At 46.9% G+C, this 144,179-nt stretch overlaps 2 long non-coding RNA genes across 6 annotated transcripts; one reads left to right on the forward strand and one right to left on the reverse strand.

The window, feature by feature from the left end:
• Positions 1-16,691: 16,691 nt before the first annotated feature.
• Positions 16,692-77,887, reverse strand: LOC137162653 (uncharacterized). 5 transcript variants are annotated; one of them, XR_010922456.1, is made up of 3 exons: positions 77,656-77,887; positions 73,735-74,048; positions 16,692-16,853 (listed from the first exon to the last, which is right to left on the reverse strand). It is a non-coding gene; the product is annotated as an uncharacterized lncRNA (long non-coding RNA). The 5 variants fall into 5 exon arrangements; XR_010922457.1 differs by lacking the exon at positions 16,692-16,853 and adding an exon at positions 41,685-41,801; XR_010922458.1 differs by lacking the exon at positions 16,692-16,853 and adding an exon at positions 43,228-43,307.
• A 15,736-nt stretch (positions 77,888-93,623) lies between these two features.
• Positions 93,624-100,016, forward strand: LOC137162670 (uncharacterized). Its single transcript, XR_010922460.1, has 3 exons — positions 93,624-93,683; positions 94,116-94,283; positions 99,688-100,016. It is a non-coding gene; the product is annotated as an uncharacterized lncRNA (long non-coding RNA).
• The last annotated feature ends 44,163 nt before the right edge of the window (positions 100,017-144,179 follow it).

Raw genomic sequence — 144,179 nt, forward strand, 5'->3', positions numbered from 1 at the left:
TTAGCAGGGCCCCAGGTCTGCCACAGGTGCCGTGGGCATGCATGTGTGATTCTGCAAGCGACCATGGGTGGGCCTGCACGCAGTCCACGCATTTGTCACCCCTTAGCCATGCATGTTGCTGCGAGGAGTCATTCGTGGGGGTGAATGGAGGGGGGGGCAAGGAAGAAATGGCAAGCAGGACTAATGTGTCATGCCAATATGTCAGCAGGGGACAAGGAATGAATACAAAGCCAACTTTCATCTGAAAACTCTCCCTCCCTTCTCCAAAGGGTTAAAAAAAAGTAATTAAATGATTTCTTTAAAAGTGCTGGACTTCTGAGGCATTTTTTTCCTTCCCCTCTTTGGGGGGGGAGTAGATGGGGGGAGAAAGAGATTTAAGATAATGGCCCTATTCTCTTCAGAATAAATTAAGTTCAAAAATAGAGAATTCCATTACTAATGCCTTTCAGCAAAGCCTAGGCAGTCTTTTAAAGTCAAACTTTAAAGCATAATGTGCACTGATCTCACTGAAATCTTTCCTGTAATGATATTTAAGTGATGGGCAAGTGTATCAATGGGTTCAGGCGAAGTATTGATTGTGTATCTTCAGGGGTATGGTGCCACTGCAGAGTGCTTTGGCAGACGAACACACGCTGCTTATTCAAAAGATACTTTGGAGATGGGGAGGAGGGAGCAAAATCCCAACCACAGATGCAAGTAACTAATTATTCCGGGGAGTCGTGGGAGAAGAAAGAGAAAGAAAAGAGGAAGGAGAAGGGAAGGAAACAACGCAAAGGATGCGCCTCCAGGAGCGAAATATGGGACACACAGCACCCGTGTGTGAGGGGAAGGGAGTTTTGCCCTCACATATTCTGCACATGCTTCCCAAACGCAATTTAATATTCTTTTCAAATCCCCCCTTTTTTTCTCTTTTATTGCAAGAAGAAAGATGACAAAGGAACGATCTCTACATCTGCTTGGGAAAAAAAGGGACTTCTTGCCTGCATCGGCGGTGAAGGGGGGTTGCTTTTGAAAGCTGCCGCTGCTTGTTTGTCTGGTTCAAAAAAGCCTTTTTTCATTCGCTTGTTGACAAGAGGCATGGCTCATCTGTTAGATACTCCATGCCATGGGTGCTATGGGAACAGATGGGAGGATTCAGGCACTGTCACCTGGGGCTCAACAATGCCTAGGTGCAGCCTGCAGGTGGGAGAACCATTCTACGTAGGTACTTATAGGTGCCTTGTTACGGAGTATCTAGCAATCGCCCCTGTGAGGCAGGGCAGTGCTGTTATCCCTATTGTCCAGATGGGAAACTGAGGCACAGAAAATCTAACTGACTTGCTCATGGGCATACAGGCAGTCTGAAGTGGAGCAAGGAATTAAGTTGGGGTCTCCAAGCTAGTGCCCTAACCACTGGACAAGCCTACCTTTTAGAGGATAGGAATAGAGCAGGTATCCAGAATATTACCTCTACACATGAAAGGGTGCCACTGGATCTGCATGTCAGTAATGCTAGTGCCACCAAGGTAATCTTGCTGGGTAGAGCCGATGAAGGGTTTTGCAGGAAAAGCAGAACTACCTGCTGTCACAGTGAGGTTCCAAGTAACTCTGGTGGCAGCATAGTGACAAAAGGGAAATGTCCAGGTGGCCAGAGATTTGTTATAATACCATCCTATACTTGTTTCATATACAGTACCTGTCACCCTGAAGGATCACAAAAACATACACAAGTGACATGTTCCACCCCAGATGCATCTGCATCTCAGTGGTGAAGCAATTGCTGTACAAAATATGCACAGAAATGGGGGTAACAGAACTGGCTTGTCTGTGGCCTGCGTTGTGCAGGTCAGACTAGATGATCATATTGATCCCTTCTGACCTCAGAGTCTATGAGTCCATGTACAGGACTATAGCCTCCTTTCTGCTCCTGGGTCCCTCTGCTAGGAAATTTATGAAGAGCTTTGATTCCATTGCACAGCAGAGGGTATACAACATGCCAATGACCACTAGTGGCCGGGCAGCCCTGCATACATGTCCCTTGCTCTGGGATATATACCCGCTTTGCTTCCCATGCACGGTCTATGCCTGATCACACAGCTCCCATTGGGTCTACGGCCTCTTAGCTTATCCAGCTCTCTCCAAGTCCTGAACTAAATCCAAGCTACTTAGAGCCTCAAGCTAACTCAGGGACAGTCTCTCTGACAATTCAGGACTTGCTGAAAACACCCGGGGATACAGTGGGACAAATGGTGATGGAGCAATGCCAGATGCACTCTACATTAGCACGGCTGAGGATCTAAATGCCACGCACAGGGCTCAGTGAACCTTCGGAGCAGAGCTGTGCATCGTGTTAGCATCTACGAGCACGGGGGAATTTATGGAAATGGGTTATTGGGGTAGTCTATCAATCTGCTATATCAACAGTGGAGCAGCCACAACGAGTCCTCAGGGAACAGGGAGGGAAGGAAGATCCCCTCTGTCTTCCAGAGTGGGATCCTGCCTCTGAGTGTAGATACAGTCTCTTACAAGTCTACCCGCTAATCCTGAAACTGCAACCCCACAACTAAACAGAAGGTGAGGTTGGGGGAGGAGAAGAGAAGAAAGCCTTGCTCTGGGGAATTCAGCACCACTGTTTCTTTTCCAGGCTGGAGCATGACAATGAAAATTAATGGAGGGAAGGGGAAATGGATGGCTAAATATTTCAGCACCACCAAAAGGCAGAGCTCTAGAGGAAGTGACTGGAATTCTGTTTGGGACAGGGCCACTTTTTAAAAATGTTTTCCCATCTTTACTGCAAACTAGATACAAGCCTGAGACATCAATTTTAGACCAGGCGTCGGGTCCAGCTTCCAAATCTCTTGCCCTCTCAAGATTTCACAGGGGCTGGGATTTGGAATCCCAGATCATTATAGACATAGCCTTTGGATAAAGAGTAAAGCTGGGCAGGACTTCTTGTGGAAATGTATCGGTTCCAAAAAAAATTCATTGGGAAACCTTCTTGGGATGGAACCAGAAAGAGAAAGAGAGACCCTAGAATAGCCAAAAGCCCAGTGGTTAGGGTACTGACCCGAAACACAAATCATAGCAGCAACGTCAACCTGGGTCTGCAACAACTCCCATTGGTACTCAAGCCACTGGAGTATAGAGTCAAGTTTTCTTCCGTGGTCTTGTCCAATGAATAATTATTTATATGAAATGGAACAGTTTAATAGGAAAGAACTGGGCCTTCCACATGCCAGGTGAGTGCATTAACAACTGTGTGGGCTGGCTGGAGCTCTCTCTCTCACTAAAATTTCAGAAGATCTCAGTCAGCCCCAGTGAAGAGTTCCCAATACAAAAGAAGTTAGATAAACCCTACCCCAGCTTTAATCCCACAGGTATGCCCAACAGTTAGCAGTCAGGCTGTCAAGTCTCATCTTGATTAGAGATTTATCGTAACAGACGTTAGCTGATTGCCAGTTAAGATGGTTTTAGCATTTACAACTGTTTTAGTTACAAGGACAAGGTTGACTGCAATTTGAACGAGACCAGAAACAAACTCAGTCAAAACTTTGTGCATCACTGGCTTTCCAGGGCACCACTACCAGTTGTTTCAGTTTGATTCCAAACGAGCACTTGTCTGGCTCAAAAAACTTTCATGCCCAGTAGCAAACCTTATGGAGGAAGCCAGGCGGTGCTGTGAATTAGGAGTGAAAGCCTTGTCTTGCACGTGGTTTCATGTTTGGTAATGAAAGTTCCACATAGCTCTATTCTCTAGCCAGGCTAATTATTCCCAAACAGACTAAAGCGTCTCATAGAGCTCCTTACTCCCCTTCTATAAATATGCTTTTGATTTAAGGAATTATTATTATTTAAAAAAATCTGGAAGCCTTACAGTCATCTACTGTGCATTTAAAGGGAAAACAAAGACCCTTTTCCAATTACCATTCCCTAAGAACTTAGACTCCACATTTTTTCGGTTAACAATGTGGGGATCATAGTTACACATTTATTAAGAAGAGACCACTTACATTCATCTCGGCACAGATACAGTGTCTGTGGCTGTGTTTAATTAGAGATTAAAGGCGAGGAATTGAATAACCGGGGCCGTTAATGAATTAGGAAGCTCAGCAAAGCAAAGAAAGCTGAGTATTTCTCAGCTTTGCTTAGCTATCTTCCCTCCCACTTTTCCTTTTCTGCATCCTGCCTCTTTGCGCAGCAATTGGTTGGTTGACTTGCTGGAACTGAGTAACACCAGCAGTTTATTACCCCCAGCAGTCTGAGTGGAAACAGAAAGCTTTATCTGACTCCATCTGTGGCACGCAGATTCCTCAGAGTCCTCCTGCATCTGAAGACTCCTTGTCAACGGGATTTACGGGGTGCTTAAGACTTCAGGGTCTTTTTGAAGTTATAAATGGCAAGCCTGAAGTTGGTTGAGCCACCAACAGCCTCTGCGTTTGCCTCAGCGGTGAAAATCCAGCTCATGGACATCACTTACCCACAGCGATGAGCAAATTAAGTGTGCGCGGTGAGACAGACCCCTTGAACTCAACATGCTTTGAGGATTCTAACACGTTCATTCAGCTTTCACACACCCCACTCTTATTCAGCCCTCAGAGCATCCATTCTTCTGGCTGGGATTGGAAGCCCAAGCGTCAGGATGCCACCACAAAGGTTGTCTTTGTAGCTTTTATGACTCCCCGTATGAGCTTTCATGAGTCAGTTAGGCCTGGTCAGCACTAGGAAACAAGATATGTTCTTCCCGCAGCTAAACTAATGAAGTAAAACCCGAATGAAAACAATGGCAGTTGTAGTTAGCAGGTCAAGGTGAACCCTAGGCTCCTATGTGGCCCTTTCCTCAAGCTACTTTCATGTGTAAGAACTATAAACTGCTGTGGTATAGCAAACCCCCTTGGTCTCGCCTATTGACCACAGTCTCCTTTGGCAGCGGGGCCTGTGGTAACTCTGCCCCAACCTGGACCAGTCCTTTGGCTCTTCCCCTCGGCACCTCTCTCGCAGAGCATTTGGTGCAGGCCTTATTTCAGGCCTGGGGGGAGTCCTTCAATATCACAGGGGAGGTGTGGGTAGTCCCAGTCCGTGCATATGCCCCAGGGCCCAGGGAGGTACCTTGCTGTGGTTCCTTCTCAGGGCTGTAGAGGTGGTGGTAAAGCCCTGGAGGGTCGGGGACACCGGTCCTTCCTGCAGGCTGGGGCCAGGGTTTTTCCTCTCTCTGCTTCTCCGGCTGAAGAGAAGCACGATCTCCTGGTCGGGGGGAGTCTCTCTTCTGGCCACCACACAGCTTCTGGCAGCTCCTTTCTCTTCTTCTCCTTTGTTCCCCTCTGCCCTTAGGAAAGGCAGGGTTTAAGTACATCTGGAATAGCCCTTAACTGGGTCCAGGTGTCTCTAATTGACCTGCAGTAACCTCTCCTCTGCCGGCACAGAAAAGGGCCTTTAGCATTCTAGGGCTCACAGACCAGCCCTGGTATACCCTTTAGGAGCCATCTGGCCTGGCTTTATCATACTGCCTTGTCTTCAGCAGGATTTTACCATGAGTTAGCTAACATGCGATAAGAACACACCTTTTTGGCTAGTGAAGAAGACATGTGCTTAGCCTCTCTGTGCCTCACTTTCTCCATCTGTATAATGGGTATAAGAACACTTCCCTGCCTCACAATGGTGTTGAGAAGGTAAACATATTAAAGATTGTGAGGTGCTTGGAAATCACAATAACACAAGCCACCTAACTACATAAGCAAGAAAGGAGGTAAGTAGTGCTGGAAATCTCGACAGGAAATTCTTTCCTTAAAGACAAGGCAGGCAATTATTCATCATAGCCTCTGTCTGCCCGGATTCTTGGCTATTCTCCACCTAAATCTGTCACTGCCACATCACTGAGAAGTGCTGTTTCTTTGTATTCATCGCAGTGGGCTCGCTTCCTACCCAAAATCAAGGCGGGCCTCCACAAGCTAACCCTGCAGCATATAAGACAAGTGGCCACCGACCCATGCATTTTGGGACAGCTGGTATGGTGCAACGCCCACCAAACGGTTAGTCAGTCCTTCCACAGTTTCAAGGCAGCTACCTCGCCTGCAGGCTCTGTTCCACCTAGGAGTCAGCATTCGGACCACAGGCCACTTCCATTTCATCTCTCACTGGTTGAAGATACTGTCATGGGACATTGTGGGGAGCTTGGAGTTCTTTTGGAAGTGGCAGAAGACTTATGTAGTTGAATTTAATCTCTTAATACAACTCGGTTATTGTTATATTTCTGGACTCTCGCTGTTCCCCTAAAGAGCCGCTCACAAGCTCTGCTTGAACTCACGGCTTGTGTGGCCAAAAGTCTCTTCTCAAATGTACGCACGATGAGCTGGTCTGGGAGCCACGACAAGCATCTGTTGGAACAATTTGGCCTTTGGGCTGCAGAAAAACAATTAGGGACTCATTCACCATGAAGACTTGCAGACCTGTACCCTGGAAAGCCAACTTTCCACGGGTTTACCCTATCATTCGTAGTAAAATTAAATAAATGATAAATGATAATAAGAATATAATTGGAAAGGTTTCCTCCATCTTGTAGTTCTGAGAATCAAATGTGGACTGTCTGCAATGGCTATCTGAAGGAAATCAATCTTCAACACATCCACTGGGTGTCTTCTGATAAGCACATGGAACTACAAACCAGGAAGCCTGGATTCTAGTTCCTATTCCGCCACTTACTTCCTGCATGACATTGGACAGATGACCCCTCCTCTTTGTGCTTGAGTTTCACCAGCTGTACAATTGTTTTAATACATACCCAGGGGTGCCACAGGACTTAATCAAAGAGAGTGTAATGAAGCACCTTCTGATTCTTGAATACAAAGTGCTTTCTGAAATGATTTCATAAGCAAGGGCAGGAACACGTGTAAAAAGGGCCGGCCTTCTTTCTTTTCACTGTGACTCCCATTGCTAGCACTGGGCCACAGCTACTGTGGTGGGGTTTAATGGGAGGAAATCTATCTAATGGTTAAAGTAGGGTCTTGCTGGACTCAAGGCTCTGGTGTTCTACTCACTTCTGGTGGATTGTTGCATTACCTTGGGCAGGTTGCACTGTCCCTGTTTACCTGCCTGTAAAATGGCTGTCCGCACAAGCTAACCTTACGGAACAAATAAGCTTCGGCCCTCGGTGCTCAGCCTAGCGCATGTTCGTGGAGTACTTGGAGATCTCGGAGTAGACAGTGCTACGTTAGGGCACTGCGCTATTATGCCGTTCCCCGATAGCAGAGGAGAGCTTTACCTTTTGCAGCATGCTGCCAGGAGGAAGATAAAATATTTAAGGCGATTTTTATCGGCTGGACACTGTTCATTGGCTGATACATTTCAAGGCTCATTTGGTACCAAATTGAAATGGTTTAAGTCAACATTCAAGGTAAATGTCTGCATTTTTATGGCCAAAGGCTCCATCTTGTTATTATTTGCTTCTGTGCTGCTGGTTAAATTGAGCGCTCATATATTTACTGCAACATCCTAATGTCTAATCAGACTGATTGCTGGCAGGGATATCATGGCTGGAAAAATAGGTCTTTTGCTGAGACAATAACAGGGTAACAGACTTTCGGTCACAAAGTCTTTCATAAATAAGAGGTCATATCTAATAATGTTTGCTTAAAACTTCTTAGGGGAGCTTCTGTTCTCAGATGCTGCTGGCTGTTTAGTTTCAGCTTTAAATAAAAAAATATATGTGCATGTGTGTGCATTTGCTGTGGGGAAGGAAAATAATCCCCCCTTTTAAGCCATCATCTGCTCTGCCACGGAATACATCACACCCCCTCCGCACAGGCAGCGAGATTGGTGGATACTGAAAGGATAATGAGTGCTGAACATCTGGGGGGGAGGGAGACGAAAATGGAATGTATTCCAGAAAGCGACAGGGAAAATCTCATCATGCAAAGCCTTGTACTGCTGGAATGCCCTACCAGACTGCAATCCCAGGAGAAGGAAAAACAGGTTGATTCTAGGGGGGTTGCTGGAGAACAACTATCAGTTTTAATGAGTCCGAGATGGGTTTAGAAACACAGGCCAGAGGCTGATGTTCCATTGGGTGGCCGGGAACTCACTGGTGTTAAAGATAAACTGTAAACAACAGGAGCTTAGGTTTTTGTCTATCTGGGAAACGCAGAGTAACACGAAATAAAACGAAAAACCACGTAGAACATAAGATGAAAAAAAAGTCATTATAAAACAAAGCTTTTTCCATCAACCCCAGGAGTTTCAGTAGCCAAGGGAGTAAACGGGACCACTTCTGCCATACAGAGTGCTCCAGTCACGGGCGGGTACCATGCAGGTCATGTGCATGCGTGGCGTATGCGCGGAGAGGGCAGGCTGAGGGCGTGGGGCTGGGCAGGGTCGGCAGGAGGATTTGGCAAAGCGTGCGGAAGAGACGCATGCACCACCAGCCTGTGCATGAAAGAAGGGGCCATGGCCATGAGGGAGCTTGAGGGAGCAGGCACTCAACCTTCTTGAGCTTGCGTGGCAAGGGGCCCCCCCCGCCCTGCAGTTCTCCCCCCTTCCATGGAAGGGAGGGTAGGGTGAGGCCTGGGCTGGGCCCCACAGGAGAGGAGTGAGGGCAGCACTGGGTGCTGGGTGGTGCGGCTGGTCCTTGGGCAGACGTTGTGGGGGGAGTGAGGTGGGGTGTGTGTCTAGGGCTCTGAGGGCCAAGGTTGGAGGGGGGAGAACAGAGCCTGAAGGGGGCAGGGTGGATAAAACCAAATAAAATTCCAGAAAACCCCAAAATAAAAAGAATTTCATAGGACTCTGTTTATTTTTTAATAGCATCTCCCCCCATCTACTTTAGGCTGAGTGTTCCTTCAGTGGCACTACGAGAGACTAGCGACAAAGGCGGCATAATTCTATCCCGATAGGAAGGCTTCTCCCACCCCATCTCTGTCTCCCCACATCCCAGCCTTTCGCCCTCCTTCTCCCACCATGAGAAGAGCTGCTGGGACTGGGGGATGGTATGGATGCATCACACCATCCTGATGGTGGGGGTCTGTCTAGCCCCGTGGTTCCTACAGACCGTAGCTGTCTTGGTGGTTGCAGATGGATAAGCAGCCCATGCCATGCCCATAGAAGTGAATAGGAGTCTACTGATCAGGACCCTAAAGACTTTGTAGACTAACACTAGGCCTTTGGGTTCAATGCAGGAACCCACTGGAGTTCATGGAGCACTGCTGTGATGTCTTCATTGCTAAGTAAACAGGCTCCGGCATGCTCCATGGGATATTTGCCATCAACCCCAGGCTGGGGGAATTGCAGATGCCTGGTTGGAAGCTGGCTAAAGCATCGATCCCCCCCTTCCCTGAGAGAAAGAGAATTGGGTTCCTGGCTAGCCAAAGCCCCGAAGCCATAACTGGTTGCAGGGTGCGCCAAGGCCCAGCAAGAAGTCTCAGGTGACATCAAGACCCAGAGTGGGAGTGCGAGACCATGCCCAAAATTCTATGAAGACGAATCTCAGCACCCAGCACTGGAATGCAGCCACCTCTGGAGGGGCGGGGGGAGACAGCAGCTGTTTAAACAGCACAGAGCAACAGTTTAGGTTGAGAAGTGAATAGGACTACTGCCTACAGTTTGTAACTGGACCGGGGGAAATTTTAAGGAAGGAAACTTGGAATCAGAGCAGAAGGCCAGTGTTAAATTCCCCTAGCACTTGTCATAAAATTAAAATATCCTTGGTTGGAAGACTGCCTCCTAGGAAACAATTTGTTTGGCTTCTTATTAAAAAAGCTTGATCTTTGTCTATCACGTATTGGCCGCTAGGGCTAGAGATGGATGCTACTGAGTGCTTTATACAGGCCTTGACCAAGCTCCCAGCCCACGGCTATTCAGGAGAGAAGGGAGCAGAGGTGGTAAAGTGTTATCACCAGTCTTAATACTACCTAGCTCATATATAGCATTTATTAACATGCATTATCCTCATTTCAGAGTTTGGGAAACTGAGGCACGGGGAGAAGCAACTTGTGTGAGGTCACCCAGCAGCAGACCTGGGAACAGAACCCAGGTCTCCTCACGCTCCACCCAGTAGGCCACACTGCCTTCCTTACAAACAGAGAGCCCTAGCTAGACAGCCAGCGCTCTGCATTTGAACATACACACAACCAAATCTCACCAGGCTGGATGCAACGGCTCACGGCGTTATGGGGGGTCTAGTGTGCTGAGTCAGAATCTCCCAATGCAAGCGTGTAAATGTCAGTAAGCAGCATGGAGATGAAACGAGCCTGACAGACGGAGCCATCCTGGTTTTTGTTTGTCTTCAAAGTTGTCAGTTCAGGTCTCCAGGTCAGAAATCATTTTATCTACTAAACCATATGCTTTGTAGAACAAAACGCCTGGCAGACTTTGAGACATATGTATTTTAAGGTGCACAAAAACATGCTGAACATCTCTAGACACTTGCTTCGTATTTATTATTACCATGCAGTGGAAAAGGTTTTACTTTTCTATGCCTGGCCTGTAGTTTGTGAATCACTTCAGAAAGAATCCCAGAGGTTTCCTCTCTAATTTTCCCATTTTTAAATATGTTTCTAAAAATTCAGTACATAAGAAGGAAGTAATCTTCCCTTCTACAATAAAAGGGTTTTGCACACATAACAGCCCTCGAGAAATAAGCATGCTGGACTTTCAGTTACAGCAAAATAACTCTGGCACATTGCGCTTCTGTAAGTACCATCCTGGCTGATGATGGTTATAAAGCTTTGCAATTGCGAGCTAGTTAACCCTCACTGCACACAAGGAAGGTAGGTGAGGGATAGAAAGAAAAACACTTTGCCAGAGAAATGTGGCTGACTCGGGGTGGAACATCAGAAGATTTCCACCCATGGGTGGAGTGAGGTTCTAGAACAGCTTTCCAATATAAGTTTCTTGCCCCTACTCTAAGTAGTTTTAAGAAAGAGTTTGACAAGTTTATGAATCAGGTTCCATGGTGGGGTTGCCTGCAATAACAGGGGACAAGAGGTGCCTTCCAGTGCTATGTTCTATGTCCATATGTTGATCCGAGCGGCCAGCTGTGAGAATGCTAAAGCTACAGCATCCTGAGGAGAACAGGGAAAATGGAAACAATGGCCCAATGGAGACCAAGAATCTTGCATCTGTTGTAGCATCGATGGAGCATAAACCCAGGCGAGACAATCAACACAAAACCCAGCTTGTCCAGTTGTCTAGACTAGCGTTTGCGGTCCTGTTGTAACATAAATTAATAAATGGTGTCCGTTAACTAAAGCTAATTGGCATTGTCTGTGCTACTCTGAATACTCCTCAACATTGGCCAGAGCCTTTGGTCAGTTACCAGATTATGCAGCACGATGCACCAAGGCCCTGGGCCTACATTAGGTGACGGAGACATTTTTTTTGACAGTTTTCCCATCAGAAAATGCAGAACTGTCAAAACTGAAACATTCTGCAGGAACAACATTTCCACCAGGAAAAGTCAAAATAATTCTTTTTGACTTTCATTTCATTTGGATAACATTTCTATTTGACTTCTACATTGTGATATTAAGTTCATTATGCGTAATATTAGAACAGTTTACATTAAAATGTTTGGATAGTATCGAAATGAAACATTTCAATGTTTCTGAATGGAATTATTTTTGGAAACGTCTGTGGTGAATTTTGACATTTTAACTTTTCGTTTCGAATCTGAACAAAAGCAAAAAGTACAAAATGTCTAGATTTTCCCCAACAGAAATTCTGCTTTCTGACTGGCTGTATTTGGAAGTTTGCACTGTTTTAGCCACACTCATGTCATTGCACCAGTGCCAATTTTCTCAGTCTAGACAAGGCCCCAGATACCATGGTGAGAGACTACCTCATTCAAACCTTGATAGCCAGGACGCTGCCATGCGACAGAAGTTTGTCTAGTACAGCGTTCCCCAAACAGTGGGTCCCAAGTCTCCAGTGGGTGGCTGGAAGCTTCTAGATGGATTACAGGGCCTTAGGCAAACATGCACTTCTTCTCCCCTGGTGCAAAGGGAAGACCGAGCCTATCCCATGCTCAGCTCACAGCAGCAACTCCCATCCCACAGGGCTGGCCTTGGCTCCCTGCTCTGGGCATTGCGACCTAGCACATGGGGTCAGCCACTGGGGTTTGTCCCACATGCATCGTTGTCATGATGGGGAAAGGCTGGGCCAAACCTGAGAGGCACTGCAACCTCACACACCAGGTTACAGCACCACTCACTCGCTCAAATGTGGCCTGGAAGCCCCTCAGTATGACAGAGGGGCGGCTGGGCCAAACCTGAGTGGCAGTGGGACCCCGTGAGCTAGGTTGTAATACCCAGAGCAGGGAGCCAGGCCCAGCCCCATGGGTCAGGAACTACCTCTGTGGGGTGTATGTGGCAGGCTCGCTCTCCAAACCACGCTGCCTTCCCCCACCCCCCGAAACAGTGTCTCCCATTCACACTGGGCTGGGATTAGGGTGCGGTGCCAGAGCAAAGGATGCATCTATGTAACAGTGGGTAGCAGAAAAAAGACAAAATGGTGGGTTGCCACCATTCGGGAACCACTGGTCTAGCCCATCCTTGAATGCCTCAGTCCCGTCCCACAAGTTGGCACCATGTGAAATGGTTCAATGGTTAGCATTGCACCTTAGTACTTGAGAGACCTGGGCTCATGGCCATGCTCTGTCACAGACCTCCTGTGCGAGCTTGGGTGAGCCCGGGGGCCGCTCCGAGTCTCAGCTCTCCACCTGTAGAGTGGGGCTGTGTCACAGGGCAGTGCTGAGGATAAAGGCATTAGAGATTGGGAGGTGCTCAGATATTACAGTCCTGGGGGACAGACGATTCCCATAGACAGACGGAGGAGAGGAAGAAATGGCCACTTTATTCATTTGTTTAGAACAGAAAGAGACGAGCTGATAAAATCTGTTACTGTTCCCTGCCAAACTGCTCAGATCCAGGGTTCCCTTCCCCCCCCCCTTCTGTTTTTCACCATCCCCAGTTAAATAGGACAAGTAAAGCATTCCCTCCCTCCCCCAGCATCCTAATCATCACCTGCTCCTTTCTTGCCACTTGTCACCGCAGCACGAGGAAGAGTCCATGGGGACTTGTGCGATAACAGATCCCAGTGATAAAAAACTGCCACAGGCTGTTCGCTATAATTGCACATACTGTTCTACCATAACTAACCGGGGCGGGTTGCTGGGCCTGGAGAGCCAGGGCATCGGTTCACAAGAGGTCAGGAGAGGAGAGTGTCACTCCCTTTCCACCTTCTGGGCACTTCAGGAAGAGATTCAGGTTTAGACCGGGCTCTGTGCTTCTTGGTCACTTGTTGAGGGACTCCATGCAATTTTAGCTGACATAAGCAATGGTGTAATAGCAGTGTATGGGTGTGTGTGGACCAGTGCAATCAGACCCGCTCAGGGGTTAGCAACTATGTCAACCACAAGCAAGCTAATAAATAAATAAAATAAAATAATAATAATAATAATAGCAGCGCTCATCTAATGCTTCTCATCAGTAGATCTCACAGAGGCTTATCAGACAGGTCAATGTCATTATCCCCCCTATACAGATGGGAAAATTGAGGCACTTGCCCAAGGTCACGCAACAGCAGAGATGGGAATAGAACTCCTGTCTTCCAGTCCAGGGCTCTAGCTACTAGACCATACTGTCCCTGGAAGCTGAAGGACTAGCAAATGCTAGGAGGTTGCTGATAACAGGTGGAGATTCTCCTTTGCCTTATTTGGTAGCAGTCAGTGTTTCTGAGCCAAGAAATGCTGAGTTGTAGTCCCAGGTGCCCCATCACTGCTGTTTAGCTACTGACTGTGTTGCCTCAATGCTGGTAGCAGCATCCCCTCCAGATCCCTACGTGAGCCTTGGAAACAGCGCAGAGAACTCTGTCCTAGGGTAGGAACCGGGCTCAGTGCAGGCTGGGACAGGAGTGTGGGATTGAGTCGGGGGTGAGTGCAGACCCACAGAGAGGCACCTGAACAGTGAAACTCAGAAGTTATGCAAGCAACTTCAGCGGCTCAGCTCTTTGGATTGAAGGAGCTCCCGGGAACAGATTTTTTACAACAGCCCCTTCCTCCCTCCCTCCCTCCCTTTGCTTTCATTTCTCCGATCTGGCAGAAGTGCCCCCTCATGCTACTGAAACCTGACAGCTCAGCCAGACAGAGGCTTCCCTTTATTGCACCTTGCGGAGATGCTGCCTGTGACGGCCTCAATAGAAGGCATATGCACCGCTGACCTAGGGTACCTCGAGGGGGTGTGTTGGAAGGGACTGAAAACTGGGGTTGCCCTCCAGTGGAACAGGCACAGCATCCAGGGCAGAGCAAAGCTCTACAGATATCCCGAGTTGCCAAGAACTAAGGACCTGCGGATTTGCACAGCAGCTGACCAGCCACTCTCCCAATGAATGCTGAAGATACTTAGTGCCTCTGAAAGCCAGGTTCAAGGCCCCCTCTTCTCCTGGCTGCATTGCCCTGTACATTCAGACAAGGCTGGATTGAGTTCCTGCCCAGGCTGCTGTAAGCCTTTTCCATCCCTCTCCTGCCTGAGGCTGTTACGACTCCAAGTCTCTCACTTTCATGTTGGAATGAAAATCTCACGATGTACAAAATTATCACTTTATAATTAATTGTGCAGAATAACTCAAGAGAACACAACTTGGGTATTATGACAGTTTTGAAATTTACCACTTTATAAGTTAATAAGTAACGAGCCCCCCCCCTTGCTGGGTGTTTGTTTAAAACAGGCTAATGTTACCAAAACAAAAAAAGGAGATGTAAAGATCTGCGTCAGAGCTACATGCAGCTCTGTTATTTGGGCTGATGGGAAAGATCACTGAAAGCACCATCCTTAGAGCCAGCATTACCAAACCCACCCAATTTAACCCAGCCAAGGTCTGCCTGAGCCACACAGCTCAGCCCGTGGCACTTAATGGTATGCCTACCCTGCAATTCTGACTCCAGCTCCTGGGGTTCAGGCTATTTATTTGCCTTACATTTGGGTTCAGGTTGCAGCCTGAGCTCTGTGACCCTCCCATCTCATAGGGTCCCAGAGCCTGGACTCCAGCCTGAACCCTGACGTCTACACCGTAATTAAACAGCCTCTTAAACCCAAGCCCTGCATCAGCTGGCGTGGGACAGCCGTGGGCGTCTAACTGCAGTGTAGACGCTCCCTAAGGTATTCTAGTGCAGGATTTTGGATCAGGTCCTGTGTCCGGCATATATATCCAGGCAACATAAACCCTGGCCAAATGTGTCTACGTACCCTTCTGCAGATGATCAACAGAGGAGAGCCACTTGTTTCTGCTCCACCCAGTGGGCTGAGAGCCCTGGAGCTCTAGTGCTAGAGGTTGTGGGTTCAACCTCCAGTGATGACCCATCAAGAGGATTTCCACCTTGAACAGGTGGTAAGGTTTATGAAGGTCAGAGCTAAGATACTTAGCTGGCGCCACTACTGTACTATCTGAACCCCTCGCAAACCGTAACGTACTTATCCTCACAACACCCCTGGGATGCAGGCATCATACCCATTTCACAGATGGGAAAATCAGAGAGGGAGACTAAGTCAGTCACCTGAGGTCACAGCAAACAGCCAGGGTCAGGGTGTGGAGATGAGCCCAGCTCCCACGTTAGCCCCTCTAGAGCATCCTTCCTCTCTCATGCTAAAATGGGCTATGGTGTCTGCAAGTCAAGTGACACACAGCAGCCTAGGGCAGCTTCCCTATTACCTTAAGTATTAATCACACAGTGGGTGGGAGGGTTTTGCAGTTTCTTTTGGCTCCCAGTGGACATGAGCCATGCAGATGTATTCTAGCCGCCACACTGAGTTGGCAGGAAAGGCAGAGAATGTGGTCAGACAGTCAAAGCTGGGGACCGGGAGTCAGGAATTACACACTGCACTCACAGCTCCCTGAATAACAATCTCCCAGGGCCTCAGTTTCCATACACCAGACAAAGGGGAGGGAAGTCTTGCTCCATCTCCCAGGGAAGTGCTTTGAGATCCTCAGAAGATCAGCTTTATAGAAGTGCCAAGCGTGGTTATTACTATGCCACTGGTCTAAAGATGGATACCACCCAATGCAGGCACCTCCCAGCTCAATCATTTAAGTCACTTCTGCTAAGCTGGCATGTCTGGTCCTGAATGCCAAAGCCGAGTTTACAGATCTGCAGTAGATCTACTTTGGCCGCCCAAGCTATGATGGGGGAACAGCAATTAGAGTAATTAGCAACAAGTTTCTTGCTGTCACTCTACCAGGGAAGGCAGTCAGTAATGCAGCAGAACACCTGTGCCACAGGCTGCCCTGAGTTAGTGACTGTCAGCTCCGGGCTGTGTTTTCCCCTGCCGTTGTCACTGCAATATGCCACCCACTGTAATAAGCCTGACAAGCATTCTGGTTGGTCTTGTTCTCCAAGAGAGGGTGGATCCCTGTCCGAGTGAATGATGCAGACAGCCAAGAGCGTTTACCTGCTCTCTCTGGTGGGTTAGCCTGAAGGATCAATTCAGAGGGCTCTGCGCGTTGCAACTTATGGGCCTGATACAAAGCACAACTAAGTCAATTGAAAGACTCCCACTGGCTTGGGAACAGACCCTACAAGGAGGCAAGCCAGAGTGCTTCAGTGAGCCCCTTGTCTAGTACAGGCCACAGCCCGCCTCAAACACCACCACAACACCCACATGGCAATCACAGCCACATCTCCCATGGTGAAGTAGCACTAAGAGAGTACCCCAAACACGGCTCGCTTCTTACAGTGCAACTTAGCAGCTGGAAACAAGGAAGGAGACAGTACCACGTGAGCAGCCAATGCACCATGGTCCAGCAGCCTGCGGGCCAGCGTCTGAGAACCACTCCTCTGATGAGAACAGGCGGCTGTTACACAGATGGGGCTTTTCAGCCATAGGTCTCAGCATCACTCACTGTTTTACAGATAAGAAAACAGAAGCATGGGGAGGTGAAGTGAGTTGACCCCAATTACCCAGAAAGCCAGCAGTGAATCTGGGAGAAGAGCCCTGGTCTCCAGAGCCCCAATCCAATATGCTAGCTACTAGGCCATGGTGCCTTCGGCCAGACTTTTCCTTCTCCTGCCCATGTGCCTAATTTGCAGTGCTAAATATCCTAGGGGGGAGCTGTGGATGCTCCTTTAGCAGGCCAGGCTCACCAACGTATTAGCTACCACCCTGCAACCCGATCAAACACCTCATAAATCAGACAAATAATTGGAAGTTCCTCCCCACTGGTCCTTTCTCGCAGGGTTTGATGTCTTTGTAATGAATGCATGCTTGTGTCTGTATCAGCTGGGAGAGGAAAGTCAACATCATTGGAGGGCAAAGCCACAGTCTCTCATTCCGGGTGTATCATGCCCAGCAGCTGGTGGTCTCTTTCCTGCCTAGAGTGAGACAGCCTGTTAGCTGGGGAGGGGGAAGCTTTGGTGGGCAGGCAGATTATACGGATATGAAGTTTTAGGGTGCCTGACTGCAGCAGATTGGTGGGATTTAGGGATTAGGAGGAGATGATTGTCAGATTCAAGCAGGGATCAGTGTGAAGATTGAAGTTGAGAGCAGATGTCGCTGATTTCCGAGCTCTCCCCCCCGAATGAACATTATCCACTCACAGCATCAGTGATCTCCCATGGTTCTTCTTTTTCATTTCCCGGCCGGACTGCATGGGCACCGGCCACATCCCACATCCACAGCCAGAAACTCAGTTAATGTGAAAGATTAAAAGCATCTATCTGGCTGCCTTTGCCGATTGCTTTCCCTCATGCTCTCTGTCACAGGTGCTGTCCATCACCCTTCGCTTTCAGCTGTGCCTCTGTTTCCCTTGGCAGTGTCATCTTCCCCTTCCCCCCGTGTCCTAAATGACATCCTGGAACCTGCCTGTGTCTATACTGCAACCCGAGGTGCAGCGGCAGCTCAGGGTGGCAGACACACGCTAGCTTTAATCTAGCTAGCACAGCTAAAGGCAGCTGTGAAGACGCAGTGGCACAGACCCCAGCATGAGTTCGTAGAGGGTTTGCTGCTCCATCGGCACAGCTATTTTTAGTTGTGCTAGCTGGATGAAAGTTAGTGCCGGTCTGCCTGCCCTACCTGCCATCGTGTGGCAGCCCGGCCTGACCCTCTGCTGGTCCCCCTGGGCTATCCTGTCAGCAGAGGGCAGCGCTGGAAGGGATCTAGACAAACATTTAGCTAGAGGAAGAGGCCAGGGATATCTTTACATTAATAGTTCTAAGCATGCGCTGTTCATGCTGCCCCTTAAGTCTAAGTGTTTTGACGCACTCTGAACGTGCATCAATTAAGCCTCTGCTCAGGGCAGGAGCAGTCAGTCAGCATTTTTCAGATGGGGAAACTGGGTACCTGTCAAGAGATTTACCCAGAGTTGCACAAAGCCAGGAACAGAGCAGGACTCCCAGCCCCCTCTGCACGAATCATGTGACTTACGGGCTCTCGGCTAGGAATTACATATTAAACTGAGAGACCATGCAGCCCAGTTGACAGGACACGCGGCTGGACCTCATAAGCACTGGGTTGGCGCCTCACTCGGTGGTGTGACCTCCAGGGCACGCCCCTCCCTCTCCATGCCTGCCCCCCCCGCCCCCCTTTCTTTGGGGCAGAAGCTGTTTCTCACGAGCTGTTTGCACAGTGTCTAGTGCCATGGGGCCCTGGTTCTGGCAGAGGCCTCCAGGGGCTACAGCAACACAAATACCAATGGACATATGACATTGTTTGAAGGGGCGTGTTTATTTTGAATTTACCAGCTGGCTCCGACATCAATGTCCTGCCAGAATCTTTTATCTGATGACGACGATGTTGGAGTATCAAAGGCCTCATGCGTAACGGACTTCACCAAATCCCCGTATCTGGAATAACGGCTTCCTAATGCAAGCCCCCCACGTGACTTTCAGCTAGCGCAGCCTGCAGCGTTGGGCCTAATCAGAGGTGAACTGAAAGGGTTTTGAAAGGAACAAGGGAACAGAACTGGAACGGTGGGGTGCTGTGGGTCAGTATTGAGGAGCACGGGCAGAATGGGGGGACAGGACTGGGATAGAGGGGTGCTGTGGGTCAGTATTGAGGAGCACTGGCAGAATGGGGGGACAGGACTGGGATAGCCGGGAATACTACCTGACCTTAAACCAGCACTATATGTGCAGATATTTCTCCCCCATTTTTTGGGATCAAAATTATGAAAATTCTCACCCATACCCGGCCCCCCCACACCAACTAGGTGCAGAATATTTCAACTAGCTGCTCGTGCTGCACTCTAAAGTGCTGAGCACCTCAGGTCAGATTGTCAAAGGAGCCTAAAGGAAGTTGGTACCTAATTCCCCTAGGTTCGTCTGAAACTCCCAACTCTTCAAGTCATCAGAGAGAGGCACACTCAGCGCCCCACCAGAACAGGCCCTAACATTTGATTGCATCACAAAATTGACATACAAGATGATGTCACACCAAGAGTTAAAAATCTCTGGCAGCCCAATGATTCCCTCCCACTACACTGCCTCAAAAAAAGACAATTCAAGGGGGAGAAGGAAAAAAAAAATCCATGCGTTCATTGCTTATACAGTGGACAAGATTTAATAGACAGAGAATACAGAGTCTTATCAGCACAACTCATGCTTGATAGTGCGAAGGAGGGCATCATACATTAGCTTGCTTTGACCTGCAGGGCCCTCAGCTGGAATTTTCTCTACCAGACTGACATTATGTTGTTTAGATGCTATGCACATCGTGACTGCATGGAAGCATGCTGACACTTTAGAGGCTTCTGAATACAGCCAGGGAGAGCCAGTGCAGAAAAAAGATGTCTGGGTCGAAATGTTTCTCTAACAGTTATAGATTTAATTCTGTGGGTTTGGGGGGAGGGGGATTTTCCCCTCCCCTTCTTAAAGGGAAAAAAATAAATCAAACAGCAGATTACCACGCCGGGCTGCTTTCCTTTTTCATTCTGTGCTGCTGTTTCCCTTGCCCTCCCACCCCGTCTCCACGTTAAGGACTAACAGAGGATCAGCGAAAACCACACAGACAATTTAGCTCAGATTATAGGTTCTAAGGTTCTTGTAAAACGGAATCAATTAAAATAGGAGCTTTCAACACATGGGGAGAATTATCTTCTCATCCTCCCCAGTGTCCAAAACAGTCTAAATGCTGCAGGGAGGGAGAGAAATATTTGTTATCTACAGACAGAAGAAGGGGGGTTTACATTTTATGTTTCACTGGGCTTATTTGGGGTCCCCTAAATTTCATAATTCCTCATTGTATTTGGGGTTAGAAAGACATTTCCTTCCTCCATCCCCCTGTGAGTATGTTGGTTCCCATTCCTGGGAAGTTGGAGTGTTCCTGCATCTTCCCCTGCTTCCGGCTTTTGTTGGAGATAGATAGGCCATCGCTCTGATCCAAAGATCTCAAAAGACTTTATAATACAGCAGAGAAATAATCAGGATTCGCAGCTCCTAAGAAACTTCTATATTTCAACATTGGTTTTCAGTCTGAATTGGGACAAAGAAAGTCTAAACAGGAACATCTGAACTTGTTTAATCAAAAAAATTCAGTTTGGAAATTTTGAAATGATTCCTTGGAACAGGTGCAGAGAATGGTTACTAGGATGATCTATGGAATGGAAAACCTGCCTTATGAGAGGAGACGCAAAGAGCTTGGTTTGTTTAGCCTAACCAGAAAAAGGCTGAGGGGAGATATGATTGCTCTCTATAAATACATCAGAGGGATAAATACCAAGGAGGGAGAGGAACTATTTAAGTTCAGTGCCATTGTGGACACAGGAACTAATGGATATAAACTGGCCATCAGGAAGTTGAGACTTGAAATTAGAGGCAGGTTTCTACCCGTCAGAGGAGTGAAGTTCTGGAACAGCCGCCCAAGGGGAACAGTGGGGGCAAAAAAATCTAGCTGGCTTCAAAACTGAGCTTGATAAATTTATGGAGGGGATGATCTGATGGGACAGCCTAGTTTGGCAATTGACTGATCTTTGACTACTGGTGGTAGATATGCCAATGGCCTGTGAAGGGATGTTAGATGATGTAGGTTCTGAGTTATTACAGAGGATTCTTTCCTGGGTGGCTGGCTGGTGAGTCTTGCCCACAAGCTCAGGGTTGCCATATTTGGGGTTGGGAAGGAATTTTCCCCCAGGGCAGATTGGCGAAGGCTCTGGGGATTTTTCGCCTTCCTCTGTAGCATGGAGCATGGCTCACTTGCTGGTGGATTCTCTGTACCTTAAAGTCTTTAAACCATGATTTGAAGACTTTAATAACTCAAATCATAGGTTAGGGGGTCTATTACAGGAGTGGGTGGGTGAGGTTCTGTGGCCTGTGTTGTGCAGGAGGTCAGACTAGATGATCATATTGGTCCCTTCTGACCTTAGAATCTCTGAGTCTATTTCAAGTCAGTTAACTGGATCTGTGTAAGATGCTTCCCAGGAGTTGTAATTCCAGTGCCTCTTGCTGCCATTCTCCCTGATGGGTGGTCTCCTCAGCCAAACTACTTCTCCCATCATGTCCCGTGTGGCTGTATCAGCAGGGAGACGTGGTCCAGGCAAGGAGCCTGGCTCACAGGAGAGAACAGGGGTGTGAAGCACCTGAACTACAACTCCCATGAAGCACTGTGGTGCCATAAAGAGATGCACTTTCACGTCAAGCCAACCCAAAAGGAAAAAAAAAATTTTTTAAATCACTGACAAATGCCTGACCAGCTCTCCTTTCAAATGGTAACTAAGTCTTCTATAGACACAATGCCACCTGAGACACACAGGTCTATGATCACTGCAACCTGGAAGTGTTAAGATTTGTAAGGTCCTCACTGCTACAGCAATAAGATTAGAAACTAAAACAAAGAACTGATGGGACCAGCCCAAGTGACAGGAGCAGTCGTAGAACCCCGGACTCCAGACACTCAGGCCATGTCTACGCTAGAACTTACGTTGGCAAAACTTTTGTCACTCAGGGGTGTAGAAAAACCCCCCCCACACACCACCGACATAGCTATCTAGGCTCATGGAGCTGGATTTATGATGTCAATGAGAGTGCTCTCTTCTGTCAGCATAACACAGCTGCACAAGCGATCTTACGGCAGCCCAGCTCTATGGGGACAGCTGTGCCGCTGTAACCTTGCAAGACATGGCCTCAGTGTTTCTGTGATCATCAGGCAACATTTCTTCTCCTTTCCCACCCTTTCAGCATTGCCAATGCCAAGCATTCACTAACCACGAGTCAGGCCCCAAAGAATCATGAAATTGGCCAAAAAACCCATGATTTTAAAAAATAATAAAGTTACAGTTCTTTTTGCTTTAGAGGTCATGTTTTCAAACTTTTCTCTGCAAATACGAGTGCTAGACGCTAGTTTTAAAGGCAAGGTGAGGTTCACGTATAGTGATGACTCCAGGAGTTGGGGCTTTATTGAAAACACCAAATATCACAGGAGTTGGCCATGCTCCATCTCTCATCCATCTCCACCTCTCCTCTGGACTTATGAAGGTAGGGAGGACCCTTCTGTCCATATTCTGCCCTGCCACATGCTCACATGAACTGAATCCAGACTTTAGGATCCCGGATTTTATAATGCAGCACATTAGAGTTATTTGCCTTTAGGCAAACAAGTATGGTGCAGGAGAGCGATTTGGCCTTTTAGAGGTTCAACTAGAGGAAGACAAGTTTGAGAGGGGAGAGTTAGGCTGAGAGGGGGCTCCACATTTAATTATTTTAATGGGAAATTTTGACATTTTAACACACTTCAACAATGATTTTTCAGCCATTGAGAGTTTGCAGAAAGAAGAAGTCAGAAAGCAGATGCTAATAGTGATCTCTTCAAAACTTTCTTCATTATAAGTCTCGCCTTTTGTAATCATTAAGAAAGGAAATGTGATTTATTACTTTTCTATTAATTTCATATTGATTGATTGCCAGGCAGAATCGACAGCTTGTGCATGCACCAGTCTCCCACAATTGCAACTTAAATTATGCTTCCACATCTGCAGTTTTGATTAATGATGGAAATCAAATTAGCTTCCACTGCCTCACAATCGTCAGTTTGTAAGTGAAGGGAGAAGTCGTCAGTGACTAATGTTTGCAGAGGACAAGCTTGTTCCTCTTAGGTTCTGAGCAGAGCTGGGTAGGAAACAGTCTTCCTGTCCCATGAGACTTGTCAAGATTTTGAAAACTTTTTCCATCCTGAAATTGGGACAAAGTCAAAATCTTGAAAAAGTTCAAACTGACAAACTGAAACAAAAAATAAAACAATAAATCAGTTTGGATTAATTGAAACACTTCATTTGGTAATTGCAAGATGCTTTGTTTTGATTTCAACCTTTTCTGCTAACTGTTTTAGTCTAAACTTACTAAATTTCAAACAAAAAGCTGTTTAAACTAAAAAAAAAAACCCTAAAATTTTCGAGTTTGAGCAGATGAAAATGGGACATTGTAATAATTTTGAAACATTTATTTCCAAAAATTTGTCCAGGTGAGGGATTTGTCAAAGCCTACCATTTTGTAACGTTTCAGTTTCAATAAATCAGCACTTTTGGTGATTCTCGACCAGTTCTACTGCTGAGAGCCCTTGAGTCTCCCCAATTTCAGTGAGTATTAAGGATGCTCAGTCACTTGAAGGATTCTGTGTCTAGGGTCTAATCCTGCCAAAACGTTATGAGCCCCTGAATTGCTGGCGCGTGGGCAGTACCACCATACTTCACCAGCAGAGAACAGCAGCATGGTCTAGTAGATGGGGCAATGGAATGGGAGTCCGGTCACCTGGGCTCCATTCCCAGCTCTGCTGTAGGAGCTTGGGCAAGTCATTTGCCCTCTATTTCCTCTTCCACCTCCTGTCTAAGTATATTCCTTGGGGCAGGGACGGTATGTTATAGAAGTCTGTATATGGCACTCAGCACTGTGGGCCCCCCATTTTGTTTGGGGTCTCTTGTTCCTATTGTGGCAGGGTGGAAGCAAAGCTGCCTTTAAATATGCTGTGCATTCCTTCTCCATATGCAAAAAAATCTATTCCGTTTCTTTTTTCTCCACCCACTAACGATGCCTTACGTTTATCTAAAAGCAGTTCCATGCTGTAAAGCTGCTGCTTCTGAAACTCAGGCTGTTTCTCCTCCCTTTTCTCTTCATGCCTCTCACTCTTTTAAAAACATGATATTTATTTATTTTTACACAACCACTGGAAACACATATTTCTCCATTAAGGATTTTGTTTGGAATTTTAGCATCACTAAGTAACACCATCTGACATTTTTACCACCGCAAAACAGGGGTTTGCAACTGCATCGTAAGGCGTGTAGATCACCGGCTGCCCCTCCTCCATCATCCTCTCTGCCTTATCATACCCCTAGGGGCAGCCACGGGGAAGGAATTAATTTGTCAATTTCTTCCACTTGCTTTCAGGATCAATTACTGTATTCTCACCGCTTCCCTGTTTATTTAAGGCATCCCGCTCCTGTCCCCCCATCCCAGCACCTGCAGACCAACTAATGATTCAAAACTTCCACCCAATTTGCTCTCTCGATTGATTTTGAGTTTGGTTTTTATTCCAGATCTTACAAAACTCTGGATGTGTTACTGTGGCAACTGGGAAAAGCTTAGCAAGCTCATGAATGAGACCCATTGTGACTCTTCCAGAGATGTTACCCCACCCACCACTGCAAAATCTTACTGCTCAGCTGCTTGCCAGACACTGGATTGCTGTGGTTATCCTCCCCATCCCATGCCTTTGCTATACTATCCCTAACTCCAGCTGTTAGAGGCCATTCGAGAAAGCCCATTTAGCAATCTAATCTATTTTCTGTACTGAAGTAATGCCTACAAGTTCCAGTCATGCACTACAACCCCATTGCGCTACACACTGGACAAACTTAGAAAAAATGATAATGTTAAATTCTTATAGAGCACTTATCAGTCAATCTCAAAGCTACTTACAAAGAAAAGACAACATCATGGCCCCCATTTTACACATGGGTAAACTGAGGGACAGAAGAGGGACAGGGACTTGCCCAAGGTCACCAAATAGCTAAGCTAGTACCCATGTCTCCTGAGTAGCAGTCCATTGCTCTGTCAGGCCACATTCTAGGACACTGCCCCAAAGAGCTTACAGTAAGTGTAAGACAAGGGCTAACAGGTGGCCACAGACAAAGGAAACAATGAGACATTCTTGGTCAGCATGGCCATCTGAGCACACCAGCGGTCTCACCATTGTCAGGCTATGTAATGTTATGTTTCTCTCTTATACAGACAAAAAGGTCAACCCTGCCTTTCATTCTAAAAGAATGTATTTCAGATTTAGGAAAACAGAGAGAAGCAAAGTTCCCCCGGGTGAGCACCTGGTGCATGACCCCTTTAAGAGTTTGCACCAACTGAGAACAAAATGGCTGCCAAATGCACCTTGCCAGGAGGAGTTCTTAGAAAGTTGGTGTGGTGTGTGCGCGCGCACGCACGCAGGCGCGCACGCACACACACCCCACCAGCAAAGAGGTGCCTTCTATTTAAAGGTGCAATATACCAAAACTCTGAAGAACCACATCATGTTCCTTCCCAGTATATTTTACCAACACCCCCCAGCACATTGGCCAGTCCTAGTCAGAACTGCAGAGATATGGAAATGAAGAGTGGGAGTTAACTGAGAGAGATGATTTTCCAAAGGTTTGGTTTGAGGCAGATGCTCTTCTGTTATCCAAACTCCTTCCCCCACCCCTAAACTCAACAAGGGACATATTAGCCAATATTAGACAAGCTGCACAGTAACCTGTCCCCTCTTAACAAGCATGAGAAGGGTTGAGTTTTATAGTAAACCTGCAACCAAAGGAAAGCTATTGAGGAGAACTGGTTGGAAAACTTAGATGAAAAATAAATCTGGATGTGAAACAAAGTAAAATTTTCATGCATTTTTCCCTAGTTTCAACTATTTGAAATTTATTTTCAATTGAAATAACCAAAACCAAAAAATGCCTATCTATCTGAGGCTCTAGGCATCCTAACAGACCTTAACAATACAAATTAAATCTAAACAGCATTACAAAAGAAATTCAATAGGATGAATGATCAACTCAACTCAGCCAGCCATCCTCAAAAAGTCCTTTCGGTCTCTTCATAATCTAGGAAGCATAAAACTTCCCCAAAAGCCCTGGAGCAAACAGATGCCTATTGAAGATTCTGTTTGAGCTAGGACTAGATTAATTGACCAGATGGCTAGGATTAATGCTTTCATAGCTAGTAAATCGATATTCTGAGAAGATCTTTTGTGGTTACTGGAAGTCGTTGCAGATCTAGGACACATGGCGTTGATAGCCAGGAGACAAGTAGACCTCCATTTTTCATATGTCACTAGAGCTGTGCAAAGGACAGAAGTTCTGTTTTGTGAAGGGTTTTGAGATTTTGACATCTGACTTCATCTCAAATCAGAACAAAAACTGAATATTTTGAAATTCTTCACAAAGGAAAATTCCCAAAAGAATTAGTTTTAAGTGAATCAAGACATTTTGATTCCAGATTTTAAAAAAAATAATTAGATAATGTACAATTTTAAAAATTTCTCGAAAAAAGTCATTTCAAATGAAAAATTCAAAATGGTTAATTCTGAAAAAGTTGCAATTGGATGTTTTGAAATTGGCAGAACCTTCGCCTCCTGGTTTTCTTCCAAAATAATCCTGCAAAATCAACAGGATTTTGCAAAGCATTTAGATTTTGCCAGAACTACATATCCTGACAGATTAGGTTTCTACTGAAATTTCTCTGACCAGCTCTGTGAGCAACCCATATTAACCCAAGCTGGAGCTCTGTCTCCCTTTAGTGGCTGACCGTGTAAGTGATGCACGAGTCTATTTCTGCCTCCCAGCTTTTTTAGTTCAGGCAGTGGACTCCCTCTTTTAGATCCAGAAATCTGAAAGTTCAATTCCCACAAGTGACCCATGATGGGGTGTCAATACACAGAGGTATGGAGGCAATGCACATGAGAATTATTAGTACTGTTTACTGCAAGGAAATCAGCCTGTATAGGTGTACAGCAAAAACAACGAGAGTTCTGTGGCACTTTAAAGACTAACAGATCTCAAAGCACACCAGTTACTGCGCAAGCTGAGTAACCCTTTCTTCTTCTTCGAGTGAGGTCCCTGGGGGTGCTCCACTTTAGGTGATTATATAGCAGTGCCCTGTATTGGAGGAGGAACTTTGGTGTTAATTATTTTGTACAGATGACAGTACCATTAAACCTAATGAGGCATCCTCGGCAGATGCCTGGTTTATAGCACAAGGTCTTATAAAAGTATGTGCTGATGCCCATGTTGCGGTTTTGCATATGTCCGTTATAGGAACATCATTCAGAAAGGCTACGGAAGTGGCTATTGCTCTCGTAGAATGCCTTCTGGTCCCCAAGGGACTCTGTAAACCCTTTTGCTCATAACATAATTGAATACACATTGAAATCCATTTGGATACCCTTTGGCTGGAGATGGCTTTGCCTTTCCAGTGCTCCGTTAGAGATGTGAAAAGTTTGTTGGATTTCCTAAATGTTTTTTTTTCTCTCCAGATAAAAGGCTATGGCCCTTCTGACGTCCAATAGTCTGCCCAAACTCTGTGTTTGGTTTGTATACTGAAGCAAGCCATCCTTGGAGACATCGCATGTGAAGTCATTCATGTTGCATCACGAACATTGTAGCTGCCATGTGACCCAGAAGCTGTAGGACAACGCGTGACAATGTGTGTGTTCCTTACTCATATTATCAGGTCCATAACAGCTCTGAATCTTGTCATTGGTAGTGATGCCCTGGCTATTGTTGAATTCAAATCTGCTCCTATGAATTCCAGATGTTGAGTGGGATTCAAAGTGAACCTTTTCAATGTTTATTCTTAGCCCCAGCTTCTGAAATATTTTTGTGGTTTGATTGGAAGCGTGTTTGGCTAGGCTTTAGATAGATGCCTTTATGGAGGCAATCGTCCATATATGGGAAGATGGAAACTCCCTTTCTCCTTATATGTGCCATCACAACAGGAAGCACTTTGGAAGACACTCTTGGTTCCATGGAAAGGCCAAATGGTAGAACTCTGTATTGGTAGTGGTTGCCAGAAACCATAAATCTTAGAAAACACCTGTGCGCCGGGTGGATAGTAATATGAAAATACGCATCTTGGAGGTCGAGGGCTAACAACCAGTCCCCTGTTTGCAGTGCCGGTATTATTGTTAGAGTGACCATTTTGAATTTTTGCTGCTTCACGAATTTGTTCAATGCCCTGAGGTCTAATATGGGTAGTACATGGTCTATTACCCCTATATGTAGGAAATGATCTATTTCTTGTTGCAATACTGGCACACGAGATGGGTCCCTGAAAAGGGACAGAGAAGGGTAGTGGGTGGGGGTGGATGGAGAGGAATGGGATGGTATATTCAGACTTTATTATTTCCAAAACCCATTTGTCTGTTATTGATGACCAATTGAATTGGAATGGTCTTAGGCATATGTCCTAGCCGCAGTATCAGCCACATCTAAAGCCGCCTGCAGGGATGTTCGAGCTGCGAGTTGTCCCTCATTAATCAACTTTCTGCATTTGTCTCTCTTGGCCTCTGGGATGTCATTGATGAATTGCGATAACTTTTCATAAATGTTATGATTATAGTTTGATAGTAGTGCTGCGTAATTAGGAGACCCTCATTAATAAAGTGGAGGACGAATATACTTTTCTGCCTAATAAATCAAGTCGTTTCCAGTTCTTGTCGTGTGGCATGGATTTATAATTCATCTGTTTTCCTCTTTGGTTGGCCGCATCTATGACTTCTGAATTCGGAGGTGGATGGGTAAATAGGAATTCCATCCCCTTGGCTGGAATATAATATTTTCTATCATTCCTCTTGTTGGTGCGAGGAATGGTTGCTGGTGTCATCCATATGTTATTGGCTGGTTCCATTAAAGCCTCATCCATCGGGAGGGCAATTTTTAAGGAGGTTGCTGTATGCAATATCTTCAGCAGTTTATGGTGTGACTGTGTCACTTCTTCAAGAAGGATCTCTAAGAACTGAGCTACCTTCTTGAAAAGATCATTAGATTGCTTCGGATCATCTACAACAGTAGGTGCAGGGGGAAATCACAGGTTTCATCAGGTGAAGACAATGACTCATTTGTGGGAGGAGAGGTATCATGATCCCCAGTGGAGATCTCTGCCTGAGTTTCTTTCCCTGCTTCAGCCACTGTACCTGAAGTTGATGGTCTCACCGACTTCGTTGTACTCACATGGGAGCTGATAAGTCTTTCGTATGGACTACCGTGAGAGAAGCAAGCATCCCAGTTACACCACTGCATGTGGCATGGCATCGGAGGGGCAAACCATGGTGGACCATAATAAGGATATGGTTTGTGTCCTCTATGGTAGGCATAATCACCGGGTTCTAGTGACGGTTCGGTGGCAGAGGAGTGCTCAGATGAAAACTGAGCTTCCTCTGCCTTGCTATCATCAGCAATGAAGGAACGTACCGGTGAGAACGCCTCATCATGTGCAAAAAGTGTATTGGAGAGCCAGCAGTGTCCTCCGATCCCAGAGAGAAAGTGTGGACGGGCTGTATGTGGTGGTGTTTGCACCTTCTTTTGCCCGACAGGGCTGAGGTCAATTCCAGGGTCCCAACCAGCTCCGTTATGGTAGTCGGTGCCAAGACTGGTGCAGTATTAGAAGACGGTGCTGTGATCAGTGAATCGCTAGGCGTCAGTGCTGCTGTCGGTGCCTTCTTGGCCGCTGCCGGCACATTCTCCATCGCCGGTACCGTGGTCAGTCTCGGTGCCAGCGTGGGTACCATAATTTCTCTTGGCACCATACCTTTCTTCGGTGCCGCTGGACACAGTGGTGCTGTCATGACTGTTGGTCAGGCAGTTTCTGCACTGTATTTTTATTTAGTGCCATGCCAGAAGAGGGCAGCTTTTTTAAATCTCTCAAATCCTGGCCAGGATGTTTTAGGCCCTTGGGTGGCACTGACCACGCTGTACTCGGGATCCTTTTGCCTCTTTGGTTCTGTGTTTAGGGGACAGCCTCTTCGGCGAACACTTTCGCTTTGCCACAGGACTAGAAGTAGGAGATGAAGCCCTTTTCCTTGGCAAGCTTTCTGTGTCAGGCTTGTCCGGTCCTGGGTCAGACGAGGGTCTGAGGGATTTTTCCATTAGGATTAACTTCAACCTCAGGTCTCTGGCCCTCGCTTTAAGATTTTGGCAATGTGTACACTTTTGAGGTACATGGGTTTCACCCAGGCACCATACACAGAGACATCTCTTAAACCAGGGGAACCTGGCATATCCTATTCCTATAAGCTCCACTACTCGGAGAAATAAAATAAAATAAAATAAAAACTACGAACAAAGTTTGACTGCTGTTAATGCTCCGCCTCGGACCGTGGACAGTTGAGAAGGAACTGAGGGGCTGGGGTCACGCGTGTGCGCTACAAGACACAGCAATGGTAGCACGAGAAGACAGCTGTGCATGTGTGGCCCAAGCTAATACTGCTGAGAAGATCTCCGATCAAGGGTGCGGGATGTGACGACACCTAAAGTGGAGCACCCACAGGGACATCACTCGAAGAACAACCATCTTATCACCAGCACCAAATGCTTCCTTTTTAATTGGGCTAGTGACCTCTCTAACTCCCTCCCACCACCACCAACGGGTGGCCACTGATCTTGCATGAGGTGCTGCACATCTCTGGAAATCAGCTATACGAGGAAAGCCCAATTGCTTATCAGCACCCAATAAAGAGAGGCCTATGCGTGTGACGGAGTCTATGAAAAGTTATGAATCGTAACCATTTTGTGTCCCTCATACAGGTGGAACATGTCTTCCTGGGCACCGTGCTTTGGATGTGCACGTCAGGGAGGATTTATGAGGATGCCTGGGGACTGCGGCTCGGGCCACAGGATCCATTAGCCAGGTAGGTGCCAGACATGGTGCATCTGATCCTGCCCACAGTTTTGTGAAAAGAGGCAGCAGGAGGCAGATGCCTGGCATTCCCAGAGCTTGGAGTGAGCCATTAATTGCAAACTGAACAAAAGAATGAAGCCACGTGCTCAGAACCAAAAGGTAGCATCGTTTATCTCCGTCAGGCACAAATGGGCTGCTCAACCTTTAAGAGCTTTATTAGTTTCTCTGTTTTTGGAAAGAACAATTGGGTGATGCACTCACTTAGGAAAGGGGAAGCCAGAGCGTGATGGATGGGCTGCTTCTCTGGGCCTAGGATTCCAATCGTGCACAGCTGTAGGATTCCAGGTCTCCCGGCACAGTCCATTTCCAGCGTCTTTCAGTTTTCCCACTTCTGTAAGTGGAGCCAGCCTCTCACCTCAGAGTTCTGCTGATGGCATCATCAGCTAAAGGGCTGCCTTAAAGACTAATAGCCATTGCATTGCTATGGGTCAGAACCCACCCTCCCACACGCCGCAGGGTTTGTGCTGACATTAGCAGGAGCTCCATATGCAGAATGAGGGTGAAATGCTGCCCCCATTGAGTAGTGGTGTGAACAGAACAGCTACTGAGGGAAGGGTAAAAGTTGGGATAAGAACAGAGCTTGTGGTACAAAGGCACAAGTACACAAAGGCACATTACAGGGGGCACGCAGGAGTTATGTCAACATCTGCCATCCGCTCCCACAGTTACCACAGAGGAATCTTGTTCCACATAGCAGGAATAACCTAGGGTAACTTGGAAAGCGTTACCCATCTTGGGAATTCCTAAAATGTTTATCATCCTGGTATATGTGCCCAGACACTGACGTTTTAAATGGCAACCACTCTGCCTCTGATTGTCTCTCGTTTCTCACTCAGTTTTCAAACTAGACCCTCTAAGTCAAGGCCTCTGGCTCATAATTCAAGTGTAAAAAATGTCCATTTGCACATAGAAATCTTCATCGTAGGTTCATCAGTGGCAATACAAGTTGTCAGGTCCTGCAACCTAAATTCTGCACTTGAGCATAAAAGCTGGAACTCGAAAGACCTGGGTTCTATTCTCAGTTTTGTCACTGGCCTGGTAGGTGTCCTTGGGCAAGTCACTTCCCCTCTCTGTGCCTCAGTTTCTCCATTTGTAAAATGGGGATAACAGCACTGACCTCCTTTGTAAAGTACTCAGAGATCTATTGATGAAGAGAGCTAACTAAGAGCTAGGTGTTATTACAGAAGAGCTAGATATCACCATGTGCTCATTGAAAGACTAAGGAGAGAAACACACTTATGGGAATACTTGTACTTCGTACTTCCATGGTTCTTTACACTTAAGATCTCACAGCACTTTACAAACACTTATACAGAAAGGGAAGTACTGAGCGGTTACAAGGATTTGCTCAAGCTCACCCAGTAAGTCTGTGGCCGGAGCAGGAACAGAAGTTAGGAAACCTGCTCCCAGCCCCTTGCTGTAGCACACATTAAAAAAACAAAATTTTAAATGGAATCTGTCATCTGAGGTTCACTGCACTGCTTGGGTCAAAACCCTCAGCATGTCTAAATGGACACAGTCCTATTGAAGTCAATGGAGCTGCCCCAATTTGCACCAGCTAAGAAACTGCCCTTTTACTCTTACGCCCTTCATCGTCACCTCTTTGTTCCTCCCCGGCATGTTGACGAGGATGTATGTAGTGTGGTGCATGCGGTCACAATTTTTCCCTCTGTCCATCTCTGCCTCTAATTAGCTTTTCCTTATTAATGGCAAAGTTTTTGTAGATTCCAAAGCCTAAAGGAACCATTTTGCTCCTTACAGATCATCTAATCTGACCTCTTGTACAACACAGGCCAGAGAATTTCCCCAAAATAATGCCTAGAGCAGATCTTTTAGAAAAAACTTCCAATCTCGATTGAAAAATAGTCAGTGATGGAGCATCCACCATGGACTCTTGGAGACACCTAAAGGGCTGAGTGAAACGTTTGCAACAAAACCTCACCCTCACCCACACACCCCACCCTTCAGGTTTCATTACAAATGCAAACCTTGCACAAGCCTTTACTTAGGTTTGCAACCCTGTCCAGCAATCTTCGGCCGTAGTAGGTCAAAGCCATGCAAAATTTATGGTTTTGAGCAGACGCTGGGTGAGTTTCATTTGATCTTCTGCATTAGTTCAAAAGCACAAAAAACCTCAGGAATGGTGCAGAGATCAGAATGGAAAGATGTGCTCATGAAATCCTAGTAGCCAAGTTCCTATTTCTCAAGCCCTGAGGTCCTTAAATTGTTTTGTCTCCTGTCTAATTCCTCATAATTTGTTTAACACCAAGACCCCCTTTTCCTCTTATAAAAATAATATGGAGCTTTTTTTCTTTTATTCCAACAGGGCTCCAGATAATAAAACGATTTATAATTAAGACAGTAGATTTCCTTTTGCTATGCTGTCCTGGATTATGAGAGAGTATATTTATATGCAATTATGAAATGATCAGTATTTCTTACCCGAGTGAAGCTTTAAAAGTCATTATGAATCCATTAACTCAGCAGACCTTACAAAAGGCCTTCTCTGCTCTGGATTTATTTTAATTTAAAGCAGATAGGAAACTTTCTGTCTCCTTGTTTTTTAGCCCTCCTTTCCTGCAGTAGGAAGATCAAAAAGTATGCATGCGTGCAATCTGGGCTCTGTAGACCAAACTCTCTGCTAGTGTAAATGGGCAAATTGAAGTCAATGGAGCTTTGACCATTTACACCAGCAGAGAAGTTGGCCCATATCATCTGCATGCCTGCATAACAGGTACTAGATTTGCAACCACATACTCAGATCTGGGAAATTCAGGGTATTTGCAATCTTCCTTGAATTCCACTGAAGGGAGAGTCTTAACTTGCTCAAATCTTGCCTAGGAGCACGTTCTTGGTGCCTTATTAACATTCCACCCATGCTGCAAGAAGGGAGTGTTATCTGCACAGGAACTCAATGTTATTCAAAGGGATTCACAGAAGAAGGCTTCATGACTGCAGAGAGAGACAACCCAGCTTGAACAAGTTAAAATATTCATCCTGAGTCCATGTGTTTTTAAGAAGCTTCAAATGCCCCATTAGCTTGGCTGAAGCCAACTTTATAAATGGAAAACTGCAAGGGGATAGAAACTAGAGGCACGTAAGAGCCAAGAGCATTTCGTGGTTATGCCTCACTTTACTGAACTGCAGAACTTGAGGAAAATAACCTCTTGAGCACCCACTCCTATAGTACAAGTGGCTAGATCCAACCTTCCATTTTTTCATATACCAAATGATGTCACCCATCACAGAAATGGAGCCACCTCTGAGGTGGAACTTGGCAGCTGTTTAACAGCTCATAACACCACTGCATATCACTTTATTCTTATTGTCGTAATGCCTAGAGACCCCAGTCGTGGATTAGGCCCCCACTGTGCTAGACGCTGCGCATACATATAACAAATGGACAGTCCCAGCACTGGAAATGAATACCACCACTGAAACTGCATGGGAATTGAGGGAGCTAGAATGCAGTTCGGGATATTTGGCCAGGATGCCACATTACCACCTCTAATCGGGTGAGATTTTTAATTAGTGCACGAGATTGTGACTGGCTGACCTGTGAAAGATGACACCTCCAGAAACCCAGTGTCCACTAGCACCAGGCTGGGACACTGATTTAGCGCCCAAAGTCTCCCTGCTCCATTCATTGCTTGCAATGCATTCAGAGGTGAGCCTGGCAGAGATGGGGTCTCCTGTCAAAGTGCTGGCCCGGCCCAACCTTGCTTAGCTTGCAAGCTCTGACACAGTCACGCTGTGCGCCAATACAGATGCACACACCTTTCACGGGGCTTGGAGAGATTGTAGGGGTTAGAACAGACCCCACCAGCCACATTGTTAATCACACAAATGGTTTATCTTGGCAAGGAATGTGGAAAAGGGCGCCTCTCTCCCCACTCCCTTCTTTAGAGTTGTAAAATCAGAAGGAACTTACTGGGCTGACATCCCAGCCTTGCTCCATCTGTATTACAGCTCGACAAGACGGGCTTTAACAGCGACTCCCAAGGCAGACGGAAAGACAGTTGCCCAAGAAAATCTGCTGCGGGGCTGGCAATCCGTCACCATTTCTTCTCTCCAGGCTGCATGAGGATGGCTCATTTTACTCATCTTAGGAAGCAAATCCATCTTCAAATCACAAAAGGCGCGTCAGTGAGAAGGGCCTGGCTTTTGTGAGCCTGGCAGCAGCAAAGTGCAGCAGCATCCCGTTTGTCACATTAAAAGGGGTCGGGAGGAACAGTAACCGGGAGTTACTTCTCCCCTGTTGCTTGTTAGTTATAAAAATTCCACTGGCCAGGATCTCTCTGCTTCGCCCAGCTTGGCCCAACTCCAGACAATGACTTGAATCGGCCTCTCACAGGCTGCATCTGTCGTTCCTCTCCTTTCTGATCCCATTCCATCCAAGGGGAGCTGGATTGGGCCCCCAGAGAGACAGTCCTTTAAAGTTCACCCCTCCACTCAGTTCCCCGCAGTGTTCTTTGGTCTCCGGTTTGCTGGCAAGAAGAAGAAAACCCCCTTTGCTTGTTCTCCCTCCAACTGCCCTTGTTTCATGCAGAAGCAAATTAGCAGCTGTTCCGCCAGGGATAACGCAAAGTGGCCCTGCGAATAGCAGCCACTCTGTTGCCTGCTTCTGGACTGTCGCCTGCACTGAATGTTGCTGAAGCCTAGGTCATTCCAGAACGGACCAAAGCAGAGGTGCCCAAAGCCCCAAATGAGGCTGCTTTCATATTAGGCACCCAGACCTGCCATGAGGAGTCCTGTTATAATACGGTTTTGTGGCCAGTGTTGCAGACTCCAGAGGGTTGGACAAGACCTGATGGTTTGGAGAAGCCATGCTTCTGGGTGCTGAGCCATACCGAAGCCCAACTCCAAACCTATCTGAGAGTCACCCACCACCACCTCCGATGGTCAATCTCAATGGTCAAGTCAACTCCAGGTCTTCTCCTTACTCCAAACGCACCATTCGCCTGAGGGAGATCTCTGTGAGCCAATCACACTCGGCCAACGCAACAGCCTCCAGAAGATGCAGATTCATCCCACACAAGCTTCCTTCTTTGTATTACAGGAGCGGCCAGAAACCCCAACAGAGATCAGGGTCTGTCGCGCCACACAGCACATAGACTCATGGTAAGGGGATGTCAGTGGTGGAGCCAGAGGTGGGACTCCCAGCTCCGGTAGATGTCCACATGCTAGCTTTGATCCGGCGAGTGTGCTAAAAACAGCAGTGCAGCCACAGTGGCTCAGAGGACAGGAAGAGCTAGCCGGCCCAAGTATCATCTTGTCTGAAACCCTAGGTACGACCTCAGCTGGCTATCCCCTCTCCCCGGCCAGGCTACACTGCTGTTTTTAACACTCTAGCTCAGTGCCTCTCAACCTTGTTGATACCAGGGACTGGCTTGCTGCCTTCTGAAACTGCCAGGGAGAGCTCAGGGACCGGTGCCGGCCCACAGAGCGGTCATTGAGAAACACTGCTCTAGCTCCATCAAAACTGGCATGGCCACATCTACCCAAGCTGGAAAGGACAGCTGCCCTCTCCATACCCTAAGAGATGGCCCCAGCCCAAAAGAGCAACAATCTCAACTCACAAGAGCAAGAGTGGGGAAGAAGGGAGGATGTGCCCCACTTCTGCACATCCGGTTAAGTGACTTTCTTCAGCTCACAGGTAACACCTGTGGCAGAGGCAGGAACCGAGTTCAGATGTCCCAAGACGCAGACCACGCCCTTTAACCCAATAGCCAGCCATTCGTCCTCTCTTGAGGGACACAGGAGAAATCCACCCATCTTCCTTCTCCCAAACACCTTCCCCAAGCTGCCAGGACTCTGAACAGCTTCCTCACTCGACATACAGAGCTGTGCACGTATATCTAGCAACTCCTTCCATCACCGGATCTCAGAGTGCTTCGCCGACCTGCAGGAATTCGGCGTCTCACCCTGTGAGGTGGGCTATCGCTACCCACAGTTTGCAGGGAGGGGACGTGACGTACCCAAAGCCAGAGTGAGTCGCTGGCAGAGCTGTGAACAGAACCCAGGTCTCCGGATTCCCAGTCACATGCTTTAATTATTAGGAGACACTCCCTCTGCCAGGATGGGGGGGAGAGGGTGAGGCCTTGGCTATTCAGCATCATTACATGGCTAGCGTTTCCACTAGCCATGACAAATTAAGATGGTGGCCACTGAGTAGGGTGGCCAGCTTTTGGACACTCACCTCCCTAGTGTTAAAGGCACTTGCTGAAGGAACAGCTCATCCTCTCGCACCAGGCTGCATGAATCACTCCCTCCAACTGTGCTGGATTTCCCTTCAGCACGTGCCTCTGTGGCTGCTAATCCATTACTACAATTCAGTTAGCAGCACAGAGCTTGCATACGGGATAGGGATGTCAGAGAATAGCTCAGATGCTGTTTAAACTACCCCACCACTCCCCAGCCCTCTTACCGCTCCTCCCTAGGGATTCATATTCCCGCTCCCTCCCCCAGTATCCTAGCTGGGGGCATCACTCTGGCATTCTCAGGCACCCACCTCCCTGTTGCCTGCTGCAGGCAAAGGCCTGTGAGTGCTTTCAGTTCTCAGACAAATTAAATTCTCCCTGACAGACTCGATCTGCCTCGAGTTCTCCATTACGCTTTCGCTTTCAGTTGGGCCTGCAAGTGACAAACCTGCTTTGACACCTCCCCTGTTTCTCAGTCTCATTTTCTGTACGATCCTTCTCTGTCATGCCATGTGATTTTTGCACTGACAAACCCATTTTGATCCCCTCCCTTCTTCTCAGTCTCTCTGCAATTCGCTGGCCTTTTGGGGCTACATGACTGGTTTAGTAACTAAGAGGAAAAAGAACTGGGGCAAGAAAGACTTTTCAAAACTCACCTCTCTGGATTTCACGTGGGGGAGGCAGTCACAGTCTGATTCATTATACTTGCTCCTTTGCCTGGACACCTTCCTGCTCATTGTCTTCACCAGGAGAGACTTTAGGGTCAGGATCAGGTATTGAGCCCTGGGATTTTGCAACCATTTTAATCTCCACTTGCAATTTACAAAGGCTTTGGCTAAGAGTGAAAGGTTCCGCATTTCATTAAGGTGCTTTGGAGGGACCCCGGCTAACCTGCATCGCTAGGAACTGCCTTGACACAGTACAATGGTTGCATTTTTTAAAAATAACTCCATTCTTAAAATATTACCAGTTCTAACAATTTCCCCCCATACTAGCTACAGGGAGCAGCGTTCAGCTGTACAACCGCTATATCTGCAACACATTTTTTAAGTGCAGGCACAGGAATTCATTCAATGGTCCTCACCACAGATGGGCAAGTAAGTGATGTGAAACTTTCTATTAAGGCAAAATTGCAATGAAGTGTTAACATTCTACTTCATGTGTTACTGATTCAGGATCAGGTTAATATCCAAGAACCTGGCTACAGACTTTGGGGTTTGCTGGCAGTTACAAAAAATAGATTGGGGTTGAATGAGTCTTTTCATTTTTATCAAAAACAATCAAAATATTTAGTTTCCATTCCATCATTTTTAAATGTTTCTGATTTTGGAATGATACAATTAAAGACAATTGGTCAACAAAAATGTGTTTTGAATTGAAGTGTTTCTGTTCAAAAACGTGGAAACAGAGTTTAGATTTTTTCAAAACGTTTTGAAAGTTTTTTCCCCCTTGACCAAAACAATTTGGTGAAACCGCCATGAATTCACAAAACATTTCAAGGTCACCAATCTTCTGTCCCTGACACCCCACAGAAAAAAAAACCACAAGGTGCAGTGAAAGAAATTTAGCCCAGCTCTACCCCTGTGCACACCCTGTGACTAGCTCACCCCAGTTTTTTTAAGGTCCTATTTACATCCCTTAATCACTTCATTTTTAGAAGTAAGGTGGACGGGAACCCATTAGAGCTGCATGAGTACTGCATTTAGCTCTTCCCTAGCACTTTTCACCCATCAATCTCAAAGCATGTTACAAGGGAAAGCAAGCAATATTTCCCCCATTTCACAAAAGGGGAAAAGTGATGCACAGAGATGGGAAGCACAGCAGTACGGCTGGGAATAAAACCCAGAACCCCTGATTCCCAGCCCTGCTCACCAACCACTAGATCACACTGCCTCCCCACTAGCATTGATAACTGTTTGCACAAATACTCAGGGATTGGCTATTTTCACGCATGCCTGCACCAGCACATGAACAAAGATATTTGTGTACAAACTACGGTGTCTCTTATTCACGGCTTTCTCATTTCAGACAAGTTTCACTCATCCAATCAGGGTGCATAATAAATTCCATGTGACTTAGGACACCAATCACACACCACAAACAGTCAATAGTTAAAAAAAAAAAAAAAAAAAAAAAAAGTGAGCGGTTTATTAACAACCCACAGAGCTGTGATTAGGCCTGCTGCAGCTCACCTCACCTTGCCCTGTGCCAAAGGAACATTCTGGGTCCCTTCTTAACTGTATGCCACAACGGCTGGGACTTTGGGAAGGCAAATTCTTAGGAGCAGTCACTGAAGTCCAGGACAATTGGTCCCCGCATCCAGTTGGCTTAAAACCAATTTTAAGCATCATCACCCTCTCAAAAGCAGTGTAGCATCCTATGGGTTAAAACTAATTAAAAACCACTGTGCAATTGATTTTACATCTATTGCACTATACTTAAACCTCAGCACCATTCCAGATGTTTTACTAATCAATTTAAACAAAGCACAATAACCACTGCAAGTAGATGTGCGTGGCAACGAATCTATTAATGAAACATCAGTTGATTGTCAAAAGCATATGTAAGTTTGCACAGCGATACAAAACAATCAGCATGCTTTACTATTCATCACGGCTACAGCTGAGTATTTGCTTATTAAAAAGTAGGTTGGACTCAAAAATTGATCATTTAAATTTTTTTTTTTTAATCTGGTGGGTAATACAAATATGGGATTTTTAAGAGAGATGCTGCCAGGCTGGAAATCATGCTGTTAACAAGGTTAATCTAGCAAGAATTTTAAAAAGTTCATTTGCTTTGGGATGCTGACAGAGTCTCGTCTTTTCAGTGGGTTTGCATAAAAGAGAGGGGACTAAACTGGAGAGCAATGGACAACCCATTATGTTGTAGACAGTTTTCGCTTTATGACGGCCAGACACCAGCGCAGGGCTGACACGTTCGGAGTGGCAGACGTGGAAAGGGAGTGTTTTAAAATCAAAATAAGCAGCTTTTCAGTGGAGCTGCCATCATGGGTCGCAGCAGGAACTGAATCCAGCCACTCCAGCTCCAAAGCGCATGCCTTTGCTTCAGCCAAAACGGTAACACCTGCTAAGCTCCCTACTGGTACCAGTTAAAGAAGGTCAGTGGAAAGGCTGGGACTAATGCGCTAAGATGTGACGTGACTTGCCCAAAGCCAGCAGGTCAGTAGCAAGGCTGGGAACAGAACCCAGATCCCTGAATTCCCAGCAATGTGCCTTATCCACTAGGCAACACTTCCGCCCAATTGGTAGTAATTGTTTGTATGACTACTCAGGGATGGCTCCAGTGGACCAGCCACTAGAAGGCAATTTAACACTCTGGCCCACTATGCTACAATTTATAAAAAAAGGTACAGAAACATTTCTCTTGACCTAAAACCTTGTTTTAAATTTGGAGCTTAAAATCAGTTCGGATTCCTTGTGCACCCACAACTGGAGCATATGGGCACCAAGTGCAAGACTGAAAAATCTCCATGTTGTCCAAGCAAAGATGATCTCTGCTGCACCTTTGATAGAGTCACGTTCTATGAATTCTCTCAAGCAGGTGATATCTAGGAAGACAGCAGAGAGCACCCCTTTAAGTCCCCCCTGCTCTCTGAGAAAGGCAAGACATTGAGATGGTGCATTCATTGGTCCTGAATCCTTTAAAAAGCAACCAGGTAAGCTCCCATCAGTGCATTGACTTGGTGCAAAAGGCCAAATTCATTCCTGATGCAACTCTGCTGAACTCAGTGGAATTACAGCCTGGAGGAATATGCCCATGTTTAGCAATGGCCGGAAACAGCCTTGACAAATGGAACTTCTCTTATTGAGCAGAAATGCTATTCTAGAGACACAAGACAAGTAATATTTTCATTTCACCCAAGAATCTCCAAGCACTAAGATTTAATTGCACATCACGACAGCGAGAAAAACATTATCCACATTTTATATATAGATACTGAAAGGCACAAAGATTAAGTGGCATGCCCAACGTCATAGAAAATCAGTGGCCAAACCAGCAACATAGTCTAGGTCCTTGGATCTAGCCTCCAGATAACATACCTAGCCCCAAAGCCATTATTTACATAGAACACACCGTATCTTAACTTCTGCCAAGCTGGCCAGACATGGAACCACTAATTCATGTTTGCAAAGCAGTTTTTTTTTTTTTAAATGGCAGGAAAATAAATGTTGTTTCCAGGCTTCTAAGAGGATTTTACGAAGAAGGGAGAATATAGCTAAAAGGAACCAAAGTATTTTAAAAAGCATCTCATTTATCTACTGCTCGACAGTCTTCCTAACTCTAAATGCAACGGGATGCTAATGTGTATTTTAGACATAATTTAAAGTGTTACCAAAATGTCTTTACACATAGACGATCAGCCTCCGAGATCAAAGGCTGATGTATCTAGCGACTGTCTTTGACAAAAGAGGGAGATTTTGAACAGTGAATTGCAGTGTTAGACAAATTGAGCTCATCTTCTCCAAGAACACTCTCCTTAGCACTTTGAGTGGGAAGTTTGCTCCATACAGGCCACTTTCCATACAAAGAGCTATCTGTGGAGTGAGTCACGGTAAGAAATACCACCTTCAGGGGGTGCGGTGCTTTGAAGAACCAAAGGAGGAGGATGGTTGTACATGCTCGGAGAAGAAGCAGCATAACTCCGCCCTCTGTCACAGTCGGCAGTCCATTCCACGGCTGAAGAGTCCAGGCATCATTTAGCCCTGTGTGGAGACTCTAGGTAGCACAGGTTGCACTTCTCAGGGCTTGTCAACGCTTGAAATGCTACAGTGGCACATGTGCATGTGGAGAGATGCACACACTGAATTCAGTGGCAGTATTTCAGCAGCTGCCTCTGACAGTCAAAAAAAAGCTGCCTTTGCCTCCCACCGTACCCCACTTCCTGAAGATCTTACAGCTGTCTGGTGGTTTCTAATTAATACCTTCCACCCCATTGTTGTGGGGTGGAGGCTGGATAAGATTCATAGATTTATTTCACCCTGGGAGAGGTGGGGAGCAAGATGCTAAGGAGGGAAAGAGCTCAGACATCCTAAGAAACTCTTTGTTGATACAGATGCCAGGGTGCCTGGGAAATGCCAATTACTGGTTTCAGAGTAAAATCATTCCAAGTTTCAAGAGACGCCAGAGCCACAAAGATGCCCCCACCCAGCCCAGAGCATCAAGGCATCATCTGCGCCACGCCCTCTTACTCTGCTGGCTTTCACTTCATTTGCCTTTAAAAATGACTTCGTGTCCTCCCCTCTTCACTTACACCCCTCACCCATGATGCCTGCCTCCATTCCTCTGTCAGTTCACGTCTACCTACCCATTCGTCCCCTTTCCATAGCTGTATCTTTCTCTTTGAGTTAGCGTTCCTAACATCAGCATCATTCCATCTGACAAAGTCTCTGCTCGTCCGCATCTTCCTGTCTACTCACATCTCCGTGAAGCCCTTTTCCACATGTCTAAGCATTTTAATGACATATGGTTCGGGGGGGGAGGAGGGACTTCACTCCAACTAGGAGGAAGATTAAAAAAAAAAAATCACTAGCAACAGGGCTAAATTCAGTGCACAAGGGAGGGCTCCATTAAAAAGGCTGGCCATGAAAGAGCATCCCATCATTACACTAATGACGACTTTTAGTGGCAGCGGAGATAGCATATACCCTTTGAGGTGGCCAATGAACTCCTACAGCCCCACCCTTAGCTGCTTCGTTAATTTGTTTAATTCCATTTCCGGCTCTTTCCCATTGTGCTGGCTAAATCGGTCGCCAATTTGCCCAGCAGGGCAAGTTACACCTTCAGCACATATTCGACTGCTTCAAACCTCCTCTAAATGGAGGCCCCTTCTCTTTTAGATGAATTGGTTCGAAGGCCAGAGGGACCATCATGATCATCTAGTCTGGCCTCCTGTATAACACTGCCAGAGAACTTCCCCCAAATAAATGTAGCTAGCACTTGTAAACCTCTTATTCATAGTAGCTGCACACACAATTTTGCATGTTGACTTGGGTTTCCAGTTTAAAAAGAAATTGGTCTTAAGTGTCTTCGATTTTATGGGCTGAACTCAATCCTTTGGAGTAACATTTTCAAGCCATACAGCTACAAGTGATGTTAATTGACACCTCAAATCTAGTATCCTGCATTCTCCTTCCTTTCCCCATTTCCTCTCTCTTTGCGGCTGCCACTCTGTCAAAAATCAATCGGTCGCCAGGTTTCAGAGCCCTGTCCTAGGAAACATGGTAATTGATTAGTACATTTCATTTGCAGGATGTTATTTTATTGGCATGGACTGGAGCAAGTGGTAACACACACGGCACGTGTCTATCTCAGGCCGGAGATTAATTGACAATTAATATCCAATTCTTTTATGGTCCAAGGCCATAGGAAGTGGGTTTCCTGCATGTATTGAGCACACTGGGCAGTCTGCTTTCTGTAGCCAAGCCCTGACTGCTGAGTAGTTATTGGCGTGGAACCGTTTTCTCTGCAATCTGCGATGTTGGGCAATGTCGGGCTATAAAAGCCCATTTGTCCCAGTGCTCAGACCGCGGCTGTCTAGGGGTATGGCTACACTGACGATGGCAAAGTCGCCGCCGGCAAAGTCGCCGCCGTCAGATCGACCTATCTGGATCAATTGAGCAGTCAGTGAAGAGCCATTCAATCGATTCAGAAGTCAATGCTGGTAAACCACCCCCTCAAGTGGCATAGCGCTGCATTGATGGGAACACAGTTCCCGTCGGCGCCGTGCAGTGAAGATGCCGTGCAGAAGAGAAACACAGCAGTCGACGAGAGTTATGCAAGCTACTCTGTGCAGCTTGCGTAACTCCCGTCGACTGCCGCCGAATCACGAGGAAAGTGTAGATCAGGGCTAAGTCTCAGGGGGTAGCATCCCAGTCCCTCACAAGCACAAATGGAATGTCTCGTCGCCACACTGGCAGGGGGCAGAAGAGCATCATCACGCCCATTTTACAGATGTAAAGAGAGACCTGGAGGCCTGATGTTCTGAGCTGCTGAATCTCTACAGATCCTATAGATCTCAGTGGGAGTTATGGCTGCTCATCCATTTGGAAAAAATCAGGATCTAAGTGACTTGCCCAAGGTCACGCAGGGAGTCTATGGCAGAGCGGGCAACTGAGCCCTGAACTCCTGAGTCCCAGTGCAGCGCCTTAACCACAGGACCAGTTTTTCTTTCCTGGAAAAGCATTCTGGGTATTGATCTGCAAAACACCACCCCTCGGGCACTCCACTTGCCAAACACCATTGACCCACAGGGTGCTGTGGAAACGGAATTCAAGCGGACAACTAGAGATATGGCTGGTTTTATATAGATACCCCCTCCCACCCAAATACAGATGTTCGGTACAAAGCGTTGACAGGAAAGGAATGCATTCTTCTACCACTAGACTGCAGTCATACAAGAAACCCTTCGTCAAAGCTGGCCCTGGGTAAGCAAAGAAGCCAAAGATTGAATGGAGATGGAATCATCTTCCCACTGCTAGAAGGAAGACAGGATGAAGTAGGAGCATGGGTGGGGGAGGGAGATCTTTGCAGGGCTGCTGCCCAAGCTGTAACTGATCAGTACATAGACAGGAAGATGTCAGTCCATCTCAGCCCTCTCATGAACATCGAAGTCGCTGAATAAGAGGCAATGTTAGGAAAAAAGAACAAAAGTTACAAACATAAAAATCAACCACAAACAAGATGCCCTTGCAGTCTGGGTTCTCCACCCCCTGCAAGAGAGTAATTGTAAAAGCAAATAAATCAATAAGAAGTGCCTTAAAATAAAAGCAGCCTCATTTGTCAGACAACAAGAGAGGAGCCATCGAGAGAGTGTTATGTGAATTTATCAGAGAAATCTGTTTAGCTGTGCAACTTTTTTTTTTTTAGCAGGATGCTTCAGATGGAACAGTTTCCTACCCGAACCTGTACATTGATCAAGGAAGTACAAAGCAAAAATAACCCCTCCCTTTAACCCCAAAACATACTGCTTACGAGCTGATTTATTGCACAGAGCTAAGGCCAGGAGACTGGAAGATGGCCAGCACGCTCTGCCCTCAGCTCCACCAGTGCAACACAGTGCGCACTCTTTCTAGTCCACGGAGTAGTAAAGCAATACAGCAATTGCTGAACTCTCTGCTCAGGCAAAGCTCCCCACTTTTTCCCTTTTCAGAAGTGCTCAGTGTTGGTCTAACCAACTGCACGAATGTCAAATTGACATTGGAGGGAGCACAGTTAAGCCAGTGCTGAGCGATTCTGCAAATCCCACCCTTGCTTGCAGCTATCTTTCAAACTTTAATGGCGAGTGAAACCCCAAACAGCTTCTGAGTGCCACTAGGAAGGAGAACGCAACAGTTTGTTGCCTGATCTAAATTCGAAACTGCTTTGAGTTTGTCAAGTCGAACCGGAGGTCTTGCAAGGACTCACATGGTCTAAGTATTTCAGCACTGACTTAACTAGCAGCGACTCCGATATAAGCCCCCATGCTTCTGGCAGGCATAGTCCAGTGGAAGCTTTTCCTATTGGCGAGTTATGTCCTAAATTGTCCACTTTGGGGTTTCGTGCATCTTCCTCTAAAGCGTCTGGTATCAGTTGCTGTCAAAGACAGGGCCCTGGCATGTCCAGTGAGGACTTAGTCCAATATCCTTTAAATAGCAATGAGGACCAAGGAGGATTCGGACCTCTGGGCCGAAGCAGGGGAGCATTTTGTATGATCCACACTCAGAGAAGTCACATAACCATAGGACTCACACAAGTGAAAAAGCAGGTGATGGCCATGCGTGACTGACAATGCAATGCAGTATACAAACACGTCTCCCAAGGAGGTGTATTTACTCACTAGGACTGAATGGTTGATTCTTCAAAGCTGCCGGTCAAGGTCTGCTATGAAAGTGAGAATAATAAAGACTGCATTTCTAGAGCCTCCCTCACCTGAGCAACTCAAAATGCACTGCAGATACAAAGCCACAGTGACTAAGCCTCACAATAGGAAAGGAACACAACGTTCACTCCTCCCAGTGCAGAAAGGCGGGTAGAATGCAGCAGGTGTTTCACAGCACAGGGTTAACAATGACAGGCTAAGGAGGAAAACACTAGGTGCAGGTGAAATTTAATTAACCGCTTTGCTCCACCAGACAGTGCCATTCAGTTTCAATTTCAGCTAGCGCAGAGCTCCCTAACCAGAGAGAGGTTCAGTATTGATTCAGAGGGAAGAATGCCAGCTACGGAGTCACCTCTCCCATAGGAGTTCCCACCCAGTACAGGAAGAGTGAAATGTGGCTCGCCTAAGAGAGCTACCAGTTTTCACAGCATAGCATGCACGGGCTGCCCATGCAAGACTCCTTTTAGAGAACAAAATCTACTGCAGGAGTGAATTCGTTAGCCTAGCGGTAAATGCTATGCGCTACTAAGCAGGAGGTCAGGACTCAACTTTCTGAAGGGACATGCTGCTTCCCAGGCCACCGAGGCCATGAGCAAAGTGTGGAATGGTGACTGGAGCCTGAGGTCGCACATCACCAGCACTGCACGGCAGATGGAACATGAAGTCGTCTTAATACAGCGCTATGCACGGGAGGAGGAGACAGCCACTGTGACCCGAAGGCTGCAGGCAGGGAAAGGGGAGGTCACAGAAGGGGGAATGTAGGAAGATGCCTCAGAGATGTCGTACTCCCACCTTGGGAGTCCATAAGTCATGTGTTTAGGTGCAGATTTCACATGGATGGCATGGTGAAGAGCACAGAACAAACAATGCTCCCGCTGCAAAGAGCTTGCTGTCCGCCAGCTGCATGGCTTGTACTGCCGGGGGACAACTCTGGGGCTGTGATGGACCTCAGGTAGCAGCGGCTAGACGGGGACACTACAGCTGCTGTACCATAGTGAGTGTTTCTATATGGCCACAGTGGGAGATTGTAGGAGAGGGAGTGGCACGGGTGGTTGTATGCGAGGAACGGTTCTCACGCAGCTTCGGCGGGAGGCAGCATAAATGAGTCTAATGCCAGCTACGTGGGGATGTTCACTTAGCAAACAGACTCCAATTCCCTCTTTGGATGGAGTGATTGCGTCTGAGATACAGGCACGAAATCCCCCAGGCTTTCATTGGAAGGGGCCCGCTAACAGTCACAGACAAACTGTGGGAAACAGGCATTCCTAACTAAAATAGTGATGGAGCCCTAACCAAGACGTCACAGTCAGACTCTTCGTTTCTAAAGAGCTACTGACTGGCACTGAGGTGATCAGCATGATTTACTGGCCAGAGAGGGAAATATTGACTGACATGAAGCCCTGGTCAATACAGAACCCACAGGATAATAAATCTAAACAATGACCAGAAATGGTCTCTCTCGATCAGGAATTTATTCAGTGTGCCAAGCACATAAGATACAATTTGGGAATGCTTCCACAATCCAGTCGTCAGGGAGGGACTGAACAGCAATCGTAAAATCATGGAAATAGAGGCTGGAAGGGACCTCGAGAGGTCATCAAATCCAGCACCCTGGGCTGAAGCAAGCCCAAGTAAACAGAGACCACCCCTGACAGGGATGTCCAATCTGTTCTTAAAAATCGCCAATGACGAAGATTTCACAACTTCCCTTGGAAGCCTTTTCCAGAGTTTAACTAGCCTACAGCGAGAAAGTCTTTCCTAATACCTAACCTAAATCTCCCTTGCTGCAGATTAAGCCCATTGCTTCCCATCCTACCTTCAGTGGGCTTGAAGAGCAACTGATCACATCCTTTTGAAATATATTCAGGGCTGTTTTTAAAGGCTATTATCAAGTCCCCCTTCAGACTTTTCGTTTCAAGTCTAAACCTGCCCAGTTTATTTAACCTTTCCTCACAAGGTCAGGTTTTCTAAAAATTTTATCATTTTTCTCTCTCTCCTCTGGATACTCTCCAATTTATCCACATCTTTCCAGAAGTGCGGTGGCCAGAACTGACACAGTACTCCAGCTGAGACCTCACCAATCCCAAGCAGAGGAGGACAGTTACCTCCTGTATCTTACATACGACACTCCTGTTAATATACCCCACAATGATATTAGTGTTTTTCACAACTGCATCACCTTGTGGGACTCACATTCAATTTGTGATCCAATCTAATCCCCAGATCCTTTCCAGCAGTACCACCACCTAACTAGTTATTCCCCATTTTGTAGTTACGCATTTGATTTTTCTTTCCTAAGTTTAATACTTTACACTTCTTTATTGAATTGCATCTCGTTCATTTCAGACCAATTCTCTAGTTTGTCAAGGTCATTTTGAATTCTTCAATCCTGTCCTCCAAAGTACTTGCAACCCCTCACAACTTGGGGTCATCCACTAATTTTAGAAGCACACTCTCCACTCCATCATCCAAGTCATTAATGAAAACATTCAATAGTACCAGACGCAGGACTGAGCCCTGAGGGACCCCACTTTAAACACCTTCCCAGTTTGACAGCGAACCAGTGATTACTACTCCTCAAGCAAACAGCTTCACCAGTCATGCATCCATGTTATAGCAATTTCACCCAGACCATTATGCGAATGTCATCTGAGACTGTCAAAAACCTTACCAGAAGTCAGGACACACCATGTCTACTGTTTTCCCCCAAAATTTCTAGGCAGCACATCTTGGTTATTCAGCAATTCATAGTGACAGAATTCAGATCTTGCTGTTCCACAATCACAGGTCCCTCCTGTGAGAGAATCACCATCAGCAATTAACAGCATAGAGCATATGACGCACAGATGATCACTATCAATTTCATCTAATACATGCTAGCAAGTTGATTACAGCAAAAAAAATTCAGTTGAGCCAATGATCACATAGTAATAATCATTCCACCCAATCACCTTTGGAAGAGGGCTTGGGGAACATAACGGCATAGGAGCATGCCCTGAAGGTTAAGCTGAGGCTATGTTGGATCAAGGTGTGCAAAGGGGAGGTAAATTTCAGTAGAGTGCCCCCTCTCCTTCGGCTTGAGAACACTCTGCACACAGCCCCCTAGAAAAACACACCTAAGGATTAAGTTCCTCTGTCCCCAGTGGAATCTCAAACACCAAATTAAGCCAATGAAAGATTCAGGATAACATTTTCTAAAGCTAAGTCCCAAGACACTTCTGAAAATAGGACTGACGTGCGTCTGAAAATTCTACCCTCCATCTCCAGACACATTCCACGTGACACGCTGTAGGTGTTTTGCACTGAAACAGGAGCACACACTCAAGTCTGATAGGGCCACGTAATTGCCTGGACCAGCTCATTCTTTCCTGCTTACTTTATCAATCGCCAGCTGCACGATGCAGCATGTTCCATGTGACTTGCAAGCTGGCGTGTGACTGCTCTCACCCCATCAGCACGGGAGGTCACAGGTCAACTAGTCCAGCCCACCACTGTGGGATCAAAGCCAGAAAACCGTACAGCGGAGGCTATACCTGGTCATGCATCTGCTTTTGGCCAACAGGGAACAGTTTATGCAGACAGCACTGCAACAATGGGGCTGACTTTACAGTTGGCAGGCACATGTGGTGCGAATCCAGTTCCCACTGTGCCCCCTTATTACCTATGAGATACAACTAAGGAAAGGCGCCATCTCTTACCTGCCTACAGCCCCTTCACCAGTTCATGAAGATCCAGAGATTCCGGTGCCCACATGATCACTGAGTAGGATGCAGGGGATGAAAACTGAAGTATTTATTACCTGCTGTATCCCCCTTCTGTGCTGCTGGCAGAGCCAGATGGGACCATGGGCAGGATGGGAAGGGAGGCGCACAGCATGTAGCTCAGATGGGGCTGGTTTGAGGGTATAGGCCAAAGGCTGCTGTGGTGTGGGAAGCAAGTGCAACAATTTGACAGGATTGCAGGAGAGTAATTTGAGGGACAATATGGAACAGACAAATAAAAGTGTTCAAGCTTTAATATTTAATTGTGCAAAATGAAAAGAGAGAGACTGAGGATCTAGGATACAGATGAAAAGATCAGTCTCGCATCAGATACTCTGCAGCTTATCTCAGGCTGCTGGCCCTCAGGGACCTTGACGAGCCAGGCACTCCTCTGCAGCAAGCCAGCATCTCAGGTGCATTGACTGTGTTGTGCACCCAGGCTCCCTTTGCCCTTGCACCCCGCTTCCCCCCTGTAAAAACCTGCTATAGTCACTTGACACTCATCTCAGTCTTTGCAGAAGACAGGGTAGAGCACAGAGCTCCCTTACACGAAGCATGGGGCAGAGGGGGAGGGGATCATCTGCCCACGTGCCCTTGTCAGAGCCACTCTAAATCATGCATGTTGCTTTGGGGGGGGAAGTGTGGTCTAGGGGTTAGAGCCAGGACAAGAAGTCAAGGCTCCCAGTTCTGCACTGAGTCTGTGTATTTGTGGGCAAGCACATGAATCTGTGTGTCTGCTTCCTCTACTCCATCTGTAAGGCAGGCCTAACAACCATCACAGGGCAAAAATGCACATCACTGTTACATGCCTCTGAGGACTGGTCCGCATAGAAGACAGCCTGCTAGTGCTGGCAGCTAGTGGGACTGCTTCTCTAGGTGTTTTGGGTCTGACGGTACTCGGTTCAAACCCATCTGAGCTCTGGTGAGAGGGATTACATATAGAGAAGGGAGCCACCTCCTCCAATCCCTTCCCTCTGTCCACCTTGGGTACAATGGTTTGCATTTTGGCCCCTGCTTATTCTGCCCAAGCTAGTTTGTCCAGTGCTGACAGGAACAAGCTGGGAGAACACAGTTCCCACTACCAGTTATACTCTACCCTTTTTGTCCACTTCTGAAAGATTACGCTATTACAGACTACGGCTATAAACGAGCCCCTGTTCCAGCGAGGGAATAGCCTGAGCTATTGTACATAAAAAGCTGCAATTTGTATTACATCCTTGCATATGGTCTGCTGTTGTATGGAAAATGAAAGGGACGCCGGCTCCATCAATATCACACAGTGAGCACTGCAGATGTCTCTGCTGGATTATCACAGCTCACAAGAATGGTTCAACAGGCAGCTAAAACAAAGGCAAGGTGTTCGTATAATAGCTGTAACAGACAGCACGGCTGTACACGAAAAGGGTTCTGTTTTACAAAGAATTGGGAAACATCCAGAGAAATAAAGATTCACCAAGAACCAAATATAGGTTCCCCCCATGATGCAAGTGTAATGACTAGATTCCATTAGACTAAATTAAGCTCTAGACTAGCACATCTGTTTAGGAAAAGCTGCAAATCAGCAATACCCTTTAAATACCAATGAACACTAAGGAGGATTTTCTCCCATTCCCTTAATTAAATCATTAGTCTCTCCCCCTTACCCACACACACACACAAAAAGAGATCAGTGAGATTGCAAGGATGAGACGAGACCCATCTGTACATGAGCAGATGTGGTGGTGTGTTACTGCTGTGGTTTCCCTAGAGAAGGAGAACACACAAAAGTCACCAATTTCCACACTAGGATCAGAAGAACCAGGACACGTCCGCCCGGCAGCATGCTTGGGAACCCAGAGCAGGACTCATGTCCAACTTTACAAGCCTGGTTTGAGAGAACGCTGCAGTAGGCAAGAAAAAAAAAAGACATACTAGCTCAGCTTACTCCCTTCCCAGCAGTAGTTGTCCCAGTGCTTTGAGCTCTCCAGTTTTAACGGACTGCAGCAATGGGAATTATCTTGGGAGCTGAGGCCCCATGTTTTTAACGGTAGCAGCCCAGTGTCTGGGGGTTTTAGACAAGCTAGTGGGGATGCACTGGAGAACTTCACTGTTCAGGTTTATGTAGTCCCCTTCAGTAAGTACATGGTCCCCTCCCCTGGTGGGGGGAGGACAAACCTACTACAACTGGGAGCTGATGGAGTGACTTTTAGCTTAAGTGGTAGAAACAGATGCTTTTAGCTCTGGGAGGTCTCTGGTTCAGTTTTCCGTGATGACAGAGGAGGTCGGTTATTTGACTTACTCCAGCATTCAAGTGATGTGTCTTTACTCACATGCACTCCTGGTTTCCTTTATTTCACACGATGGGCTTAGTTAACTTTATGAGTTTTCCATCTTGTTGCAAGTCCTCAAACTCTTTGGCAATCGGTAAAGTGTGACTCACCTATAATCTTTCCCAGTGCTCCCATCAAGGTGACCCAACTCACATTGTCTCCTTTTCATCACCCCCAGGAAGATTACAAATAAATAGATTCTTTGGCCATCTAGGTCCCTATTATTCTTGAATCCATGTCTGCCCATTCCTCATCTAGACTGCTAACCATTAATGAGATGACTCCTTAAATCTTCCTCCCCGTTTCGATGCAATCAAATGGGAAACCTTCTCCATCTACAGCCTTGGGGATAATCTCAGCTAGGGAGAGACATGCCCATATTAAAAAAGGAAGACAAGCACATAACGTGATCTCTCTCCCCGGGGGTCATCAACAGCAAGTATGAAACATGGGACCTCTGAATCTTACAGCATGACCTGCTACTGCCTAAGCCAGCAATTCATCAGCCTATGTATGGCCCAGCCACCTCTAGAGAGCGACGGAGCACCACAGTGCTGGGTGTGGGTTATACACACCCACAATGTATTGTCTGGTAGTTGGGCAAAACACAACAGCTTGTGCTTTAGCTCAGTACTGATTTAGCATGTTACAAATATTAGCTCGCTAGCCGAAGGCAAAAATTGATACATAAAGGGGAGGCAAGTTACCCAAGATACTGTGCTTTGAGCATCCCTCTTTAAGTAATTTTTAAGTTGGTAAAGATTTACACTGAAATTATGAAGAAGAAACAAGGACAATGTGAGCGTTTATATAGAAAATTATGGCTGTTTCTACAACAGGTTGCCATGTCTCAGTATAAAAAGGCATCGGTATCCTTTTTGATGCTTCACTTCTCCCATAAGGTAACACATCCCAGCATTTAACAAGATGTTTGTCAAACAGGATTAGTGGGTGAAGATTTCTATTCTAGGAAGAGGTACCACTCCAGCTAAAAGTAATCACTCCAGGTTTTTTTTATTTTGTTTTGAAGAATAAAATTGCCGTTACCTTTGTTGTATTCTAGACTGCATCGGGCTGTGGCAGAGGAGTACTGCAGACATGTCAGAAGGGGACTTTTATATAGTCTTTTTCCATCTAGAGTACCAACTGCTAAGAGAAGCATTCACAGAACTCAGCAGAGCACGGTGCTTACGGAAGTTCTGTGCACTGGAGACATGGCACATTGTAGCCTGAAAGGTCCAATGGCTAGGGTGCTAACCAGAGACCTGGGCTGCAGTCTCTGCTGTGACAGACTCCTTGTATGAGCATGGGCAAGTCAGTATCTCCATGCCTCAGTTTCCCTATTTGTGAAAGGGAATAACAACACTGCCCTACCCTGCAGAGGAGTTGAGGATAAATACATTACAGATCAAGGTGCTCAGATACTATGATAATAGGGGTCATTTAAAACCTGAAGATAAATAGTGAGTTGCACCCAACTAGACCCAGTGGGTTGCAGATGTACGAGAATTACCCAATGCAGCAAAGTTGGGAGTAGCTGTCACACCACAGTCTCAACTTCTGCAAACAGTTAGGCTATGTCTACACTGATGGGGGCAAATGCGCTGCCGTCAGATCGATTTTTCCAGTTCGATTGAGCAGCAGTAAAGACACGCTCAATTGATCCCAAAGTCGATTTAATAAAACTACCTCCCCAAAAAGTGTAGCGTTGCCTTGACAGATACACATTTCCTGTCGGTGCAGCACAGTGGGATTGGCACACTAAACAGAAGTTACGAAGGCAACAGGAGTTACACAAACTACTCTGCATAACTTGCGTAACTTCCGTTAACTGCCGCCGAATTTCGCCAGCAGTGTAGACATGGCCTTAGTGTCACTGCAGTGTATGGCTTGTGCGTCAGTTAGATGCAAACTAGCCCTTTCTGCTTTCACATATGACAATTGCCATGTGATTTCTGTCTCATTAAGCTCTAAAATGTAAAACAAATGGGGCTTATGCAACTGCTGCTCGATGTTCACTTGCACAGTGTCAAGACTTGTGACTTTTTAATGGCCCTGCACTCTCATCAGTGTCTAAAGAGGCCTGTCTTCATTTGGTTTTTGAGGGTGAGCGCTTGAATATTTGCATTTCCATCATCAAACACTGCACAGGAAAGAGACTCAGTTGTCTAGAGCAGAGGTTTTCAACCTTCTGCATTTGAGGATCCCTAAAAAAAAAGTCAAATGGAGATGCAAACCCCTTTGAAAATCTTAGGCATAGTCTGTGGACCCCCAGAGGTCTGTGGACCATAAGTTTTAAACTACTGGTCTAGAGCAGAAAGAAGGAGATGGATCCAGGAGCACTGCATTTCTCTTCTCCAGGTTCTGTCACTGACTGCCGTGGAATCTTGCATAAGGCACTTCCGTGCCTCAGTTTACCCAGCTGTGAAGCATGGCTAATGCTTGTAATTCTGTGCAAACACACACACGCACGCACTTTCCCCTCTTTGAACTAGCATATTTGCACATGCACAATACAGTGTATATGCATGGCCAGGTGTGAAAAGCTACCTGCAGAGAAACTTGGGAAGAGAGAAACTGTGGGCAGACGTTTTGGGGGCATTTTTAAGGGTAAGGACATCAGCACTGAAGTTTTGAAATTTTTATCCAATACACACAGGGATAGGGGAAAAATGGTTATAATACATGCGATTTACCAATGCTATAATGTAGTACAGACAGTATGTCAAATACAGCTACTGTGAAGTTAATGCACAACTTTCAGTAAAGGAAGCTAGTAAGTAGCACACGTATTTTGACTGGCCAACAGGAGAACATTTCTCTTTGATACGATAAGTTCCTCCCCGTGTGCTGCCTAGGAGAACACCTCCCTTTACTACAGTCCAAAGGCAAGTTACCCTCACCGCAAGCAAGCACCCTCGTAGAGGGCAGCAAAGATGAACAGTGTGAGCCCCAAAGGAATGCGAGCATGGAAGCATTTACACAAATCCGCTGCTGCGCAAACAAGCACCGCTATCCCCATCCAGCCCTTCCAGTGGTGGCTAGCACCTTCACCTGGACATAATCACAGTAATCAAGCCTCACTCCACAGCTGCAAGAGTCAGGAGGTTTTGCTGAGCTGAAGGCACTCATTGGTGCAAGCTCCAGACATTTGCTCAAGCACCCGGCGCGCGATGCTCAACAGCTTTGCCATGCTGGTCAGGTGCAGACAACAAGCTGGGTGCGTGGTGTGCAGAAATCTCATTGCAGCTGCGTAGAGCCCAGTGACAACACAGCCTTGACTGCTAGGGGATGCACCGTGCCCTCTCTCCCTCCCACCACACCCCAGGGATGGTCGTTCTTTATCTAGAGCCCCCAGTTGTAATTGGGAACTGATTCTGCTGGGTGCTGTACGAACACTGAGCAATGGCCTGTGCTCCCGATTAACAAATCGACAGACAAGGGTGAGGGGAAAAGTAAACCAGATAAAGCAGCAAGGTCTAGAGGTTACGGTGTCCAGTCTGCCAAGAGTGACTAGTGATTTCGGGTGCCCAACTGGAGCTACCTTGAAAGGTCTGATTAGCCAAGAGTAGTAAGCAACCGCCATCTAAAAATATGGCTTATTTAAGATGCCTTGAATGGGGCACCCAAAATCTGAGTCACCCCAAATTAGTCACTTTCGAAAACTTAAGCCTAGCTGACTTGACCAAAGTTGTGCAAGAAGTCCATGGCAGAGCTGGGGCTAGACCGGAGATCTTCCAGTGCCTTATCCAGAAGATCACCCTTCCTGAAAAAGAAGGTAAGAACATGTAGGTTGATGTGTGGTGCAAAATGTGCAGCGAGCATGTGCAGCTTAATAATTTGGGACTGCAAGCAGCTCATACAAGAGCGTGTGAGGTAGCATGTGTCTGCAGTGTGTTATGAAAAAGCTTCTGAAACTAACAGCGGAGAGAAAAGCAAAGTAGAAAATGTGATTTCTCTGGGTAGGATAAAGCAAGACATTATTCAACAAAGCCCAGCTCCGTGAGCAGAGGCAGAGAATCTCACACAAAGTAACAAACTCCCACTGATTCCATTGTTAAGCCTGTAGAGCAGAAATTTTTGGGGGAATAAAAGCAGTGTCTGCAACAGTTATTTATCACCATGCAAACATTTTTCTTCTCCTTTCATTGTTAGTGTCATACAGACCACATGTGTCTCTGACAAGGAGAGGGGGAAAAAAAAAAAAAAAGACAGGATCAAGGTCAGGATTAATTTGGTTTCACATAGATAAAAACCAAGTAATCAGTTTTTAAATTAAATGTTAAAGTTATCACTTTTGACTATACTTAAAATATAAATTGGTGCATATAATAAGCCAGAGCAACATTACCAGTAGCTGTTAAGGCAGAACAACTCCCTTATCAATGTACAACATTCCTAAGAACAACTGCAATCGGGATTGATTTTATGGCAACTCATTCTCCTGGGGCCATGAGGTCTGACCCACTTCCGGCTGCTACTTTGGAAGCCCCGACTTCAGGGCTGTTCGTCACTTGTGCTAGTGACAAACCGAGAAACTACAAAAAGGCGAGGACAGGAGAAACTGGCATGGAAAGATTGGAAGCTCGCCATGTCTTGAGTGCTTGCAATGCATTGGCGCACATGTACACGCAGACTCCTGCATCATACAGCTGGGATTTGAGGCACCTTTCTCTCAATAATGGAAGAGATGACTTCCAGGAACCAGCACTCAACAGGACCTGGTCTCTGCTCTTCTCAACCTCAGGTTCAGATACATACAATTTTCAGATCAGCAACTATGGAAATTTCACTTCTTTTCATGCCAACAGCGGAGGGAAAAGTAAGACACCTATCTAGAGACGTTAACAGGAGTTGTACCGTATTGGCATAAATATCACACCTTACCCAGCCATAGCAGCACACACAAAACTCTCCCTGAAGCAAATGGACGTCAAGGTGCATGCGATATCATGGCCTAGGTTCAAGACCTCATAGTGGGACACTGGAAGATAGCAACTGAAAATAATGGCCACGTGACCCAAGCTGGGACATGGTGTATAATAAATCTGTAGAAAGAACAACAGGGTGATAGAGGCTGGGCAGATAACATATGGACACAGTGCTGGTCTGCACATCAGCTTGCACCAAGGTAGCAACCAGCTTCAATTCAATTATTTTGTTATTTCATGAACGGACAACCTTAGTTCGGACTAAAGCGGCTCAAGCCAGTACAAATGGACTTCAGCTAAATCCACATTAGCACTTTGCATAGTCAGTTAAGCATGTCCGAACATTATCTTGCACCAAGTCACAGATTACATCGGATTTTCATTTGAAAGCTGAGTGCATGTAGACCAGCCCAGTACAGAACATATCTATACCTCACTGCATTCTGTAAGGTTACGACAGGGTAATTCATGCTGCAGTGGATACCTCAAAGTGGTTAAACATAGTGGAACCTGTCAGGAGATATTTAGGGCCTCTCCCCATGCTTTCACTTCTGTTTTCAATGCCATCCAAACTGGTGGCCCGACACATACAGTGCCCATTGACTTTTAATGGGAGCTGGAGCTGCTCAATCTCTTTGAAAAAGTGTCCATGAGTCTTTTTGAAAGTTCTGAAGTATCTGCAAAAAATTTGTTTGGTTGGTTTTGTTGTTGCTGCTCCAGGATTAGAGTTTGGAAAAAAGCACATAGGTCCAGAGTGCATTTCATCTGCTTAAACAGCATCATAGCCATGGCAGGCTGTGAAGGAACACCTCCCAAATCACCTCATTCTGATTACCATCCGAATAGAAAAAGGATACAGGGTTTGGTCCCAAAGTCATTAGGGGTGAAAGTTGGATATAGCAATAACTGAACATTGGTATTTTTCTCTCTCCAGTTGGCTTAGCTTGTTTCTCTTCTTTGAAACCCTGGGCACCTCTGCATTTTATGTTGCTGCTCAGACTGCAGGGCTGCCAAAACAGCAGGAGCGGGGCAAATCTTGGAGAATTTGAGAGTGGAAGAACGGGCCTATGTTTAAGGCACAGGTCTAGGGGCTCTGTTCTATCAACTCCCTGCCCTTGGGCAAGTCATATAGGGACATGTCCAGACACGGAGCTCTGCTCCCATTTTAATTCAAGGTAACTGACTGCTATCTCAAGCCTCAGGTTCCCATCAATAAAGTTAGGATAACGATCCTTTCTCCCATCCTTTGCCTTGTCTGTTCAGATTGGAAGCACTCTGGGACAGGGACAGTCTCTTACTGTGTGTTTCACCAGTGCCCAGCACAATGGATGGCACTATACAAGCGTGATCGGGTGGACATTAAGAATTATTGGAATTATCACAATCCCATGCTATTTCTAAGGTTAAAACACCAAGCAGGAAACTAAGCAACAACTTTTCATGTTCTCTACTCACTGTAAAAGCAACAAAAAATGTCCAGTCCAATTCCTTTAGGACTCCTTTAGCCATTACCTTGAACCCAGCCTGTTAATAACTGTAGATGGGCCAGATGCCCAGATCCAAACGCACCCTTGTACTTTGAAGGGCCAGGCAACGTGTAGGTCAGAATCCAAAGATGGATCCAGGTAAGAATTTCACTGCCAATCTGAGGAGCATCACAGGCTAGATTGGATCCAGGTTTGGGCCTACGGATTCAGGTTTTCCATTTCCTTCTGCAGCCCAGACCCAACTCAATATCCCTTGTGAAACAATTTTTCACACATCAAGGGAGTGGGGATGAAGGGCACCTCCCAAATCTGTCCACAGCCCAATCTGACCCCTGCATGCCCCTCCCACCTGAACCAGTAACCTCCAGAGCTAAAAGCATGAGCTGATACAGTCCGACCTAGAGAGACCAGGCTCCCAAACTGCGGCTCTAACAGCGTCTTACCTTCCGAGGCTCAGAATTCTGTATGACCAACGACACACACTAACCAGTGGGATACATGGGCTCCTTTCCAGGGCATCAGCACCAGTCGGGGAAGGCGCCAAATAAATAAGTAAATAAAAGGCATACCTTGTAAATATTCAAATCTACTCAAGCCCCCAATTTCAATTTGAATTCTATGCATATGATCAGACAGTAAAATGCAAATGTACACAAATGCACCCATAGGAAGAAACCAACGGGAGCGCTGCATAATGGGATTAGGATCGGATTGCTTCCAGTCGAGGATGACGGTACCAGGGGCTTTTGTTTGAGTGCATCGACTGCGTAACCTTTACTGGATGCCGGTCGCACAGCAGTGAGCTCTGGCTACTAACCTCCTAGCAGGTGGTGTTATCTCCTGCGGGATGCTGCTGAGGGTGGGGCGAGGGGGTCTAACAGCCTGGCACTGCCAGCTCCCGTGGAAGGACAGCTGGACACGCTCAGATGTGTACAGGAACACTCTGCATAGGAGACAGAAGCTGCTTTTTGGGGCAGGGGAGGGTGGAGGAGTGGTGAGAGATGGGGTGGAGTTCACAGCAGTGGTGTGATGGGGTTGAGATCCTCTGGGACACACGAGCCAGAGAGTTTCATTAGCCAGCCTCTGCAGGTTTGTCTCTGGACTTGCACTTCAAGAGATGTTCTCCCCCCATAACTCCCGTCTCCCCCCCAATCTTCCTCCCCCTCACGTTCATAAAGTCTTCACAATGTCCCTCTTCCACAGCTCTCCGCTCCCCTCACTCCCCAGCAGTGCCACCCCTAATCTCTGCAGGCAGGCAAGGCTCCCCAAGGCCTGGAGAAGAGATGACGGATGCAGCACAAGGGAACAGTGTCAGCTCCGGCTGGAGGAGCCTTACAGCTCTCATCAAGGCTCCTGGGTCCTAGTCTTAACTTTGCGACCAACTCCCCAGCCGATCTCGAGGCCCCTGTGCCTCAGTTTCCCCATCTCTACAATGGAGATCAGACCTACCTCCCTCTCGGATCAGGAGATTTGTGGCCAAATCTCAGAAAGCTCAGCAGCTGCAATTGGGCGCTTCCCAGTGAGGTCCAAAAGCAAGCAGCCAGCTCCTCCTGCCGAACGCTGGGCTGTTTTGACAATCTGACTCCAACCATTGGTGCAGAGCACTCGAACAGCTGGGCCCACACACCTGCAAAGCGCTCGGCGTGCCTACGAGCCACACTGTGTCCACTGCTGGGGGTATGAAATACTCAACCCATCACTTATTGTATTTGTTTTCATTTTAAGTCATTATCTGTTTTCAATGAGAACTTCCCAGGAGGGGCCTGCCTCGCTCAGAGCTTGTTTCTCTTCCTTTCGTTATCAGACTAGGTGTCGCTGACATTTCACAGCCTTTAACAGGGACTGGTACAGAACTGTGCTGCAGCAGCTACTCAACTCAGCCCCTGACAAGTTCTTAAATCTGAGCATCTCTTGGCCACTGTGGCGCACCACTATCTTCTCCTAGGTAGCGCACTCTGATGCTATCCCACCACTGACCTGTTGCAACCAAGGGAATGTTTGGAGACCCCTTATGCCTCCTGCAGATGTAGTCTCCTGACACGTCTGCACTGAGCACCATCTCGTACGTACTGCTAGGGCCCCGCTTCACTGCAGAATCCCAGCCCCTCATAATCTAATGCATGCCCCCTCACACATGCATGAGGTATGGACCGGGCTATCAGCCCCACTGTACAGATGGGGAATGGAAACACAAAGAGGCTAACTGACTTGCCCAAGATCACATAGGAAATCTGTGGCAAAGCAGGGAATTCAACCCAGGTCTCCAGAGCACGGACAACTGCCCTAAGTACAGGACTACCTTTCCCAGGCCATTCAGTGGTAGAATGCGCATGCAGGGTTGCCTAGCCAGGGAATCTTCATCCCCCACAAGCTGTTTCCTAGAAGAAACCCCCCTTGAGTAGCAACGTCGTTCCTCCCAGGGAGCTCTTTAACCCGGCATCCTCACTTGCTGCCTCCTCAGCCCTCCTCCAACGCAGTGAAGTCATAACTCTAATGATACTATTATACTTTGCTCATTATGCCTCGTTTTTATTGCATGGCCTCATTAAGTTAAGAAGCCTCTGTATTTAACTGCATCTCTTGGCCTCCAACACGGGGACTCCGGCCTGCATTCATCAATCACTTTATTAAAAAACAAGACAAAAATTACTATTAAGCACATTACTGCCCATCAATCTAGTCAATTGCCTCTCAGGACCTTTCTCTACCTGCTCATTGCACTGGGGCCGGATGAATGTCACTGGCACTTTTTTAATCTTTTGAATTTTCTAATGCTTACGAGTGGATTAAGGGTTCTTTTAGAGAAGAGCAAATGAGAGAGACAGATGCCTGATTCTTTCTTGCGTGTATCGTAAGAGAAAGAAAAGTCTCACACACAAACAGAAGGAAATAAACCGTGTCAAAGAATAAAACCTTATTGCACTGGATCAATGGCAAGATGATTTACAGAACTCTAGAGCAGTTACAGAATCAGATTGATATTGCTGCAGAATTATTATATTGTAACATCTGTGGCCTGCTATAAGTTTTATGATTGTCACTACACTGCACACCATGGCTACTTAAAAGTTCATGGTAGCAGCAGCGATAGAGCTCAACATCTCACCTCAAACTAAGGAGAATAGACTTCTGTTATTGAGTAGAGTAGAGTAGAGTCTATGACACACAGTTTATCAGCTCCAATTCCATCTACTAGAGGGCAGCAATGCACATATTAGTCAATTCATTGCAGTATAATTTTGTATTGCACACACGGCAAGCCCTACAACAGAGAAACATTAAGGTTGCAAAGTCAGAATGAAACAGGTCTAGCAGGGTTTCCACAAAATTTTTTTTCCTGAATTTCTGTTCCATTTTAAAAATGTCGATCTTTCCCCTGGAAGGAAATTCATTTTCCCCACCACATCTGGTCACAAGTGACTTGTCCGAAAGTACAGTACAATGGGTTTTGGCCTTCCTTCCATTCTGGGAAGTTTCCAGGGAGCTTGGAAAAACCTCAAGCCTCTAGGAGGAATAAACTGCCTGCGGAAATCCATTTGCCAGCTGAAAGGCTACTGTGATCTCCATTGCAAAGACAAGAACAAAGGTCTGCAGCTCTTTGGTAGATTCATACAGCCTCTCATTTTTCCTAGGCATAGGGTAAGTTTCTCTTGCTTTCTCCTCTTTTCCAAATCAATTTTATTTGGATGAGATTTTCCCCTCTGGTTTGATTCCATTTGTGGGGGAGCAGAGGAGGAACACCCAAAGCGTGAGCATATGGGAAGTCAAAAAGAATACAACAGAGACACGGCAAAGAGACAGACCAAATGTAGCAAGCGCCTCCCACCTTGTTATGGTCCAAGCCACATGCTGAAAGAGCAGAGGATGATGAATTAGAAAGGGAGGTGTTTAGGAGGAACTTTGTGTCTCAAAAACACCGAGACCTGAATGCCTAGCCTAGCTATTTTCCTGTCTAGCTGACTCATTTGATCGAACAGGGCTTTGAAGATTTCAAAGGATGCCGTGTTTCCTAGTTTATCATAAGTGTATATCTTAAACCAATGTTATCATTTTAAGCATGACCAGAAAGAGAGGAATCTGCAGACATGATTTCTGGCATGGAGATAGATGCTCACACAAGAGGCAAAAGAACACAGGTTAACACAACCGCCTCCACCTTGCATTCAGCCTAGAGTTAATCACAGAATTGTGGCATCTCATGACATTTTTACTATCAGAGGCTTGACAGAAAGGATGTTTCTGATCTCCTGGAAAGCTTCCTCCCAGGAAGGCAGAATATCTACATTCTTGACACAGATCTGCCAATAATGGCTCAACCTCTCTCTAAGTGGAGAGAAACTCACATCCTTCAAGGGGTCATTTCTGCAAAAAGGCTAAGGCCCCGATCCGTCAAAGACTTACACTCGTGTTGAACTGTCTGCACAGTCACCGTGCCCACTGAAATCACTGGGGCTGCAACATGCAGTGTGAACGCCTGCAGAATCAGGGCCTGAGGACAGAGTGAGCTGTGTAAAGACTGCTTCCCCACAGAGGCACATTGGCAGGGGAAGCCAATTCCATGGCTGTGGACTGAGGAATTCCATCTTTAAAGCAGTCTGGTGCCTTCCACTATTAAAAATATTAAATATAAAGGAAACGTGATCCCGCCACACTCCCCCTCCCCCCACCAAGAAAATCATCAAAAATATCTGATCTGCCAATAGGAAGCTGGCATCTCAGCTCAAAATGTAATGAGTAATTTCAGACACACCCACAGCTTTATTATTCCCCAAACTCCCTCTGCACACAGACCGAAGTAAGCCCAGGCAGCGACAGACTTTGTGATCAGGAGGACAAAGTGCTGCGAACAACAGAGCCTAATTTTAGCATCTGTTTGTTCTGCTTCTTCGACACGTAAAGCCGGGGAGGGGGGAGAGGGGGAGAAAGGACTGGACTGGCAGCTCCCAGCTTATTAAAGACACAGCCAGGAGCGCGGCAGAAAAGCGTTAAATCACACTCTGGGATTAGCTCATGAAGGAGGAAGGAAAATAACAACCCAGCAGGCACCACTGGCCGGCGATACCAGCTTGTTTTGTGAGCTGGTGAAGGTTGCTGTGCTACTCTCCAACACGCTCTGCCCCCGCTCCCCCTCCCGCCCCTTCCCCAGGAGACCCGGGCACATTCATCATCAGTCACCAAGAACTGGTAGTCTAGGAACAGCATGGCTGGACTGCGTTCCCCCACCTCCTCATTCAGCAACACCGTCGACTCGAACGCTGCCCAGCCAGGTCTCGCTGCCCTTTCGCTCCGTTAGCAGGGGTCGCACTGGGATCAGCTCCCCGTAGCAGCACTGGACCTTGGCTTAGGGAGGGGAGCCTAGCCATCAGCATCCTGCATACAACTCACTGACATGAACTGCCAGCATGCAGCAGCTCCCTCAAAAGGTGCCGGGGCTGAGATTCCTCCCCCCTCCCCAAATATTCTGTCTAAGATCACCTCTCTACACAGCACATGGGGTTAAGCCCATGGCTTCTCCCCTCAAGACTCAAGCTCTGCCCTCAGCCTTCCAGGAGAGTCGGAAGGCTGGCAAGCCGGCTGGGAACCCAGACAGACCCCGCAAATCTGCTACTGCCTCCCCGAGGGAGCCCTGTGCTGGCAGGACCGCTCTCCTCCATGCAAGTGCTGCTGCTGCCACCACCAGGCTGAAGTTAAAAGCAAGGAGGAGCTGCAGCTCTCAGCCTCTGCCAGATAACCTGGTTTAATATTTGAAATACATGGTTCCCACCCCCCCATACACACGCCCCTGTCTGTGGTTTGAATTGTTAAACCCACCTGCAAGTCTACCGGCTGTTTGCTTAGCATCACAAATGCACAAACTCGGCAAGGTGAGATTATGATTGAGACACAATCTTTCGCAGTTTGAATCGGCCGCAAATGCCCTGACAGCAACTGATGGGACCCCAATCAGGATACGCTGCTTGAGTCAGCGAGGACCAGGGAGGACAGAGTCACTAGATTAGGCACTGCAGGGGAACAACCCCAGAGGTAAGAGGGTTAGGCAGACTGCCAGGACTCGCTCATCTGACTCCATGGATTTCATCTGTAGCTATTTCTGTGCAGCTGGGAAGAAGCGGGCAAAGCCAAGACGGCAGTCAGCTTCCTCCCCACCCAGAAAGAGAAGTGGTTCTGCAACTTTGGGAACGCAAAGATGTCAAGACTAATCCCACACCTTGGTCTGTGATTCTGCCTCAGCTCAGAGCGGACTCGTGGCCTGCCGCATACGGACCAAGACACAGCGTCTGGTGACTGACAGAGATGCAAAGTGAGGGATGGGTTCTTCCCGCACAGAATTGGGGTGGGGGGCTGGGCTCGGGGTGTCTGTCAAATGTCATCTCGATTTATTGGCCTGGTTTTAGAACCTCCTCCTCAAAGGAGACACGTGGGATCCCCTAGTCCCATGCCTGCTTGGTACAAAGAATCTTTTATTCAAGCAACTGAAGCCAGCTCAGGGATACAAATAGATGCTGGAGGGAGGTTGTGTGGACACTTTATCATGGCGGGCCAGTCTCGCTCGTGTCACACAACAGCAGAGATGAGTCAGGGCAAAAGCCCTATATTGCAGCTGCTTTTGGGAAGCCTGTATCCAGAACCAACCCTTGGATCCACAGGCTAGACTCAGCCCTCCGACACAGGTTCAACACAAAGCTGATGGCCTGATTCGAATCACCGCCAATCAGTTTCATGTTACAAGTGGAGCCACTTCTGATTTATGCCAGTGAAAGATTGGGATCCCCCTATAAGTTCTAGCGTTCTGGGCAAAGCCGCCGGAGGATTTACATTCATTAACGAAAGGTAGTCGCTACTCAAGCTAATTCGGAGTTATCAGGGCTTTGTACTGTGGGGTTTAAAACTGGAGGGAGGGCAAAGAGGGCAGGCACATGTTTCCCACTTTCCCCTGAAGGATCAGGATGCTAGACTTCATGGACACCTGGACTGCTCGGCTGCCCCCTCCTCCCAACCAGCCCTTCTGCTCCTCCGCTGATCCAGCCTGGCACTAGCAGCAGCAGAATCACCACACTAGAGGACAGCAACCAATGGGCTTTCAACGCAAAAAAGGAAGCCTCCGAGATGCATGGCACCCAGCCACTCATAAGAGTAGAGGCGGCCAGCTCCTGCCCAAAAGCAACCACCAATGGCTTGGAACCTTCTCAGCCAGCCCTGCCATGCACACTGTCACGCTCACCCCTGGGGACCTGTAAAGGAACAGGAATTATTCACTTGAGTTCACCAGCAGTGGGTCAGTGGTAGAAAGTCTTGCCTGCCATGCAGGAAGCCAAGGTGCAATTCCTGGCCAAGACATACATAAGAACGGCCATACGCTTCTGGCAACGGTGAATGCCAAGTGCTTCCAGGGGAATGAACAGAACAGACAATTATCAAGCGGCAGTCAGAGGGGTTAGGGACACCCATAGCATGGGGTTCAGTCCTTGACCACATTGGATAATAGCCATTGATGGACCTTGCCTCCATGAACTTACCAGCAGGTCTTGGTGCAAGCTCGAGTCTGGTACATCACAGTGTGCAGTGTTCACAAAGCAATGGGGTCCTCACTTGGCTTCCTAGACAAACAATAGCTTTGTCTGGTGCCATCTGTTGTGTTAGTGACATGCTATAGGCCCCAGCCCATCTTCCTTGGAAGATATTTATAATCACCCGCCAGCCAGCCTGCAATGAAGTCACTAGCTGCAGCCCAGCTAGCGAGAAGCCTGGAGTGGATCAGCTTGCAGTGGCACCCACTGGCCACATTTTAGGCCGGCACAGGTCACACCAACTCTTACCCCCTCTCAACTAAGTTGGGGGCAGGAACATTCCACGTGGCAGCACGTTATGACCAGAGTCAAAGCTTGTCCTCTCTGGTGGGAAACGGAATGTGTGTGTCAAGATTGCTCATGCCAGGGAAAGAGCAAATCCTTGAGTTCCACCCATTTGGCAATTTTCAAGGGGGGAAAGAGGGAGGAAAAATGGCATTTTCACAGCAAAATCCAGCTGCTTTTCTTTGGCCTCCTCCTGAAGCGACATACGGCACGTACCACGTGTGCCAGACCGGTGAGCGATCAGCCTCCCACCCCAATTTTGAGTCTCCATCACTTTTTGCTGCACCCTTCTGCAAGGCAGGGTGGGGCCCCCCACACCTCCCAAAATGGCTACTTCCAGCTGCAGGAAACTACAAGTGGCAAAGTTCTCCCACCAGTGCGATAGCCAGGCTGGCCATTATGCGAGTTCAGCTGTCTTAACTTGTTACTGAGTATACAAGCGGTGCTGACATTTATTTAATCCTCATAGTACTGTTGACTGTGTACTTACTGAAACATCACATGCTTATGGGAGACATTTGTTTCCAAGCAGCTTATGCTAAATTGCAGTGATATAAAGGAAACACTTATCTAATATTGACATTTACTGACTCCTGGCAGTATACAGCCTGAATACTCATTTATACCACTGGAGAGGGGAGGAAAAATGGAAAGAATCCAGGCCCTTCACTTCTGATCTCCTTTTCAGGAGTTAAGCAACACTAAGTTAATGACAGAAATGGAAGGGTAAGGCACTGGGCCAAATCAATCCCTAGTGTAGTTCCTCTGACTTACATGCAGTGACCCAAAAGATGAATCTTCCCTTCACTGTATAGAAAACTAAACTCCAAAGTTTTCCTTGCATGCAGAGGTTAATTATCCATTGGGTGAGCATATTCTGATCCAAAAAGTGTATTCCACTGAACACTGTTCCCAGTTACTCCATACACTGAAGGCATCTATTATTCTCAGCTGAAGACTGGATTGGGTCACATTAGCATTAATGGATGTCAGTTATGTGAATGCCCTTTTAAAAGCAAGTACTACAATGTTCTACAGCTGGAGTCCAGAAATGCTACAGCATCTAAAGGAGATGCAGCAGGCTTTGGGGTTACTGCTGTAGTTTTCTTCTAATGTATTCATTCAGTGCCCCCACATTAACATGAGCTCTTATCCCAGAGCTGGCGTCTGAACCTAACTATATGAAACTTTTACCTCCCACTTATAACATGTGACATTTAAAGAGCGCCAACAAGTGCACAATCAACTGCTAAACGGGGTATGGAAAGCACGTTTTAAATTTTGACTAATGCTTTACAGGAAGAGGCAGATCCACCCCTCATGTAACGACAGCCCTCCCTGCTCTGCTTTCCGGGTTGGTAATGTCACTTTGCTGATCATCTTTAAATGGACACTGCTGGATCAAACTGGAAACAGTATAGGTTTGGTAAAGCCTACGTCCAACAGAGATGATCTCCTAACCATTCCCCTGCAGTCTTTGCAACCCAAACACTGCCGCATCAGGCAAGAGCATGAGAAGCCAAATGTAAGAGATAATGAAACAAAAAATGAAAATGACTAACCTGTTTTCTATTTGTGCATGTAGAGACAAAACAGGAAGCCTGTGCCATTAATGATGAAGTGTATTGGATAGTAAAAAAAAAAATCTGATCTATAATAATATACGACACGGGTTCTCCACCTGGTGGTTGTGGACAGGTTTCAGGGTCCCAAACAAACTCCTCCCCTTTTAGGAGGGGAGAGAAAAACCCAGAACATATTTTATGCTACAGTATGGGAAAAGATTGGGAGCTGCTTATCCAAGGATCTAAGCATTTTCTATCTATATATTTTACCTGACCGATATCCCTTTAAAGTTACAGTGAGGCATCCAGGAAAACAAGACAAAAGTAATGACACCTGCCTGAGATGTACTGCACCGTGCAAGACATATTGTGCACTGTACACTGCCCTGAGACCTCTGCATAAACTTAGCACAGGGAGACCAGTTACAAATGCAGCATTTGCCTCAAGGCACGAGCCACTACTTGGAACTCCCTTGTTCTGTAAAAGCAATGAAGATCTGGGTGAAAGGCCAGTGACCCTTTTTATGACTGAATGCAGCTGGTGGTAGAGATCTTGTTTGAAAAAGCCTCTAGCAAATCTCACTGCAGGACATACAGATGGATTTCCACACACCCCATTAGCTGATGCAAACCCTATCATCAGAATCATATGGGAATGGACTGGACAAAGCATGGGAGAGCAATAATGCTGCATTAGCACTTTGGACAGACCAGACAGCCCTTTTCCATCTCTAATATGATGTTGATTCTAGTTCCCTCCCATATAATTTTCCCTTGAACTCCTAGGGCACTGAAACCTGCAAATACCTGATCAGCAGGATTTCCCATCCTCTGTACTAAACACTTCCTTACCAGTTGGCTCTAAAGCTTTGTTCATTCTTTAATCATTGTAGGCAATTACGTCTTGTTCCACTGTTAGTGACTGAAAAATGATCCCTCCTCAGCTGGCATTGGTGAATGCTGAAAGGTGCTGACTGCCCACGAGGTCACACCTTTTCTCAAGGCCTGAAGCATTTATGGAGAAGTAAAGAGAAACGAATCTCTCTGGAGCATGGAAATTCCTTTGCCTGGCATGGGGAATACCACCAAGTATACCGGCACGCTCTCCTACGAAGGCTCTCCCAACTCCCTGCAGGGCAAAGAGCCTATGCCAAGAGTCCAGAACCATAGCTTGTGTTTCCTGAACTTTTCATTAAAGGATCCTTCTCTAGATCTCTCCAGTTTGTGTGCGTACGACATTAAGTTTAACGCTGCATGCATCCCCCCAGATGTGCCCCACTACAGACAATGTACAAAAAGGAATAGTTAAGTCACCAGCCTTATGTGTAAATCTATACAACCCAGAAGGTGATTCACCTTCCTTTTGTATCAGTGCCACTCTGCAAGCTCCCGGTCCGTTCACCAATCACCCACCGACCCCTAATCTCTCCCATCATACCCAATCCTCTGCCTGTAATGCTCAGTGCCTTACCTGGGTTTTCCCAGTCCTTACTGTACCTGGATTTGGCTTGATTTCCCTCATAAGCTTAACCTCACAACTTCACTGCATTTGTCACCTGTGGTCTGACAAGTCATTTTAATGTTCACACACAGCTAATAATAAAATGCCCTGTGACAAAGGGTCCTGGTTTGATTTTAATGAGTTCTTTGCAAGGACTGCAATCTCTTCAAAGCTGGGCAGAGGGGAAAAAGTTCAGTACAGCTCCCACAGAGCCTAGAGTTTACCTTTCCACAAGAATATCGACAACAGACAGCCAGAGATCCATACACAAATAAGGCACTTCAGAGCCTTGAGGGCCAGGGCTACTTTCCGATCTGAAAACGCCCAGATAGATACCTCATTGGCATTGGTCTAGTTACACTAGATTTACACCAGGGTGACAGAGATCAGAATCTGGCCCAAGGACGTGCCCCAGAGAGTTAGAGTAACACAGAGGCAAGACATTGACATAACAGTTCCAACCAAGGGGCAGAAAAAGGCTTCCTGACGGGCTGGGTTAAGGAGGCACTCAAGAGATAGAAGAGAAGTGCACATCTGTTCCAGGTGGAGAGGGCTGACATGAAAGGAGGGAACAGTTGGAAGGGTGGCTAAGGAGGAATGTAAGGCGCATTCCCATGCCAGGGCCTAGAGTAGTCTCCAACACGGGGGGGGAGGGGAGGAGGAGAATGGTTTTGCCATTGCCCTGCCCAGAATTGGTTAGATCATAATGGGATTGTAGAGCTCACACTGCTTCCCATGCATTTATAAACGGTCCTCCGCGATGACTGAGCTGCCTGCATGTTGCCCCACTCCGGGAGCCTATGCAACCCAACTCAAGCCCGGTTTTAAAGTGGAGTTGCAGACCTCCACCTGTTTGTTAATGTTTTGTTGCACTGGGTCACGATTCCTGGGAACCACCCTAGATGGATTTAACACAGCATATTCACGGGCTCACGCCGTGAAATTCTGCTCGAGACTGAGATATGGCTGTGACAGCACCTTCACTGGACCTTCCCAGGCCTCTGGATCTGGCAGATGGCAAGGGCTGTCCATGTGGCTATTTGTTGTTGCTAACCTCAGCTCTTTTGGGTGAAGGGGAAAAATAACTGGGCATAATAAAAAAATTTTTTTAAAAAAAGAAGAGTTTCATGTTTGTGGATGACAGCATCAATTCTCTATTCTCCCCAAAGGGCATAACACCTCTCCCTCCAACAGGAGGTAAGTTTCACTGTGACTTTATCCTGGCTTCCATCAGGCACTATGATCCTGACAGCTTAGGGAAAAGCAGCAGTAAACAAACAACAAAAAGCCATCACAAAGGCACCCTACACACAAAACACTGGCAGCTGTCAACTTCCAGAGCCAGAAAACAGGGCTTTGGGACCATTTGCAGGGGAATCAGAGACTAAAAACACATGAAGGAGATTTGTTTCCCCCATACCGCCTTAAGAGAAGTTCACTCTGACCCTTTAAAAGCACAGGAATCAGCTACAGGAGAGATCATCCTCCTGCGTTATTCTGTAATATCGCTTCACGCAGAAAGGGGATGGGGTGAGGACCCAGAGTATTAGACATTTACACTTGGAGCTCTGCTTGAAATCGGGCTTTGAAGAGCACATCTCAAAATTATTCCATTAAGAGGCTATAAAAGGGTCTACAGGGAAGCAGAAGTGTAAATGGGCTCACCTCCTAAAGGGGAGATTCTGTGCTAGGATTTCACAGTGCAAAGTAAGGGAGGTCAAATTGATCTCTCACCAACCAAGCCACTACGGGAATCCACATCAGCCCAACGTGATTCGTTTGATCTAAGGCTGCCAATTTTGGTTGGACATATTCCAGGCGGTTTCATCACATGACAAGCTTTAAAGATTCATCAGAGTCACCAGAGACTCTAGGACTATCTAGCTCGACCCCGCAGGATGTGGAACCCATGGGAAGGACGGTCATAGTTAGAGCACACCACCAGCATCTGTGGCATTGGATGGTCACCCACAGAAGCCCAATGTTGATTGGCATCATTTCCTGGGAGAACAACAAACCAACCAGCCACAAAGATGCATGGGGTCAACTGAGGACAAATCCTTGGCCAAAGTCCAATGATCTTACCTGGAGGAACATCAGTTGTTTGAGGTTCTCACGTAAGGCCTGTCTAAGTTAAATATTCCAGGCTTGATTCCTGCATCATACACACACGATCCTTGCACGTCTGCTGTTATGGACTCCAGGGAGTAGGAGCCTGGTGGCGCTATTCACACAGGTCCGTTTGGGCCAAATTCACCGCTAGTGAAAGTGACTGCAGCGCTACTGACTTCCTTGCAGCAGCAGTTACATATCCCATGGGTAGGTATGGCTCACTGACTTCAACGGGTTTACTCATGTGAGTAAGGCAAGGGGAACTTGGCCTACGGGCTCCCTCCAGCATGAGGTGTTACTACTCTGTGGATGCTCATCACCTCCATCAGTCAACATGCCGCCTGTACGGCCCAACAGCTGGAGTGGCACTCTAATGACCATGGGTGCCTGTGCTATTGAAATCAATGGCACCACAATGGGCACCGGGCCTGAGTGTGCATAGGGATTACCAGCCCAGACACGCAGCTGGCATGGGGAAACACCAAGGCACCCTGGAAACAGACTTCATTCTGGATCTGTGCTGCCCCTTCCTCGGCCGCCACATAGATTGGAGGGGGGCTGGAAGAGTTACCCATAACACACACACAGACCAATGGGCTAGCAGCCTGATTGCTGACCGTCATATGGCTCAGGCACTCCAAGGAATAGCTACAGCGAAGCATTTATCCTTCCTATGGTAGGAACCAGCCCACGTCAGATGTTAACTGCGCTGCCACGTAACACGACAAGAACATGCAAGGTACGAGAGGTACATCCCCAAGAGGTCTCAACCGAGCGGCAGATCAACTAGACCACACAGCAAACAGCCAAGACGTGGATCTACCTGGCAGCTTTCAAGCAAACACCAAGGGCTCATTAAAAAGTCCTAATTACAAATAAAGCCTGGGAAAGGGGGAGGCGAGGCCCTTCTGGAGCTGAAAGGGAAACTTCGGCAGATCTGCTAGCAAAGTGCCATTTGACCTGCCGGGAGCAGAGAGACTCGGAGGGCTGGGGGAGAGACACTGCAAGGAAAAGCGAGGCTGCCAAATTGCTCATGTACCTGACCCTGCCACTGCCCCAGTGAGCCAGGAGAGCGGAGGTTTGTTCTGCCTGAAATCAGGGGGCTCTCTTTTGTGAAGAAGCACGTTTGATTGCAAACGCAGCTCTTCCTTTTAGCACCCTCAGTGGGAACAGGGCGTTGGGGGTGACTCCAGCACACATCCAGCCCACAGCTCAGAAGTGAGAGTAACAAGTGGATAACAGCGCCGAGCCTCCAACCAAGGGCTGGCCCCCAGAACCACCTGCCTTTGGCTGGGGAAGGAGAAACAGCTGCCAGTTGCAATCTACGCTCTCCCCCCAAAGAAGTTCACCCTTCATTTGATCAACAGACGGATTTGCTGGGTGGTTTCCTTTAACCACCCTGCCGTGCCATGCCATGCCGTGCCCTGCCAGGGTGCCTTTATGTGACACAGCTGGCACTCGGCACGGGCATGTCAGGAGGGCAGAACCAGCTCCAAGCTGCCACTTCTTTACAAGAAACCCTCTGTATTCCACAGGTGACTGGCAAAAGCTTTGGCCCAGCACCACAGCTCTGAAATAACCCCTGATGCCTGGGGCTGGCTGCTCAATATCAAAGTTCTGCGGGAAATTCCTCTAGCCTGCCCAGCTCTCTCCAGACATAGGAGCCAAAAGGAACCACAGCTACATTTCACGCTGAATCCCCCGGGTGACACGAAGACCCACCCCCCCCTTGCTAGCCTGTGGAGCACCCGCTCTCATTTGAGGCACCTCTTTCCACCACAACACATGCTGCCATTGCAGCCCCCCTGTCCATGCGCGCTCCCCCAACCGAAACCTCACACCAAGGCAAAAGAGCCTCCCCTTGCAAAAAACAAAACACCCCAACAAAGCCATCACTGGGGTCTGCTGGGGGGAGAAGGGAGTTCAGAGCCGTGTTTTTACACACACACACACACACACACACACACACACACACACACACACACACACACACCCAATTAACGCAGCTAGAGCAGAAAGAACTCATTTGCATGTTAAACATTTTTGGAAGGCGAGTTGCCTTGAAAGAGAAAGGGGAAAAAACTCCACAATCCCAGCAAAGGAGCCTTTCCGAAATAAGGCCCCCCCTCCTGGCCAAACCCAGAGACTCACCTGGCCTGATCTCCCCCCCGGGGAGAGCCAATACCCCTGCCCGGCCACCAGTCCCAACCTGCCCGCACAGCCGACTTTGAAAGTCAGTAACCTCCGGGTCGGGTCCTACCTTGGCTGAGCAGCAGGCAGCAGAGGAACAGCAGGTCTGCCTGGAAAGCTTTCATTCCTTAGAGTTCGCCGGCGGGGAGCGAGCAGGAATCTGGGGGGCCGCAGCTTCTCCTGCGCCTGCAATCCTCTCTCTGCCTCCTCTTCAGATGCAGCAGCCGGCTGAGCTGGGCTTGCTCCGAGCCGCCTCTGCTCGTCTGGCTCCTTGCAGCTCCATCCTCAGGCTCAGCAGCATCCCAGCCACACAGCTTCCTCCACAGGAGCTCCTCCCACAGCAGTCAGGGACTTGACTGACAGAGCAAATCTTTTCTGCCCAGGCTGTGGTGGGAGGGAAAAGTACGAATTAAAGAAGGAATACTTGTTAGAAATGCAAAAAAAAAAAAAAAAAAAAGAGGGGGTAGTTTTTCCTCTCCACCCCCTTCCAGGAATGTGCTGTTTTCCTCTGACACAAGCCCAGGCAGCTGGGCTCCCCAGTCTTTTCGCCAGAGAACATTTCGGATTTTACAGGAGCAAAGTGGATTCATAATTTGCATTGCTGCTGCGTGGAAGCAGGGACCTGTGCCGCTTGCAAAGCAGGGGGTGAGCGAGCGAGGAATTGTGTGCTCTTTAGCTAGAACTTAGCTACGGGAAGCATGTGCAACTCTCCATGGGCCAGTTGCAATGGAGCAACCTCCCCACCTTTCCTCTAGACAGGTTTCCCATCCCACCCATCGCTGGAGAGATTAGCCACAGCTGGGGTCCAGCTCCCGGCTGCTTCTCTCTGCTGAGAGGCAGAGCCAATGGCAAAGGAAACAGCAGTGCAACCAAGTGGCTTTCCTTTTCTGCAATCCCTCTAACTTTTCCGTGCCTGGCGAGAGCTGGCAGCAGTTTGTGCATGAGTGGCTCGTGGAAAGGCTTGCAGGTGAACCGTTTGCTCGCTCAGATGAGTCAATATCTAAGCTTATCTGCATTTTCCCCGCTCTGCAGTCATGTTGCTCCCACTAAAGTTCCCATCCTTTAGCTGCCAGCCTCTGGGCAGTTGCCACCCATATAAGATGGATGGTTCTGTCCAGGCGGCGGCTCCTACAGTACAACTCAAGTACAGCTATGAGCTCTGCAGCCTGGCTGAAGAACTTTACTTAGATTCTGGTTCAGCTCTGGGCTGCAAAGATTGACCCATAGCTGGTTTGGAAACAATGTCCCATGTGCTCGGAGAGCCCCACCTCATTCTCAGGGAGTCTTTCCCCATTGGCTTTCCCAGGAGCTGGGTCCATCTGTACAGTGCCTAACCTAGTTCCAACCAGCATTGCTTGTGCAAAGAATATAAACCCTCATACTTCAGGACATGATGGCCAGTAATTAGGAAGAAACTTCCCTTACAAACAGGTTATTTCAGAAGCATCCACTGTAGGCTTTTTACAGCTGGCCAGTCAGAGGCAGGACTCCAGCATAGATGGGCCTGTGATGCGCTACAACGATTGCTCTGTGTCCTAGCACAGGAGTAAAAAAAGATTCCTTCTGGTGACCTAACTTCCACCTGGACAGCATCCAATCCTAAACCGTTGCTGTGAGCCATTAAACCAACTGCTGTGCTCCACTTCAGAGGTGTGGCCATCTCTCAGCTGGAGGCCCAGTGGTTTCTATGCATTGGGATCCTTCAGCACAAGAGGTGCCATGGGAACATAACATTCTCTGCTTCGGGCTCATTCTACAGAACGATTTGATTCACTGGTAGCAGTTGCCCTGTTTCACCTTGCTATATTTACTAGCAGGGTACAAGACAGTCAATCCATCCCAGCGCAGTATTACGTAGCTCTAGGGAGTTGAGTGTCAGTTTGTACAGAAGGTGCTGCACAAAGTATAATCATTGGATGAACATTAGTGAATCCATACCCCAGGTCACTAAGGGAATACAGCAGTGTATCTATAGCTACCTTAGATAATGGATGTGCACCCTGACCCTCAGATCAATGAGAATACAGCTCAGAACCTCCTACTCCTGAATCATAGAAGATGAGGGTTGGAAGGGACCTCAGGAGGTCATCTAGTCTAACCCCCTGCTCAAAGCAGGACCAACCCCGACTAAATCATCCCAGCCAGGGCTTTGTCACGCTGGGTCTTAAAAACCTCTAAGGATGGAGATTCCACCACCTCCCTAGGTAACCCATTCCAGTGCTTCATCACTCTCCTCGTGAAATTTTTTTTCCTAATATCCAACCTAGACCTTCCCCACTGCAACTTAAGACCATTGCTCCTTCTTCTGCCATCTACCACCACTGAGAACAGCCTAGCTCCATTCTTCCTGGAACCCCCTTTCAGGTAGTTAAAGGCCACTATCAAATCCCCCCACACTCTTCTCTTCTGCAGACTAAACAAGTCTATTTCCCTCAGCCTCTCCTCATAAGTCTTGTGCTCCAGCCCCCTAATCATTTTCATTGCCCTCTGCTGGACTTTCTAATTTGTTCACATTCTTCCTGTAGTGGGGGGCCCAAAACTGGACACACTACTCTAAATGTGGCCTCACCAGCGCCAAATAGAGGGGAATAATCACTTCCCTGGATCTGCTGGCAATGCTCCTACTAATGCAGCCCAATATGCCATTAGCCTTCTTGGGCACACTGCTGACTCATATCCAGCTTCTCGTCTACTGTAACCCCCGGGTCCTGAAACAGAGGTCTCTTACATGCAACAGATTTTCCACTACCTCAGCACTATAGGGTTTATGACACACAGATAAGATGCTCTTTAATTCTATCAAGTAGAGGGCATCAGTGCACACAACGGCCAGTTCAGTAAGGATGGCAGATACCACTTGCTTGAGCAACCAAAGGCTGTTACACAGTTACACCCACCCCATGGCATCTTGCCCTTGTGTTGGCTGGATTGTTGTGCAGAGCATGAATGCAGGCAGGCAAACCAGGCCTAGAGGACTGCGTCTCACCCGCCCGCCAGAAGGCAAGAGAAGCAAAGCAGCTTACAAAACTCATATCCCTCCGTGCTAACCAGTCAAGTGGTGCTTCCCCTGCACAGCTCTGGCTAACAGAGGCAAGATGGCTCCCTCGTCTGCAGGCACAGCACTATTCTACCCATTTATACACCTTGTGGGGATATTGGGCTTTTCTGCAGAGCAAACGTTGTTCCTGGTTATTCAGAATTGTACAGATTTTTGCTGCCCTTTTCCTGAGATTTCATTACATTGCAGGTGGTGGCCACTGCTTTGCTGTTCAAAGCCAAGAATCAGGATTTGCCCCTGCTGTGTTTGTGATGGCCACAGGTTTAACCTCTCCAGAGTTAGGGCTCTGAGCCAAGTTTCCCATACAATCCCATCGCTAGGAGTCCCAGGGCGCATATGAGAGTCAGGGGGAGTTTTATTTTCCCCACATTGCAGGACCTGCCAGAGAGGAGGGAGCCAAAGCAGTTTCCCTTTTGGCATGGGATGTGCCACTCATCTCTGCACCAGAGAGGGCAGTGCTGATGGAGGAGACACCAGGCAGTTAAAGAGGGACAACACGCAGCAGCCCAATCCGGAGGCCAGGATTTTCATGACCAACCACTCAGAACTGCAGAGAGAAGCCACTCAGAGATGACAGCAGAGCTAGAATGCTTAGTCCCCCACCCTCCCCCACACACACTGAGGGCCCCTGCCCTACAGAGAAGTCCAAAGAAAGGCTTGGGGGAGGGCTGTCTTGTAGAGATCACCCTCTATCCCCTCCAGAAAAAAAATATCCCTTCCATCCGTGGAAGCAATTTGGGCCACCAGCCATTCCTTCGAGCCAGGCACCAGGAGCGTGCGGGCTGGGAGAGCGCCATCCTAGTCTTTGCAAGAGGAAAACAGCCTCTGGGCCCACGAAGCCAAGTAAAGGCACCTATGCTCAGCACCCACACCAGGCACCTGCCTTTATCAAGGGTCCAGGGGAGACAAAAGAAACAAAGAATTGAATCTTACCAGAGCTTCAGTCTACAGGCCCAGCATCCACTTTCGTGCTACAACCCAAGCAACTAACTCCCTTTCCCACCACTCCCCTACACAGACCAGGCGAGAGAGAGGGAGACCAAAAAAACCCATTCCTCTCCCTTCCTAGGAACACAGCACTTCACTCCCAGGCCTGTAGCTTCTGCTTCCTTTTCATGACTTCCCCCCCATGAGCTGACACAGTTCCAAAGCCTAGAAGCCTAAAAAGCCACAGCTGCCAGTCCTTCTGTGCAGCCCAGCAGTCTTTGATGGCTAGTTCCCTCCCTTCTGCCCATTGAAGGGGTTTAGCTCCTTTCCTGGTTCACACAGGAACTGCAACTCATCACAGGTTCGCTGTGATTGATGAGCCTGATAATATTATCTACATTTCTATAGCATTTATTATCCAGAAGGGGGTGGAGGATCCCAAAGTCCTTTGCAGTAATAACTAAAAGGAAATGCAAAACCTGCCCAGGGAATCTCCTCCCCTACTACTGACATGCAGTCACCTCTTGGGTGGAATGCGGGAGCTTTTCGGTAGCACACAGGTATGCTGCACAACGATTAAGGACAGGAAATGAGGAAGAATTCTGTATCCATTTGAAACTGCAAAAGGGCACTTGGGGGCATTGAATGTAATTATAAAATGAGCATTATACAGTAATTATGGCTTTGGAATCTAATTACTTACAGCTGTGTCTTTGTGTTTAAAGGTGAACTTCAAAGGGAAATGGCAGAGTTCTCCTAGGTTTTATACTGATATCTGCAGAAAGCCACCGACAGCCAAGCAGCAGGGTCTGACTATGTGCAAATTTGCACCAGTGTTGTTACACTGGTGCAAGTTCCTTTGGGGATGCACTAACATTCATTTAGCTGGCACCTGTCTCTATACAGGCTAAGCTGACAGTAGCCAGTTGAAATTGATTTATGAAGCTCCACACACTAAGTGGCATCAATTTAACTAAATCAGTTTCGAATCGAATTTTTAGTTAAGTTGGCACAACTATGTGAATAGATCTGGACTAAGCCAAGTGTATCTATGTTATCATCTACCAAGGACAACTCAGAGTTTTCTTCTTAAGCCCTGTGACTACCAGACTTGCTGGGATGGCTTCAATGCCACACACCCTCTGCATCTCCCTGATGGCACCACATGGTAACTCTGGATCTTCGTGATGTGCAGACACCCTGGGGGAAGTTGGGATTTTCTGTTCACTTGAGTTCATGATGTTGCAGAATTCTCCACTTTTCTCCTCCAAAAGCATAACATTATTTTCTAGCAGAACTGCTACTTTTGTGCCTATAGATAGGCAGGTGCAGTAGGGGCCACAAAGCACTGGGCTAGGAATCAGGAGATTTGGGACCTAATCATCCATTGCATGCATACAGCTACCACTGGAGTTTGTGTGAGAGCAGCTAATGGGATAATCAGGTTTTGGGATTCTAATCCTCTCTCTGCCACTGGCCTGCTGGGAGACCATAGGCAAATCACGTAATTTCCCTGTGTCTCTGTTCCTTCTTTACAGTTCACCATCTGTAAAATAGGAATAACTACATCGACTGCAACTGCCTGGAAAATAGCATTTTCTGTGATACATTTCAAAAGGAGATTAAAAAGGTTTAGTTTTTCAGTTTTTGTGTGTGGAAATATTCTTGTTTTTGACGAACTGAAAGCTTTTTTCCCTTCATTTTTTCATCCAACAATCAGAAAAAACTTCTAATTCCAGAAAAAGGCCAGGCACAAGGTTGTTTTTTTGGTAAAATTCCACATCTTGCTGCCAACAGTTTGCCATCTCCATTGGAGTCAGCAGTGGGAGCCGTAGTGAAGACAGAACACAGACTTCTGTCAGCGTTTTAACCACTGTGTCATCTCGGCCAGCTCTGCACGGGCGCTCAGGGCGGAGTGCACAGGGGACATAGAAATTAATTAAACTTGCACAGGTTTGAAATGTCAAGCAAAACCTGAGCAGTCTTGAACCACATGGAGTGAAATGTGCGAATGACTTGCTCACAATTCTTGCCAGTTGAAGCCAGGAGGTTCTAATTGGTGCTAGTCATTGGTATAAGGCATGAAGCCAAAAGCCAAATGACTTTAACCAACTGAGAAGAGCCATAATCACTTGGAAAAGAGCTGCCAGGAGTCTTATTGCTTATTGCAAAATGGAACAAAAACAAGGAATCTGAGGAGCCCATTAGAGCCCTGGAGACAAATTTTGCTTTCAGTTACAATGGTGTGAAGCAACACAACTTGGTGGAGTTCCTGCAGATTTTCGTAGGAAAATGAAAGTGGAATTTGGCCCATGATTGTGAAATGATCTAGGTCTAATCAGCAAACTCCAGTGGATCCAGAATTCTAACACAGCTTTTGGCCCAATTTTTTGCTCACAAGAAACTGGGCTAGCAGAGGTGGTGCAGGACGAAGAGTCAGTGGCAGAACAGTGTGGGGAAGTGGGGTCAGGATTACAGAGACCCAGGACACCATGGTCCGGTTGAATGCTAGATTCTTTATTCTTGTGTATCAGACTCTTACATCCCTGCTGTATAACTGCTAGGGGCCATTCTGAGCAGTGGCTCTCTCCATTTACATTCCCCCCAAACTCGAGTGAACAGTCAGATCTTTGGAGGTTCAGGATGGGGACAGCACAGAGTGTGGTGGCCCAGGACTGAAGTGGATTGCAGGGCTGTGTAGAGGGAGGGGCAATGGTACACCTGTGGGAATGGGAGTAAAATAACAGACGGGCTACAAGCCAGGCAATCTGGTGTGTGGACGGGAGGAAATGTCAGATGCTAAAACAATGGCTGCAGAGAGGGTGGGAAGGTTTAGCACAGAATCTCTGTCTGCACCATCCCTATTCGTTGTGTTTATCTGACCCCCATCAACAGAGTATCCAAGTGCCTCACAACACCCCTATGAGATAGGGCAGGGCTAGTGTACTCATTTTACAAATGTGGCACAGACAGATTGAGTGATTTGCCCAAGGTCACACAGGAAGATGGTGGCAGGGAATTTAAGCCAGATCCCAGGCTAGCATGCAAACCACTGGATTCCTGCCACTAGCTATATTGTTCATGAATTTTGCTCGCTGATTCCAAGAACAAAATAATGCATGGCAGATGCAGTAAATGTAAGCAAAGAGCTAAGGCAGCGATTCTGCCAGCAGTCCTGCACACCCACAGTGTCCCGTTGTCTTCCATTAATTCTCCTTGCAGGACTGGAGCCTAACGGTGCAATTTCACCAATTAATGCAATAGGGAAATTTGGCAATAAATCCTGACCATGCTGAAGTCAATTGGAGTTTTGCCACTGACTTGAGCGGGGCCAAGATTTCACCCTACATCTTCTCCTGTACAATCAATGGGTACATTACAATCTCCACCTCCACACACACTCGAACAGCTGGGATGCTCATTCAGGGAGCTCCAGATGGCAAAGCCCTCCTTTCAGTGAAGGGTTCCTTATTGCCCTTTTTGGTCATGTCTCTAATCTGTCTCCTTGGCTGCTGATGGCCAGAGGGGAGAATTCTGTCTTTTTTTTTTTTTTTTGGATCCTACAATGACAAGTACGATAGATGCAAAAACATCATAAGATGGAGAAAGCAGGCACTTTCTGATGCAAAAATGGAACACTCTGAATGCTGTGGCTAAAAAACTAAAACAGCATGACATTTTTAAAAAAAATATGAGTGAGATTGACAGGAAATGGGGCCTAAACAGCAGGACAGCTTGTGCCTAGGTGGATTTTGTCGTTGTCTGTTTTTAAGTACATGGAAGGCGGAGGGGGAAAATCACACATTTCCCTTGCGGTTAAAGCACTAAACTGGGCCTCAAAAGATCTGGCTTCAATTCCCAGCTCTGCAACAGGGATTTTGTGTGACAATGGAGAAATCAGGTAGGCCCAGATCCTGAAAGGCATTCTGCTGGAAGTGAGGAGCCTTTCAAGATCCGTGCCTCAGTTTCCTCATCTGTAAAATGGGGATAATGATGCTTGTCAAGTTACAATGTAAACTCTCCAGTGCAGCAGCTATCTTTACGTGTGCATGTGCAGCACCTGACACAATGGGCTCCAGCCACTGCTGTAATGTTCAGAATAGTCAAGAAGCTGAGGTGATTTTCAGTCTCCTGAAAGTTGACAAACATTCATGCTATGAAAAAAAAATGTATATGTGTTTCCCTGAGAGTTTGTGGATAAGAATTAATGGCAAATTCCATTCAAATAAAGACCCACTGCTGTAATCAGAGGCTACAATGGTGGGGTTTTAAAAATAAATCAATGAATGACATTAGATTAAAAGATAAGACAAGTACTACAAGTGACTGGTGCTTTGGGTGGGCTGAGGTGAACATTACAATCTACAAGGTTCATTCACAAAACTCGCAGCCAGCATGGGGTGGGGAGAGCGTAATGGGCTTCCAGCACTCACAGAGGTAAGTCCCTGCCTAATGCCCCACACAGGTGTTCAGGGTGGAGTACTGAATAATAAATAAATGCTTTTCATCCAAAGGTCTCAAAGCATTTCATGTAGGTGAGCCAGTGGCATCACCTGAATTGTATAGATGAGGAAACTGAGTAACAAAGAAGGGAAGTGACGTGTGCGAGGTCTTCAAGCAGACCAGTGGTTGAGGCAGGAATACAAATCCCACCCAGCTAGCTCCTATCTTGCGGCTCTGTACAGCAGGCCACTATACCAGGCTTAGTAACTGAATTCAGCTCTCAGGGAATACAGGAAACATCCCAAGAAGAGCGAATTCTAGGCAGAAGGGAGAGCTGCCCAGAGTAGGCATGGCTTGTTTCTGTTTATTGTCTAGGGAGGATGTAACTGCCGCGCCCTAAATGAAAATCTGGGAGAGGAAAATCCCACTAAGTAAGAGACGTGTGTTCCTCGCGGGGAGTCCACCAGCTCCCAGGCGGGGCTTTGCACTATTCCATTGCATGCTGTGGTGCCCCAGCTTCCTCAAATCTGTGGAGAAGCTGCTCCAGTGGAACCTGAGACACCGGTTCCAGGGTAGGAGTGAGCAGCTAAAAGCTGGGGGTCAGATTTTCAAAGGTATTGAGACCTCCAGTGGGATTTTCATGTGCATTTACCTCTACCGCAACTATAGCCCTGCCTACACCCTTCTGGTCCCAGCAGGGTCCATCTGCCGAGAGGGAGGTGCCAGCCCGTATTATCACAGCTCTGCCAGAGCCCATTTGTGGGGCATGTGTGGAGCAATCCAACATTTGGCCCTTTCTAACACACCAGGGCCAAATCCTGACCTTGCTTGGACCCATGCCCCTGTCACTGAAGTCACTGGAAGGGATAAGGGGCTCCCCACAGGACAGAAGTCAGTTTGCAATTGACTTCCAAATGCTGCAAGCCTCTCGGTGCCCTGACTGAGTCACGAAGTTGCACAAAGCCAGGGGAAGCCTGGCTTTGACCATGGTCCCTAGCTAGTAACGTGAGGGTTGGATTTCACCTGCAGGTACTTTCCCTTAATGTGCACTGTTTGTTCCTGACTCCTGTGCTGTCTGGGCTTGGGAAGCGCATTGGTTTCGTAGCTGGTCCCCTTCCTATGCCCTGCACCTATGGGTTGGTACTCATAATTCTCTGCCCTGCAATGATCCTCTCACCTCCAGCTTTGTCCAACCTTCCCCTTTATGGCCAGTAGGTGGACACAATCCATTTTGGTAGCTGCTATTTCCAAGAGCTGAGTCATACCCCAGCCTGGTGAATTGGATTTCAGGGTGTTCCAGGAGCTAGAAGCAGCCCCAGCAGCGTGCAGGGAGGCAGACGGGGAGAGGGCAGAGGCGAGCAGCTCACACATTGGAGACACTGCTTCAGCAGGAGCGCGGGGATGTTTCTCGCTTGACAGGATGCTTGAGCGCTCAGCCTTGCTCATTTGCATGGCAGCACCCAGCTTGCTTTTCCCAGCTAAGGGCTGCTTCAGAGCAGGGCTGGGCCTGCTCTGGAAGGCCCCAGCTGTGCGTGGAATCTCTGGGGCACCCGGAATATTTCCAGGTCCTGGAGGGTGCTTTGGGTTGTGAGGACCCATTAAAAGGTCTGTGGCGCAGGGTGTGTGGCCTGGGGTAGAAGGATCGAGATGCATTGGCTGCAGGGACTCACTGAAAGGGGTGGCCCAGGCCAAAGGGCGCCCAGAGTTCTGAGGATATGCTGGCACATATGAGCCTGCTGGCGAGTGCCGGGAGATGCGGGTGGCGCCGTGGCTAGTCTGAGCTGTGCGTGCGGGTACACAGAACTGCAGGCATGCATGGCAGGAGTCTGTGCCATGCCCAGGAATCCACAGGATGTGGGACAGGCACTCAAATGTCGATGGCGCAACAAGCTCGGGGGTGCCGGAGGCCCGGGCAGGATGCTGGGTGGCAGCATTAACAGCACACCTCCAGTGAGCTGTGTCCCCTGGGTGACTATGCCCAGGTACTGCTGACAACGCCTGTTTCTGATGTACCCGTTTTGGTTCAACGAGTGGCGCCAGGGCCCCTAATCTGGGGCAGGTGCCTAGCCCATCACATTGTTCCAGCAGCAATTCGGAACAGGCAAGAGAGAACTAGTGTGATAAAGCAGCCACACTCATTTGAGCACAACCTGGCCCCTCTGATGCCTCATAGGTTCCTGGGCTTTTCGCATCGCCCAGCAGTCGCCAGAGGGACCCTGGCTGGTTTCCCTGCTACGTGTGAGAGGCCAAGAGCAGGGCAGGAACCCTTGAGTGTTTGACAACAGGTAGGCAGAGCAGTATCTGGTGCCACAGGCAAATGTGGCAACAACTGTCTTTTGAAAAGCCTGGATCTCCCAGGCAGCCTGGGTACCCTGAGCATGAGATCCATTTTCAGAACTTCCACCCTGCTCTGAAGAGCATCCCGCACAGAACGCTCCAATTCCCTGCTGCACGTCCCAATAGACACCCCGCCGCCCCCCCTTGAACACCACCCTGACAGAAGCCCGTAAACCAGATAACAGGGTGCAATGGAGCTCTCTCTAAGGTGGACAGCTGCCAAAAATCTCTGTTTGTGGCACCTGATAAGCTCTGCTGTAGCAGGCCTAGGAACAATACAGGAAGAGATAGGCAGGCCCTGGAAACACAGCCCCCATGAGAGAAACGCTCTGAGACTTCCAGGGTTAAATATAATAGAAGAGCTTTGATGACATTTCCTTTCATGCAAGCATGGCAGGAATGGTTAGCGTCCCACTCCTGGCTGTGAACTCATCCTGTCTCAGAGACAAAGCAAGAGTGGCCTAGGTCATTTCTTGGCTGAGTGGCTTGCAGGGAAAGTTGAAGGTGCATGTACAAAAGGGAATCATGGAGGTTCACTCAATGTGCTTAGATAGCCTCTGTAAAACTCATGCATGGTACAAGATTATCAGTGTAGGGAGCAGGGAATGAGTAATCTCCTGCATAGCTGGTCTGCACGCACACTTGCACTGGTTATACTTGAATTGGATTTTAAACCAGTTTCGTTAAATAGGTGCAAACCCACTCTTGCTCTTATTGCAGTTTTAAGAGTGTCTTACTTTGAATTAGTTCAAATCTGTTCCTAACGCAATTTAGCTAAATTGAAATAAGCCTGGTTTAAACCAAAATAAGCATGTCCATGCAGTTTCACTAAATCAGTTTAAAAATCACACCTTTGATTCAAGTGGTGCAACTTCCCCATGTCAACAAACCCTTGAGGTGTGATGTTAAACCACTACAGCTTTGTTCACAGACACTCCTCTGGGTTTAAACCTGGCTTGCATCAGATTGGACCTGTAAATTGCTGTTTATGCTCATCGAGAAGAATTTGGCCCACTGTTTTTGTAATAAATCTGTGTTTTCCTACGGAATACACAGTTCTCATTATGCTCTGCACTCAAAATCTCACGGCAATTGGAGGGATAGGATTTATGGGACTCTTGTTTCCCTGCCACTTGAATTGTCAGGTAATCTCCATTAACTAGAGCAAGGTGGGGCCTCTGATACTCAAGTCAGAGGACTGTGCCTCCCACCCCACTTCTTCTGCATGTGTACACACACACAGACACACACACACACACGCTCAACATATTGCATTTCCTGGATCTGCCTGTGACTCAAAGCATAAGTGCCAAGATCTTAAGAGAACAGCTCTTCTCACTGTCCTCCCCGATCTACCTGGGAACAGAAAGTGTGAGCAATTCTGTAAGAGAACCTGTTCTTATAAGATTTCTAGTTCAAGTTTTGCTGATGCAGCAGGTCCTGGTAAATCTGGACATGTTATGGATAAGCATCTCAACTTTCAGTGCTTATGTGAAGTAACGACAACTCCTGGGTCCAGGAATTGGGGTTACTGGTGTGTCTGTCCCGCACCTAACACAGTAGGGCCCCGATCCTAATTTTGGGCTTTTGCCCAGCATCACAATATATACATCATTAATAATAAATGTATTTGCCACTTGTAAAATTCAGATGTAGATTTTAAATGCCCCAGTGACTGGCTGTGCAATTCTATTAGAGGTTTACCATTTACTGACAAACAACAAAAACAAAAAAACAAAATCTTTAGTGTCCTTCCTGGTAGAGAAGAGTCAGGACTCCTCTGTAGAGAATAAAAAGCAGACTACCCATTAAGGCTGCTGAATACAGACAGACCCTGTTTTTCTCTCTAGCTCTGTAGCCCTTAACTACAGCTAGGCCAAGAATTGGGTTTTTTGTTTTTGTTTTTTTGGTTCAGGGGCAATTTTAAAAAGACAGAAAAGAATTTGTTTGGGGTCAGACTGAAAATGAAAAATTTTTAAATTTGTGGTGAATTTGAAAGTAAAAAAACCCCACAAATATTCAAGACTAAATGAAACATTTAGTTTTGCCAAAATTGAAATGTTTTAAAACGTTTCTGAGTGTTTTAAATTAAAGCTAAAGGAATTTGGAAACAAAGTTGTTCCAAACAAAAAACAAATCAAAATGTTTTATTTTAAAAATGTCAAAATGAAACATCTAGCTTCTGGGGGAATGTTTTGGTTTCATTTTTGTTATGTTTTGAAACAAACAATTAAGATGAAATCAACATGAATTCCCCAGTGTTCTCGAATCTGCTATTTTCAGGGAAAACATTTTTGGCTGAAAAATATCACCCAGCTCTACTCTGCCAGTGTCACCACACAGAGTCTCCCTAAATCCTGGTATGGATTTGGCAGTTGAGGAAGAGACTGCTGGCTGTACTGCACTCCCAGAAGGTGAATGGGCCTTGAATGTTTAAAAAGAGCTTCTGTATAAAAACAACAAATCTCATTTCTATTTGACTGGCACTTTAATTAGGCACGTGTCCATTGCAATCAGATTGGAGGAGAATGGGAAGCTTCTACACCGTTACATTTGTCTCAAGATTACAAGATTTTTGAAAAATATTTTAAAAAATCCTGTAAAGATGGTGAAGGGAGATTAAGAGACAATGTCTGGGCTTGGAGAAAGACTGCTTTTTTATTGTGGCACCTGGCTTTATCTTACTATGTTAACAAGGAATTGTAATGCTAAGAAGAATAAAGAGAAAAGTTCTCTCACCCAAAAGTCTTGTCAATAATATGGCAGGAATTCTGCGGCAGTCAAGTTCGCCTTCAGTGTAAGAGCTCCTGTAAGAAAGAAAGCAAAAGTCCTTGCTATTTTGTACCAGGCAATTACCCTCTTTTCTCTCTCTCTTTCACTGCACTAGTTTGTATGGAGACCGTGACTCTGGCTAACAGTTACCCGCCATGGGTGAATCTCAAGAGGTTTGATTCAGAAAAGCATTACTGGTAAATAATAAATCCAAAGTACAATTGTTGGGATCTAGATCTCATTACATACTCACATTTAAAATGATGAAAGGAGGATTCTGATCAGGCAGAAATTTACACTGAGGTGGAAATGACGAAACATCTGAAATGACGAGATTAAAAGGCCTAGTGTGAATATAACTAAGGCCATGTCAATGCTACAGACTTCTGCTAGCACAGCTGTGTCGGTCAGTCAGAACACAGGTGCCTTCTGCACCCATTCTCTTCCTTGGCCAGACTACATCTCCCATGATGCACCACACCCACAGACTCCTATGATCAAGAGTGTGAAAGGGTTGCATCATGGGAGATATAGTCTAGCCAGAGAGCGTGGTCCATAGATGAGAATGAGCACATAAAAACCTATTTTCTGACCAGTTCTAAACAGCACTTTTTGAAAGGGAAAATCTGTCCCTCTTTTCTCCAGAGAACTGGGCTAAGTGTAAGACTTGGACAAACTGATAAGAACCATACTGGAGCAGTCACGCAGCATCAATAAAACTCAGAACCCAGTTTCTATTTATTATTATTACTATTTATTCCCCCTTCATTCATTTTCAATTTGCAGCTGCCTCTGGCCTGCCCCCAGAAATGCCAGAGTACCGCAAGAAAGTCTATTCTGGCAAGATTTCTAGCTCAGGGTTGGTAGTCCCAAGAGGTTGGGAGGAGCTTCCAAGCTCCTAGATACTCAGCTGAACTCCCAGAGCCCCTGAGACACATGATGCAGTTGTTCAGAAGTTAACTAGAGCATTTACTCTGAACTTTAATGGTTGGGAAATTTCACCTTGCCAACAAGATTTCGTGGAAGAATTCTGGCACTTCTTAGCTTCAAGTGACCTAGTTGGAAACATGGTGAAAACAGCCTTCTTAGGAGTATTTCAGTACTTCCATTTCAGGCTAGAACCAGGAAGAGTTTAGGTGTTCATGGATATGCATGCAGCATGTGTGTGCGTATGCCCATGCATGACTGAGTGACACCAATAATGATTCTTTATCATCTGTATGTGATAGTATCTAGGGACCACATTAGAACTAGGTGCTGTACACATATATATTAAACAGGGCCACATTATGAACAGGGCCACATTATGCTAGGTGCTGTACACATATATTAAAGAGACTGTCCCTTAAAATCACCATTGGTGGGTCATAAGAGGGAAGAGTCACATATGGAGGTGCCTGAAATCAGTCCTTAAGCCCACCCTCAAACTTGAAGGCTCTGCAGAGTTATGGAAGGTTGGAGCATCTGAGGAAATAAAGAGGGACCCTCTTGTGAATAGCGAGTGAATTTCCAGCTTGTAACTGAGATTAGTTTAATCAAGGCCAAGGAGAAGTAGTTTCTAAAGTCATCCAATCAAGGAACAGAGACAATACCATGTAACTGAGGTGACCAATCATACAGTTCAAATGGTGAATTCCAAGTATCGACTAATCGAATAAACATTCACTTTCAAACAGTTGGCAATTAATCAAGAGGCTGAAATCTGTTCTATGAACTGTTCATTCCAGATAATGAACAAACTGAAGACAATTTGTGAGCAGAACCTAGGATCATAAAATTGCCAGACTGGGTTAGGTCACTGGGCCGTCTAGTCCAGTAACTTGTCTTCGACAATGGCCAGGAGCAGCTGCTTCAGAGGATATTGCATCTTCCAGAAGTATGTGTGGGATTTGCCTGTCTGTGGCACAGCTTCCATGGCAAGTGGCATCCAGTTTTTGGGTGGCTGTAACACAGGTTTGGTTTTATAGAGGAAGAAACCACTTTCCCAGTTTGGATCCTGATCCAGGTTTGCCTCGGAAGTGCCTGCGGAGTATGAGACTATTTGGGTCTGGGCACGGAACCAATGGTGTGATTTTATCATGAGTCACACAATGTTTAGTGCTTATTTTGAAGTCCCAGCTTCTGGAGTCATGGGAATATGTTGCTATGTTTCAAGGTGAGGAACGCCTTGCCAGGGGATGTTGTGAAGGCCAAGACTATAACGGGTTTCAAAAAAGAACTAGATAAGTTCATGGAGGATAGGTCCATTAATGGCTATTAACCAGGATGGGCAGAGATTGCTGTTTGCCAGAAACTGGGAATTGGCGACTGCGGGTGGTTCACTTGATGATTACCTGTTCTGTTCTTTCCCTTTGAGGCACCTGCCATTGGCCAGACAGGACAGACAGACAGGAAGATAGGATACTGGGCTAGATGGACCATTGGTCTGACCCAGTTCAGCCGTTCTTATGTTCTGATGTACTAAATGCCAGGTGAGAGTCTAAGAAAATATTTAACCCCAGTGGTGGTGGTGAAAAGCTTGAAAACCTGCCCCAGCTGCCCCCTCCAAGCTCAAAAACCCAAAGGCGATAAAAATAAGACAAAATGTATTATTTAAAAATCTCATAATTTCATGCCAGTCTCGTGATGTTTGGGGGGAGCCCTCCACACTGCTCGATTTCTGGATGTTTCAATGCTGTAGCAATGTCCGTTCTTGTCTGTACAAATAATTCTAACCAGAACTCTGTCTTAGTGGAACTCTTCGTCGGTCTTACTGGAATTCATGATGTGCGATCATGGAGGATTATTGGCTCTGTGGGGAATGCACACTTGATACATTACTCTGCCTCCCTAAGAGTCACAGCCTGTTACCTTCAGCTCAGGGATTGTTTTAATGCACACAAAGGCAAACCGTAACTACTGCCACGGGGGATTGACCGTCAGCACCCTGCCCTGCAAAAAGCCAGCAGTGCTGACTCAGCATTTCTGGTGTTGACAATGATTTCCAAAGGGACAAATCGATGCAAACAAGGTAGGCACAGAGAGTTGGGGTTTGGGAATACAGACAAAGCAGACTCTTGCCCCTGCACCCACCCCGGTGTTTACTTTTCATGGGGAAGCAGTTTAGACTAGCTGTTAGAGCAAAGGAGTGGGAATCAGGACATGTAGGTTCTCTCCTCTGCCACAGACACATTGTTTAACCACAATTAAGTCTCTTAACTTCTGTGCCTCAGTTTACCCATCTGCACAACAGGTGCAATCTATCTTGCCTCACCAGAATGGTTTGACACCTGCTTTGTTAATGTTTGTAGAGTGTTTTGAAGTTCTCCAATGGAGAGGGCTGTAATCCTTTCCCTCTATTCAGACTCTCGGGAGCCCCCGTGCCGTGCATTCAGTCTTTTTTTATTTGATGAAAGGCAAGCGCTTCTGAGTGTCTGAAATGACTGTGGTCTGTGAGTAAACAGCTCCATCCCTTGCCGGCCCATCCACTCCTCTACCCTTAGAACAAAGCCCAGGGAACCAAAGCCCAGGGAAGTCCTCGTCCTTGCATGTATAATTCTCAGCAAAGGAGTCTCCCCCATGGCAAGAGAGCAGTGTTAACCAGCACGCTGGGGTAGGCTTGGCATCTATTAATTTACTACAAAACACCTCTTGTCTCCGGAGAGTCAAAGCTGTGTTTTTTTACATGCAATTAGACCATGCCCATAACCCCATGTGGCCTTGTTATCTTTCCCCAGGACGATTACAGGCCTTTCTCCAGGAGGCAATGTACTGGCCATGCAGGTGGACGGGTGGGGGTGAATGCTCAGGGGAAGTTGTGTGTTTCTCTGCAACGCTCCAACACCGCAGAGGAACCTGGTCTCTTGGGTAAGCTACAAAGCGTTGCCCAGGGAGGTTCACAGGGCTGGCCGCATGGGCAAAGTAGGTTCAGTGAGGTAGATCTGGGGTTAGGGCCAGCATTTTTCAAGCATGGATCTCTCGAGTCAGGCACCTAACCCGCTGGCCCAGTTTTCAGGGCATCACCATTGAAATCAGCGCCTTTGTGAATCAGCCTATTTTGGAGTTAGGTGTAAGGAACAAGCACCTGTTCCAGCCTGCTCTACAAACACACCCCAACCCTGCAGGAGCCCTCCCAGCTTCAGACAAGGGAACCCAAAAGGTGAGCTAGGACTTGGGACCACCCAAAACCTAAAATACCCCCCCCTGCAGTGTCAAGCCCAAATGACAACACACTCTAATTCAACACGGAGCATGCCCAGTGCACCTAACCATCAGGTTAAACTTGCAGAGCATGCTCAGTGGATTATGCCAGCTTCATCCTACCTGATATGACCTGTCGAGTGCACATTTTTCCCGATGCATAATAGATTTTGTCCTAGCATGGGTTTCGTTAAACACAGCACCAATGAGTTTCAGCTAGTTTCCATTACGGTCATTAAAGCTTTTGCTCACACGAGCCGAGCCTTTCCAAAAGCCGTCAATGACAGCCCATTAGAGTGCGTTTATTTATAGCAGGACATGTTAATTTTATGGGATCACAGACCAATAATTCAGTGCTGGGCTTTACTGAAAGGAATCATTCACGGGACTGCGTGTTCGCTGACACAACAAGCACCTACTCTGCAACCTCCCGAAGAAAAGACTCTGACTCACTCATGAGTATATATAGGTACAAAGATAGCAATAGAGAGAGACAGAATCCTGAGAGGGCTGGCTGGTCCACAGCCCATGACCCTTTGCATGACTGATGACCTTTTTTTCCAGGCCTGTGCTATACAGGAGGGCAGACTAGATAATTAAATGGTCCCTTTTGGCCTTAAACTATGAAGCTCTAAGGCAAGGTGACTCTCTGCCACTGAGGAGCCGACTGGAGAGGACATTCCTGGCCTCTGAAATAGCTGAAATCTCACAGTGAGAGCTGAAAAGCAGCAGCCATGTCTCTAGGTAGCCATGCTCTGTGACCTTCTGAGAGATGGCGTGACAGTAATTGCTAAGGGAGTGTCTAAGGGTCCACTGAGGCACATTGTGGGGGGTGCTTCTGAGTGCCCCACCCAGACCAAGCAATCAGGCATCTGTGTACCTCTGCAAGTGCTCGGGGCCTTGGTTCTCAAACAAATCAGTCAGATGGTGCCTCAGGGAGGATAGCGCCCACTTAACTCTGAGAGGAAGGATGGTCTAGTGGTTAGGACACTCACATAAGACTTGGAAGACATGGGTTTCAGTCCCGGGCTCTGCCCCAGATTTCTTGTCTGACTTGGGTCTAGCCACTTTAGGGAGGAATTCACAAAGCAGCATAGGCCCCTAACTTCCGTTGAAATCAATACCTCTGTGGTTCTGAGCTGTGGTTCCCCTTCTGTAAAGCGGGGATAACCCCATTGCCCTGCCTTGCCGGGGGGACGGGAGGATAAATACATTCAAAGATGGCGAGGTGCTCACATACTACGGCGAGAGATGTACCTAAGGCAGACAGAATTCAGGGAGTGCTGGGGTGGTACTGAGAGAGTCAGCATCCAGTGTGTCCTTGCAGGTCTCGCACACGAGTACTGTACCGGCCAACCCAGCCCTGTGTATTTATACAGCCCAGGATGCCGGTGGCCCCAGGGAGAACAGCTGTACGGCCAAAACCAGCTTCCACCTTTCACATGCAACTAGCAGGTTCTCTCTTGCGCTCTTCCAGGCCTATGTATGGCTGGGGTTGGCCAACACATTTGGGAACAGAGTGATTTCAGCAGAAAAGGGGATCATAGTGGGCTGGGTGGGAATTTTCTCTCACCTCCTGCCTTCAGAGCAGCTGCTAGCTCTTGGATGGCTTTTCAGGGCTCCTCCATGGCATTTTCTTATGTGAGCACCAATAGCACCAACACGTTAGTGCTCAGCACCACACAGCACTTTGCGACTCTGCCTCTCTGCTCTTGGCAAAGTGAGTGCACCGTTCTCCACTTGCTCAACCCGCCGGGAGGGCAGGCATTTGCTTTGCACAGGTACAGGCAGTGACGAGTCAGGCTCAGTCTCCCCAGTTCTCAGTTCTCCCCTCCCTTTCATTGAGGCGGCATTATGGGTGGTCAGGTCTAGTGGTCAGAGCAGGAGACAGTAGCCGCCTGCCAGAGCCAATGGTCACAGCTGGAGTCAGAACCAGACGCAAAGGCTACAGATCAGAGCCGAGGTCAGAACCAGGCCATCTGGAGTGAGGCAAGGAAGGAGCAGAGCTCAGTCCAGCACTGGGGCTGGGGACGAGCAGGCAAAGATACTATCATAGCCAGGGGCAAATGCTTTAAGCACTCATTGAATGGCTGCTGCTGCTGATTTTCAAAGCAGGTCTGCTAATCCCCTCAGCCAGCTGGGTGGCTGGGTCTACCCGGAGGCTGAAATGAGGCCCAGCTGCACTCATTAGATTGCCTGGGGTTAAGCTAGCAGGTAAGCGGGCTAGCTGCAGGCCCTTCCTCCTGGCAGGCAGTCAAGGACCTGCTTGGCATTTATCAGACCAGCCTGAGGACGACCCTAAGGTATGCTTTGCAGAGCATTCCAGCCGCACCCCTGCCCCCCTACTCCACTCCCGTGACATGTCCATGCGGGGATGGGAGCATGGGCAGTGTCGACTGCTAATGCCAGATCTATGCCAGCCAGCAAGGCCCCCTGCACGGGGGGTGATCAAGACTTGATTTCCTGGTAGGTTTGACCCATCCAGGCTGAAGTCCTCAGAGGGACACAAAAGGGTTAAGACCTAAGGAAACTCAGCATTCGGCTCAGCTCTATTTGTAGCAGTGGCGGAGCCTAGAAGCGGTTTGCATGTAGCATATTGGTTCCTTTTCCAAGATCACCCGCGTGTCTTTGGGGAAAAGGAGCTCTTCCTTTGGTCCCATCCCTCCGTCTTTGGTCCTGGCCCTCCTTGCATCTTTTTCTCTGCTTTCATCTCCCTTTCCCATCACTTTGTTAAGCTGGACAGCGACACCGGATGGCAGCTTTGCTGAGTGGATCTGTCCTCACCCTGAGAACGCTGCTGGCTCGGAGTTGTCTTGGGACTGAAGAAGGGGCCCTTGTGATGGTTAAAGCAAAAGGGCATTCTATTAATAACTCGCGTGGATGAGAGCTCGTTTAACATAAAGGTGAGCTGGAGTACATTGCAGATTGACAGGGTCACTGCGTCACCATGTCATGAAACTCACTTAAATGGCATCCACCAAATGGCAGGTGCAGCAGGGAGAGAGCTGAGCTCCGGATCACCCAGGTGGAGAGGATTCTGGGAGTTTTCAAAAGGATGATTTGGCATTTGGCTAGGACCAAAGCAGGGTCCAAAGTAAAACCAAATGTTTCCCAGCTTTGGGGAGATTCAGATCCTGTCATGGATGATGCAGGTAGCGTCTTTACTCTGTCAAAACCAACTAAGCCCTCTGGTTGATGCATCATCCAACTGACAGCACACTCAGCCCAGAAACTTATTGAATGGCCAGTGGCTCTTTTCCTACAGTACCTAAGTTTCCTGTAGGCTCTTCCAGGCTTGGAGAAACTGCTTGGCTTGGGAGACAGAGGCTGAAACACGAGCTGCTATTACTGTGGCTTTTAAACAACTGCTTCCTGTGCTTTCCCTCTGGTTCAAGTTGTTTTTGTGAGCTGTCTGGGTGCCTGGTCATGTGAAGGGTTTGCTCATTATTTATTCCTCTGTAAAGTGCTTTGAGACCCTTGGTATGAAAGATGCTATAGACAAAAAGGAATTGAACTGGAATTGTGAGGTGCTATGAGTGCAAAGCCCTCTTGGCAAAAGAATATGAAGGAGAGAAGGACAGAGGGTAAAGCATATGCACAGCCAGGAGCATGCACCAGTTTCTCTGTTTCAGTTTAGGGCCTGATCCAAAGACCATTGAAATCAAAGGGAGTTTCTGTGCTGACTTTCATGTCCTTAAAGGTTTTCAAATTCCCAGTGACTCTGCTGTAGCGGTGGGTTTGTTTGCTGGGAGTTTGAGCTAAAGAAGCCACAAACTCTCCAATAGGTTTGATGTTGCCAGAGAACAGCGTGGTGTTCTCAGCCTGGTCCCTAGCATATAGCGCGCTCTGTCACTAACTCGCCACGGCCACGGGCGAGGGGAAGACCAGTACTGGCAGAGCTGGTGGAGGTTGTGGGTCAGGAGGGGGTTTATCGGTGGAGACCCAGGGATGGAATTGCAGCTCGAAGTGCATTGGCAGAGCTATGCTGGGGGGCGGATGGGTGGGACTGAAATAACAGGGGCTGCTTCAGGCCCAAAGTGAGGTGCCTGGGCTGGGTAGTTGGTGGGGGGCCCTACCGGGAACCAGAGGGTTGATCTGCCCCCAGCTGCCCATTTTTGGCAGCAAGACGGAGAGACACTTCAGGTCTGTTTTGAATGAGTCCAGGTTCTCAGGGTGGCTTAGCAGCTCTGCGGTCTTTTGATGGCTCCCTGAGAGCAGAGTTTCTATGTGCCTGGGAGGCGGGGGTCTGAAAGCATTCCCTTTCCTTCCCCAGTTTGTTGGGGGTGACTGCAGGCAGCTCTCTACAGTGCAGCTTCCCCATACAGCTCTTTCCAGTAGTGGTTACTCTCCTCTCTCGCCCACCAGCAGCCTGATCTGACAGTCAACAGTGGGGTGGGACTAGCAACCCAGGGGCGGGAGAGGGGGGTAACCAGAGCCGTTTAATAGACTTGGGAAAACAGCCTGTGAAAATCAGTCCACCGGCTAATGCTAGGCTGGTGTCGACCACTGCGATTCTGGTGGGTGATGCGCATGGACGCAGAGGGGATCTCTGTAAATTTGGCTCTGAACTGTTGGCCAACCCTCTTTCTTTCCATCATAATCCAGGCAACAGGACCCACACCTATGCAGCCCCCGGTGCACAGCTAGGGACTCAGGCGCAATTCATGCCACCCTGCTCCCCATGGGCTCACACGGAAGGACAATTACCAGCCCTTTATCACTCTTATTTCTTTCAGGCACTTTCTTCCCCCTCCTACACCTAAAGGCAAGGTTGTTGCTGGGCTATTTTCCCCACTGCAGGCTGTGGCTGAGCGCTGCTGGGAGCAGCATTTAGCAGAACCAGGCAGCGGGCCCAATCGGAACAGCGTTAACTCCAAAGAAGGCTCTGAAATAGACTTATTATGCCAGGAGAATGTGTGCGCTCAGGGTTAACTGTAACCAAGGCCGGGAGCAGCCAGTCCTAGCAGGACTCCGGCTGGCTCCTTTTCAGACACAATCAGGCCTCAGAGAGGGGATGGGGAGCCACTGAGCTACTGCATGTCATTATCCTGGGGCTGGAGGGGTGGGGGCAGGGTGGAGTCAGACCCTAGGAAGCCACTGTTTTGTTATTTTCTGTTTTTAGAAAGATTCCGCAGCTGAAATCAGCAAAAACTAGGGCAGCAGCTGGGAGACGTTGGGCTGCCCTGATGCTTTCTCAGCCAATCTTCCCTTGCCCCAGCCCCCTACTGTCCTGCTGAGTAAAGGTGGAAAATGGAGGAAACCCAAATGATTCAGAGGTCCAGACAGGCACCGGAGATTCTGGATTCCTCCCTGAGTATCTTGAGCCGGAAACCAGGCTCGCTCATCAGATGTAGGGATCGACTGTGCCCATTAACAACAGTCATACTGAGCTGTTATCTAATGCTTTTCATTCCTCGTTATCAAAGTGCTTTACAAAGGAGGTCAGTGTCATTTCCCTGTTTTCCAGATTGGGCAACTGAGGCACAGAGGAAGTGGCTGGCTGAAAGTCACCCAGCAAAACAAATAGCAGAGGTGGGAAGTGAACCAACATCTCAAGGCAATGCCCTAGTCCAGTGTTTCTCAATTGGTGTTCCGCGGAACCCTGTGGTTCCGTGGGAACACTGTTAGAGTTCTGCGAGCAGCTGTTCTCCGCGCCGCCGAGAGCAGCTGTTCTCCGCGCCGCTGAAAAAGGGAAGATGTCTTGGATTTTCCGGCGGAGGGTATCCAGTGTAAGTGTAATTTAAGTGAGAAATGCTGACCTTTGCTTATTTCGACATTTGAATACTGTTAAGAGTTTGGGGGGTTCCGCAATTATTTATGGAGTTCAAAAGGGTTCCGTGGCCAAATTTAATTGAGAAACACTGCCCTAGTCCATACTGCCTCACTTATGCACTGGCCCCTCTGGGAGGACCAGCACTGTCTCTAGGGAGGGCAGTGTCCTCCCCCACTCCATACATAGAAGCAGTGTCCATAGGCAGCTCTGCTGGTCAGTGTGCGTGAGGGGCAGGGCTGTAGGGTCACCAGCTCCCCTGGCAGTGGCTCATACACTAGGAAGCACTCACCTGGAGTAGCCTGAGTGCTTAGTACAGCAGCAAGTCTAGATCCTATGCAGGAGTTCAAATGGGGGAAGAGGAAAGTGCTGCTGCTCCTCTCCCAGGCCACTGTGACTCTGCCCAGTGCAGCTCCAGATCCACACTCCCAAACCCCATCGATAGGGAATGTGCGTGATTCCACTGGCTGTGTTAACATCTTCCCACTCGCTTCTCAAGGCCTCTGGGAGATCTGTTCCCCTAATTGGGTTTTGGTGCATGCATGGTAGAGGTGCCAAGGTCTCATTGCCCCAGAAATGAGTCCCTGAAGCAAAACCAAGGATCTCACATGAAATAGAAATGCAAATCTGACTGTCATTGGGCTTCTCCAGGCTGTCCCAAAGACTGAAACACTTGGCTTTATCTGGGACCTCGTGGAAGCCATGTACAACATTATCACCTGCTGAAAGCCAGCAATATGTTCAGCCCAGCACAGAGCATAGATGGATAGGAGCTGGACTCACGGATCAAGTGCAGCAGATGGCTGGTGGTGTTTAGCAGCTATTCAGAGTCATATTCATCATGTTTTCAGGTGTCAGCTGTTCCTTGCCCCCTACTGCTTCCTGCACTGGTGACAAGTGAACTGTCTAGCATGGGTCAGATTCAATTTTGCTTCTGTTGATAACTGTCTTGTAAGCACTTTACATCTATCTATCCATCTATCCATCCATCCCCATGCACACTCATCTATCTATTCACCTATCCACCCAAGATGGCTGAACAGTAAAAGAAACCTTAATTCACAAATATTTTTGTGAATAAGCATACAAAGGTGGGTCTGTTCTGATTTGAAAGTCAGTCTAGATGATTGAATGGTCCTGTCTGCCCTTATAATCTGTGAATCTATGAATGATGAGGTTTTATTATTCCTTATTGTGAATATTTGGACAGTCACTGGGCATTCCTACAAATGATCGCAAACTCTTTGAGTTTTATGGATTTTTTTCACACAAAATCAACGTCAGAAAGCGCATTGTTCCCTGTTCGTTATTCTTCTGTTTACAAAATTTCCTGAGCTAATTAGGGAGCAGAGACAACACCAGGTTAAGGTAGGTGACTGATCACATAACCCCGTTAGGCAACAGCAAATCGTCATAGTGAACAGCAACAACATATGGGCTGTAATTAGTGGCTGAGAACATCCCAGTAATATACCCAGACGCTGAAACCAGTATTGGCCCATGAGCAATATTCACGCTGAGTATTATTTTTAAAAAGAAGAGTTTGACTGTCTCTAGTTAATGCCAGCTGCAATAACAACATATAGGCCTGATTCCATCCCAGAGCCTTACACTTGTGCAAAGCAAGTATAAAACTACTTTTCTGATTTGGCAATTCACTTCAAAGAAGAGCCATGAGAATGATCAAAGGACTGGAAAACATGACATAATGAAGGACTCCAGGAGCTCAATCTGTTTAGTTTAACAAAGAGAAGGTTGGGGTGACTTGCTCACAGTGTATAGTAAGTACATCCCTGGGGAATTGAAATTTGACAGAGGGCTCTTTGGTCTAGCACAGAAAAATATAACAAAGAGCCAATGGCTAGAAAACTGAGACTTGAATTGAGACACAAATTTTTAACAATGAGGGTAATTAACTAGAGGAACAATTTATCAAGGGAATCTCCAGCACTGGCAGTTTTTAAAACAAGATTGGATATGCTCTCATTCAAACAGGAATTAGCTCAAGGATGTTCTCTGGCCTGTGTTATATAAGTGGTCAGACAAGGTGCTGACAACAGTCCCCTCCAGATTTATAGTCAACGAATTCCCCCCATGCCTCAGTTTACCCATCTGTAAAGCTGGGATAATGCTCTTTATTTAGTCTCCTTTAGAAAGCACTTTGAGATTTATGGATGAGATTTGCTTTTTATTAATACTATTAATCATGATTATTTTATTATTGGATCCTGAGGTTATTGGCCTTCAGCAGGACTTTTGCAGGCGTCTACTTGGATTTTTGAAAGCACCGGGGCACCTAACTCCTATTTGTTCCAGTGGGAGTTAGGCACCTTTGAAAACCCCAGTAGGTGCCTGTCTGCATCTTTAGGTGCCTAAACACCTTTGAAAATGTGGCCCTTGGCCCATTGTTATTGAACAATGAGGTTTTCCCTAACAATAGAAATGGGAAGGCAATGAAAAAGAAGGATCAAATTAGAAGTGCAAATTCTCACCCAGTCCTAAACCCTTGTTGGCTTTCTCGGTTGTTCTTTTAAAAGCTTTGCCCACATTAAGCTGGCAGAATAATTCCATTGGCATGGACCACTTCACCTCTTCCTCTGTACCTGCTATGAAACCCCTCTCCTGCTATTCCCTTTGATGACTTCTCTTCAGCTGCGGCGGAGAAGAAATGCTCGTATCAGCAAACAGATGGCGGCTGAGGCATGTAGCATAAAATATATTTATCAAGGCAAACAGCTGTAGCCCATTTCATTCTGAAGATTTCTATTAAAAGTTCTCTGGAGCTACAAGCTGCTCCGACTTTGCAGTTGGAATAAAGCTGAGGGGACAAATGGCTTTTTTTCCAGAGCATTTCTTTGCTCTCCCTTCACTCCTTTTTTTCGCAAGCCCAAGGAAAGAGCAGCCTGGCTCTGTTCACGGTACTGAGGCAAGCTCTGATGTGGTTGAGGAAGGGGGGGCGGGGAGGCACTTGAAATGCTGGTGATAACACAGTCTGGCCAACTGACTAGCTGATTTTCAGTGAGCATGGATGACCTTGCTCCTGTGATGGAATCATTCCCACCTCTTCCTGGTGCATTCCTTATCACAAATTCTGTCCATCGACAAGAATGGGCCATGTTCAGGCTGAGATTAAGGGTGGCTTCCACTAGGGAAATCTTCCAGCATAGAGGTTGCAGAGGTAGAGAGAAGCCCAATATCTCTTCTGATGGGGGGACCCACAGGAGACCAGGGCTAGAACTGGTGGGAAAACTTTCGACAGAGACATTTTCCAACAGAGACTCCAGTTCCATCTAAGCTGAAATGCTCCGCGAAATCATGTCGATTTCCCTGAAATGTCCATATGAATGTGGCCCAGGAACTATAAGATTCTGCTGGAGCTCAAATAGTCATGATTCTTAGCACTCATATAGTGACTTTCATCCACAGATCTCAAAGCACTTTGCAGTGCTGGGTAAGTCTCATTATCCCAATGTCACATGTGGGGAAACTGAGGCGTGAAGGACAGCCGTGACTCACCCATGGTTACATAGTGAATCTGAGGATGAGTAAGGAATGGAATGGAACCCAGGAGTCCCGACTCCTACCTTGTGCTCTAACCACTGGATAGAGGAATTGTCAGCTATCAAGGGCTGTGGTGCTAAAGTCACAAACCCATAATTAGACAGTGGAACTCATTGCCACAGGATTTAATTGAGGCCAAAAAGTAGCAAGATTCAAAGAGGGACATTTATATGGATAGGAAGATCCCAAGTGATCATTGTCAATGCTAACATACACTTTGGAAGAGAGAATAAACTACATGCTTCATGGCTTACAGTGATCTCCAACTGGTAGAGGTCAGGAGATTTCTTGCAGCTCCCTTTGAAGCATCGGTTCTGGCAACTGTCAGAGGGAGGATACTGGACTGGATGGACCTCTGCTCAAGTCTGGCATTTCCTGTGTTCCTGTGATAAGATTTAAATCCCTGGCCTTGGAGAATGGTATTTGCCTTCAATGCAGAGAACATCAGGGATCTCAGATTTTGTCTGAATGCAGTCAAAGGGCCTCTGCCTGAAATAGCCAGCTCAAAGCACCCGGGCTAGTAATGATTTTATTCTATGGGATGAGTGAGTTCCTGAAACTGGATCATATGGGGAATGTTTTATGCACCTGAAGGGGAGCACCTTACGCACAGGCTGAGTCAGTGGCTGCCTAGGTATCACGTCTAAGCACGCACTGGTACCAATTCTAAGCATGCACTGGGATCACATTGGGGCATCTGTGATCGCTCACTGACTTGGCTGTCCTGAGCCTCCATGACTATAGAACATTTGCTAACCCCAGAAAAAAGGGGTCTCTTTCTGTCATGACATCTCCCGGAAGCACCCTGCTGCCAGTGCAAGAGGCTGTGGGGCTTGTTTGGGAACAAAAAGAATCTGCAGCATGGGAGCAGTCAGTAATTGGGACCCCCCAGAGAGGAGGGGAGGAAAGATATAGGACGCGCTGGCTCTTTGCATTGCCATGCACTTCAAACTTTCCCCTCCATCCCGATCCACAAGCTTCTGTCAGCAAGGCAGTATGCCCTGGTTTTTCAGACAGGCTACCACTACCAGCCAAATCCACCCCTGGCTCCTTCAGCCTGGAGGCTGTGGAATTTTAGTCTGGGTTTTCTGAAATGGCCATAAAAAATGTAAAGGATGTGCAACTTTTTCCTCTCTCCAAAATTAAAAAAACCCTCTTATTACATGGGAGCAGAGGCAGCATATGCAGCGAATAAAATATTCCTGGCAGCCTCTCCGTTTTAATTGAATGCCATTCCCCCAGCCAACTCCTGTACCTTGCCTCCCAAATTCAGGCTTCTATTTTAAGCCCAGTGCGCAGCGGTATGAGAAGTTTGCCCTAAAAATGTGCTCAGCAGATTGGGGATGCCATATGTGCTCCACGGCATTAGGAGCTTGTCACCAACCCACTGACAAGGAAGGTGCTGGGGAGCTTTAACTTTGGGGGTGCCTTAACTGGGAGCCACAGCGTGGAGACTTGGAGTTGCTGGTGGCACGGATCTGAGTGGCGGGACTCCATGCAGTGAGCCAGCTCTGCAGGGCGGCAGTGTGACCTACTGGATAGAACGCCAGGCTAGCACTTGGGAGCTGTGGGTGTTATTTCCAGCCCTGCTGCAGGGTGACCTAGGGCGACTCATTTCCCCCTCTGAACAAGGAGGGCAATGCTACTGACCTCCCTTGGCAAGTGCTTGGAGATCTGCTGGTGAAAAGCACTATGGAAGAGCTCAGTTTTATTGTGAGGGCTAGATGGTGAGGAGGGGTCATTGGCTTCTGTGCAAGCAAACGTGGGGGGTACAAGGTGCTCCCCTTATGCCATAGATTGTAGCATGGGAGAAGAAACAGGGTCTGCACAACAGCTACTTCACCCCACCTTATGCAGCTGGGTGGGATGGGACTCGCTAAGGCTGTGGCTCTACATACCGGCCAGCAGAACGGCACCTGAGTGCTGGGTTACATAGAGGGCACTCGGCATAGCCCTGATATAGTTTGCTTCCTCCCCACACCCAGAGTAGGTGGGAGATTCTGCCCCTGGCCCAGGGAAACTGATAAAGCATAGGCCTCTGAATGTGTGAACCCTACCTGAGCACCTCCCAGGTATCCATGGATTTATGGTCCCTGGGAAGCGGGCACAGAGACAGGGAATGGTTTGCCGAAGGGCTTCTACAGGAGGAGTTGCACCAGTGACTAAAAATCCAGTGTAGACAATCCAAGCAGGTGCCAAATAGTCTCACTCCAGATTGGCAGCATTTTATACTAGCTTTGCCCTCTCTACGCACTGGTGTAAATGATGACATGCAGGGCCAGGCATGGGACAATCAGAATTGGAGTGTGTGTGAAGCTCCCCTTTTCCCCCGTTCTCATGAATGGAGACTCTCACCAGGATTTACCCCTTTTCACTGTTTGCTCAATGCCAGAGGAGCAGCTGGTCTACAAACCTCCCCCCTCATGCCTTAGGGTGCGTCTACACTACAGTCATGGGGTCTGACTGCATCTGGAATAGAGATACCCACACCAGCTTTAATCTAGCTATCCTGGGGACCAGAGCGGTGAGGTTGTAGCAGTGAGACCTGCAGAGCTGGCTGTCCAAGCCTGCCTGGAACCCTGGCTAACTAGTCAGAGGGCAAACCTGTGCTGAAGCTGCTGGGGCCTGGTCCCCAACTGGCTAGATTAAAGCTAGCTCGGATACATGTGTGTGAGTTGCAATCACACCCCAGGATGGAATGGACACATATCCTGAGCAAGATGCTTAGACCCTCCCTTGAACTGGGACCTGACACACAGCAGCCAGAATACGTTTACAGCAGGTATTAATCTTCCTCCAGAGGAGTCTAAATGGCTCCCCGGCTCCCTATTAGCTCATTGCTTCTCTTGTAAACAGCTCCTTTCCTCGAAAGATGCGTCCTGGTGCGCTGGTGTGGTGTGTGCCTGCCAGAGCCCAGGAGATATTAGGCTATCCTAGACATTTGAGGAAAACAAGGCGGCCGTTCCCTTTGGGGCATGGTCTCTTAGCAGCAGCCACTGGGCCTTTTCATTCCCTGCCTGCAGAGGACAGCAGCTCTGCTTGGCAATTGTCCCCCCAGCGCTTGGATGATGATAGTGTAATTGGGCTTACGAGTTTCAATTCGCTGTCTCCACACAGCATCAGGCTGGAGAGGGAGAGAGACCCTCCAGTCCCTGGGAATCCAACCAGTTTATTTCCCAGCCAGACACACTTTACCAGTTCTCTGCCCTGACTCCTATATATTAAGAAGAAGAAGAAGAAAAGAACCTGATAGCATAGGGGAAAGAAATATCCTACCTTCATCCCATCTTTCTCACTACAGTCTGTTTACCCTTAAATCAAGGTGTGAGTGTTATTAGCTGTACATGGGGTGGGGCGTGGCCATTAGTGTTCCCAGCAGTCACGCATTGTGCGATAGTGCGCCTGGCTGCAGATTGTTTTTTTACAGTGCCTCTTATGTGATGCACTCAGAGCATTGTACAAACATTAGGAGATTAATCCTCCTGTGAAGTTGCTATATCAGATGAGGAAACAGACACAGAGATGAATACCTACATTTTCAAGCATCCACTAAATTTGGACCAAATTGGGATAACAACGGCCTGAATTTAAAAGGTGCTGAGCACCCACAACGCCAAATGAAGTCAATGGGAAATGCAGGCACTCAGCACCATGCAGAATCAGGCCTTAGATATTTTAAGGGGGGTATCCAAAAATGAAGACACCCCGATTTAGCGGATGCATTGAAAACACAGATGCTTTTACCCAAAGCCACCCAGATTTGAGAGAGCTGGGAGCAGAATCCAGATCTGCAGCTTTGAGGGAGAAGGGGACACTTTGTCGTGTCTGTTGGAGCAAGCCCAGCTGGGATTATTTGCTGCGCTGAATGGAAGAATCAAAAGGAAACCTCACGAGTGGAAATTCCCAGTCCTGTGCAGGAGCAACCCCAGGTTTGCATGCAGACTGAGAGCAGACTGGGCACGGGGATAGGTGTGCTGGGAGGAGTCACACCTTAGCCATCGCCTGAGAAGCAGGAGACAGGAAGGGAAAAGAGGACAAAAGGGCAGGGAGATCAGAGTTGTGAAGCAGCAGCTGGAGGCAGAAAGAAGAAAGCAGGCAGGGCACCAGGGATGGTCCCAAAATCTCTCTCCCAGTCCAGAAAAGAACTACACAAGAGAAGAGAGCAAGAGAGCCTCAGCTGACACTTTGAAGGCTCTTTGCCAGGGAAAAGGGATCTGAGCTTTGGTTTAAATACAGCCTTTAAATCTGGTGCAATCTGGGAGTCCTACTCCCTGGGAGACTGGGTGGTGCCTCCTGAGATACTGGGCTGCTGAGATACTGGCCCCTGGTGCAAATAAGAGCAGCCGCTGGGCTGCTCTAGCTGACAGCAGCCTTCCTTGGGCTGCCTATCTCCTTATCACCCAGCGGGACAATTACTCCCCTTCTTACCGTGGCACCAGCCCCAGCTCGTCCCCGACGATGACACTCACAAGGACAAGCAATATGTGCCTGCTTATGTTGCCCCATGCTGTTCCTGAGAATTCCTCCATTGCCGCGTGGCTCATATACAGCCTCTATACACATCTGGAGCCAGAGCAGAGGGACCAGATGGCCCCAGAACTGGCCATAATGCTTTTAAGCCATGCTTCCTCATTATGTTATGGTGGTCTGAGCCCAGGAAGGGCTGGTGTGGGCCCAGCCCCCTGAACAGGGATGTGAGGGCTCAAGGAGCCTTCTCCACTTCCAGAGCAAGTCTCTAATGACAGAGAAGAGACAGGACTTCAGCTGTATGAATACAAAGAGGATTATTTACTGAGGCTGCTGGAGACAGACTGACCCTGTGGTTTTCTCTGGCTCTCAGGCTGAAGGCATGTCTACACTGCACACCACTGAGGTTGTAGCTATGTGCCACAGTGAAAAGTGGCAACATCCACATTGTGGCATGTATCTACACAAGGCAGTGAAAGGCTCTGGCAGTGGGGGAGCCTTTCCCCATTACCAGAGTCTTTCCCTGCGGTGGGCTGGACACAGCCCACCTGGGAAATGGCGGCCCCATTGGGGCCTGTAGCAGCTAACAGGCTAGCTTCCCCAAATGGGGCAGAGAGGAGAAGGCCCTGGCCCTGCCAGCCCTCCACCCCAGCCTGTGGAGCAAGCTGTGCACAGAAGGCAACAGAAATCCCCTCAGTGCTTCTTCCGCAGCATGGCCCGGTGCCTCTGACGCAATGCTTCAACCAGCAAAACGACCCACCACAAGTCACGTCCCAGCCACTCTCCCCAGAGTCCAAAGTGAGCTGACATCAAACTGTTGTGCTCCTATCAGAAAATAAAGGGATGAAGGAATCCATGCAGCCATCCGGCTTCATGCATAAAACGCCAAGCGGGCTTCCCGCTGGAGCTAACAAGCTCATCCAGGGGACCCTAACCAAAGAGCAACCGCTCACTGTTGACTAGCAGTACAGGTCCCAGCTAGGAGCGCCCATGGACGGCTCAGAGACGGCACCTTAGAGGATTATTTCATTTTATTTGAAATGTTTCATTTTGATTTTGAGCTTTAAATTCATTTTAATCTGTTTTTTAGTCTAATTACCTTGCATTTCTTTGTGAAAAATGAATAATTTCAAAGCCTTCATGCAGTCTCACCCCTGGTCGTGAGAACCTGCTCCTCTCCAGATACTGCCACTACCCTCCTGCCTCGACTCTCCATCCTGTTTCTGGCCCCAGCTGAAAATGCCATTTCCAAAATGCTTTTCTTTCGCTTATTCTTTGCTTTCATCCTGTGGCTGTGTCATTGATTCTGTGATTGTGTCATTTGTTTTTTAATTGCATTCTCAACTGATATGAGGATGGTTTATATCAAATACACTTATTTAAAAATACTGACTCTTTTACTGGGTTGACTAGCAGACAATTAATTTTCATGTTCCCACTGAGCTAGACTCTTGAAATTTGACAGACTCAGTTATTAAGAGTTATTGAGCTCAAAGATTTTCCTCATTCCCCAAATTTGACCTTTTCACCAGAACTCACCAGTACAAAGAGTTATTCCTACCAGCTTTGGAGCTTGAATCTTGACATTCTGGGTTACTCATTCACAATGAGCCAGAAAATAGATCCCAAATTTGCGATCTGACATTCCAATCAAAGTTTAGAAAAAATAATCACATGAATATCTTTGGTGAGACAGCTCTCACTGAGGTCTCAAAAATGGAGAGATCAAAGCCATCTAAGAGCATCAGTTCTGTTCAGTGGATTTTAGCCAAACAAATTGTCAAAAGCAAGCAAGAGAGCAAAAAATCACAGAAAACCATAAGCATGTACAACCATCTGATAAGCATGCTGATGTCAGCTAGATCCAAACAAAGTTGCATAGTATTTTATAAATAGGCATGGCAGAATTCATTTCCCCCCTATAATTTCAATGCACAATATCAATGTTTGTTTTAAGCATTTTTTTCAATGTCTATTGTTTGAAATTTTCACAGTTGTGCAAAATTATGGAGAGCAGCATACAACAATTGTCATGACAGTAGATGATGTGATTCAAAGAGTTAAAGCTTTATAACCCTTAAAACACAGATTATCAACATCACATGTCAAAATATGCAAAGTAAATAACCTCAAGCAGCATTTTTCTTACTTTGTCCATCTGTACATTTCAGTTATTACCACTGGAAATGTTTTTTAATTGATATGTGTGTGTCTGGTGAGGTCTGGTTTTATGACATTCATCAATACAAATCTATACAAAAAAAAGTCAGAGGTGGGACTAGATGACCTCCCGAGGTCCCTTCCAACCCTAATCTTCTATGATCTAAACCTTCCAAGCCTACGTATAACAGTTCTGTCTCCTGGGTGAGCTGCAAGGCCTGCTTACTTAACTTACTGGATAGAAAGTGCTTCTTGGAGCCAATTAAGACCCTGCATGTGAATGAAGCAAAGAAGGCCGATGCCTCTGTTAATATGTTGCGAGAGTGTGTATAAACACACAGATCATTACAGGGTGATGTCGGGGGAGACTGCAAAAGCTGGTGTGAAGTTAAAGGCTTTCACTTACTCTAAAGCATGCGAGTTGCAGCAGACCAGCCTTTTGGCGTGATCAGGGGAACACTGTTTTCTTTCGATGTCTAATTAGGTCAGTCGAAAGCTCAGTTGGTTCTTTCAGCACAGTTGAGTTAATTCAGGTGGTAGCACCCTCCTACCTTCCTGACAGCACTTCTACCCCAATGACCTGCATAGGAATGGGGCAGAAAGGCTCACCCGCTCATGCACAACTTCTCAGAGCTGCAAATGGCTTCTCAGGCCTTGTCTAATGCTCCTCTTCCATGGACCATGGACAGAATTAAAACTGGTGTTTAATAGAACTTATTATCCAAAAATGAACACACCCGGCTTGCATAAGCCCCACTGTGGCTGAGTTGGGGCACACCAAACTCTGCTGCTGCAACCACCCCTTGCTCCCCAAAGCAGTCCTTTGACATCCTCGGCAGAGCTCCCCTTCTACAAGTGACAGACTGCAGGCAAATAACCCGGACTCTCTCTTGTAAGTGCTATGTATACTTTGGATTGGCCCAGATCAGCCTCCATATTCAGCAACCGGCATCGCTGCACCAGGGCAAACTCCAAGACAAGCCATGATTCAGGCTCCAAGCAGGGATGAGCTGAACCAATGTAAACTGCAGCAGTTTACCGGTGGGGTTTATAGTCAAGCTTCTCCACCAGTAGCTGGATCCCAAGAATAGATAAAACCCTCCATAAGGAGGGATACATTCAGGACACTGGTGGTTGTTTCTGGGGCAGCTGGGTAACTCCCACCCTCCCAGCTCAGAAATAGGATGTGAGGTTTTCAGCTGGAGAGGACTGTCTCATGGAACCCCCCAGGCTCTCAGTCCCCATTGTGGTGCTACCCAAGTGCTAAGTGTTATTGTGATTGTTCTGTGTTGCATAGCAGTTCCTAGTCCTTTCCCCAACACTGCCCTCGGCACTTGCTATTCTGAATTTCTTTCTCCAGCTCACTGACGTTCCAGCATAACCAAAACCAGTGAACCTGCAGCTGTAATTCAGCACTTCCCTTGTTTTCCCCCTGGAAGACGAAAACAGCACCTGTGTAATTATGACATTTTGCAGTTCATTTTAAACATAAGTCATAATTCGGAAACAACCCTCCCTCTACCTCCCTTCAGCACAAAGAGAGGATTTTCAACACCTTGAACTCGCTGTCAAACATGCTAGCAGAAATAAAGAGGTGCTAATACAATAGAACCTAGGAAGAGGAAATAAGATTAAAGGCGACGTTTGAGATTTTTTTCAAGCTTCTAGGGAGGGGGAAAAAATAGAACAAGGTTTAGTTGCCAGCAAAAGCTGACAGACACCAGCTCTGAGGTTGTTAAAATAAGAGTCCTCATTATTTCATGCTGGTATAATGAAAGCAGGCTTAGCGGGGTCTTTAATGGGGCCTTAAAATTGAAATTCTTTTTTGCTATTGGAGGAAAAATGTTGGCAGGCACTGGCCATGTATTTTGTGCCTTGCAGTCATTGCTTCCTTGGGGGAGTGAGTGGGTCATCAATTTCCTAAAGCAGGATGGAGCAATATTTTTATATGGACTAGCAGATTTGGTATGGACTCAGATTCACAGATTTTAGTGCCAGAAGAGACAGTTAGATCATCCTGTCTGACCTCCTGCATAACACAGGTCAGACGAGATTCACCCGGTGACCTCTGTATTGAGGCCAATAACTTGTGTTCAATTAAAGCATATCTTGCAGAAAAGGCCTCCAGTCTGGATCTGAAGACTTCAAGAGATGGAGAATCCACCGTTTCCCCATATGGATTTACTTTGCAGAAGCAGCTGCCTGCCTCTTTTCACAGTTGCTTTGCAGAGTGGCAGCCTGCTCTCCTGCCTGGGAAATTCATGGCAACACTGGCTGTAAAAGGCAGAAGCTTGGATCAGGGGTTGCCTAGGATGGCAGGGGGGCTGGACGCAATGAGCCAGGAGTTCTCTTCCACTCCTATGTGCCTATGTCTAGGGATGGATTCAGACTTCAGGCCCAGCCATGTTGGGGAAGGATGGGGTGCATATGTTGCACTGACCAGGAATATCCTGGATGCCCTGTGGGAGGTGGATTAGCAGAGGAGGGAGGCTGCTCTTACACCCATGTTGCTACCAGCGACATGGGGAGCTTGCACTGGGGAGTATGGGGGCATTTTACACTCCCTTCCTCCCTCCTCTTGGTGGGCATCTAGCCATGGCCATGCGTGTATTCACAGGGCCTGATTTCCAGAGGTGCTGAGCTCCTGTTGACTTCAAATGGCTTTGCTGTGGGCAATCAGCACCTCTGAGGACTGGGGTGTAAAGGGTGTTTACAGAGTGCTCCGGAGAACCTCAGATGAAGGCTGCTGTAGCATTGCATCAGTCACAAATGGTCGCAAACAGCCAGAGACTGCGCGGAGGCTGAAGGGAGAGTAAGCTGCCCCTCCTGCCTCCGCCTGGGCTACTTGGCCGTCGGGCCGGGCTGCACAGCAATAAGGAGCTATTAGCTGTCTGCTCCCGCAGGAAGGGAAGGAGTGGGTGGACATTTGGCTCAGTACACAGGTCAGCACAGCTGAGCCATGGGGCGTGTTGTAACTTGCTGCAGGAATAAATCCCCGGAAGCAAGGGGAAAGCAGAGGAAGAGCGATAGCTCGGAGGGTGACCTCCAAAGAACAGCAGCCTGGGGCTACTCTTGGAGCAGCACATCTTGCGTACCACCCTTTGCTCAGGGCTGGGACTTAGAGAACAAACTAGCCTGCGACACATGCTTATTGATTACAGGGATCCAGCCAAGTACCCCTCTAACCTAATACCGTACCAAAGGCGTTAACGATCCCCACCCCAGGAGCCTCGCGGCAGGGCCAGCCTGTAGTTTCATCTCACTCCAACCCCCAGAGGCCAATTGTTGCACGCTAAATTGAGATGAGTCACCTCCGAGTGGTTAGGAAGCATTTCTCCTCCTTGCTGGCCGGAGCTGTTTTTCCACTCGAGCTGCTAAGAGTATTTACAGTCCCGTCACTGCCGCTGGTAAGGTGCGCCCTGTCTCTCTGTCTGTCTCTCTCTTTTTTGACTTTCCCTGACACTTTTGTCGTGGTGACGGGCCCCGGTCCATGAAGAGATTAACACTGTGTTCAGCCAATGTCCATGCCTCAGAGGAGAAGAGCTTGCTGTTTATCTCTTGAAAGCAGACGCTTTGGATTTGATCCCTAGGGGGATTTATTGGGGTGTCCTGAATCCGCCTCTCTCTCTCTCTGTCAGACTCTCTGCGGACGCATTCACTTCTCTGGGCAGTGCACTATGGATGGAGGGACAGATGCCAGGGGCTGGGGATTTTATATATTTCTCCTCCAAACCAAAGCAAGACAGAAAGGCCTGCGAGTGGGCCAGCATGGTGGCTGCTCAGCTCTCTGTCAACCCACTGATTTCTATTTGTCAGCACCACTGGGGCTCATGTGAGCAGCCCGTTGGGTTCTGACTTCTGCCTCTGAGATTTGTCACAACTGAACCCAAACACCCAGAACCACACTCAGCCAAAGTGACCAGCACCCCCCAATTTCCACCAGAAATCAAGCTGCTAGATTGTCAGAGCTTTGGGCAGGGATTGTCTTTGTGTTCATACAGCACCTAGCACAATGGGGTCCTGGGCCATGCCTGGATCTCCTAACCACTATGACAATACAGATAATAATAATTGATTTTCACAAGGAGGTAGGAACCCCCAAGCACTCCCGCGTGAGATATCCAGACCTTGGGGTGCGGAACACAGGGGTAAATCGGCCTTGCCTACTTGTTTACATTCTCCACTGTCCACCCAAGTGCCGCAGGAGAGCGAGAAGTGTGGGCACAGCCTCTGTTCCACCCAGCCAACCCAGTCACCACTGGGAGCATTGTGCCTTGCAGCTGGGATACGACATTGTGGTGTTGGCCTACCCTAGGGGCAGGAGAGAGGGCACTGTGACTCCCGGGGTGTCTGAGTCACAGTGTCTCTCTGGGGTTGCTTGCATATTGCTCTTTGCTTAGGGCTGGGGCTAAAGACACAATTTAGCCAGAAAGAGTCACCAACCTGGCTCTGTGTTTCCAGATGTCAATGAACTCCCAAACCAGCCCTGGTGCGGCTTTGCCATGAATGCTTATTTCCGGTCTGCTCTAGCAACAGCACTGCCAGCTCCAAGAGCTGAAAAATCATGAATCAGCCCCCCAAATTCATGAGATTTTTTTTTTTTAAATATATGCTGGGTTCTTTTCATTGATCTGGTTTTTGAAATTTAGGGTGCACTTGAAACAGGTATTCATGATTTTCTCTGCATGGGTTAGAAATTTACCTTTAACAAACAAACCAAACAACAGAGAGCTGAGAGTCTCACAAAATAATATGACTCCAGGAGCTGGGGCTTTAAAGAAATACACCAAATATTTCCAGACTTGCAAGCTAGCAACACTGTATCAATCTGCAGATAGGAGTGCAGATCCGTGTGTACTGTCCCGTGTGTGATGAGAGTGGCTTTTTTTAACTTCACTTGTAAGTGCTTTGGGGCAAGGACTGTCTTTTTGTTCTGGGTTTGTACAGCACCTGGCATAGTTGAGTCCTAGCTCATGGTTGGGTCTCTCAGCTGCTACCGCAATATAAACAATTTATACATGAAAATAAATAATAACTTTGCAGTGAGACATCTTAGGAAGTTCATCAAATAGAGTGAGTCATCCCCTCTGGTTCTCTCCCCTGCCTTCCACTGTTTTTTTTTGAGAAGAGAAAGAATTGGCGTTCTCTTTAAAAACAAAAACTGAATAATCCTATCAATACGCATCAGCGTTTCCACAGCACCTTTCATGCCATTGCAAAGCCTTTATTGATCTAGTGAGTTACAAAATGAAATAAAATTAGCCAGCGCTGCAGAGGAGAATGCTCTTGCTCTGAAAGACGGTGGGATGGGGAAAAAAAAAAAAGGGAAATTCAGCCCCATTCAGAGGCACGAGGCCTGGGCATCACTTAAGCTCTTTGCACAGGCAAATTTCACCACAGTTCTATGCTATAGGACAAAAGAAAGATTCAGAGAGTGCTGCCCGCACTCGGTCCTACTTCATGTCTCACAGTATTTACATCTTTCAGTTCTTCCATGACTCCCGTCCAGAGCACTTGACTGATAGGGGTGAGAATCAGAGACTCACTGCTCATTAAAACATGAGCCCGCAGGTCACACTGTTTGTCCCGGTTATAATCTCATGTCAAAGGGAAGGCAGAGCTCTTTGCAATGACGCCCCTCAATTTCCATCTCTTTTTGCTGTTCACAGCCCAGCATTCAGAATCAGGGGGGAAATAGGTGTTTGCAGCTGACTTGACCCGCTCTTCTTTATTGATGGAGTTTGGGGAGAGAGTCACTCTGTAAAGGTTACGTTCTGGGGCCAGGGAAGTGGCTGGCTCTGGGGACATGCAATGGGACTTTACCCTCCTCACTACCTCAGGTAGAGGCCAGTGTGGTGGTGACTGAAAGGCATTACGAGTTGACATCTGCTGGGCAGCCTGTACAATATGAGTGGAGGGGCAACAGCTTCTAGGGGATAATATTGTCTTTCTAATTGACAGATTCATCTGGAAAACCGATCTGTGCAAGCACTGGCGAGGTCCCTAGTCGCTGTAGTATCTGAGGCCCAGATCCTCAAAGGTATGTAGGGGCCTAAATCCCATTGAAATCAATACAAGTTGGGCACCTCAGTACCTCTGAGGGTGTTTATGGATTTTTCCTGTAAGGTGGGGGAAGCTCCACTATCCCCATTTTACAGATGGGGAAACTGAGTCACAAAGCAATCAAGATTTTCAAAAGTGACTAGCAATTTGGGGTGCTTTTATTTCTTGATGCCTGTGACGGGACATACAGACCCTGCTCTGGTAATGAAGGGGGTTAGCAGCTGCTCCGAACCTAGGCAGCCCCACCCTGCCACACCTGCAAAGCCTGCATGCTTGGGAGGAGGAGCTCCAAAGGAGACCAGGCCAGGAGCCAGTGGAGGTGAAATGACCTACACTCTCAGCTCTGGCTGCCTGAGGACTGGCTGCAGCAACATTGCCCAATCCAAAGATCTGAGACTTTAATTCCACTTATTTAAGGTCTTTACCTGTTGTGAAAAGAAGGGACTGTCAGGAAGTGGTCCAGGGAGGCAGCAGTATAGCACTTTGGGGTGCAGGCGTAGTGGCCTATCATTGGACTGAGCATCGGAGCCCACTGGAGAGGGTGGGCCCGAGTCCTCCCCCAACCTCTGAGGTACCAAAGGTCCAACCATGATATGGGGAATCTAGATGAAAAAAGGCTCTGAAGTCAGAAGGAACAAGTTCCCAAGACCTCAGCCTGGGATGGGGAGCTAGAGGGCTATCCCATTGCTGGACTCTATATTCCCCAGAAGGGGTGGGCCTCAAATGTGTGATGTGGCCGGGATGCTGTCCCAGAAGGCACAGATCACTTCGTGACCAGAACGGCTGGCAACAGGGGATGCCAGGAAAGAAAAGAAACTGCTCCCCTCTGCCCAATCAATGGGTGGCATCTGATCTCCTTAGCAGTGTCACTTTCTGTAAATCAGCCTTTTAAGGAGTCTATGGCCAGCAACTCAGCTGAGGTACTCACACTCCCTATTCACTTCTGAAAACCTTGGCATAAGCAACATGCCCAAGGCCCTATAGAAGCATTGTGACACAGCTGGATCTCCTGCGTCCCTGCTCAGTCCCTTAGCCTCCATCCAAGGCAGCCGTTCTGACCAGGAGCCAGGTTCTGGCCCAGAGATAATCATTTCTAGCTCTCATATAACTTATATGTCCTCACTAGTTGTCAAAGTGTATTACAAAAGAGGTCATTATCATTATCCCCATTTTATAGATGGGGAAACTGAGGCATGGAGCGGGAAGCAGGAGAAGCTGATTTACTTCTAGACATAATGTATTGTAGTCTAACAGTTGCTGCTGTTTGGTTTGGTTTCCCTGTGCTAAAACTGCTCATTGGGTCAGGCCCGATGCTCCCGTCCCCACAGTTGTGACAGTTGTCTCTCAGCTGCGATCTGTTCTGCACCTCGTCACATTGTGGCTGCAGGGTTTTCCCTGCTGATCCACCCTGTGGTGCTGCTCTAGGTAACTTCCGGAAGGACCATGTATTTCTTTGCTGCGTTGTGGCAGCATTTCCTAGACGATAACAGGCAACTGATGCTCTTTAGCCGCCATGGGAGCATTCTATGTTTATGTATTAGCAACCACGCTGGTCCATGAGCACGCACCAAATGGGTGCATAGTGACCGCCTCACCCACATCCTTCCCCACTGAGTTTGAGGCTGGCTAAGCTCCTTTGACTGCTGCTTACCAAGCTCTGGACGAAGCATGGCCTCGATTCCCATTGGGAGGAGCTGGTGGCGTGTGCATTCTGGAGGAGTCTTCCTCTGTGGGGCTATCAAACCCTCTGTCCCATTTGTCTTTTTATGGGATGTGGCACCTACTCCGCCGCGCTTCAGAAATGCAGAGAGAATGGCAGCGAGGGCTGCCTTTTTCTGCTGAATCGCATTCTGCTCTCTAACAGCCCAATGTCAGCAACCCTCTTCCTCCCATCCCAGCTGCTGGCAAACCCCTGCACACCACACACACACCTCCGTGAGAGCTTTTCCGAGATCAGAGTTACAAGGACAGGCGGTAGGTTTCACTGCAGGCTGCAGTTCTCATAGGTGCCATGAGAGGGGCCGAGGGCAAAGGTCCAAGCTCTGGTGACTGCAAATTGCTGTGCTGGCAGGCTACCTCAGTGCCCCTTCAGGGGCATAAATCGGGCTTGTTGGCGGAGTCTTCCTTTCCTCCACCCCCCTGGCACAAGGATCTATAGCCTCTTTTGGAAGAGAAGAGGAGGCTGAGCATTTGCAGTTTGCAGCACAGGTACCATATTTCACAGCTGGCTGACTTGTAATGGGATTCTTTTATCCAAAGTTACTTTCCTGGATCCAGCTCTGATTAGCAGATGCAAATCCTGACCTGCATGTTGATGGATCTGTGCTGTACAGATCACCCCTCTCTCCATCTGCCAGCCCAGAGCAGCTGAGGTGCTCCTGCTTTACTGCCCTGGACGTCTAGGGGCTGGGACATTCTCAGGGGAGAGTCAAACCCCTTCATTTCATAGCAACACTCAGGATTCAGGTTAGTGCCCTTGTCTGCAATACTTGTAACCCCTGCCCTCTCTGCTTGGTGCTTTGTCCTGCTCAAGCGGCGTGAGTGCCACATATAGAGGCTGGTGAGCCAGTTAAAATTCTGGCTTTTTCAGCGTGGGCAGTAGAAGCTTATGCTTTCAGATCTAAAAGTCCCAGGTCTGATCCCCACTGCTGATGGCCCAGCCAGAGCCAGGAGCCTTCTCCCAAATCGTTCTACAGTTGCAGTGGAGGCAAGGCAATGTGAAGTGAAGATCAGAGCAGAGTTCAGACCGAAACCCAGAGATGGTTACCAATAAAGTTCAGATTTGGGCTCAAGTTTTGCCAGTCAGTCAAGCACCACTGAAGTCAGGGGGCTAGAGCAGGATCCATGTAAGTCCTGGGGCCTCTTCCTACCATTCTGACAACGCTGAGATTTTATTGCATGCCTAGTGCTATTTTCTTCAATTTCCATCTCCTGGAGTCATGTGATTGTGAAAATTTCAGTGTTTATATGAAAACAAACAAAAACCACAACCCAAAAATTTATAGTCCTCTTAATCGAGAAGAAAACCCTGAAAAGCTGAACCAGGGCACCCTCAGGGTTGTGAAAGAAGAAGACGAATTACCCCCACCCTATTTATGATTTTCAAGAAGTCACCTGATTTTTATGTAGATCTCATCATTTTTGAGGATTTGAGTCATGCTTTTTGAACACTTGGAGGTTGGTGAGACTACACTAATTTACACCAGCTGGGGATCTGGCCCAGTGGAGTCATGCCTCTGTAACCCTGGTGTCCACTGGAGGCTGATCAAGCTTCAGTGGCATTATTTCTACACCAGTTCCTGGGATATCAGAATCCGGCCCAATGTATTTACACAGAGGTTGAATTAGCACAGGTAGGGCAGATTCAAGCTTAAACAAACCATCCACTTGCTAAAAGACAACAATGACTTAGTACTTTCTAATTACTAGACCAAAGTAAAGCAATTACTCCTTATTTGCACGTGATTATTAAGAATGGCTTAAAATGAGTAAACATTTTAAGAAACTACTTAGCAAATTTTCATTATCCAACCAAGGAATAAAGATATTTATAAGCCAAGGCAGCCCCTATATAGACTGGAGAGACATTATTCAGGAAATGAACGAATTAGTACTGTGCTTAATTGCAAGAAATTACTATCAGGTTACTACAATTACTACAAATTGCTGGCAGGATGAACGGTTTCTTTTTGAAGCAAAAATTCCACTGACATTTTATGCAACTGCAAATAATTAATTGTTTCCTTCTTCCTTGGAGTTAAAAAAAGAAAGAAAAAGACCAACTGATTGCATTGGACTGAGCCATTATTTTGTTTAATTACTTCTAAATATCAGAATGCCTCCATGCAACCATTGGTTGCAGTCAGCAGCGTGCATTCAGACAGTCACTGAATGAAGCAATTAATACACTGCCTCTGAGGCTACTGCATGAGGATGCTTGCAAGCCCTTATTTCAGGAGCTTCTAGCTCACTCTGGCTCCCAGCTGCTATTTCCTGTGGCAGAGTGTGCAGTGACTTGAGTGCTGCTTTTGCAGGCCCCCAACTATGCAGCATCCATACAAGCAGTTGCTGTGGTCAGGAGAGTATACAGGCGGGTATTGCAGGGTGTAATGCAGGACCTGAACAGACGCTTGTTGCAGGTGGCGTTATGTGCAGTGTACATTTTGAGGCACTTGGAAGAGAGGAAGGTGATCAGGCACCATCAGCATGGATTCACCAAGGCAAGTCATGCCTGACCAACTTGATCGCCTTCTATGAAGAGGTGACTGGCTCTGTGGATGTGGGGAAAGTGTTGGATGTGATATACCTTGACTTTAGCAAAGCTTTTAATACAGTCTCCCACAGTATTGTAATCAGCAAGTTAAAGAAGTATGGGTTGGATGAATGGACTATAAGATGCATACAAATCTGGCTAGATCATCGGGCTCAACATGTAGTGATCAATGACTTGATGTCTAGTTGGCAGCTGGTAACAAGGAGAGTGTCCTAGGGGTCGGTGCTGCGGCTGGTTTTGTTCAACATCTTCATTAATGATCTGGAGGATGGGGTGGATTGCACCCTCAGCAAATTCACAGATGACACTAAGCTGGGGGGAGTGGTAGATACGCTGGAGGATAGAGATAGGATACAGAGTGACCTAGACAAATTGGAGTATTGGATCAAAAGAAATCTGATGAGGTTCAACAAGGACAAGTGCAGAGTCCTGCACTTAGGACAGAAGAATCCCATGCATAGCTACAGACTGGGGACCGACTGGCTGGGGTTCTGCAGAAAAGGACCTGGGGATTACAGTGGATAAGAAGCTGGATATGAGTCAACAATGTGCCCTGACTGCCAAGAAGGCTAATGGCATATTGGGTTGCATTAGTAGAAGCATTGCCAGCAGGTCAAGAGAAGTGATCATTCCCCTCTATTCGGCACTGATGAGGCCACATTTGGAGTAGTGTGTCCAGTTTTGGGCTCCCCACTACAATGAAGATGTGGACAAATCGGAGAGAGTCCAGAGGAGGGCAACAAAAATGTTTAGGGGGCTGGAGTACATGAATTATGAGGCGGGGTGAGGAAACTGGGCTTGTTCAGTCTGCAGAAGAGAAGAGTCAAGGGGGATTTGATAGTTGCCTTCAACTACCTGAAGGGGGGTTCCAGGGATGATGGAGCTAGGCTGTTCTCAGTGGTGGCAGATGACAGAACTAGGAGCAATGGTCTCAAGTTGCAGTGGGGGTGTTCCAGGTTGGATATTAGGAAGAATTTTTTCACTAGGGGGGTGGTGAAGCACTGGAATGGGTTACCTAGGGAGGTGGTGGAATCTCCATCCTTAGAATTTTTTAAGGTGCAGCTTGACAAAGCCCAAGTATTCAAGCATCGAGAGGCAGCCCCCCCCCCCCCCCCACAAATCATGAGACTGCTCAGAAGTCCTTAAAGAGCAAGTCACCCAGTTACAGTGATCAGATATATATAGGCTTGGCAAAATTCAATTTGTTTTCCAGTTTGACAGTTAATATCCATGTTTATTATTATTAAGCCTTTTTTCAGCCACATTCTGGGGTGCGGGTGGGGGAGTCAGATGGTGAGGAGATCAGACAGTAATTATTTAAGGACAGTGGAGGCTAAGATTCAGAAAATTACAGCATTATAACTGTTAAAACACAAACTGTCAACAACACATGTCAAAATGCACAAAGTAAATATCCTTCAGTCAAATTCAAAGAGGTTCTCAAGCAATGTTTTTTTTCATTTGCCTATCTATAAATGTTATCATCATCGATGGAAGGATTTGTTGTTAGTTTGCGTGTGCACAGTGAAATCAACCTTTACCGCCATATAGGACAATATTCTAATCCTCCCACGCCCAAATATGCACAACATGGGAAATTTCACCAGTGTCCTACTGCACGTGCTTGTGAAACCTCCACACCCCACTCAATGTCTCTTACTCCCAGTCATGTTTGATTTTCAGCATCTCGAGTAAGATGGAGAAGGCAGACAGCCCAAGTAGGGAGGGTAGCTGACTGACTCAAGAAATGAATCAGGTGCCCCGGGTGGTACATCTCACCCTGGCTTTGGGCTCCATTGGTATTGGTACAATAATAATTGTTTATACTTTTTTTTGCACTGCATCTGCCTTTTATCGCCTTTGGATGCTCGGCCCTAAACCAGATATCATGTTTCACAAATCTACAATAATGACTACAGTAATAACTACTTTGCAGCTGTTTGACCTTGCCCGCCCACCCCTCAAACGCTTTCCTGTACCATGATGCCCAGGATAAAACGCGAATGGAGATCAGCAAATTCCAGAGTCGAGGGCCCTTTGCCGAGGATGGCTTGCTGGCAGCCTGTCTCGTTTAAACGGAATTCCTCCCTGATCACACCTGTGACATTGTGGCACCAGAAGAAAGGCAACGCTCCAGTACCAGGTGCCTGAAACTTGCACGGTAGCCTGAGGGCACCACCTACTGCCTGGCATTGGTACTACAGCCTGAGGATGCCCCCCCCTAACTGCTTGGCACCAGTGCAGACTCTGCTAGGTTGCTATTTTTCATCTTCAAATGAGACTCTCTGATGCAGTTTGCTCAGTTTATTCCCCAAAACAAACTGCGACATCTGCCCTGGGTTGTGGGTTTATTGGTGTCCCTGGCCATGGCAGGCAAAAGACAGAGATGCTTCTCTTTGTGCTGGACACAGACAAGCAGCAGAATTCAGTAACACTGGGACACGTCACTCCTCTTAGAGAGGTGGTTAGTTACCAGCATGGAAGTTAGTTTGACCTGTCCCCCTAAAGACGACATGGCTTTGTGGACTTAGCAAGGGCTAGGAGCTCAGAGCGGCTGTGTTTTGGTCCTGGGGCTGACACTGGCTTAAAGTGTGGCCTTAAGCAAATGCCTCTGGATTTGGACTGGGAGCATAAGTCAATAGGCAGGTGACTAGATGAGCTATTTAGCTGCCTGTGTGCAGGGCTAGGCATCTTACCTTGGGCAGCAGTGTCTGCAAAACCGACCCCTAAATCTTGCCAGTTGCTTCCTCTGTAAAACAGGAATCATAATACAAGGATGTTGAGAGGCTTCACTAGCTATTGGGTGTAGACTCTATTGGGGCTTTCTGATGGAAAAGGGCTACAAAAGCACCCAGTAATTATTATTATTTGTATTGCTTATTATAGATATTTAATAAAAACAATCAACATGTCCATTACCCTCCTGGAGTTAGAACTCTCTGCACATTGTGGTAGTTACACATGATGATTTATTAGCTTTTGTAATTTAAAATATACATTGTATGAACCACATAATGTGCAGGGCTTGCTAAGCCTGGGTCGGGGAGGGAATCTGGATTGCTCTCTGGATTGCATGAATCCAGACCATCTGGGGTCCCTCGTTGGGGAGAAGAATGTGAGCTGTGCCTGTGGCATGGGTGCCAGAATCAGATTTGCTCAAGCCTCTTGTCACTCACGGGGAGGCACGCTCCTGCCCTGTATGAAACACACCCTGCAGGCATTTATTAATTCATACTCTCAAGTATGGGGAGCTTTTGTAAAGGTTATGAGCTTCTAACACACACCCACACAGTCTCACAGAGTCTCTTTTGCGCTCTCAGACACGCTAGCTCTCTCAAGCTCTCTGGGCTGGCTGCCCAGGTGGTGTGTGAGAGGGCATCAATTAGCCCCATCACACTCAGTTAGAATATGTCTACAGATCAGCTGGGAGGGTGCTTCCCAGCACTGGTAGACTGACACATGCTAGCTCTGCTTTGCTCAACCTAGCACGCTAGCCGCTCGAGGACACACCCACCACCCCTTGGGGGACACTGCTATTTTAACCCTTCCAGCTGCTGTGTAGACATACACTTAGATACCCCTTAGACCTATTTACTTCCCTGAATGATGTGTAAGGGAGCCTATATTGACATAAATTACACAATAAGGTAGCATTGTCAACCCAATGCATTCAAAAGTCATGAGTCAGGCCCACTAAAATCATGAGTTTTTTTTTTTTTTTTGGCCAAATAAATCTTCTATTCTTTTCATTTGCCTTCTGGTTGCTGAGCCTTTCGGTTGCACGAGGGTCACAGTTTCAAGCTTTCCTTTGCAACTATGAGGGCTAGAAACTTTTATTTATTTATTTTACTGGAAGCTGAGATTCTCCCCTGATCACTTGACTCCAAGAGCTGGGGCTTTCGGAAGAAATATCGTGAGACTCGTGATAAAATCATAAGAGTTGGCAACACTGCTAAGGAGCCAGAACAAAGTATAAATTACACCATCTTAAAGACTCCTTCTAGATCTGCTTATACACACCTCTGAATGTGCCCTCTAACCCTCTAGAACAGTGTTTCTCAATTGGGGTTCCGCGGAGGTTCCGCGGGAGCACTGTTAGGGTTCCGCGAGAAAGTGACATTGCGCCGCCGAGAGCAGCTGTTCTCCGCACCGCCGAAAAAGGGAAGATGTCCCGGATTTGTCAGCGGAGGGTATCGAGTATGAGTGTAATTTCCCCGCAGATCCTAAAGGGTTCTGCGGGGAAATTTAATTGAGAAACGCTGCTCTGGAAAGTTAAACAGAAGTAGTGAATGATGCTCAGGTTTGGGGAGGGATCTAGTTAGGTGTGACACCAAGGGCTCAGGAATGCAAGCTCTGATCAGACTGCTCCCAGACAGACTCCAGAGCAGTATTTCAGTGGAATAAAATATATCCTCTGTGTTCTTTGAGAAAGGAGATCTGCTTCCCAAAAGCATTCCATTTCAATGCAGATTGGGAACCTTAATGGTTTCTCTGAGTGGCCCTGCAGAAGGGAGAGCAAAGATGAAGAGATCATTTGCTGTAGAAGGAGGGACTTTGCTGATTTGGAGGCATGGGTGTCATTCCTCTCCCTGTACAATGGCCCATTCCTCCCCTCTCACACTTTCTTTGTCTCTCCCAGGTTTTTTTTGAACACAGGCAAGTATCCTACTCCTCTAATTATGCAAATCTGTGGAGCAGGCCAGGCCATGATCATCTTTTTATGGAAATAACACATGGCCCTGCAGCTATCTGCTTCCTTGTGTCTCCCGGCCAGATTCAAGCTTGATCATAATGAACCCTAGTCAGGATGAAAGACTGAAGAGCCAGGAAATGAGAAGGAAGAGGCAAAAACATTACAAAAAATAAAGGCAGGTAAAGAGATTTAAAGGGCGAGTTTCAAAACTCGCAGCTGGAAAATCCATCCTGTATCTCAACCGGCACAAGGTTTGCATCTGGCGCAGCCCATTGTCCAACCTTCCTGACCTGCAGCACTTCACTGAACTCTGTCATGATGTCAGGCTGTGCTTCAGACAGCCCTGGCCTGGCTGACAGGGTCATCCCACTACCTCCTTTACAGTGAAGGTCTGATCCTGCAAACCCCTTGCTTGTATGAGTATCCGATCCCCATTGTCTTCAATGGGGTTAAATCACCAGTGCAAGGATAATCCCTTGGAAAAAGGGATTCTGACGTAGTAAATTCCCAAGAGGCAAATCCTAGGGAGGCTGAGATTCTTATTGACGACAAAGTGCTTTTCCCTCCTAAGTCAGCAGTTCCAGGGGGCTCAGTCATTTCATGGGTGGATACAGTCCTGTGATTCAGGCTTAGCTTACCCCATCCATGCAATGCCAAGGGGAGGGGGAACATTGGCTGAGTAAAGTCTGCAAGCATTGACGCCCTTGGTAGGATGGTCTGCACCTCACCAAGAGAAGAAGTGCTTCTTTGGGCCAGCGGCTGCTCTTTGAGATCCAATCCCCTCTGTGCCCCTCCTACAGTCAAACGGCGAAAGGCCTGCTTTCCAACAACTACCGCCATTTGTCCTCTAGCACAAAAAGCAAGGCTGTGCTGTGCTTCTCATCGCATGGCAGCAAATCTTCGGCGTGATGATCTGTGAAGACAGCAGATTTCTGAAAGGACTTAGCTCCTATCAGGGAAGCCAGCTGGAAGTGAAATGGTTAGACTTTCCTATTCAGCATTTGCCATTGTCTCAATGCAGAGAGGCTTCTCTATTGTGCTCACTAGGAGCTTCTGGGTGCTGAGGCCCATCGTCATTCCATGCCTTCCCCTTTCGGTAGATCCATGTGAAATAGCTTCAAAGGGGCTTGTCTGGATGTTTCCTAAGCTTAAAAACTCAGCTGAAACTGAGGAGTTTCACTTGCTGTTTTGCCCTGACACACTGGGTCCATAAATTCTGTGGGGTTTCGATGCAAAACCATAACATGGTCCTGGATTTGCATGAAACTTTTTCAATCTTCCGTACACCTATCAATGAACAGGATTTGCATTTCAAATCTGCAACAAACCCCTAAAGCAGGGGAGTTTGGGAACACAGGAAGAAAGGGACTATCATACAGAATCAGACCAGAGGTTCATCTAGCCCAATATCCTGTCTTTGATAGTTGCCAGCATCCATCAAGAGGCCGGGTGGTCCAGAAAATAGCATAAGGGACATGAAATCAGGCAACTTGTTTTCCCAGCTCTGTCACTAACCTGATGTGCGTGACTTTAGGCAAATCGCCTCCTCTCCCAGCCTTTGTCTGTTTTTTATCTAATTAGAGGGTGACGACAGGAACTGTTCCTTGCTATGGGAACATACAGCACCTAGCAAAATGATGCCTTGATTTTGATTGGGGTCTCTAGGTCTGTCATCATAATAATAAAGCAGGTGCTTCAGAGGAATGTGCAGGAACCCCCTGCAGTTGGCAGCTATGGCATAGCCTGCCCATGTGGAAAAAGTCTTCCTAATTCCCATTGGGTTTTTTTAGGTGGGGGTCACATTTTCAAACTTTTCTCTGCTAGGGCTAGAAACTTGTTTTTACATGAAAGCTGAGATTTGCACGTAATCACCTAACTCCTGGAGCTGGAGCTTTAAGAAAGTCACCACATATCCTAAGGCTTGTGATAAAATTGTGACACTTGGCAGCACTGCTTGTACATCCACTCTGCACAGGTGTAAGTGGCTACATAACAAAGCCATGATAATATACAACACTTTACATCAGTAGATCATCAGGCGCTTTACAAAGTATTATTGTCCCCATTGTACAGATGGGGAAACTGAGGCAAAGAGCAGTGAAACGACTTGCCCAAGGTCACCCAGCCGGTCAGTAGCAGAGCTGCGAATAGAATCCAGGTCTCCTGTCCTGAGTCCCACGTTAGTGCTCAGTCCACTAGACCACACTCTCTCCCCAGTGTGGATCGGGTTTAATATACACAAATCTCTTGCTGGACTTTGCTGGATAGAGGGCACTGTAGTAACACAAGGTATCATGGGACTAAAGTGGTAGAGATTGGCATGGGGTCAGTATACTGCTATCAGGTTTTTCAGCCAGGGGCCTAGACGTGCCTAGCAGTTAGCACAGCTGGGATTCAAAGCCAGGCCCCTTCCTTATAGATAGGTCTTCCACTCGGCAAGCCAGAAAAGGGGTGTCCCATGGAGCCACTTGAGTTTGTGGTGCTTTGTAGGTACTCCAGGCACATCCCTAGCTCAATTCCACCCAGCACGAGAGAGAAGGAAATATTAGACGTGAGAGCAGGGCGCAATAAATAGCAGCCTATCTCTACCCTTCCTAGGCATGAGTCAGCAGCATCCTTGTTTTCAAAGCAGGACCCTCTCAAAGAGCCATTTGCATTTCAGAGAGCTCCTGCTCTGCTCTGCCACTGATAGTGCTGATGACAAAGGGGGCTGAGTGGAGAGGAGAAGAGAAGAGGGAGGGGACCTGGTTTGAGGCTTCCTTCCCTTTACTGTCAGCAGAATTCTTTGCCACGAGGAGGCTCTTCAAAATCTGGCACCTACAAAACAGGGCTAAGGAGGAAGGAGGGGGCTGACTGTATGCAGATGGCCTCCTGGTTACAGCAGTGCTCCAAGAGCTGGAATTCTGCCTTCTGGTCCCAGCTGGGCCACTGTTTTATTGAGTGGTGATGGGGGTAATTTAGCCTAGCTAGATGGCTTCATTATGTGTCCATGGGGTAGCTACTCTCAGTGTCCCCGTTTGTGAGAAGGTTCTAAATCCCAGAGAGGGTTGTGGATCAGTCTATTTGAGGCACTTCTGCAGCCCCCTTACAAGAGCATGTGAGCACCTTACAGTCTTTAAAAGACTCCCACAAGTACTGCTGTCCACACTTTACAGAGGGGGCACTGAGGCACCCCATCAAGCATAAACCAGCCGCTACTCTCTTTAGGAGCAAAGGTTCAAATCCCAGGGAGGCTGAGTCAGCTTTATATCTTTTTAATGTTCATAAACTGCATGCAGATCTCTCAGCTGAAATCTTAAAAACAGAGATGAATGTTACAAATCCAATAGCATTATTTGTAAGAGTAAGAGAGGTTGCTCTGGTGCCCTGAGCTAAAATACATGCTACCCGTGCTCTGCAATGGTCGTGTCACACACTCCACCCCAGAGCTGGCTGCATTTCAGTGATGCTATGTGTTATCAAACCAACCAGGCTGTCACCTCTTCTATTTTAAACTCAGCCCCCTTTGCAATCTAGAAATAGAGCCCTTCTTTTAAACAAAACTAAACACTCAATGTTGGGAGCTTTTGGATAAGATGTACTATTTAAACATAAATTATTATAATTAATTCACGTTTATAAAATGCTTGGAGATACCTCATTAAAAAGTGCAACACTAGGGGACAATCATATGATATGTAAACAGCAAGAGGATGGTGAGCTCATGGTTCTGGCCCTGAGGAGGTCACAATTTTACTCCCAGCTCTACTTTAGACTCACTGAGTGACCTTGTGCCAATCACGCAGTCTCTCTGTGCTATTTCCCCATCTGTAACACAGAGGGTAATACTTCTTCACCCCCATCATTTGACCGTTGTGTCTGTTTAGATCATAGGATCTTCAGGACAGGGTCATTTTCTGACTCTATGTCTGTACATTGCTCAGCACAACAGGGTTCTGATCTTAACTGGGGCCTTTTTGTGTCACTATGGTACAAACAAGAAATAATGTAAGTTGCATTAGGCTGAATCTTGGAGTTCTTACTCAATTTTTGGCTCAGTGAGAGCTCAGAAATTGGCCAGTTGTCCCAGTGTGTTTGGAGGGAGTTAGCCTGAGGATGAAACTCAGAAAGTGGTCTTTGATTTCTGTGGAATTCAAGGGCACAGGCTGTAGATGCTCAGCATGGAGTGGGATTGCGAACTTGGAGCAATCCTCTCAAAAACCTAAGCCTGTTGAGGTAACATTTACTCCCACATGGAAGGTCTATTCAGAGGGCTAGAGCCAGTCAGGAATTTTTCAAGGCATAATAATTTTGCCCCCCCCAAAAGGGCTGACCCACCAAAACTGAAATGGCTTGTGAAGCAGCATCAGTTTCAATGTATCTCCTGACCTGAACATTTCTGGAAACAAACATTTTGAAATTGTCCCACTTTGACATTTTCGACCCAAAGTTTGTTTTCCCAAGTCACTTTTTGTTCCAATATTTTAGTAAATTTGGACTAGAAAAGGTTAAAAAAAAAACGAAGAGAAGGTCAAAATCAAAACAAAATGTTTCAAAGTTATCCAAAAGAATAATTTGGATTGACTTGACCTGAATTTATTTTGGTTTGATGGTTTGTGAACATTTTTGAGATTTCAACTTTTTGCTCCAATTCACGACAGGGGAATTTTTAAAAATCGGAAACATTTTCACAGAATAGGAGACCATTTCCTACCTGGCCCTCCACAGAACACAAGCTGGGCTTAACTGGTGCATAGGCCTGGTGCAGGTGAAAACCACCCACCAGGATGGAGTGAGGGCAGTGTTTTCACAAAGCCTAACAAGAGCCACATGGACTCTTCAGGCTGCTTTATTGACCATGATGTGCAACTCCATGCTCTGGGTGTCCTAAGCCTCTGACTGCCAAATGCTGGGACTGAATGATGGGGGATGGATTACTTGATAGTTGCACTGTTCTGTTCATTCCCTCTGAAGTATTTGACACTGACCACTGTTGGAAGACAGGATAGTGGGCTAGATGGACTATTGGTCTGGCCGTTCTTATATTCTAAAGTCTTTTCTAATATCAACTGCACTGAATAAATTACATTGCATGGATAAAAAAAAAGAAGAAAAAAAAGACATATTTGCCTTGCAGTGAAAACACCCACAAGACTCCTCTTCAAGATTTCTGATTCTATTAAGACAGCTCCAAAAACTCCCTCTTATGTGCTGTTTATAGTTACATTATTTTTTAAATGTCTCATGGTTAGGTCTGATCTGCTTAAAGGCTTTGATTAAATAGTCTTTGCTCTGCAGCTAGGGCAAGTTCATCATTTTCTATCACAAAACATCTCAATACCTGAGATAAACTCTAATGAAAATGTTATTTTAGCCTTAAGGACATAATGGCTTATTATTGGTATTTTTATTCTATGTTTTGACACACTCTGAGAGTCAGAGAATGCCACTTTTCTGCCCTCACCAAGTTCTCTATGCTCCCCAGCCCATCCCTCCGAGGTGGAAAGTGGAGTGCAGCTTGGAGAAATGATTCACCTTTGCTTTCATGGCCAAGCCAGTTGCTCATAAGTATATTTTTAAATACAAGGAAGTTCCTGGGAATCATGGCTCTCAAAAGAATGGCACAAAATTCCTGACAATGAAGATTTCAGGGGTGCTGTTTGCATGGCTGTTAGTCCAGAAAAGGCTAAAAAATAATCATGGTTAGAGATGCTCAAATGATCTTTTTGTTCTGTGTCTAGCACTGTTGGACTCTGGTCTGTGACTGGTCCTCCCAGACACTACTGCAATACAATACATAATGATAACAATAGGACAATTTTTCTGCTGATGTACACTGATGTAGCTTCATTGTCTTCAGTTTATGCCAGCTGAGAATTTGAGCCAAATTTATTCACTTAATGTTAACTTCTTTCTTTCTTTCTGCAATTTCATGAGGTTTTTGTCTAGAAAGCATCCATTGCAAAGATTATGTCACCACATTTCAGCTTATGGGGAGTTTCCAAATTGCTCCATTTGTCTAATTGTGATTTTGTGTTTGCATTGTGATTGATCAACTAAGTCACATGGTATTGTTTCTTCTCCTGCACTGGTTTGTCATATGATATTGTTTCTACTTCCTGATTGGTCAACCTAACTTAGGTTCCTAACTGGATGATTGATTTTTTTTAAACAGGAGAATAAAGAATAGATGAATGAACAAAGGGAGAGTAAAGTCTGAACTCTGAGTTACAAATATTTTGGAAGAATAATGGTTTGTTTATACTAAACTTTATGCAAGCTTTGGGAGTCTTGAACATTTTCATGAATGAATGGGCAGTGGACCAAATATTCCTGAACAGCAAGTAATATAACTTTAAGATTAACAGCAGAGTGAATATGCTACATTCATTCACAAAGCTCTTCTTGTTTTATTCAGCCAGCACCAGTCATGTCTATGTTGTCTCGTTTCCTTCCCCATCCCTGCAGCTCACACCAGGAATGACTCATTCTTAAATTAGTGTACCTTCAAGGAAGAATTTTAATTTATCATAGAATTTTCCCAAGGTAACAATGTCAGTGGTGGTGGGTGAACCTCAAAAATAGAGCTGGCCTGAACAAAGCTGTCCAGGTCAGGATCTGAATTTTTCATCAGTGTTAGAAATATTTGGGGTTGGGATTCTGGTTCTGGCCCAGCTCAGAAGTGGGAGATTTAAGAGTCAGGGTTCTGATCTAGCCTTCAAAGATTTGGAGTAGAGATGGTTTAAAAAAAAAAATCCAGTGAAAATTTCAGTTTTACTTTGTTTGAGATTTTTTATGACGAAAAATATCTGAAACTCATTTTTTTTTCAATGAAAAGAAAATTATGGTTTGGCTTTGAAAATTTTCATTTCAAATTTTCAGGGATTTTTCCTTCCTGTTATCTCCCCCCCCCCTTTTTTTTTTTTTTTTTTTTTTTTGAAAAAGGTTTTAAAAAGTGAGGGAAAGCATTTTGAATTAGAATTTTCAAAAACGGTGAAAAACGTTGATTCTTTTTTTAAAATTTTTTTGTTCAAGACCCCAAACAGGTCTAGTTTGGAAGTTCAGGGTCTGATATTCTACCTTGTATTGCCATTTAAATCAGTACAAAGTGAGAGAGGAAAATATCACCGTTCTGAGTTGCTATCATTTTCACCCTCACTTTGCATTCACTTTGCACAGGTGTAAATCAAGCACTCAATTTTCAGGGCAGTGGAGTCAGGCCCTCCGTTCCATTAAAGCACTGGAGTGGGACTCTGGAGACTTGTCTTTTAGTGCTGCCTCTGCCTTGCTGGGTGACCTTGGGCAAGTGACGTCCCATTTCTGTGCCTCAGTTTTCCAATTTGTAAAATAGGGATAACCAGCCTCCTTTGTAAAGGGCTCTGAGATCTACTGATGAATTCCAGAAGGCTTCTTTGAAACCTTTCAAAGGAGTTTGTTTCAAATTTAGGTTCATTTTCAGAGCTACCTGTCTTTCTTTCCATCTATCCATCCATCGATTGGTCAGCATAAGGCATTTATATAGCACCAGACACAGTAGCTTCGATGCATGGAATTTTCAATGGTGGTTCATTGATCTTATTTTGGTTCATTTCCCTCACTGCTATTCCCTCAGTTCTGGACTGAGTGTTTTCTGGACTCCAGCTGCTTGGGCCAGTCAATGGAACATGCTGTGACTCATTCTTGTTTGGAAGGAAGGGAGTGATCACTAGAGCAGTCTTGCTTGACAAGGGCTCCTGGGACCATCTATATTCCAGACAGGTGTGTTCAAAGCCCTGCGAAACTTCCCTTTAAATTTCCAGCCGGTACTAACATCAAAAAGCTCAAAGCGAAGCTTGAAACAGATGTATTTTCACCTGGATGGGCCATGTGCTGGTTCTCCATGGATTTAATACAAAACCACAAATTGATCTCTGGTTCCTTTGGGTCTGAGCCCAGATTCGCTGAAAAGATTCCCGAATCCCAGCAATCCTCTCCAGGTGTCTGGTCTGGTTAGCATCTCTGTAACAAAACTTAAAAGGGGCCGGTGCCTAGTTTGTAAAGAAAGAGGTGCTGGGGCTCAAGCAATTAGATGCTAGGGCTCAAGAATTTTTTTTTTTTTTTACTTTCATGACTGACATGGCAAGCCCAGAGGTGCTGGGGCTCAGCCTGGCAAGCTCTGGCACAAATTAAGCACTGAAAGGGGGTGGTAATTTCAGGTTTCTCTCTGCTCCAGCAACAATCTCACCCTCGATGGTCCTCCTCCAGGCTTGCACAGAGTCTGTATGTGCCTATCCCCAAGCTGCCTGGCAGGAAGGAAAGTGCCAAGGGGTGTTAGCAGCAGCCAACCAAGGTGGAAGATTAGAGGTTTGGCGAGAGAAGACAGCTCTGGAATGAAGAGGTGGCAGGTAATAAAAAGACAAAAATACAGGCATTAAAGGCCTAATGGTTGAGTAATAATAATAATAATACATTATGTCAACAGCAGTGACAGAAGCAACACTTGAAGTATTTATAGCACTCACTAAACGACAGAGCCAGGTGCCCCATTTTGACTCTGCACCACCTTCTCTGCTGGATTTTGTTTCTGCCTGAGGATTATTTTGGAAAGAGCTATTATTATCCATGATTTATCACTCTGCACTGGGGGGAACTCTCACTTTCCACGGAGACAATCACTCACTACTCACCGGGAGCCACTTAAAGGAACAGCAGCCTGTTTTCAGGCTCAGATTCAAGGGAAGCAATTTAACATTGGCTAATGAACTGGCACTGTTGGATGGGACTGTGACTTAATCTCCACTTTGCCTGTCGTTGGTAGTTTCGTCACTATTGAATGTGCAATTTAATCCTCCCTAATTATTGAAAAATGATCTTGCAGTGGTTAGTTGTTTTTGTAGAGAACTTTTCATGGAGGAAGTTTCTAAAACTTTCTTTCTTTTTTTCTCATCCAGTTTAATCTATTCCACTCTCATATCACTCCCATCACTGTGGCATCACTTCCCCACCCAGCCTGAAGAACAATACACACTGTATTGATAATAAAGTACAGTATGGACTACAAGCTAGTTAAGAGGGAGGTGAGGTTAACAAAGTCTGTGACAACAAGAAACTCATTTAGGGACCTGGGAGATGGAGTCAGAATTGTTTAGTTTTCCTCTCTACATTGCCCTGACCTATTTCCTGACACCTCCAGAGAATAGAGTTGCATGGTAGCACTTAACCACAAGGATTGTGATTTCAATTTGTGGAACAAAACCCTAGCTGAAAACACAGACAAAGGATAATCTGGGCTCAGCATGCCTCCTGTAAACAACAGTCCAAGCCCCTGCTATTCGATCGGCTTTAATTGCATGGGAAATGCTGTTCTCTGGGTTACAGGTTTTAATATTCAACAATTAAGAAGGTGAAACATCTGCCACCCAGAGCACAGGGCAGAGAGGTCTATCTGTGACAGATGAAGCTAGGCGGCTATTGTATCCTCTGCAGAAGTCAGGTCAGGAGGCCTGAGCAATTCTGCTGCCCCAGAAGTTATTCACACCCAGTGTCCTGTACCTCGCTCCATTAGCCTGTAAAAAGTGCTAGACCAGCATTTTGAGCCATGGGTCTGTCTGTGAACAGCAAGGGGACAGATTCAAAGTTATTAAAGCCAGTTTGTTGCTGGGGAAAGGGATCAAATCGACCACTCTGGAAAAGGAAAAGCTATTTTGTTCCTGGGAGCAGCAGCACTGCGTGACTTCCTGCTTCTCCAGTGCAGTTCAGCAATGACCACCTGTGATGTTTTGGAGATCACCCAGACCAGTGACGGGTTCTATTACCACCTGCCGGTAACCCTGGGGTCCTTTGTGCTCTGTACCTTTGGGTCAGAGCCCTGACACCAGTAGCCAGCCCACAAGCACAAGGTCTCACCCTAGCTTCCACCAGCCTAGTTACTCCTTGCAGGGTGACTCCAACTGTCCTTCCAGTCTCCCCAAATCTGTCCTCCATGAATTCTTAGCTCCCAGACACTCAGACTTTTCCCGTGTGGCTCGTCGCCCTCACAGGTGTGAAACCAGCGCCCCAAACACCAGCTCGCTTAGCACACACATTCCCTACTGCTTATGCAAGAGAGACCTGCTTGGAGTAGAAATAAACAAAACGTTTATTTAATAGAAAAGCCACAAATCCAGACTCACGAGCAGTATCCCAGCACCAGGAGACCTGAGCAAACTGTTCCTAGCAAACAATTTATCCCAGGAATGTGGGCCTTTCTTTCCCCAGTCAATATCTATGAGCAGACTTTGAGGGTTTTATTTACACATTGAAGCCCTAATTCAGCATTTAAGCACATGCCTAAAGACAAGCATGTGGTTAAGTTCTTTGATAAATCAGGCCCTTAGTTTCCATTCATGATCATCTCATGATCACCTCCTATGTACATATTTCAGCGAACAAGTTGTTCAGCTATTCATTTTGACTAGGTCTTCAGCTATTCACTGTTCATTATTCAGGATGTATTGCTTCTGTCATCTGGTACTATAATGACTGAAGTGTTATAAAGAGGGGTGAGCATGTACAGGACAAATAGTGAGAGTATAATTCTTCACAAGTGAATGTAGATATTTGCACAAATAACAACCCATCCCTAACAAGTCTGCATGAGCAAAAACTCAGTTGCATGGATGTTTGTAAAAAACAGAACTGGTGAGAAAAGGGGAGGGGGGGACGGGATTTGCATTTCCATTTTTTCTTAAAATTTCATTTTTCTTGACATTTTTCAACCCACTTGTAGTGAAAAGCGAATTGAAAGTTGTGGTCTATTGAAAGCTGTGTTAAAATTGTGATATATCACTTTAAATTCTCAGGGCTTTTTCTAGTCCTGCTCACAGGCAGGGAGTTCTGTCTATAGGGAAGTGTGAGATCAGAGGCAGTCTGCAGCCAGCCAGCCTAGAGTTAGGTGGTGTGAATTATGCCTTTGTTTTTAGGGAGCAGTCTGCTTTGCCTCTCTCTGATTTTGGATTCTTAGTGTTACTGTGCTGAATTCTAAAAAAATAAAGCAGTGTTACATTGCAACCTTCCAGCAAAATGTCTTTATCTAACTTCTCTGTTTTATGCCATGAAATATAACAAAAGTCAATGGGCATGTTTGTAAATTCTACTGGATACCTATCGGCACCTTTAGGTGGCTAAGTAAATTTGTTTGTAAATCTGTCCCTAAAAGCCAAGAGGTTCCAATCCCCATTGTGTAAACATGTAACAGAAAGATGGATGCTGCCCCACAGAGTTTACAATCCAAGTACAAGCTAAAGACAACAGCTGGATACAAGAAGGAGATGGAAGAGTGCAAATTAACAATGCATGATCCGTGTGACAAGCAGCAGTTGCAGCGCACTGGCTGCTGAACCATTGGAGGGTTTTGTGTACGCATCATGGTAAGAGGAGAGTTTTAATTTCAGACAGAGAACGGCGCTAGTGGGACGATCACAGGTGAGAACATACATAGGTCCACGGCCCTCATGAACCTAGTACCCTGAGTGCGTGTCTTGCTAGTGGCTTGCTCACAGGTGCAATCTCTTTCTGTCTGATCAACCTATCAATCATTTTAATGCATTTTCCCGTCAGTTTCTGAAGTAAGGGCTGAAATAGCAGTTTCCAAGGAGCTGGGTATTTTACTTTTTTTCCCCCTAGCATGCAGGGCCATTTTTAGCTTTTCAACTTTAACCATGTTCCTTTTCTTTTCAAATCCAGTTCCCAGCTCATTCTTGATGCTAACTGTCTCTTATCTGCTGTCCTTTCAGACTGCTGGGCTGAGCGAATTGGGAAGCTTCCTTTCAACTAAATCAGTCCCCCCCTCCCCTGCCGCCCTTTTTGTGTGCTTGGGATTCTGCTATACATTTCAAATCAGATTCTAGCTGTAATACCCATAAGGCTTTTTGTTACCTTTTGGTAGCTTCAGATAAAAAGACGTGACCTCTCCTCGTCTCTCATATGGGGAGGAGGAGGGGAGGGTTGGAAACATAAAGCTTTTAACAGTACTAAATATTTCGGAGCAAACAAGTTGTCTTCTCCGTGCAGCTCCTTGTTTAATGATCCAAACCCTGAATCCATAGCCGATAGACTTTGGCTTGATCCTTGAGCCTTTAATACTTAATCCTCACTGGGTGAACTTGCTGGGCCAATTTCTGATTTTGAGTAATTCTCAACATAAGGAAATTATTCCGGAATTAGGTGGGCTAAATTTAAAGCACTGTAGCTATTCTACAATAGCTGTTCCAGTCAATTTCCCTCTGTAGAAACATCCTTAGTTCCAGTGGGGTAAATCTAAAATAGCTTCATTAATGTACCTGCTCCCTTTGAAGTTAGTGGAATTGCTTAATCTTTACAGTATTGTAACCAATGACTTTGATATTTGTTATGGTTTGATTGGGTGGGGCAGAAATCCTATGGGTCACATTTGTAGAATTGAAGACCACATGGGAGGAAATCTCTCAAGATCCGATGTTCTCACAAGATTTTGACAGTACCCAAAGGGGAAAGTTGGTCCTTCCCCTAGTTTGACCCAGTTTCAGGAAGCTGGGTCACAGGTGGTCTGGCCAAGCGGTTGGAGCCAGAGATCAGAACTGGACTCTGAATGCCAGAGCCAAGCAGGGAGTCAGAGCCAGGAAGTGGACCAGAGAGTCAGAACCGGACTCAGAGAAGGTAGGAGCAGATTCAGAGGCAGGAGAGAAGCTGGGCCAGGACTGCCGTGCCTCTCACATAGGGAAGAAACAGGACTTGGCTGTCAAGAATATGAAGAGGATTCTTCACTGAGGCTGCTGGATGCAGAGAGACCCCATGGTGCCGTCTGGTCTCTCCAGTTCCCAGGCTGACCAGCACATCCTATGCTGCCTAATGTCACCGCACGTGACTGACTTGTCTAAACTAAGCACCCGGGGAAGTACCGATGACTATATTGTAGGGAAACTGACTGGTGAATACATCAAGTTTGGCAGCTAGGAATGTCTGGACTTTGATGGAGATCCAGCGTACAACATTAGAGGGTCCTTAACATGGGTTCTATTACAAATAATGAACTGACACAGCTAATAAGGTTACGGAAGTCTCTCATTTGAAACCAAAATCTTGTCACAGGCCTTTGTCTTTTCTCAAAGATGGTATTTAATTGCATGATAAGTTTGAACTTTTGGAGCCCATCAGACTTTGAGTTAAGGGAGAAGACAAAAAAAGAACAGGATGTTCTAATGTAAAGGGGAAAAAACCAATAACATGGAAACACATTACTTAATTTCAGCTCCATAATTTAAAAATGATTCATTTGATTTTTCTGAAAGTTCCCAGAATAAATCTTCTTTGTGTGGAGACTGTGTGAGAGAAAATTCAGCCTGGAAGGAATTCATTTGAGAAAGTTGTAAGGCTATGAATACCAGGATTTGGAATGAAAAGGCTCCTGCAACTTTGTCTACAGAGTCACTTGTTATCATGACTCTACAGATCTCTGTTAAGAATTCTATAAATGGCCTGATCCTCAAAGTTGTTGAGCCCATGAAGTTCCCATTGACTCCAACAGGATTTTAGGGGGCTCATGCTTCTGAAAATCAGGCCACATGCTGTATGTTACATGAATCTTCAATTTCCTACAATGTTCTTACTAGATGTGGTTGAATTTTTTAAAAATTAAAAACAGCTTTTTTCACAACTGAATATTTCCGTAAAAACATTTTGACTTTCTTGAAATTTTGAAAACCTGATAAAAATGTTATTGACAGGTTTTGGATTTGGTTTGGCTTTTTGACTTTGCATTTTCTGGAATTTGGAGATGTTTTGTTTTTCTATTGTTGGGCATGGTTGGTTGGCTTAGTCACCTGGTGGGTTTTTTTATTTATAAAATCAAACATTTTTTATTTCATAATTGAAAATTTTCATTTCCAAAAAGTCATCTATGTTTTAGTTGACAAGGTAACATGCAAAGGCTTGTCTGCACCCTGCTTGTGAGCTGATTTAACTTTAGAAACTGATCTAGTTCTATCAATACAACCCCACTTAGTGTGGACAGTTTTAATTCAATTTAGCTTATGTAAGACAGATAAAATGGCTCTTTTCAATCTGTGCATTTAATCTCTCTCCTTCTCTCTAGAGTCCTGCACTGCTTTTAGCAGAATGGTACCTGACAAATTATAACCTGTACACATAATAACAACACCTACCTCTTGTACAGCGCTTTGCATGAATAGATTGCAAAACACCTTACAAAGGAGTATCATTCTCCCCATTTTACAGATGGGGAAACTGAGGCACAGACAAGGGAAAAGACTTGAGCAGGGTCACCCAGCAGGCCAGTGGCAGAGCCGGGAATAGAACTCAAGTATCACGAAGCTCAGTGGAGATTTGTTAGTTTGGCAGCTAAATTCCCTGCATAGTCTGTTTGCACTGAGCACGCTCCAGCCACTCACAGCTCTTGTCTGCTGGCTGGCCTGCATATGTGCCATCCCTGCAAAGTGGCTGAGCACGCTCCAGCCCAAGGCTGTGGGGCTGATCTGGACTTTCCCTGCAATAGCTGCTCCCAGCAGCCCAGTTGCAGGCACTGAGAGCAGGGAGCCTGTCTCTCTGTGCTCTCAATGCTCCCATTCCTGGTGTCCAAGAGAAGGGGAAGCAGCCTGGCTGGAATGAAGAGAGGTGAGAAATGGGGATGGAGAGAGAGGTTCTAGGGGGCTGGGTTGAGGTAGGGGAGAAGAGACAGGCGGTGGGAGGGGAGATGGGTGTGGGACTGGAGATGGATGTGAGGCTGGAGACAGGCTGTTCATAGGTGGGTGGCATAGGGCAGAGGGAGGGTCAGAAACAGGCTGGGTGATGGCTGGGAGGATAGAAACAGGCTTGAGGATGGGGGCAGAGTCACAGGGGCATGCAGGGTGGACAGCAAAAGAAGGGGCTGTGAAGATTGGTTATGGAAGGAATGTGTTCGAGAGTCGCGGGAAACTCTAATCCTGGCATTTCCTAGCTTTTGAGCATTTGACTTTGCGATCTGAACGATCTTAATATAGTCATTTTTGTATGTATTTTTAATTAAGCAAATATATTGGCTAAAATATCCAATCAGCAAGCTGAGCAGGAGCTGGACCTGTCCCCACCGTGCAAATATAATCAGGCTAGGGCAGGATGTTCTGTAATCCTCAGAGAAGCTGAACTTCAAAATCCCCACTTGAGTATGAAGGGTGGGAAGAAGAGAGTCGGGAAGCCGGGCTCAGAGGCTCAGCCTGTGCTCTGGCAGCGTGTGCAATAGAACAGCACATGGTCATTGATTTCTAACGTCCACCCCGGGCTGTACGGGGAAGAGGAGAACAAAACCTTCAGCACCCACTTCAGAACTTCTTGAAGTCTAAATTAATTTGTTCCTATCTCCTTACAAGGGAAATGTCTATTTCTCTGGCAGCCAAACCTTGTTACCCTCTGGAGGGTGAGAGGAGGAGGATTCACCCTCTCCCAGACCTTTCGTGAGAAGTGGCACAGTTATCCAATTTCCTTCTAATTGCGCTAACAAGGATGAATTAGGACTTTCATCAACGGGGCGAGCGATCGGTTTGGAGTCAGCCATGGGCGACGGAGCCAGAGATTAAACAAAACTACCATGTTAATGTCTAATAATACAACCGCGAGTGGAAATTAACCACAAGACAAATATGCCGCGGCGGCGACATTGGAGAGTTTGTTCTTTTAACACGACGTTATTTAAAAGCGATGCTATTATTAGGGCCATCTAACTTAATTTCAAAAGCATAATAGAAAAGTAAATGTGCTGCCGTTGTTCTTTTTATGCAATTTCAAAAAACGGGGCGAGATCACTGTATGCTATTGAAATAACCACTCTGGCTACATTCCTCTTTGATATATGTTAATTACCCTGGAACTGAGCTGAGCTGTTCATTCCGTGGCTGAGCTGTGCTGAGCTCCTTGCGATGGACGTTAACACTCAGCCCACCCCCACCATGTCTGATGTATTTGTTGTGTGGGCTGGGGAACCCCCAGATGCAGAGCAGACCCTGGTTTGGTGCATTGTACTTTCCCCGACAGACACCCAAGGGATACACGCTCAGATTCCCATGCCAATAAAATGTCATTGAATTGAGATGAATTAAAATGGCACGTCTTATGGAGTAAATCCAGATCCTCAGCTGATGTAAGTCAGTGCTGTGTATGGATTTACCCCAGCTGGAGATCTGGCCCTGATGATAGCCCTGGCCCTCATGGCTCTGATGCTGCGCAGTCTCTGGAATTCCAGCAGACGTGCTCGCAGAGAAAGCGAGTTTCCCGGAAAATGGTGCACGCATTAGAGCAGGGCTGGGTCAGACAAGGCTGCCACAGCAATAGCTTCAGGACCCCTGAGGTGATGGGAGCCCCCAGTCCCCCAGGGACAGGTTGCAGTGACAGCACGCTGCTTGCTACTTGTACTCCCGTGACACGAGCTGTGCTGCAGGGCAAACTGCTTAGTGTCCCATGGGAACTCTGGAGAAAGCTTGAGTTCCCTTTCCCCCAGAAATAGAGTTAGAGCCTGATCCAAGTGCACTGAAAGTCTCCTGTTGGGCCTTGCGTCAGATCCTAAACCAGGATAAATCATAGTGCTGGACTAGGAAAGAGGCCCATGGTGAGATGAGGAGGGAGCGTGTCAGGCAACAGCTATCCCAGTCGGCACAACACTGATCTAGGTCTGTCAGCCCCAACACAAGCAGGGCCTTGGCCTGTACTTGCCGGGTCCTGTTTTCTCTAGCCACCACCCATCCAGGCCCACAACACAGACGCCATCACTGGCCGAAAGGTTGGGGGACATGGAATGAACAAGTGGGGCCCTTGCTGCTTAGAGAAGTGGGGAGAGGATGCCTTTATAGATGCAAAAAGGCAAGGGCCAGACAGGCTGTGTTGTGAAGGCCCCCCTCCATATTGGCTCACCCATTAGGTAGCACTACTGATGTCCCAATAATCCTGGGTTTGGTAGGACTATTCTGCTTTGATCCACAAAAACCCTGTCCCGGTTGAAGCAGGTCTGGTCCCGGGAAGGCGGGGGGGAGGAAGAGCTCTCCACTCGGGGAATTGCAACCTCAATGACATCACTGCTCGAGTTTGCCTTAGACCCTGCTGGAGGGGCAGCTGGACCAAATTTGAGTGCATGGTGTTGCAACCTGATGTGCTAGGGGCCAGGTCACAACTCTTGGAAGGGGGAGCCGAATGGCTGCCATGGGGTGAGAGCAAGGTGGGATCTCTCTGCAACTGCCCCTCCTCCAACTCTCCTGGCCAGCACCTGACCTCCTCCCCAACCCCGGCCATTCCTTCATCTTGCTTTACCCACCTGAAACGTTGGGTGGCATGGAACTGTGCTCCCTTTACCTATCCAGCCAGGGTATGGTTGGTAGAGAGAAGACTACAGGGCCATGGTCCACCCTCCTCTTAGCACTGTGGGGAGGAGGCGGAGGCCGGCATGGGAGTGAGTCACCGCACTGGGCATTTTCCATTGTCCTGAATCTCATGCCATCAATGGCACGAGTACAAAGTGGGCGAAGAATGCAACGTAACTGACTGCACAAGAGAATCACTCCCAGAGTGAGCAAATTAACAGGGAGGAAATCAAGGGTCGGCCCTCTGGCCGGTGGGGAGAGATGAATGCTCCCAGTGGAGGCTGTCTTCCAGATGGCACAAACAGTGGGATTTTGTTTGCTAAAACCTCCGTTTTGATCCTGAAATGCAATCTATTGATCGATACAATCACTGAGCAGCAAAAATCAAATTCCCATTTATAGGGTGGAGGTTTTTTCTGCAATAGTGATATCGTCTTGCCTTTTATTAAGTTGCATGAAAACTGTGTCTTTAATGCTCTAGCCTCTCTTCCTGCACTTAAGGGAGCATTTTAGATCAGGAACTGCATTGAAAACCCTTTTCTTTATTAATAACTAGCTCTTTTCATCTGTAGATTTGAGGCCTCTGAAAGTAGCATCCTCTGTGTTTTGAAGGGGAATGAAGGCACAGGGCTGTGAAGTGACTTGAAGGTCACACACGGATTCAGTTCACGCTTCATGGCTGGGACCATCACTTTGTTATGTGTTTGGAAAGCACCTAGCGCAATGGAACTGGGACCTCTGGGTGCTACTACAAAGGACAATAGTTAATAATAGCCACAGGGTTGGCCTGATGGGTTTAGGCTTGGCAGAATTTGACTTTTAAAAAATAATTTCAACAGCTAATAGCAATGTTTGTTTTAAGGCAATTTAAGATTTTTCTTTATTTAAATGATCACACTTGTGAGAAATTAGAGGTGGAGTTAATGTGCATGCCCAAATCCACACAGGAAACACACAAACTCTAATCAAGTCTTATATAGCGTTTTTCTTACTTAGCTGGAAAGTAAGTTTACTATTGATAGAAATGTTTTCATTAGTTGTACGCATATGATGAAATTGACGTTTATTGACAAAAATCACATCTTTCCAAGTCAGCTTATGCTACACTGAGGGCAGCCCCAGCTGGCACCAGGAGTTGCCTCTGAATAGGGAAGGAACAAGGTTTGACCTTGCGCCGCTCTGGTGCCATTGCTGGGATGAGGAAGGTCAAAATTCCTGACTGTGCTCTATCTCCATGGCCATTCCTTCATACCACATCTCCTTTACCCACCTTAATTCCACTAGTGCATGTTTGCCCAGTTGCAGAAGTGCACTAAATATACAAAGCTCACTACAGAGAGCTAGTTCTGGAGGTTTCCACAAGTGACTTTTTCAGAGCAATGCCAGGTATATTACAGTTACAAATCTTGCACAATATATCTGCTGTTTCTGCTCGAGGCAAACTCCTTGCAATCTGCCACACCAGCCTCGGTACAAACCAGGAACCAGAGTCAGCAGTCATAACAGGGAAGGAACTCGCTTCTTCCACCTAAAACAGCACTTAGGGGCCAAATCTAGTCTCTGTTCCATGTGGGCAACCCTAATGGAATCCTTGAGAATGGCATTTGTTCCCTGATGCTCAAGGTTTTCAGGGGGTTTAAGTTAATTGACATCAGCCCTGACTCCTCGCTTCAAGAGGAAGAGCCAAAAGCTACTGGATGGAGCCTTTGAAGATCTGATTCTGACCTTGTTCTGCTTCCCTTGCTCCTTTAGCCTACTGCAGGTGAAAACTGGTGATAACCCCTGTGTCTCCAGATGTAGGAATGCTGCCTCCCTTCTTGTAGGCTGGCTGCTTGCCAATGGGCCCTGCAGGAAGCTTTGGGGAGGAGATGACTGAACTCAAGGGACCTGACTTCTATTAGTTCTGCCACAAGCTTTCTGGATGCCCCAGGGCGTCTTGTTTCTATCCTTCAGTTTCCTATGTTTTCAGAGCTTGCTCCCATGAGGATGCTGAGCAGCCTCAGTGCTGTTGAAATGCATGGAAGGAGCAGATGCTTAGCATCTTTGCAGATCAGGCCACTTTTATATTTGACCCTGACTTTAAGCATCCAGATTTGAAAATTTTGGATTTATTCCATACTCAGAGGCCAAATTGCTCTCCCTCATACATGTACAGCTGGAGTAACTGCATGGACAGGTGTGGGAGTCTAGCTGGGTGTGGCCAGCTCCACCAATGTGTGCACGGACAAGGCGCAGGCTTCAGGGACTGGCCCATTATGTGCTTGTGGAAGGCTTGCATGGCAGAAGCAAGTTGTTTCTGATATGATGGCAGAGCACTTCATTCTCTCTAACAAATCAAGCAAAAATGTGGAACAATCTCCCACCCTTCCTGAATCCAGCCTGTGAGGGTCTCTGACACAGAAGCAGAATGCTTTCACAGTACTTCTTGAATCTCATCCTTTAAGTCTCTTTGACAGGGAAATGCATTCTTCCCTTGCTGTTCCATTCAGTGCATATTAAACGGAATATGAAATTCCACCTCAGAAAACCCCAGAGATGCTCTATTGACTGGCCTTTAAATAGAATTAAAATTGATCCAAGACATATCTGCACATCTATTGAATTATATAGTCCACAATTGCACTATGGCTGGCCTTACAGGAGGAAGTAAGGCAGCTTAGAGCAGAAAGGAGGTGGATAGGATGGTGTGGGATGGGATTCTTTCAATACCGAGTGGTGTGAATGTCTTATGATCTGTGTCACATCACAAAGATTCAACCTGTTGACTGAAGAATAAGTTCAGTCCATTTTGGATGAACTCTGTGTGTGTGTGTGTAAGTAACAGAGAGATAGGGGTGTGCAGTGTGTGTATGCGTCATGGTTGTGTACTGTACATGTGGGTTACAGTATGTGAAAATGTGTGCATGTGTGTTTTGCATCTGTGTAATTATGTATATTTGCATATGGGATGAGAGAGAATGTGTGCGTGTGTGTTGTAGGCCTGTGTGAGGGCATAATGAGGGTGAGTTCATTATGTAGCTGCACATCTGTGAGCATGCTTGTGTGAGAGCATGTGCACCGCATGTGTGATGAGAGTGTGGACAGGCTGTGAGTGTACATGTGTGAATTAGTGATGTGTGTATGTCCATGTGTACATGGGATGTAGATGTTTTTATGTGAGAGTGTTGAGCAGATGAGGTGTGCGGGGTCTATGTATGTGTGCGACTGTGTGGTATACATGAGTTTATTTGTCCGTATGCATGCCAGAGGGAGTGTGTGTGTATGTCTGTGTGGTTTATGTTAATATGGATGTGGTGCAGATACATGCATCCCTATGAGTGTGTGTGGGACAGCATGATGTGTATCCGTATGTTTGTGGGACATAGATGTGCACCAGTGTATAGGTGTACATGCATTCCTGTGAGTGTGTTGTGTCTGAATTCGGGTGCTGTGTGCCAGGGTGTGTGTGTAGATACACAAGCTTGTCTGAGCATGATATATCTGCACAAGATCATGAGAAACTAAAAACTGCCAGCATTCCCTCTGAAGCTTGTGGCTAAAGAGTTTAGCTATGTTTTGTGCCATGCTAATCTCCTGTGCTGGGCTGCAAATAGCCCCTCATTTGCCTTGTTGCTGGAAATGGAAAATGTATATAATTGCTTAGTTATGCTTTTAAACCTCAGAATGGAATATATGCCTATTGCATATGTGCATACAGCTGTCTATCTATAGGCCATCTAATGGGCTCCATTGGGATCCTACGCTGTATTCCACAAATCAGGGAGCCTAAAAACTCATCAGCGCTTCGGGCATGAGTGGCATTTTAGAAGACATTTATCATGAGTGGAATTAACATGATACATCCCAATGGAAGCTGTTACCTATTATTTTTGTCCATAGCGGTCTGAATAGAATAGCTATCTGTTTTGTTTGGGGAAAAAAAAGTCTTTAGGGCATTTGTACTATTCAAGGTTTCATGATGCCATGGGACAAAGAGACATTTTTATCAACTTCCATTGCTGGATAGACAAAAAAATATATACGTCACCTGCTGGTATAAAACTGAACTATAAAAATTCCGGATAGCCTCTCTGGCAGGGAAGCGGCCCTGCCATGCCACTGGGTTATATTGTGATATTAACACTGCAAGCTGATTGGCCCAGATTATTTTTACCCAGGTTGTAACAAGGTTTGACATGGGTCCAGATAGCCACAGACAGCATTGTTCATGCCTAGAGAGAGTTCCCTGTTGGTGCAATAAAGATGCATCAGGGATGAATTTGACCCATGAGGTACAGTCAGGACAGGCTGTAATGAATGGGGGGATACCATGGTTGTAAGTGAGGACTGAAATATGATTTGTATACTCTAAAACTGTTCTCTGCCACTGTAGATGGGGCCTCTTATCTGTGTTAGCCAGTCCTAAGATCTCTCAACTTTCCATGCATGAGAATATCTCAAAGTGCAACACATCACATGAAAAAACCCCACACACAATCTTTTGCTCCTGGCATCTGC

This window comes from Emydura macquarii, unplaced genomic scaffold, assembly GCF_026122565.2.
Source record: "Emydura macquarii macquarii isolate MOO-44397 ecotype Brisbane River unplaced genomic scaffold, CSIRO-AGI_Emac_v2 contig_312, whole genome shotgun sequence".
NCBI lineage: Eukaryota > Metazoa > Chordata > Testudines > Chelidae > Emydura > Emydura macquarii.